This window comes from Corylus avellana, chromosome 5, assembly GCF_965113065.1.
Source record: "Corylus avellana chromosome 5, dhCorAvel1.hap1.2, whole genome shotgun sequence".
Classification (NCBI taxonomy): Eukaryota; Viridiplantae; Streptophyta; class Magnoliopsida; order Fagales; family Betulaceae; genus Corylus; species Corylus avellana.
The window spans coordinates 24017048-24154150 of NC_142494.1; the positions used below are offsets into that span (position 1 = coordinate 24017048).

A 137103-nucleotide genomic window follows, 5' to 3' on the forward strand; every position below is an offset into this window, starting at 1 on the left:
CGAGCCTAGGCTGCTCAAACTCGACTCGTCTTACTTATTCACGAGCTTGAGCCGAGCTCGAGCTCGTGTCGGGTTCAGAAAATTGTGTTTGACTCGACTCGCCAAGAAGACTTTCCTGTCCAAGACCGAGCTCAAGCTCGGTTCATAGGTAAGCCGAGCCCCTTATCGGGTACTCGACTCACCCGCCCGTTACAGATTGTAGAAAGAATGCTCTACACAAAAACCACCAAGAAAATCATAAAGCACAGAAATAAACAATACAAAAAGAAAAATCAATTTTTTTATGAATCTTTACCCACTGTCACTTCTCCTCTTTCTCTTTCTTTCACCGTGGGTGTGCAACAAAACCCACCAAAATAATTGTCAAAAACTCATACAAAACTCACCAAAAAAATCATCAAGCACATAAATAAACACTAAAAAAAAATAAATATTTTTTTTATGAATCCTTACCTAGTTCTCCTCTTTCTTTCACCATGGGTGTGCATGTGAGGAATGAGAAGAAGAGAGGGAGGGAAGGAGGGAAGGAGTGAGGCGCTGAGGCGTGTGAAGGGGAAGGAGGGGGAGATAAGGAAGAAAGAAAGAAAAAGAAAAGAAAGAGGGGACATAAAAGAGGAAAGAAATAGAAAAATATATAAGTGGGTGGCCTGGTGGGACGCGTGGGGAGGGAGGAGAAAGGGGGTAGACTTAGTAGTTGCATGAGTCTAGGGAGAAAGGGAGAAAAAAGAGGAAAATAAATAAAGAAAAAGGGGAGTGGGAGACAGCTTGAGTGGCTCTAGTTTCTAGATAAGGTTTTCCCCTTATTTTAAGTAAACGACATTAATACCCATAATGTTTTAAAATTACAATGCAATACAATAAAATGCAATTTGACCCCAATTTTACAGTAATTTGCATGCTTAAAAAAAAAAAGAAAAAAAAAGAAGTAATTAAATATAAATCTTGTTAAGAATACAAGTTATACTATAATCATATGATTTAATGATCAATTAATCGTGTGGTATAACATATATATTATAAACTTTATTAAGTATTTGAATTGTCAATGAATCATATGATTTTAAAAAAAATATAGAACTTCCATTGAATTATATAATTAAATATTGATCTTATACATTTATATTATTCAATATGCATATACGTATAATTATAATTTATAACATATATGGACTTATAAGTTTATAATATACATTGGAACTAAGTCTCTAGGTACTTAATTATTGTAATAGTATGAATTTATATATTTATGACTTATATCATATTATATATGTATAATTTGTTATTATATAATCATATGATTTATCATCAATTGATCATGTGATATAATCATATAAATTATAATGATAATATATTAATAGCTCAATTGTGGTTACAAGTAACACATTGTTTAATTCAATGTCAATTACTTACTTATCATACATTAAAATTGGAACTAAGTCTATAGTACTTAGTTGTTGTATTAGTATGGATTTGTATACTTATGACTTATGTCATATTATATGTGTATAGTTTGTTATTATATAATCATCAATTGATCATGTGATATAATCATATAAATTATAGTAATAATATATTAATACTTAAATTGTGATTTAATGATCAATTGATCATATTATAAGTATAAATGTTATTACTATTATTATTATTATTATTATTATTATTATTATATATATATATATATATATATATATATATATAAAAGGTGGTTAGCGGGCCGCCCGCCTTTTCACCCCTACATAAAAGGAACATAAATACTTTCGAAACACCAAAGAAATATTAGCATTGAACTTTATGTGATGATTGATTTGATTCCGTTAAGTGCTTAGTGGAAGATTTTGTTTTATTTTGTATTCATAAACCTTATGTAATGATTGATCATACGATTTATATTAATAATATCATCATTTTTTTTGTTTCTTAAGTTATCATTAACTTATCAACAATATCATCTCATGCTATCAATTCCAAATTTCCAACGACAATGTGAATACTTAATTTGTGACTATAAGAGTAATAGGACATTACATGCATTGTTAATTTGTTATTGTCAATTGTAAATTTTTAATGCTAATCATTTCATTTGGGATTATTCTAACCACATTGTCATTGTATATGATATGAATTATATGAATCGATATGATTATATTAATATATAATTTAAGTATCATGATTTTCATTTAATCATATGATTAATAATTCAAATTGTCTATTCAAGTTTCAACTATCATTAATTATTTGATCATTTAAGATACTTAGTGGTTAGGTCATTTGAAATATAACCATATGATGAACTTTTATCATTCAATTATATATTATATAGATACTTATAATCATAGATATAATTATATATTGTATACAAATTAATTATTGTTACTTAATAATTTTTTTGAGAAATACTTAATAATTAATATACATGGACTATTGTTAATTTGTTACTTAATAAATAATAAGTAATATACTATATAAGTCACTTCTATTATATATATATATATATATATATATATATATGAAACTACAAATATATATTAAAAAAAAAAAAACTAAACATAAAAAAAAAAAAAAGTGGGGGGAAGGGGCTGAAAGAGGAGGGCGTGTATTTATATTTTTTTATTATGAGTTACACATAATTTCATTGAATTTGACATAGCACACTAATAAAATTCGTCAAGTTTTCTTTTACAGAATTTGATAGCATGGACTAATTTGTTATTTTTGTATACAGTATGAAGCTCTCATAACATTTTAAACCCTTAAAAAAACTTATAATTACAAATCAGTAAAATCATATGGACTAATTTTGCATTTTTTTTTTTTTTTTCAATCAATGTGTTCCCTTTTTTGCTTGTGCGTCGACATGCTCCGGAATCAACTATAAATAAGCGCAGATAAGAGAAGGTAAATCTCACACATTCCACTTTATCTCCAATTATGAGGTTCTTCTTTGTACTATGCCTTCTTTTGGCTTCCATCATCTTTCTTCCTTCCCTGACGGAAGCTCGAGATTTATCTCAAACTGGTTAGACTATCAAATCCCCTTGGTTTTTATTTTTAATATCACAGATAACTGGTGCATGCATGTATATATATATATATATACTTTGTTTGACATATATTGTTATAAAATGAAGTCTATGATAACTGAATACCATATTTCTCCCTAATGCCCACAACAGAAGATGAAGCAAGTTTACCTTGTTGTGATACCTCTAATTGCCCGCATAGAAATCCTAGGTCAAGGCAGCCACTACCACCGCCACTGCCTTCTTGTACTAGGCCACCGCCACCGCCACCGTCACCGCCACCGCCTTCTTGTACTAGGCCACTATTCTTTCCATAATGAAGGTGTAAGTTGCTCTGAGAGGGTAATTAGTAGTATTAATAAAGTTGCTTACGTGAAGTGGCCGGAATTAATGGTGAAGAATAAGTACTTGGTTCTATGCCATAACCACACACACACGCCTTTGGGGAAATTAAGGATGGCTTCTGCTATTATATATGTTGTATGTGTTTTCCTTTCGTTGCTGTAAAACTTTCTACTTTGATGTCATATTTGCACAATAAAAGTGAGCTCACGAAAACTCATGAGTCGATCTATTTGCTTATGCATGTGATCGATGGCCTTCCACTAATTACTTTCTAGGATTAATTATCCGATCGGCGATCATACATGATATTGTTATGAGATCAGTAGAATTCTACAACAGAGAGACTACTATTTGCAAGCATGTATTTTTTTCTTAATCGATCGATTTCCATTTGGAATATCTGTAACTATGTAACGATGAGATGACGTTACTAGATCGATCAACTACCATGACCACGAAAATATAAAGGCCTATAAGACTTTATTGCTAGGGTTAACTAATTAGTGCAAGAAGAAGCTAGCTTATTCATTTTCCATTGTATTGCTAAACAAAAACAAAAACAAACGAAAAGCTCTATAAATTAACTTTCTGGATTATAGATGCAAGAATTCTGAATATTCTACTTTTTTCCGAGCTATGAATATTCTATTTTAATTGAGCGACAAAAAGTTCCATAATAGTGAAATATATATATATATAAGAAAGGACCATTTTCCAAGAGCAACTGAACATTGATGGTTGGATGATTAGCTATATAAATTAAAATAGGATTCGAGAAGTTCATTAATGGAGCAAAAAGAAAGAATATGTCCCACATTCCCACAATTTCATCGTTCATATTTTGTTTATACACAGGGTCGGAGCAGTAACATCTTACGGAGGAGGGAATGCATAAATGAGAAAATATTAAGATAGAGAATCAAAACATAAATGAAAACTATATTAAGATTGATGAAGATTAAATTAATATTTAAAATCAAATTAGTTTCAATTTAGTGTTAACAAAAATAAATAAACTGAAAGTAATTGTTTAATAATATAAATTTCAGCTCAAACACCTATCAAAATATAACTCAAACATTCTTTTAGATTGAACTTGTACTAAATTTTGGCACTTTCTCTTTTGATGTACAACATCAAAGAATTAGTCAAAAACTCATCCTTAAATTCAATTTTATTACAAAGCTTAGTTTTGATAATATTTATGGCTAAAATGCTCATTACTTCTTTTGGCTCTTTCTCCATACTGTATATAGTTATCAAATAACAATTAGAAACTATAGTAGTCTGCAATCACATAACTACAATTATTAAATAACAACCAATTAATTATAATTTTTTATAAACACATTTCATTACAGATAAATAATTCACAAAATTTACTATATAAACAGAAAAATAATACAAACAGAGCAATATCATTATAACATTATCAAATATCCAATACCCATAATCTCTACTACTTCCCTATATTCAATTATCTAGAGTTGTTTATTAATAATGAGAATTTTTTTGGGTATAAATGTTAGTTTATCATAGATAATTATAAGCCAAAAATTATAGTTATAGCATGAAATATTGGCTAGGGGCCCACGAACAAGCCAACTGATGCATGCATGCCTTATAGTTCTTATAGTTATAAGTAGACTATGGCTATAAGCCGTGAGTCTCTTGGGAATGCAGTCAATAAAAGCCGTGGTCCACTATAATGGGTTCACTGGGAGAAAAAGAGTCCCTAAATCCTTAGATGTAGACCAACATCAAAAGAAACCCAACAATTAAGATTAAAAAGAACAATGAAAATGAGATCTCCATACAAACAAAGAGTCTGAAGCCCAATAAAGTCATTGACGAGGAAGAAAAATGAAAAGCAGAATGCAAACTATTAAAGTCATTATTCTTCTGTACTTGATTCATGATTATTGCTTTCTATAATTTCCAATCCCACTTACACCCTTTCAAAACATCATCAATGGCGCATGCGATCCATCGCACAAACAATTAATGAATGACCAGTGAAAATGAAATCACTACAAGAGAAAATGATTCAACCCAAGCTTATGTACATATCATGCTACCAAAAATTTTTGGAGGGTGGCTGAAGCCCTCCACTTTCCATTATGCTTTTCGTTTTCCTGATCAGCTTGACTAACAGTTCTGTAATTTGGATTTTGCTAAAGTCATTAAAGAAGAAGAAAGGCAAATGCAATAAAGTAAAATGTAATTTGGATTTTTCTTTTTCTTGTACTAGAGCCCATTGCTCGAGCAAATAAGCCCTTTAGAATTTACAAGTTTCTTTCGCAATGATTCAAGAGGGGATAAGATTTTCAAATTTTTTGTTGTGAGAGTCAAATGACTAAGAAGTCCACTGAAGTGGTTTGAGTCTTTGACTGCTACTCTCGATCTCCATATCTGATAACACAATGAATTTCCTGACTCCTGATCAAGTCAAGCATGCTGCAACAAATTCAATAGAAAAGCAAGAAATAAAGGTAGTCTCGTGACCTTCACTTCATGAAATGTGATTTTTTAGCTGATTGGACTATTCCTTGAGAACCTAACATGCTTTCATGAAAATTACATAGATCAACGTTTGTGAACTATTTTAATAAAACAACCCTAAGATAATGAAAACTCACAAAGGAACTTGATGAAATTATGAAATAAATTTTATGCTTAAGGTACTAAAACAATGGATTTGAAGAGAAAATGAGAGAAAACGAAATTCTCTCGAGCACTGCATGTGAAGGCCTACAGCAATCTTAGGGAGCTAGGGTTTTTGTGTTCTCTTGAATTTTTGGTGGAAAGTGAGAGAACGGGGTACTTGAACTACGGCTATATATAGATCGAGGGGTTTAAATAAGCCATGGTTGTTCCTTTGTCTACAAGGATAATGACTTTAAAAAAATACCCCCGGACATGCGAACAAGGCTGTGTGGCTCTGAAAAAAAAAATTCCAGCTTTGTTTTAAAAATAAAAATATGCTAACAACATGCCAAAATAAAATAAAAATGCATAAACATGATTTTGATTAAAACCATATACGCGCTAACATGCTTAATAATGCAATAAATGTCACTGCCACTACAAAAAAAGAATTTTTTGCTGACATGTGTTTTTTGACATGTCAGGTGATCTGACACATCAGAAAATTGTCCTGACGTGGCATTTTTGACGTGTGTCAGGTGTTAAAATTTTGGGTGTCAGAAACGAAAAATTTCTGACGTGTCAGACGTAACATGTCAGAATTTCCTGACGTGTCAAAATTGGCACGTCGGAAAATTTCTTGACGTGTCAAAATTGACACGTCAGTAATTTAAATATTATTAAAAATAATAATTTTTCTTTTTTTATTTTTTTTCTGGATTTCTTTTTTTCAATTAAAAAAGTTATTAATTTAAATTATTTTTCAATTAAAATAATTTTTTTAAAAAATTAAATTAAATTTCACCGTTAATTTCTCCGGCTCTCCCTCTCCGGCCAACTCTCCCATTCTCCCTCTCCGGCCAGCTCTCCCTGATCTCTTCTTTTCTCCATTTTCTCACTCTTGATCTCTTCTTTTCTCCAATTTTGTTTTATCTCCAGCTCTCCCTCTTCTTTTCTCCATTAATTTTCAAAAATCCAAACTCAAAAAATCAACCTGAAAAATCAAAAACTCAAACGTCAAGCCCAACAAATCTTCAAAAATCCAAAAAATCCTCTTCTTCTTCTCTTCTTTTTTTTTTTTCTTCTGTTTCTCTTCTTCTTCTCTTCTCTTTTTTTTTTTTCTTTTTCTTCTTCTTCTCTTCTCCTTTCCTTTTTCTTCTTCTTCTTCTGCTGCTTAGTCTTTTTCTCTTCTCCCTTTCTTTTCCTTCTTCCCTCTAAAGAGAGTTGGCCAGCTGTGCAGAGATCAGAAGAGGGAGATTGAGAGAGGAGAGAGAGAGAGAGAGTGTGGGGAAATAAATTAAAGGAAAGGGAAAGAAAATGTTGAATAAAAGAATAAAGGGAATAAATAATAAAAAGAGAAAGAGAGGGAAAAAGTTGAATATCCTGTTCTCTTTTTTTTAGTAACGTGTCAACATTTAACACGTCAAAAATTTCTGACGTGTGTAAATAGCACGTCTATATATATATATATATATATATATATATATATATATATATAAGAGAATGTTTAGTAACTCAAAAACATGATCCAAATTACAAATGGCCGGAAAATATAAATGAAAAATAAATTATTGATACTTGTTGCCCAAGTTTTTTTTTTTTTGTCTAAGAAAGATTCTGACGTGCTGAAACAGCACGTTAGAAATCTCTTATATATATATATATATAAAAGAGATTCTTGACGTGCTAAAACTGTTTCAGCACGTCAAAAATTTTTGACGTGGTATTTTTGGCCACGTCAGGAAATATTTACTGACGTGACAAAAATGCCACGTTAGAAATTAGTGACATGGAAAAAAAAATTATATATTGTAGCCACGTTAGAAATTTATTGTTTTTGTAGTGTGCCCTCACTATCAAAATGCATACATCATTTTGATAATGTAAAATATGATGTAAATATCCCTCGGGGCATTATAATTATTATGTAATATAAGTGTAAAAACTATTTTTAGAAGTGTTTTTTGGTGAGGTCCTTATTGTGAAAATATCTTATGTATAGTACACGCGCTTATTATTTTGAGAAACCAAAATAGATGTAGATACAGAGCTACCTTAATCTCTCTCTCTCTCTCTCTCTCTCTCTCTCTATATATATATATATATATATATATATATATATATTAGGGAAAATTACACTTTATCCCTCCATAGGAAAAATTACACTTTACCTCTCCAAAGTTGACAGTGTTTTTCAATTCGATCACTAAAGTTTCAATTTTTGCAATTCACCCCCACAAAATTTCAATTTTTTTCAATTCAGTCATTTCGTCAGTCAAAGTCGTTTTGACTGACAGAACAGTGATCACATGCACGTGATCACTTTTGGTTTTTTTTTTCCAAAATGCCCCCATGCCTGTTGCAAATTAGGGTTTTTTTTTTTCTCAAGTCAAACCCTAATTTCAGGGAAAAGAATCATCTGATTCTTTTGAATCACATAAAATATTGGATAAATGGGTGGCTCATGTCGATTCACAACCCTTTCCTCAGTGGCACTTGTTGTCTGTGCTCGCATTGCAATCTTGTTGCATTTGGAAGACGACCCGACTGAATTCTGTAATCCGGCGTTGTGTAGTTGGGTGCCTGAGTTTACCAAAACAAAAAAGATAAGGAAAAATGAAAGTAAGCCATGGATCAATTGTTCTTCAATAGCTTAATGTAAGAGAAGAAACGAAAGAGATATATAAGAGCTCATCATCTAATTCTTTTTCCCTGAAATTAGGGTTTGACTTGAGAACAAAAAAAAAAAACCTAATTTGCAACAGGGATGGGGGCATTGTAGGAAAAACAAAAATCAAAAGTGGTCACGTGCGTCGCACATGATCATTGTTCCGTCAGTCAAAGCAGCTTTGACTGACGGAATGGCTGAATTGAAAAAAAAAAAAAAAAAAAAAAAAAAAAAAAAAAAAAAAATTGAAACTTTGTGGGGGTAGATTGCAAAAATTGAAACTTTGGGGGTCAAATTGAAAAACATTGCCAACTTTGGGAGGGTAAAGTGTAATTTTCCCTATATATTAAACAAGAAGTTAGCTCTTATCTTTGCAAAAATTAAGCACTGTTTTAAAAAGTATTGTGTGTTGAGAAGTGTTTTGTAGTTTTGAGTTATTTGTTAATGAATTTGTCTTAAGAATAGAAAACAAAAGCATTAATTATAAGCATGACCATAATTATCGGAATTGAAAATATTTTAAAATCTCATGGAAATCTAACTAAATTTGATTTTTTCCTAAAAAAAAAATTATAACTTCTAATCTTTTAGTTTGTTGAGAACATACTTTTAATTTCTTTAGTTAATGATCTCAGTTAGACTTGGGCATTCTAAATTTGAATACTAGAAAAAACAAGATTTCACAAATAGTGAATGAAATACAGTAGCGGAGCCAGCTATTTTATATTGGGGGTGCCGCTAAAATTTTTTTTTGCATCCTAAAAATTTTCTTTCACCCTAAAAATTTGGTAATTCACACAATATATGCATCACAAAAAATATCTATAAAAGTTTATAAATATGTATTGAAAAAAAAAAAAAAAAAAAAAGTGTCTAGAACTGCAGTTTACGGTTTCTAGCCATAATCACTCCAAGAAAAACAAGAGAAATTTGACCAACTACACATCATTGAGATATTACATCAAACATGTGATGTGTGTTAAGTTTGAGGGTACCATGGGTTTTAAAAAAAAAAAAAAAATTAAATCTTTGGAGGTGCCGTGAGGTACCACGTGGCTCCGCCACTGATGAAATAAATTTTATATATATATATATATATATATATATATATATTAATTAAAAAGAATTAATTAAAAAGAAGAAGAAGAGTTACATTAAAAATCAGACAGAAGACTTAAAAATTGACTTGGCGGCTGGGGGATCGAGGCTCTTGTCTTTTATTAGAACTTTCTCTTGTCAATTGTTCTCTTCGACGTCATGTTTAGAATATGGAAGGCCAATTTCATTTTCCTTAATTCGTAGAATCTGTTTTGTTTTTTAGGATACTATTATTGCTTGATTTCACACATTGGCTTGAATGAGTCAATATTGCTCAATGCCACTGACTTGGGAGTCAATGCTCAACGTCATATTTGATGTAACCTTGCTTTTGGCATTGACATGGCCCCCCAACTATATCATTAAGGAGAGGCTGAGAGCCAGCTAGCTCTTGGAAAATTCATAAAAACCGTGGCTTTCAATGAAATTTCCTCTGTATTTCAGCATCAAAGTGGAGTTTTAGCATGACAATTACCATATTGCGTTTCATGCAGAAGAATCAAACGCATTAAATTGTAGTAGCAGATAGTGTATATACGTACAACCCCACTTCTCTTTTGATTGTTTGAATTGGACCACTTCGATATTTTCTAGTACTAATTTATTTTCATGTGCCTCCATTTTTGTCTTCCTTTTCAATCATAAACGAGACTTTTCAAAGTGAAAATTCACCCAACTACAACATTTTGGCTTCTTGTGCTTTTGACTGGCTCTATCTTAATATGCTTATGTTTTTTTCAATGAGATATGTTAGGGGTATCAAAAATTTTATTCAGAGATAAATATCAAGATGATGTAGAGTTTATTCATCGGCAATTATCAAAACAATTAATAAGCTCTAAGTCATCTTGCTATCAATCACTTGGTAAAAGATTTGGTATCCATAGCATTTCTCTTTTTCAATTAACGTGTTCTAATAATTGAAATAAAATAGTCAAATCGGAATCTCTCTCTCGCACTCTCACATAAACAAGATGGCTTGTGTGTGGATACGCTAACTCCAAAATCAACTATAAATAATCATAGATAAGAGATGGAAAATTAAGCTCACACATTGATCTCCAATATGAGGGCCTTTGTAGTATGCCTTCTTTTGGCTTTCATGATCCTTCTTCCTTCCCCAACAAAAGCTCGAGAACTATCTCAGACTGGTTAGACTACCAAATCCCCTTGGTTTTTATTTTCCACGTCGCAAATATCATATATCATATATAAAAGTCGAATCACTCTTAGAAGTGTCTTAATATTGCGACATGTAGCATGAACCCTTTTTATTTTAATGTTAAACCGGTTTTTTAAGGCATAATTTGTAAATCGATTTTTTAAGAGTAAACCCGTTTTTAAAAACCGATTCATTAAATTAATGTAATTAATGACGTTTAATTATATTTGAAGAGTTTTCCATATATAAATTATTCAATAAATTAAGTATTATTAATGTCAAAATCAAATAAGGAAACAAATAATACAAATCAAATTATGTATTATTATGTTTAATCACTTTAATATGTATATAACATAATATTATATGTTATAGTTGAATTATTATTATTATTATTATCATTATTATTATAGTTGAATGAGATGAACTAAATGATAGGACGTAGAAACAAAATAGAAAAAAATTTCATTGCATTATTTTTGTTTTTTTAAATATATAATTGTATATTAATTATTAATTGTATAAATTGTTGGATTTTTACACAACATATGATTAGGTATTTATTTTTGACTTCATTAGCAAAAATAATCTTTACGAGCAATTATATATTCGATGTCCAAAGTACCAAAGTGTAAATCACAACGGTCATCTTGTAGCTTATTTTTGCTTAGTGTCCATTAGTTTATAAAATCGTTAATTGTTCGATATAACATGCTTCTTATTTGATATTAGTCCGAGACTTTTTCGCCTATGAGATTTTTTGTTTATTTGTATGATTTACCCGGATTTTCAAATATTTTTTTAAAGTACATTTTATGCTTCTTTTTTTTTTTTTTTTTTTTAATGCTTTTGAAAGCAATAGAAGGCAAAAATTTATTTGATTATTATACAAAAAATGAACTTCGAAACACTTAAAGAGATAATTAAGATTGAATATAATGTGTGATGATTATTTGATTGCAATGTTGACTGAGATATTTTTTATTATTTTGCTATGTACTTTTTTTAAGGCTCATAATTATATGGGTTTTATAATTAGTATGAAATATAATAAGTATAACACTAATAATATTAATGATTCTTACTAACTTTCTATTAATGCTTTGAGAATCATCACAATCCAAGTTTTCTTTTCGCTATTTTTCTTTCTTTATATTTTCATTTTAAACTATACATATGGGAATAAAGCTTTTAACATGTTTTAATTTATATGGATTAAACTAATTAAAGTTAAAGGCCTTATGATATATAGTAAAATTTTATGCGACTTATACATTTATACAATGTTCTGTGTATGATTGTGTGTCATTATAGTGAGTAATATATTGATGTATAACCTTCAGTATGTCTTTTTATTTAAAAGGGTGTGATAGTTCTTTTTTTCTTTTTTTCTTTTTTCTACAACCTATAATGAAAAGTTCGATAGAGATGTGTTTAAATTTTAAAATTAAACTATAATAAAAAATCTCACACATATTTTTTTCTACAACCAAAGTACTTTTTCGAATGTTCATAATTTTGAGTTTTATTTATATTGAAATCTAATAAGTATTAGACCAACAATATTAGAGATTCATTCTAATTTTATATTAATATTTTGATTAAGCAAAATTCAAGTTTTACTCTTGTAATTATGAAAAGCAAATTTCATAATACTTATGAAGTACGATTATAATATTTTTAAAATTTATAATTAAATTGTAATGAAGAATCCCGCGTATTACACATGTAAAGCAAATATATATAAATATAAATATTTATATATATATTTGCTTTACACGTGCCTTCATTTTTGTTGCAGGCGAGGTGACATTCACCAGTTTTATTACATATATAGTTATGAACTATGCTCCAATATTATTCTAGTTAATTAATTAAAAAAAAAAAAAAAACTATTGTTCATACATGCATACATGCATGTTTATTAGAATCAGAAGATCTAATATGTCCATTAGATGGATACTGAATATTTCGAAATACACAACATGGAGTACTGCACAATTAAGCTTGAATTTTGTTGATATTTAATTTTGATTAATATTAGAAATACATGAAATAAATTTAAACAGAAAAACTCTAACTTGTTCCATGCATATATATATATAAGGGCAACTTATTAATTGAAAGTTATTATATTTTATATTTTAAAACAAGCTAAGGCTTACCTTTAACCTATTTCTTCCACCAAAAGATTAACTAACAACTGTAGTGGCTTATTTGGAATATGTGATAATTAACGGAATTCCATATTTTTGCCTAATGCAACAGAAGATGCAAGAAACATTGTTCTATGTCCTCTTAACAGTCCTCCTTATTGCCGAAGGCCACTACCACTATGTAAACGTCACACTTGCCCGCCTAAGCGAAGGCCGCAGCCACCACCGCCGCCACTTACTTATAATAGGCCACCGTTGTTTCCGTAATGAAAGTCTAGATTGCTTTGAGAAGGTGGTACCTACGTAGTATTAATTAAGTTGCTTATGTACGTGAAGACACCTAAATTGTGAAGAATGAGTTGGTTCTATGTCATATATGTTAGTTCTTGTGTTGGCTTAATTAATTAAGTTCTAAAATGCAGAGGCTACTGTTTACGGGCTCAAACACTGATGTAGAATGCTCAGAATCCAATCTTCACCGTTCATAATGTAGATTCATGTGTCATGAATGTCCCTGCAAAATTTCAACTCAATCGGACCACAAATGCTCATCGATCAGATCTGTTGATCAAGGCTGGACAGTATTTTCAAAATGATGTTTACTCCCCACTGCAGGCCATGTCCGGACACCCCGTACCTATTATGCCCAAAAATGTGTTTTTAGTGGGTCCATGTCTAGGGTTTGATATACTAGTATATATACATCATTACAAAAGAGAGAGGTACGAATTTTCGCCCCCAGAAAGCTCATCGGAGGTTGTGCTAAAAGAAATCATAAGTGGCGAGCGTTAAATTGAATCTCTTATAGTTTTAATTTTTTCTTTAATAAATCTACGGTTGAGAAGTCTATCGAAAGGGTCCGGTGAAGGAGAATCACGTTAAAGAAGATTGTGAGAAAAGAGACGAACTGTAAGCTTGTCAATCTTACAAAGCCAAAGTCTTGCAAAAGGTTGTAAGTGTTCCTAGTATCTATAATCTATAGATAATCTTTTGATAGTGATTTATTGGGTTTGGCTGCCCTAGAGAAGTTTTACTTTTATATCGGTTTCTAAAAGGTTTCATCTTCATAACCAAAATATATGTGTCTGCCTCTTTATTGCTTTATATATATTGGGTGATTGAATTGTTTATTGCTTTATAGTATTAATTCCGCATAAATTATGATAAACAAGTTTTTTAGAGTCGGCGTAGCGTTTTTCAATATAGAACCACAAGACATGCCTTGGGGAATTAAGTGATGGCTTTTGCTGTTAATGTTGTATGTGTTTTTCCTATATATACTTGTTGTAAAACTATCTACTTTGATGTCATATTTGAACAATAAAAGTGAAGAGAAAGTTAATTGTTTGAGATTTGAACGTAGAAGGATGGTAACTAATCACGCAATCCTAATCCTTCAAAAGCTCTAATCATAATCTTAACAATTAATTGTTAATTGCCAATTTCATTTTCCTTCATAAAAACTGTTTTGAGAACCCTAAACACAATCAATTGCTTGATTTAATTTACACATTGGCTTGAATGATCGAGTCAATGCTCAATGTCATTGACTTGAAAGTCAATATACATGGACAAATATCATCATTCACTTGATATGGACCCCCAACTAACACAAGGAGAGCTCTAGGAATTTGCAATCCACCATAATGCAGGAAAACTCTAAAAAATAAAAAATAAATAAATAAAAAAGACTCAATTTTGTATAAAATGTTCCGTAAAATGTAAACTTATGAAAACTAAATAATATTGTATTCTAGAAAATTAGAGAAATTAAATGTAGAAGTCTTCCGATATATAACATCTATATATGGCGTCCTTTCATACTTGAAGACATATATGGAGTAGCTCAATCAGCTGGAGACCACACCTTATGAAACAGAGGTTATTAATTTGAATCCCTCTTTTCCCTCTTATGTGTCCATGTAAAAAAAAAAAAAAAAAAAATGACATACGATTGAGAAGATAATTATTCTTTGGTAGTGATTTTGCAAACACACATTGGTATTGTGTAATTACGAGGAAGGCCCATACATCATCGGTGCCTGCCTAGGCTGCCTTGCAATGAAATTTCCTATATATATTTCAACATCAAGGTGGGGTTTTAGCATTAAATTCCAGTAGCAGATACTTAGCTTCCAAACACATCACTTTGCTTTTCTTTGTCTTATCGAATTGGATATTTTTTCAATCAATAAGATTGCTTGTGCATGGACACGCTAGCCCCAGAATGGACTATAAATAATCATAGATAAGAGATGGAAAATTAAGCTCACACATTCTATTCTATCTCCAATTATGAGGGCCTCTTTTATAGTATGTCTTCTTTTGGCTTCCATGATCCTTCTTCTTCCTTCCTCGACAAAAGCTCGAGAACTATCTCAAACTGGTTAGACTACCAAATCTCCTTGGTTTTTTTATTTTGAATATATTGATTTGTTAATTTGGTTGATATTGTTACAAATGAATCGATAATGTGATAAGGGAATTAATAATACCATGCATAATATTTCTCCTTAATGCAACAGGAGAAACAAGTATTCATCACAAGAGTACTACTGCCGCGGATTTATCCCCTGCTTTTAACTGCGGCCCCGGAAAAAAAATATAAGGCATGCCTGCAGCCTAAAAACCCCACACCGCCTAAAGAGAAATGTGGTGCTTATAACCGTCGTGCGTGCCCGCCTACTAATTAAGCCACCGCCGTTTCAATAATGAAGATGTTCGTTGCTCTGTGATGGTACTACGACTCATAAAGTTGCTCATGTGAAGAGGCCAGAATTACTGGTAAAAAAATAACTTGGTTGAGTTGGTTCTATATATATATATATATATATATATATATATATGCCAGCATCACAAACGCCTTCAAAAAAGTCATGGCTTCTGCTGCATGGTATATAATAGATGATGTATGTTTTTCCTTTCCTTGCTGTAAAACTATATATCTACTTTGATGTCATATTTGCACTATAAAAGTGAGCTCACGAAAGCTCACGAGTTTATTTGCTTATGCATGTCATGTGATGGCCTTCCAGGCTTATATATATATATATATACTCATTGGATTGAGTTTTCCTTCAAACTGGGTTAGAGAAATTCTCCAACCTATTCTATAAAAATGACGTGTCTTCTACATGTGAGAAGCATATGCTTTTTTTTAATTGCAAGGACAAAGTTTGAAGAAATTTTATTTAAAAAGCATATACTTCTCACTTGTTATTTAAAAAATATGCGCTTCTCACATGAAAAGTGACACATGTCATTTTTATAGAATATATTAGAGGAATTTCCTCTTACCCAGTTTGAAGGAAAACTTTGTCCATAATCATTAATACAAATCAATTCCCTTCTTTTTCTAATTTGCACACAAGTTAATTATTGTGCACTTTAATATTGTTCATTACTTCTGGCTGTTATTCTTTGGTAGATCTAAATTAAACAGGAAGGCAAGTTTGTAGTGAAATATCCAGCCTTCTACTTGACTCATATCTTTCTCAAGATTTAATTCCAGCTTTTTGTTTTCTCCTGCACAAGCATAAACACTGACACGTGGAGATTCTCTCACATTCAAACGAGTTCCAATTTTGTTCAAACGAGATTTCATAGATTTGAAATTTTAAGGATTTAAAACTAAAAAATTTAACACTCTTTCGATCAAATGCCTACGAGTCTTACGTGCTCTATATATTACACATAATTTATTCTTCTTTCTTTTTTTCTTTTCTTTTCTTATTTTTTTAACTTTGTAAACTATTCATCGCCTAAAAAGTAAGACCGACTTCTTGGCTTTGTTTGGCAAGCATTTTCCTTTAAACGCTGTAATTGATGTAGATTGAAGTGAAATAAAAAAATAAAAAAATAAAATAAAATAAGAATGTTAAGTATAAAAAAAAATAAAAAAGTGGTATGGAAAAGTGAAAAAAGTATTGTTTTGTAGTGATTTTTTTATTTGAATAGTAATAAAAATTGAATGATGTGATATAAAAGTAAAAAAATAAATAAATAAATAAAATGTTTTGATGTTGATTTTTTTGAGAAATTGCGCATGAATAGTAATAAAGGAAAAGAAAGATTTTACCAAACAAAGCCTTGTCTCCGACCCGGGCACTGACCCCATGTAAATTCCAAGTAGATTTAGTCTCAAGACTCTTTCTTGGGACCAATCAGCTACCATTTAACAGACAACTTGTTAATCAATAATAATAACTTATTATCCCAAAATTCCTCCCATTAGACCCGTAACGCAACTACTTGGATGGGTCATTGCCCAACATGCATGCATAATTACATGACGGAAAATTCACAGAGAAAATATATATATATATATATATATATATATATATATATGCAGATAAGAAAGAAAATTTAACATGAGCAAATGGTATATACATAAGAAGTTTGGAAGTATATATATTTCATACGTGAACTTGGTACTGCAAGTTGAGGGGGAAAAAATAGAAAGAACGAACAACTGTACAGAATTCACAAGCAAGGTAGGAGGAAAGACATTAGAGTTAAAGAATCTTAGTTCTATTTTGTTCGTTTGTTGAAGGCCAATTTCAGACACCATTGACTTAGAAGGCGAATTTCATTTTCATTGGTGATGATTTCGCAATCGCATTGCTATTATATGTAATGGCTGGGCAATAATTACAAGGAAGGCCCATAGAGTCAAACGCATTACATATTCTAGTACAAGATAAGCTAGCTTCCAAATAAGCAAGGATTCCATTCATTTCATAATATAGATGGTATTTATTTTAAGTCGGAATTTAAAGTTTTAATATTTAAAAGTCGGCACTGTTTTTAAATAATTTAAATAATATAACATCATATGCACCGTTAAATAAGAATTGAACTATATTTAGACCATGAGGGGCAATGGCCCTCCGTGGTTTTCAAATTTTCTTTAAAAAAATTTTATTCAAGTTAAATATATATGTATTTTTAGACTTAAAAACTAAGGTTGGCCCTTATTAAAATTAGACTTGACCCTTCATTTACATTTTAGCCATTCCAAAAGAGAAATCTTAGTTTCGTCCCTATTGCTAAATGCACTACCTTTAAATCTTAATCATAAAATAGATAACAAATTGCAAATAGTGTATCACTCCACTTTGCTTTTGATTGTTTGAATTAGACCCCACTTGGATATTTTTTTTAGTTTACTAAATAAATTATTTTATTAGAGTAGAAAAAAAAAATTCATAGTTGTTTTAAATTAAACTTAATGACTTTCTAAATATATTTGCAGCATTTTCTTAGGAAAGCAGTCCCAATATTAATTTTAAAACGCATTAAATGATAAATGATAGCCGTCTTATAATGCATGTCTGAGTTGGACCACTTCTATTGACATTAAGCTTAGTGACTGTTTTAGAAGAAAAAAAAAAAGGCTTGTGACTTTCGTACGTACGTGGCGTCGTCTTTTTGGAAGCAATGCTAGCTAGAGAAAATGACCTCCATGCATGCGGCTCTATGTATTGATTAGACTAAATATCACAGGACAATTATGATAAGCTCATTGAATATTTAGTAATCTAATGATCATTCTAATTTCCTTGTGGAGTGTGGAAGAAAGGCATTAGAGCTATGCTATCCAAAATATTCTTCCAAAGTTCATATACTTATCTCTTATTTCATTCTTATATATACTATTAGATTGATGTGACCAGTTGTGTTTATTAATTTGGATTTTTTTTTTTTTTTAATTAAAGTTGATCAAATGATTAATAGATGCTAGCACATCAGTTGGATTATATGAAAGTGGGATAAAAAATGAGTACGCAGTGAAATAATTCCTGTGTTTTTTCAACCAATGTGTTGTAAAAATTGAAATAATAATTAAATTGGAATCTCCACGTAAACAAGAGTGCCAGTGCGTGAACATGCTCCAATCACATAAACAACAGTGCTTGTACGTGAACACACTCCAAAATCGACTATAAATAAGAGAAGGTAAATTAAAGCTCACACATTCTACTCTATCTCCAACATGAGGGCCTTTTTTGTAGTATGCATGATTTTGGCTTCCATTATCTTTCTTCCTTCCTCAATAAAAGCTGAAGAACTATCTCAAATCGGTTAGACTACCAAATCCTCTTGGTTTTTATTTTCAGCATCATTTATGTATATATAACTGTTGCATGCATATTTATATATATTTGCTTTACATTTGCGTGCATATATATATATACACATATGCACATTTGTTTGCTTGAAACTATTACGAAATGGAGTATCTGATAACGGAATACCATATTTGCCCCTAATGCAATAGAAGAAACAAGTATTCACAACAGAAAGGCTGTGGATTTGCCCCGTGTCCGCTGCCGATATCCATTTAGGCGTTGCCGCCCTACTCCGCCACGTTCACCGCCATTGTCACCACCACTGCCACTGCCACCACCCTTATTACGACCACCACCACCACTGCCCTCGTTGCCGCCGCCGCCGCAACCGCGACCACGACCGAGCCCACCACGATCACCGCCACCGTCACCACCACTGTTACCATCACCACCACCGCCACGGCGACCTCAATTGCCCCCTCCACCGCCATGTCGTCCTCGCAGGGGGCGTATTTGCTAGCTGCAGCCCTTTGGAAAAGAAATATATATCTAGTAAATTTCCATAATGAAGGTGCATGCATGTACGTTGCTCTCAAATATATGATACTAATAATTAAGTAAGCTGCTTATGTGAAGAGACCGAAATGAATAGTGAAGAATAAGTTGGTTCTATGCCAGAACCACACACGCATTCGGGAGATTAGCGATGGCTACTTCTGTTATATATGTTGTGTACGTGTGTTTTTCCTTTGCCTTTCTGTAAAACTATCTGCTTTGCTGTCATATTTGCACAATAAAAGTGATCATGAGCTCACGAAAACTCATCAGTCTATTTGCTTATGCATATGATGGCCTTCAACTAATTACTTTCCGGGATTAATTTTCCGGTCGGCATCATAATATCAACTGTCAACAAACTTTGCCATAGAATAGTTGGGACTTGGCAGGAGCCTTGGACAATATTAGTCATTAAAGTATCAACCAATACATGCAAATAAATTCTCTTTTTTTTTTTTTTCTTTTTTTTCTAACCACATAAATTCTGATCTAATATTGATTAAGTCATTCTTTCTATGTCAATTTCATTTTAATATTTTTCATTAACTTTCCTAAATCTTTTTTTCTTTTTTTCTTTTTCGATGAATGATTCTTTCATAAATCTTAAGAGGAAGGCATTTTTTTTTTTTTTTTTTTTATAGAAATATCCAAAGCCCGGTTGAGTGATCTTGTTATTTTTTTTATTAATCGATCAATTTCCTTTTGGAATATATCTGTGACTACGTAAAGTAACGGTGAGATGACGTTACTAATTATTAATCATTAGCTAATTAATTAACATGACCACTAAAATATAGAAGGCCTACGAGACTTTTTTGCTAGGGAACATGCTCTATACACTTTTCCTTATTTCCTTTCCTTTTTATTGCTCATAAAAAAAAATTAAAAATAAAATAAAATAAAAACCTTTATAACTTTCTGGATTATGGATGCAAGAATTCTAAATATTCTACCTAAGCGACAAAAAGTTCCATACTAGTGAAATAAGAGAGGACCATTTTTCAAAAGCAACGGAACATTGATGGTTATATATGCAGTGGCGGAGCTAGCCATTTTATATTGAGGGTGCCACTAAAATTTTGTTGGCGTATTAAAAATTATCTCTATCTTAAAAATTTGGTAATTCACACAATATATGCATCACAAAAAATATCTATAAAAGTTCATAAATATGTCCTCAAATTGCCCGAGGTTAAATGAGGGTGCGGGGAAAGGGTTGCTGTGTCTTGGGAAATGGGTAGGTAAAATTATAAATTTTTTTTTTTTTTTTGGAGGGTGCCTTGGGTTAAAAATTAAAATCCTTGGGGGTGCCGTGGCAGTACCCCCAAGGTGTAACGTGGCTCCGCCATTGTATATATGTATTAAGATAGCGATCGAGAAGTTCAATGGGGGCAAAAAGAAAGAATTGAAACAATTTCATCATTCCTGTTTTGATTATGAGCCAATATATGAATGAAAAATATATTAAAATTGAAGATTAAATTATTGTATAAAAATAAAATTAGTTTTGATTCAACTTTAACAAAAATAATAATAATGCACAGAAAAGACACAAAATAATTGTTTTATAATATATTTCAAATTTTAGCTCAAACACCAATCAAAATAAAACCCAACGCTCCTTTAATTAGATTTCAAAAATTATCTATGATTAAAACTGTGTACTAAATTTTGCATCAATTTCTTCCTGGATGTACAATTTAAACTAATAGAAAAAGGTAAATTTATTCATTTAATTAATATTTTAACACCCTTTTAATAAGTGATACTCAACACGTAAAATATTTTAATTAAATGAGGTCGAATCGCCGAATTGATAGAATCAAAATTTGAACACATGGTTTGTCATATTAGATTTTGGTGTGCTGTTGAGAGTCTTTTGTGATGTCCAACACATGAGCCCATACTTAGGCAATTTCCTAATTGTCTTTAATTGCTACAGAAGCATTATCTGCAACACATGTAGTCGCCCACGACCCCGCGTGAGACAGCATCACCATGAAGACCTATGCACTTTACCCATGGTTGCTTGCTACAAATTTCTAATCGGCATGATTGTGTTACCCTCTGTGCAGAAGGTGAGAAAAAGAAACGAAACTAGTTCCTACCAAGAAAAAAAAAAAAAAAAAAACCAAGCTAGGGAAAAAGAAAAAGAAAAAGAGGCCAAATTACCCATCTTTCGGTCCTCATTTAAGGTCTTTTATGGTCTTGTTATGACCTAAACCCATTTAAGGGCCATAATTGACTTCATCTATTGGCCATTTGTTGGCGTAATTATTTGGTCTATACTATTACGCTAATACAAAAATGGTTTACGGTTGAAGTACTGTAAATGTAATTTTAAGGACAATTCGCATTTAATGCATAAAACTTGTCAATTAGAAATTATATATTTAATTAATCATAACTTTTTCCATATGGTATATCATAAATTTTAAGCCATTTTCAGCTAAGTTTGCACTATCTCAAGAAACCTGTAAATTGTAATACAACACAATGCCCCGATGTTGTTGCATATCGTCCATCAAAAATAGTCGGACCATGTCTAACTCCGAGTGATCTACACCACTAATGACATCTATTTGTATTGACCACCAATCAAACATGGGTGTACCGATCACATTATAAACCATTGGTACCAACCGAACTAAACTGGACTAGGTGTATATATTCTACCAATACTCGCCGTTGGTACCAATGCGACTCCAAACTGAACTAGACTAAGTGTATATATCCTATCAATACTAATAATTTGTACATAACGATACACCGTATATTGTCCGATTATTCAAAATATAGTTATAATTATTTTGATGAAAAGTAAAGCTCATAACAACAATCATTTAAATAATCATCATGTAGAAAACACTAACACGTGGAGATTCCCTCTCATTCGAACAAGTTTCAATGTTGTTCAAACGAGATGGCACATATTTGAAATTTTAGAGATGGATTTAAAACCTAAAATTTTAACGTTCTATGCGAATATTGTAGTGCTCATCTTGAGCACCATGTTATATATATGTACACAACAACATTAAACAACACAGACACAGCCCACGTTGGCAAATGTGGGCAACCCATCTTCTTATCATGCTCTCCTGTACTCTGTTTATCAAGGTGGGGTTTTAGCATTGAAATTTCCTCTGTATATATTTCAGCATCAAGGTGGAGTTTTAGGATGAGAAGCTTAATTATTACGTTTCTGGCAGAAGAATCAAACGCATTAAATTCAGCTTCCAAACACATTGCTTTTGATTGTCTGAATTCGACCACTTATGATATTTTTGTACAACCCCCACATTGCCTTAAATTCTAGTACCAGATACTTTATGTGGGACTATTCAAAGTGCAACTCACCCAACTGAGGTTGTATAGGTCTTCACTTAATTTTGTGTTCCTTTTTCAATTATATCCTAATTTCCTTTTTTATTTTTTGGAAAATTCCCTTGTTTAAAGGTTCGGTTAAAGTTAATTAAAAGTTCAATTCAATTTTAAATATGCCACTTGTCGCGATTTTTTTGAATCATCATCAATCAAATGGTTTCATGAGTAAAATTTTCAAAATATCCATCCCCGCGAGGGCTATGGGAGAATTGTTAATGCTTGTGGAGAAAGCTTCGGGCAACCACCAGCTGATCATCCATCCACACTCCCCAAAAGCAATTAATTGTTACATCTTTGTACATAGCATCATTTTGGTCAAGCCCAGATATTTTTTCTGCCAAATCTTGTGGCTCCAATGACTGTTTGACAACTACAACAAATTTATTAATATACTTGTGTGAAGACATACGTACATTGAATGGTGATTGCACAGAGAAGATATACGTACGTACATTAGGTGGTTCATGGTTGAAAGATAATAAATGGTGGAATGTAGTTTTTTTCTGCAAGTAAGATACTGATCGGCAACAAAAGGAATAAATCCAAAATAAATACAGATTTGCAGCAGTAAAACACCTACCATTAATGTCTCTAAATGTTGGCCCTATAAATAAAACAGGATTGGTTATCTGACAAACAAATCTCAATCACAAAGAAGGCTGTTTCAATGATTAAAAAGATGATTACAAAGATCATGTTGTTTGTCATCTTCTCAGTGCTCTTCATGAGCTCAGACACTCGAATTTCAGCAGCATCCACGACGAGATCTTATATACGTTGACATTCACTAGCGAGAAATTGAGAATTAACCGTGCAGTACCAAATCGAGAGGTTTCTTAAAATTTAAATTTGATATTGAGAAATGTTTCTTTACATTCTAGTATATGCATGCATCCATCTCATCTCATGTATATTCTCACTGAGTTAGCATGCTTCATCCACCATTATTATTATTATTATTATTATTATTATTAATTAAAGGTGGATAGATCGATCATATCAACTCAGTGGGAATGAATGCAAGATGGACGCTAACTAAAAAAAAAAAAAAAAAAACACATTTCTCTTTGATATATGGGTTTCTCGAACTTGTCTAACCAGCAACCCCATGAATAATACTCGTTTATACAATTAGAAGAAGAAAAATCTCATTTATACTCAAATGCTTTAATTTGTTGGTGAAGGGTGGATTTATGATTTGTGCTTATATGCATATATGCTTCTTTTTGTGCTTATGTGTGGATATATAATTTGTAAACACCCGCACATGTCGCAGTTTATAGGCTAGTTATCTCTCACATTCCTCATCCTCAGCAATCATTAGGAAAAAAAAAATTATCAATAATGATAACTTATTATCTCAAAGTTATTTTAATCTTAAAATTCTTCCTATCAAAGTTAGAGGTCATGAGTTCAAACATTAACTCTGTCAATTCACTCCTCATTTAAATTAAATATTTCACGTGTTGACCATCACCTATATTAAAAGAGTTTGAGCCCATATGTGAGGTAAAATATTGAAATATTTATTAAATGATTAAATTTATCTATTCCTATAAATTTAAGCTTTTAAGATAAGTAATAATTTAACAACTTAAAAGTCGAGTCAATATTTGTGAACCCTAAAGAATACAAATCTTTCGGTTTAAAAGATTGATTCACTTGATGAATATTGTCGCACATGATCAACGTCAATGTCACCTAACCTTAAAGGCTTTTGGATATTGACATGGAGGAATGCTACTGTTTTTTTTTAGTATTCTCTTAATCCTACATGTATATTTAAAAAAAAAAAAAACCAAAACAAAACAAAACAAAATTTACCACACTGATCCCTCATACTTTTTTAGAAAAGACTATTCACATAGGATCAGAATAACACCAAAAGAATGATAACATTTCTCATTAAAATGGAATTTGGGAATTTGCAATCCCCACCACAATGTACTGCTATTAATATATAAGTATTCTTTGGTGGTGATTTCGCAAATGCTATTATTACAGTAATGGTACGAGGAAGACCCATAGAGCTGGTGCCTTGCAATGACATTTCAGCATCAAAGGTGGGGTTTTAGGATGATAATATATACCATATTATGTTAGCTTCCATGATCCTCTCCATTTTTTTTAAATTGATAGTATTCATTTCATAATTATGATTTAAAATTTGTATATAATGTCAATGTTGACACTCTTTTTTTAAAAAATTAAATAATATAACATCATATACACAGTTAGATGTACTACTTGGGATGATTGTTTAAATTAGACCACTTGAGATAGTTTTGTTAGTTCATTAAATAAATTGTTTTATTAGAGTATAGAAAAAAAATTTCATAGTTGTTATAAATTAAGCTTAGTGGCTTTCATAAATATATTTGCTGCATTATCTTTAGGGGGAGTTGAATCATCTCCATTTCATAGTCAGAATTTAAAGTCAGTACATTTGATGGTTTATATGAAATTAATGTTGGCACAATTTAAAAATAAATAAATCGTGTACATCATTATATATACTAATTTTAAATTCTGACTATGAAATGAATACTCATAATTTCCTTTGAGATAGAGAAGATTTTTGTTCATCTTAGGGAAACATGGACATAAATTTCCTTCAACCCACTATAATAAATGTCAAGTGTCTTCCAACATGTTTGGGTTTTTAAAAAACCAATATTTGGGTTCCTAATTTGGTAGAAGGGGATGTAATAACTCTTTAAAATGTTAAAGAAAACTTGTGCATCTCACATGTTGGAGGACACTTAGTATTTATTAAAGTGAGTTGTAGAAAATTTCCTCCAAATGGTTTGTAGGAAATTTATGTCTGGGAAACAATCACATTAATTTAAAAAATAAAAATAAAATAAAAAGAGCATTAAATGATAGCCGTCTTAATGCAGTATTTGGATCATCTCTAGTTCATTTAAACCAGAGAGGGGCCCATTCTTGTAAAGGGAAAAGAAAACTTGTCCAAAAAATATGAAAGGATAAATTTGCCCTTCCTTTTACAAGAACAGGTGGCTCCTCTCCAATTCATTTAAATTGGAGAGGATCCCGATTTCTTAATGCATGTATGAATTGGACCACTTCCATTGAAATTAAGGTTAGTGACTTTCGGAAGTGGCCTCCTTTTCTTGAAAACAATGCTAGAGACAATTACCTGTATGGCTCTATGTATTGATTAGACTGACGATTATGATAAGCTCATTGAATATTTAGTAATCTAATCATTCTAATTTCCTTGTGGAGAGTGGGGAAATGGCACTAGAGCTATACGATTCAAAATATTCTTCCAAAGACCATTAGCCTGACACATAATTTTCTTGAATTAATGGTATATATCTGGAGGGGTATTGTTTGGAAAATTCTGCCATCAGTGTTGATACTACAAAACTGGGTTAAACCAAACATTGCAAAATCAACTTGAATAACAATGATATAACACCTAGCAGAAAATAATTTAACAAATTAAGACTAACTTAATATAAATCATGCATGTTAAACTTAATGATCATGGAATTTCAAATTACAATCAACCCTCAAAAATATGATTGTTGGAAAAGCTAGAGTAACGAAATAATAGAAAAAGTGGGTAACTAAAATTAAAAAATAAATAAACAAACAAACCTTTTAACTAATTAGTTTTAGCTAAATGTTTGTTTAGCCTAATATGAATGCTAACAACATTTACTTGTTTCGGTCTTCACTTAATTTGTTATTGCTTTTCAATTATATCATAATTTCCTTCTCTCTTTTTTTTTTAATTTCTCGAATTTTACACACTCCTACATCATTTTGGCTTGGTCTAATTAACTCGACTCTATCTTTAGGCATGTATAGTGAAATAGAGTAATTCTAAATATTCATATTTTATTTCACTTTCATAGTACTAGGTAGGCTGATATGGCAGACAACCCTTAGATTTTTTTTTTATTTTTTAATGAAGTCAATCTAATAGCTAATGGATAGTGAAATAGTTCTTGTTTCTTTTCAATCAATGTGTTATAATAATTGAAATAATAGTCAAATTGGAATATCTATCTCCCTCTCCCTCTCACGCTCACATAAACAAGAGTGCTTGCGCGTGGACACAATCTAGTGTCGACTATAACTAAGCATAGATAAGAGAAAGTATATATAGCTCACAAATTTTCTCCAATTATGAGGAACTTTTTTGTAGTATGCCTTCTTTTGGCTTCCATGATGTTTCTTCCTTCCCTGACAAAAGCTCGAAAACTATTTCAAACTGGTTAGACTATCAAATCCCCTTGATTTTTATTTTCAACATCATATATATATATATATATATATATATATATATATATATATATATATATATAGTTGCTTGACATTGTTATACAAAATGAGTATATGATAACCGAATGCTATATTTCTCCCTAATGAAACAGGAGGAACAAGTATTCACAAGAGAGAGGCTGAGCATTTCCGCCGTGTTCCCGATTGTCGAAATCAATATTGGCCTTATTGCCGCCCCCCATGTATTCCACCACCTTCACGGCCACCACAGTCGCCCCTGTCACCGCCACCACCCCTGTCACTACCACCACCACCGCCCAAGTCACCGTCACCACCGCCGCCACGACAGAGACAGCCCCCACCACCACCACTCCCACTCCCACGACCACCACCGCCCGGGTCACCGTCACCACCGCCGCCTCGACAACGACGGCCCCCACCACCGTCATGTGATTATTGCGATTAATTAAGTTGCTTATGCGAAGAGGCCGGACTAATGGTGAAGAATAACTCGGTTCTCTGCGATCGAGAATCGGGAAATTAGTGAATGGCTTTTGCTGTTATGTTGTATTGTATGTGTTTTCTGTAAAGCTATCTACTTTGATGTCATATTTGCACTATAAAAGTAAGTAATCAAGCTCACAAAAACTCACTCTATTTACTTATGCATGTGATGGACTTCCAGTAATTACTTTCCGGGCATATTATTCAGTCTCATATATAACAACTGAATTTGGAAATTAAGCTTTGCAATAGAATATTTGCCAGGCTTGGACAATCATTAATCATTAATACAACTCAATTCCCTTCTCAAATGAATAATTCTCAAATATTTAGCTTTCCAAAAGAGCAAAAAATCTAGAAATCAATAATTTTAAAGTTTACTTTAAAAAAAAAAAAAAAATACAGCAAATACTCATATAATAGACATTGATGTTCGCATGCAAAACAAATAAATATTATGCTAAGATACGCAAAGAAAATGATTCAGAATTACATTTGGCCATGTTTGCTCAAGCGAACCAAATAACCTCACCAACATAAATCCTGAAAATAATAATTAGTAGAGAGGTATCTTCTAACATATATTATGCTCATTGATGTCTTATTGATGGAATACACAAGCTCTATATTTATAGGCTAGGTCAGAGACCCACTATTAGAATTTTACCTTATTTATTCATCCCATTAAAAAATAAAATAAAACAAGAATTAGAATAAAATCAATTCTAATTATTTGATTCCACGTATTAGTCCTTATTTGGAATAAATTACCAAACACCCGCAATTGTGTTTAATTTAAATCAAAATAAATACATGTGGCATACGTGCCATACTTCACTGGAAATTTCTTACACTCTCCCACTTGGCCCTTATGACACATCACTACAAAAATAATCCCATTTTGTGACTTCTCCAAAGTGACGTGCAGAAGCCAAAAAAATGTCACTATTAGGGTAGTGACATTCCAATTGTGATGTGCGGTGAAATGACTGCAATCTCGATTACTAGAAATTGGGCATGTCAATAGGGAGATGGTGGACAATGTACAAGGTGTATTAAGGGGACTTCAGAGATGGGAAATTGGGCATGTCAAGAGGGAGGCTAATCACGCAGTCCATGGTTTTGCAAAGTTCGCAGCTAAGGAGACCACAGACAAATTTTGGGTGGAAGAGACCCCAAGCAGTATTTATAACTTTGTAACCTTAGAGCAGTTTGCTCTCCTTGTTTAGAGCTCCCTATGCTCTAGATATTTTGTTTCATAATATTGAAATGAGATTATTACTCAAAAAAAAAAAAAAAAGCCTGTATAATAATTACTTTATGTCTATTAACCAATTAGAGAGAAATTAAATACAAAATGAATCAATATTGTATCATATCACTTCAGCCTTGGACTGAACCATGTTTAGTATATACACAGCGATTTTCAGGGCTTCACTTCATAATTATTTTAAGGGTTAAATACCTTATTCCCCATGTGGTTTAACAACTTTATTTTTTGTCTTATAGGGTTTAATGTTTATCACAAGATACATGTGGTTTACATAAAAATAGAGATGGTATCTCAAATTCCGTTCAAACTTTGACCGAACGCTACATCAGCATCAATAACAAATTGACACTTGTCCATATAATTAATTAAAAAATAATAATTTTCTTAAAATTAAAAAATTATATATATATATATTCATTCCCGCCACGTACTGAGCGGTTGAGAGCCGTTATTATTTCAAGAAGAGTAAAATGCAAACCGTGTAAACCTCTTTTCCCTCTTGGAAATTCTATATATATCTCTGCATTCTTTTGCAATGCTGATGATCCAACCATTTCTGTTCTTGTCCCTGCTTTTCCGATCGGCTTCCCCCACTTCTCAGCCAACGGAATTCCAGAAATTCCCTAGGAATCCTCGCTTTCTTTCAGCTTCCTCTCTCTCTCACAAGCCCACATACAAGAATTAGATACTTACACAATTTTCGATGGAATCCCATTTGATGTTATTGAAGAAGAATAATGGGTTTTAATTTTCTGCTCAAGTTTTTCAAGTTTTATGGGTGTACAAGACTTTGGTTGAAAATTTTGGTGGTTTTTTCCTCTTTCCCGTTTTGTTTCTTTTTCTTCTAATTTTCTAACTTGATTTCTATTTTTAGCAGAAGAGCGTTCGAGAATTGCTGGACTTAGGCTTTCGAAACCTCTAATTGGAGAAGATGGGAGAATTTGTTTGCATTTGAAAGTAACGGCACCATTGCTTACCATACCTTTAGGCTATTCATGCAATGCTGGCATGGCTCGGTGGTCAAGGAAAGGTACACTATTTACTTGATTGTTTTTTAATGTTTTAGTTACTGAATTTACTGTAGGTTTGTAGCTGTTTAGATTTGAAACACGAAATTTGCAAAGCATTTCCGGATATACTTGGTGGCAGAAAACAGAGTGGTGAAGATAACATTTTTAAATATTGGAACTTCGGAAGCTGCTGCAGAAGTTTTCTTCAGCCAAGTACCGGGTGAAGAATTTGAAATTATTGGGCTCACGGTAAGCATGCTGAGCTCATCTCTATTTATCAATGTTAAGAATCGAGGACTCTTTGCATACATGACCCGAGGGCAACTGCTCTGGAGTGCTGGACCTGTGCTTTACCGATTTGGTTACCGTCAAGGCTGCAGAAAAAATGTAACTGATTGTTTCTTCACTTCAGTCCCCATGGTTGATCAATGCGAAGCTAGTATATATATGTAAGCTCTGCTCATCCCTTCCCTTCATTCTTCTCTCACATGGGGCTCCATTTGAAGCTTAAACTTCTAGAATTATTAGTGATTTATCAGTTTGGGCCTGCTCATGCTTTCAAGAATCAACTCTCTTTTGTTATATACACGTTGAATCTTACGGACTTGTGTTGTCGATGTTATGCATTGGCAGCTTTCAAATACTTAAGGAGAATTATATTCTCTGTCGGTTCGAAGCCCTTACGTCAAATGGATCCAGGATTTCAGTTCACTCGACAAACATTTCACCATCACACCGGGAAACAACGGCCGTTTGTATATCACTGTACCGGTCAGGGCCCTGGTGCTGGCACTAGATGTTTCTTCGGGCACTGTTTTATGGCAGAGAAGTATTGGGCCATTGAGTGCAGCAGAATGTGCACCAGTTGTGGATTCTAATGTTAACTAAATATAACCAAAGCTTTGAGTCTCATTGCCTAGCTTCCATATCAATTTCTCATTTTGAGTACACAATATTTTACAGTATAAAGCATCTGGCTTTTCATGATTGTCCAGCTTTGGTTCTTCTCATTGTAGTTTTTAAGCTCTTCATTTCTTGTTGACTATTAATACAAGAAAATGTTGTTATATTTTTAGCCTTAGTTGCCCATTTATTCCCTCTTTTTTCTCCTACTTTTACTATGCTCCTAATTTTGATTGAAATTTCTGCAATTGATTTGGTTTTTTTCTGCAGAATTTGTGGCTTGTTTAAAATAAACATATTCAGTCTTCTGTTACTTTTTTTCTTTTCTTCTTCTTGGTGGTTGTAATTGCTAAGATCTTCTTTACCAGGTTGGATATCTATGGGTTCACTGGACGGATTCCTATACTCATTTTCACCAACTGGGATGCTTAAGAAATTTTCAAAAGCAGATACTCAGGATTCTGTTGTTCAAGTTGGTCCAGCGCTTGACTGCTCTGGCTATGCAGTTTATCTTTCTCAGACACAGATGGAGGGAAAGATTAGCCGCACAATTGGTGAATATACTTATGTCTCAGAAATGCGACCAAAAAATGTAATCTTCACTTTGTTGGTTCCAGCAACTGGGTCCATCTATTGGTCTGAGAGCTGCACTGGTAATTTTAGTTTTTGAGCCTTCATTGTTTGAACTCGTTTCCTTCTATTAAATTATGGGTTGTTCCAAAATTTAAGCCAATAGGAATGAGTAGTGGATTATTTAACTGAAACGGGATGAGAATTGTATAATCAAGTTCGAACAAATTAGTAATTTTTTACTCTAATACCATATTAAGTCACTAATTGTCTTAAACACGTAAACTTTTTAGATAAGTAGTGATTTGACACCTTCCACATATGATGTTTATAGATTGAGTGGAATTTATCAGGTCAGTTCCTATCCTTATTGTCCGAGAGTGATCTGCGACAATTTGTTCTAGATGAGGGGATCCTGCTAGCTTTCTTTGCTGCTTCAAGTGAGATTCTACCAATAAAGCATCTTTGATTATTGTAATTGAACTTTGAATTTTCTGAGTTTTAGTGTACTTGTACTCACATCATGTTTATTGTAATTGATGCAGAGATGGGCAACCCACTGCAATGCCGTGCCAAACGTAATCATTCGTATTACCCTCTTTCAGTTCATGATACTGTGCACTGCATCTAAATTTGTGTCCATTACCAGCTCAAAAGATTGCATCCAGCTGCTCCCAAGCAAGACCCAAGCATCTCACCATCTACACAGGTAAGTTGCAACCTTCTGCATATGTTGAAGAGAATCATGGAGTGCTGTTATGTGCTGCCTGTACTATTCTTTGTTTCAGGTAATGAAAGAGCTATAATGTTGTTCCTGCTATTTGAATCTGCTGCTTTGATCATACTGGCTGGGCTTGTACGATTTTGTTGTATATTTTGGAGAAAAAAGAAGCTTCAAGGTCAAGGCCTTGGAAGTTTCCTAGAAAAGAGGGTAAGCTTTGTATCCATATCTTTTGCTAAAAATAACAACAGACAGTGGGGTGAGGAAGATGCATATTGTTATCTTTGTGACTCATCCCTATCGGGTAAACTCCGGATACACAGTTGAGTGAAGGCTCAAAGTGTCAATCTCGTGGTATTAAACAAATGAACTTATCATTCGCGGGCACTTCTTTTAGATTGCCTTCAAGAGAAAGCTTAGAAATCCATGTTGCCTTCAATACCCTGACAATATTCGTAATGTTTTTGGCCATTTAGCGTTCTCTCCAGCTCAAAAAGAAAGCATTTGATAGGACAATTACGGAGCTTGAGAGGAGAGCAGCAGAGGAGGCAATGGCCAATGAAGTTCTTGAGAAGTTGGGCGATATGGTACGTGAAAGGGAAGGCATACAGAGAAAGCTCTCAACAACCTACAGTTTGGGCAGGGACAGGGCTGGCTCAAAGTCAAATCTCTGCTTCCAATATATGATGGTGGGAAAACAAGGAGCTACTATTTCCAAGGTGCAAAGAAAGAAAGTGGGACAATATTCCACACACTTAGTGATACGTCTTCTGCAGAAAGCAGCAGCGATCATGAAGAGGAGGAATCAGCTGCTAAGGCAAAAGTAAAGGCAAAGGCACCCATTGAAGCAGAGACTTCAAGCAAGTTTAGGAGGATATGCCAATTCCTTGTTTGGGAAGCAGAAGCCGAATGAAGTGAAATTACAGGATGAGGAGATGTCGAATTCGTGCAAACTGATAGCAGATTAAGGTTAACGAGAAGAAAGACGTTGTCTTTAACTAATTAGAAACTGGATTAGTGATTATATTTAACTAATTAAATTACAGCTCATTTAATTTAATGCATATTCACAAAGCATATGGCACAATCTTTACCTTCTTTTAAAGGGTTAGGTTTGAATTTTGTTTGAAACGTTTCACTTAAAACGGTACATGTGTCATTTGAATTAATTGCCATGTGTCGCAATGATTTGTCATCCTACTTAAAACAGAGGAATGATAGGGACCCAACTTTTTTGCCCAATAAAAGTCCAACTTTTGCCTTATTTATTTTTAAAAAATAAAATAAAATAAAAAATGGAAAAAATGTTTGAAGCAACCCTATCTATTTTTTGTCTTTCTTTCATTTGGTATTTTTTAAAAGGAAAATGTTAAAGGCACAACACTAACCCAACTTAGGACCAACTTCTCTCCTACGTGTCATTTAACAACAAAAGAAATTGAGAGAGAGGATTTTGGGATTCCGAAAATTTGGGAAAGAAGACAATTTGTTTGGTTTAAAATTCAAATTTTTGTACACATAGGAGAGAAGTTGGCCATGAGTTGGGTTTGTGTTGTGTCCGTATCAAACCTCTTTTTAAAAAATGAAAATTGGTATTTTTTTCATAATAATGTCATTTTTTTCAAGAAAATGTCATTATTATGAAGAAAAATACTATTTTTCATTTTTAAAAAAATATTAAATAAAAGAAAGGCAAAAAATAGATAGGGTTGCTTCAGACATTTTTTCCATTTTTCATTTTGTTTTTTTTAGAAAAAAAATAAAGGGTAAAAGTTGGACTTTTGTTGGGCAAAAAAGTTGGGCCTTTAGCATTTCTCCTTAAAACATCCCTATTATATATATGGAAAATGTTAAGGTCACAACACAAATCCAACTTATAACCAACTTCTCTCCTACGTGTCATTTTTAAAAAAAAAAAATTAATAAAGAGGATTTTGGGATTATGAAAATTTGGAAAAAAAAAAGAAAAAAGACAATTTATTTGGTTTAAAATTCAAATTTTTTTGTAAGATACAAGATGAGATAAGATATAAGATATAAGGATTGAGTTTTAAATGTAAGGTTTAAAATTCAAATTTTTTTTAAGATATAAGATGAGCTAAGATAAGAATCGATTATATAAAATAAAAATATTATCTTAAATTAAATCGGCCAGTCTATCTTCACTCACGCCAGTACCGAGGGGACGGGCACGCCAGCAAATTTTATTTTATTATTTTTTTTTTGCATTAAAATATTTTTTAAAAAAAAAATTTCCTGCACGGCCTGCTAAGCACGCCGTGTGCTCTGAATCACAACTCCCGAGGGGGACAGCCGTTATTATTTCAAGAAGAGAAAACAATGCAAAGCGTGTAAACTGCTTTTCCCCCTTATAAATTCTATATCTCTGCATTCTTTTGCAATGCGGATGATCCAACCATTTCTGCTCTTGTCCTTGTTTGTTCGATTTGCTTCCACCACTTTTGATGCAAGAGGAATTTTAGAAAATTGTTATTTTAATTATGCAGGTGTGTTTTAGTTTTTCTTTTTTAATAAGGATTGAGTTTTTCCTTTCATATTAGGATTTATTTTCTATTTCCTATTAGGATTTGTTTTCATTTTCCAATTAGGCTTGCTTTTCCTTTTTCTTGTTAATTTAGGAGGTGTCTAGCCTATATAAAGGAATCTAGCCATTAATGTTTTTCAATTCAGTTTATACTATTTAAGTCTTTTAGGATTATTTCTCAGTTTGCTATTTGGGGCACTTAGGAATTTTCTCTTCCCTATTTGTTATTTTATCTTTTCCTGAATTCCCTTTTCTATCTTCAAATCTTAGTTTCTACTGATTTTATATGCTGTCAGTGGCATGTGTGCTCTGATACCAACTGACAGACGTCGTATAAAAACAGCAGAAACTAAGATTTGAAGATAGAAAAGAGAATTCAGGACGAGAGAAAATCCCTAAGTGCCCTAAATAAGCAAACAGAAAAATAACTCTGAAAGACTTAAATTTAATTGATAGTATAAACTGAACTGAATTGAAAAAGAAAGGGAAAAACAAAGAAAATGAACAACAAACCCAATTAAAAAGGGAAAACAAATCCTAATCGGAAAGGAAAAACTCAATCTTTATTGAAAAAGGAAAACTAAAACATACATCCATAATTAAAATAATAATTTTCTAAAATTACTCCTGCATCAACTTCTCACCCACGGAATTCCAAATACTCCCTGCAAATCCTTGCTTACTTTTAGGTTTCTCTCTCACACGCCCACAGACAAGAATTTGATATTTACACAATTTTAGAAGGAACCCATTTTATCTGATGTTATGCATTGTAAAACTATGTAAATTAAATTTTGCATTGTAAAACTTCCTACATATCTATAAAACTACAGTATATTTGCAAAGAATTGAGTTGCAATCATTTTGTTGTGATCAATTAGATTATGTTTCTAAGTGAATGCATTAATTGTTTTTGTTAGATCATGTCATATACATTTTGGATGATTGAACTATACATAAACAAAACTTGTGAATTGTACATGGACAAAAAAAACCACCACACATTATATTCTTTGTTTTTATTTATATCTTTTTAACTAATTATGCATATCTTCGCAGTGTTTGACTTGAGCAAACATTCGGATTATGTAAGTGTGAACAAAATAATGTGTAGGGATGGAACACTGTTTATATTGTTTACCAAAAGATTTTAAAGACAAATAACTAACGTCGAAAAAATATATCTATTTTTGTAAGTATGTAGGAAATATATCATTAACAAATAAGGTTAAATATGGTTTGCACCAGAATTAAATAGTCACTTGAGTTTTCAAAAATGTCACCAATAATACCTATGATAAGCAAATAAACCTACTTAGTACCTCAGTCAACATTTTGTTAGTTTTTTTAATTGAGCACCACATCACCCTTACATATGTAATGGTACCTATGGTTTCAAGATACCACGTGGCGTGATACCCAGGCTTTTGGGTGCTCCCTAAACCCTTATATAGAACCACATAGATCAAATATTATTACTTATCAAAAAATAAAAAGAAATCAATTTTTGTTTGATGAATTATCATCACCACAACGGCATAAATTAAACAAATAGTACAATACAATTCTTACAACCAAATAGAACGAAAAATCAAACAAAACCCACCAAAACAATTGTGAAAAATCCATAAAGCACATAATTAACACTACCTAGACTAAACCCATCAGGGATTCTTATATAGAACCACATAAATCAAACGCTATTATTACTCATAAAAAAAAAATTATGAATCATCAACTGCAACCAGCTTTACATAAGTCCTTTTATGGGGTTACTTATTCGAACACGTAGGTGATCGTACGAGACCAATTCAAACAGGTGAGTCTCGCAAAAATAATGTTATTTTTTATATTTATTTATCATATTTATTTCACATCAGCTAAGGTGACGTGTTTTACAAATTGTTTTTTTTTTAAATAAAAAAAAAATTTAATATAAAAATGTTATTTAAAACATACCGTGTAAGTTGATATGAAATTTGTCTACAAAATGAATATAAAGAATAACATAAACGTTTTAAAAAAAAATTAACGATTATTTAAAACCATCGATCTTCTTCTTTTGTTTCTCTTGCTTCACTTCGATTCATAAACAAATACACAGAGACAGAGAAATAAAGGTATTGTGTCTTTTTTATCAAAGAAATCATTTTCTCCTCACAAGTGAGGACTCTAATCTAAATCCCAAGCCAAGTACTCTATATCTCCCTCTTTATCTCTGAGTGACCGAGTCCATTCAAGAAACACATGTACACCCAAACTAAATTACTATAATTTTTTAATTATTATCCATATGTTTTTTCTTCTACTTTGTCTCTTCCTTCTCTTTCTAACCGACGTTCTCTCTCCCTCCATTTATTCTTTCTTCTCTATTTTCCTTACGTTAATACTCTCTCTCTCTCCTTGCTAGGACCGGCAATTTTGACACAACCTGGGAACACAACACGAAAAAAAAAGTTATTGGGTTTGGACTTATCGGGTTCTGGTCGTAATCGGGTCGATCTGCCAGACACGGTTACTGTGCGGGTCTGTCGGGTTGACCCGCCAGACCTTTTTTTTTTTTCAAGGTAAGGCAGTCTGCCATATATACATGCCTCTATTCAGTAAACCTAAAGGAACCGTGCCTCTGCCGACTGCTAGTCTGCCATATATAATGAGAAAGACTTATTAAACATAATTCTAAATACAAGTTATGTTTTTTTTTTTTCTAAACAGTTTATAAAAAAAAAATTCACTTCCATTCAGCCGAGAACCAAGCCATAGTGGAAGTGGAGGTGAAAGTGAAATTGAAATTTTCCTATCAGTCTCTCTAATGGGTCTCTCTTTTCTTTTCTTTCTACTCCCTGAGTTTTTGAAGATATATATATATATATATTGGCTTTGACTTGAGTTCTCTGCTAAATGTTGTGGGAGCATATAAACCTTTAACTGTGTGAGTCACCAGCTTGCTCATCGTGGTGAAAGATTTCGCCATCATATATATATACCACCATTCTATATAATAGATATATATATATTATTTAAAAATTTATAGACTTTTAGTTACATATATTATTATTTTTTTCTTATCCTTTATTAAAGCCTTTAAATTAATATGTTGGAACTCAATTTTTTGCATTGCCTGTATTGATGTATTAGTATTATTATTACAATTTTGAATTTTTTTTTTTTAAAAAAAAAAATTTATAGTTTAGGGTAATCGGGTCGTGTTGGGTCATGTCTATCCGATTAGACCCGGTTATTTTAAACGGGTAAAACAGGTCGTGTCGAATTACCTGACTATTTTCGTGTCAAACCCGATTACCCGTTTAACTAAACGGGTCGTATCCGTGTATAGACTAATCGTGTAATGGGCACCCGCGGGTCGTAATCAGGTCGTGTCAGGTACCCATTTTGCCACCCCTACCCTCCTAAACTATCAAATGTTTAATTCTATAAGTTTTTGGTTCTATCTTGAATCAATATATATATGTTGGGGTTATCCCACATCGGTTGTGGAAGGGGCTGGTGGTCACTTTATAAGTGTGAGGGAAAACTTCACCTCTTGAACTAGCTTTTAGGGTTGAGATAGGCCCAAGACCACCCAACAATATATATCTGTTTTCTGTACATGGTGCTGATCTTTCATTTGCAATTCAGTAAGACTAATTATGATCATAATATAAAAGAAAGAGAGGGACTCGAAACCTTGGTGCTGATCTTTCATTTGCAATTCAGTAAGACTAATTATGATCATAATATAAAAGAAAGAGAGGGACTCGAAACCTTGTTGACAAAGACAACACATTGGACTGGGTCTTGCAGACAGATGTAGCAACCGCGTATACAAATATCTGTAGGAAATGTCAAAAAAATTGAATGTGAAACAAATATCTAAAATCCAAAACACTACAGAAGAAGAAGAAGCGTACCCGAGAGAGAGATTTGTGAGAAGAAAGAGAGAGGGAGAGAGAACGTCCATTAGAGTTAAGAGAGACATTCTATCAAACACCTCTGGAGCCTCATCCAAACAATAACAGAAAAGAATTACCACCAAAAACAAAACAAAAGAAATCTATAATACCAATTAGTGATATCATAATCTTATCATTCAACTAGTGCAGTTCTCTCATCTCTCATTTCTAAGACGCTTGTAAAATCTACTTCAACATGGAGAAAGAATGCACTCCATTTTATCCCTGCCAACATGTTACCAAATATATTTACATGATAAGAAAACATTAATTATATTTCACACACGATCTTGATTCCCAAGAAATTGAGCTTATAAACAGAAATTTATTCAAACCGGTTCATTCACAAAAATTCACTGATTCAGGACACATGTTGCAATTCTAAACACTCTTACTTAAACCGGTTCAGTTATCAAAATGTACATGTCTTTTGATTTTAAACACACAATTTAATATAAAATGACAATTAGCAACATTTTTAAACGCAAAAATTTATAAAGTTTAATCCTTATAAATACATCATTTTCTCAACTGTTTTTTAACCATTGAATCTTTACACATTCACTATACGAAGATGATTGAGAAAATGGTTTTTATCGTTTCTCTTAAATATTTGTTCCCATAGATGTATAAAATGAAAGGAACTATACATATTTTTTTGGCTAATATTAATCATTCAAATTAATATCAGTAATTATTAGTAATTAGTATAGACAGATATATGTGTGCAAGCGGAGCAATTATTAATTAATTGAATAACCAAAAATAATCGCAATTGGATAACCATCTAGATTGATTGTGGTTACCGGTTATAGGAATTTAGAAATCTTTTGGAAATAATTGAGTAAAAGCCGATAATTTGGGAATGTAACTAATGGAATTTTATCACTGAAGTTGATTTCAATCTATTGTGTGTTTGAACAAATTGGGTTGGCTTGTGATATTTTAATTGTAAATTTAGTTGGTTTTGGCAGTTTGTATGGAAGCCAAGCCATTTCATAGCATGCATCTCCATTGAACCTAATTAGGTTGAAAAAAATGATGAAATTATTTATGAAAACCAATTAATAATCAGTTTATAACCGGTTTGGTTGCGGTAATTTAAAATTGAATAACCGCCTAAACCGGTTGTTTATGCCCTTTACTCAAATCTATCTCATGCTCAAGTACAAATTCATGGATTTTGGCTTTTGTATATCAATTTTTGTCATTTGTTATTTGAGAAAAGTGAACTCTATGGCATATTCAGTAACATTCTTTGCTGAATATTTCTCATAAAAGGTTAAATATCATTGAAATCAACATAATTGTCATTGTCATTATTGAATATTTATTTATGTTCAATTGGTGTTTAGAAATTTTGTTTGTGTAGCGCCATTCAAGGAAAGGTGGAGAAGAAAATGTCAATCAGTATAGTGATCTTTAATTGTCGATAATTTCATTTATTGTTCTTTATTTTTTTGCAATTTAAATTGTTTCTACGCCCCTACAAAATGATACTTTGCATTGTGGTTCTCATTCTCTCTAAAAGGAATACTTAATTTTAGATTATTTGTTTAGATTTTAGGGATAAATGCATAATCGGTCCATGTGGTTGGCCAAAAGTACAAAACGCTCCATGTGGTATCAAAATGAACTCAAAGATCCTTGGGGTATGCCAAAAAAAATGATTTAGTCCCTGCAGTCAAATTCCATTAAAAAATTTGACAGATTCCGTTAGTTGCCACATCAGCACTAATGAAATTGTGACATATGTTGTTCTTAATAAAAAAAAAAAAATATATATATATATATATATATATATATATATATATATATATATATATATATAAAAGTTAAAAAAAAAAAAAAAAAAAAAAAAAAAAAAAAAAACTAAAACTAAAAAATAATTTTTGTTTTAAAAAAAAATCTGCACAATGTTCTCTCTTCCCCCATTTCATCGTTCTCTCCTCCCCTTTTCATATTTGTCTCTTCCCCCATTTCATCTCTCTTCCCTCTCCCCTCACTGACGGCCAGCAACAAAGACCACGACGCCGAGCACCGATGACGACGAGCTAGCCACATCTCAGACAACGAGCTACAACCACTAACGACTGAAGCTCATCAATTCTCATATATTGCCACGAACTAAACCCACTTTTTTTGGATGAATTAAACCCACTTCTTTTCTTCTTCAGCAAATGTGAGAGAATAAGAAGAGATAAGGAAATTGAACCAACTTTTTTTTTTCTTCAGCAAACCCACAATTAATTCAAATATTATAGGGAGCTTCCTTTCCACAAAGAAAATACCAACAACCCTTTTGAAACAGAGAATAACCCATGAAAAATTTGAGAACCTATGAAAAAATTGAGAACGAAAAAAATGTAATAGACAGGAAGACTGGGTCGATGAGAGTCTCCGGCGTGGTAGAACCGGTCATTGCACAGTGGGGAAGGCCAACAGTGGTGGTGGTTGTCGCACAGGGGGGAATTTTGGGGGGCGGGGAATATGTGTTTGGGAAGAAAATTGGGGGAAATGAGAAAATGGGTCTAGGTGAAAGGATTGACACAAGAATTTTATTTTATTTTTTAAGTCAGTTGAGGTCTTCGACGAACCCTGGGACTACCAGGTCTGCCGAATATCTCTACTCTTAGCAAGCATAGTTGTGGGGTCCCACATTGCCTAGGCATGAAAAATATGTGTTTATATAGAATTTACTCTCTCTAAATGGTATGAGGCCTTTTGGAGGTAAACCAATAATAAAATCATGAGGGCTTGGTCCAAAGCGGACAATATCATACCAATTTGAGAACCTATGAAAAAATTGAGAACAAAAAAAATGTAATAGACAAGAAGACTGGGTTGCTGAGAGTCTCTGGCGTGGTAGAACCGGTCATTGCATGATGGGGAAGGCCAACAGTGGTGGTGGTTGTCGCATAGGGGGAAATTTTGGGGGGCGGGGAATATGTGTTTGGGAAGAAAATTGGGGGAAATGAGAAAATGGGTCTAGGTGAAAGGATTGACACAAGAATTTTATTTTATTTTTTAAGTCAGTCGAGGTCTTCGACGGACCCTGGAACTACCAGGTCTGCCGAATATCTCTACTCTTAGCAAGCATAGTTGTGGGGTCCCACATTGGCTAGGCATGAAAAATATGTGTTTATATAGAATTTACTTTCTCTAAATGATATGAGGTCTTTCGGGGGTAAACCAATAATAAAACCATGCAGGCTTGGTCCAAAGCAGACAATATCATACCACTTGGAGCAAGGATGTTACTTATGGTATCAGAGCCATAACACAGGCTAAGATGGGGGGAGCGTGCATAAGCCCATGAGGCGTCCTACATTGCCTGAGCATGGAAAAGATGATGTGTTTATATAGAATATACCGGGCTTGGCCCAAAGCAGACAATATCATACCACTTAGAGCAAGTATATTACATATGGTATTAGAGCCATAGCTCAGCCTGAGATGGGGGGAGCGTGCACAAGCTCGTAAGGGTCGCCAACGAGGACGCTGGGTCCTAAGAAGGGGTGATTGTGACATTCCACAGGGCATGGAAAAGATGTTGTATTTATATAGAATTTACTCTCTCTAAATGGTATGAGACCTTTTGGAAGTAAACCCAATAATAAAGTCGTGCGGGCTTGGCCCAAAGTGGACAATATCATACTACTTGAAGCATTTTATTGGTGTTGACATAGCAACTAACGAAATCGGTTAAATTTTTTAATGAAATTTAACTATAGGAACTAAATCTTTTTTTTGGCATATTCCAAAGTCTCTGAATTCATTTTAATACCGTAAGCATTTTATAATTTAAGTGAACCTCGTGGACCAAGTATGCATTTATCTCTAAATTTTATACGTCACGTTAGAACGTGATTATGAAGATGCCACCATCTTTCTTTTTGGGAAAAAGAAAAACAAAAGGCATCCGTCTCATATGGGTTTAGTCAGATATGAATGATCAGTTTTCAATTTACGGACTGTGTAGTTTTTCACATGGGTTTAGACAGATACGAATGATCAGTTTTCAATTTACCGACTGTATTGTTTTTCATATTAAACGTCAGTTTTCTCTCCCTCCAATCAGATTTCTTACTGTGCTTCTCCCTCCTTTCTCTTTTTTCGATTTTTCTCTTTTGTGATTTTGTTGGATTCTTTCACATTCTTTAAGGTGCTTCTCTCTCATCGATTTTTCTCTTTAGGATTTTTTTTTTTTTTTTTTTTTTTTCCGGCCAATCTATCTTCACTCCCACTCTCCCGCCACGTAACGAGTGAGAGCAGTTATTATTTCAAGAAGAGAAAACAATGCAAACCGTCTCTGCATTCTTTTGCAATGCTGATGATACAACCATTTCTGCTCTTGTCCCTCCTTTTCGGATCTGCTTCCACCACTTCTCAGCCCACGGAATTCCAGAAATTCCCTGCGAATCCTCGCTTCCTTTCAGGTTTCTCTCTCACACGCCCACAGACAATAATTTGAACCCATTTGATGTTATTGAAGAAGAGTAATGGCTTTTAATTTTCTGCTCAAGTTTTTCAAGTTTTATGGGTGTACAAGACTTGGTTGAAAATTTTGGTGGTTTTTTATTCTTTCCCGTTTTGTTTCTCTTTCTGCTAATTTTCTAACGTGATGATTTCTATTTTTAGCCGAAGAGCCTTCGAGAATTGCTGGACTTAGGCTTTCGAAACCTCTAATTGGAGAAGATGGGAGAATTTATGCTTGTTCTGAGAAGAATTTGTTTGCATTTGAAAGTAACGGCACCATTGCTTGGACCATATCTTTAGGCTATGCATGCAATCCTCGTATGACTCCAGTTCATGGTGGTCAAGGAAAGGTACACTATTTACTTGTTTTTTCATGTTTTAGTTACTGAATTTATTCTAGTTTGTAGCCGTTTAGATTTGAAACATGAAATTTGTTAGGGACAAAATAATTTTAGGATTCCCAGCAGAAAAAAATATGCGATTCGGCTTCGTCGAGAGAAAACTATTCAAACCCGAAACCCAAAAGTGAATTAAATCAAACTTCTAGTGCCCAATAATGCATTGATTGTTGCAAAGCATTTCCAGATATATTTGGTGGCAGAAAACAGAGTGGTGAAGATCACATTTTTAAATATTGGAACTTCAGAAGCTGCTGCTGAAGTTTTCTTCAGCCAAGTACCGGGTGAAGAGTTTGAAATTATTGGGCTCTCAGTAAGCACGCTGAGCTCATCTGTATTTATCAATGTTAAGAATCGAGGACTCTTTGCATACATGACGCGTGGGCAATTGCTCTGGAGTGCTGGACCTGTGCTTTACCGATTTGGCTACCGTCAAGGCTGCAGAAAAAATGTAACAGATTGTTTCTTCACTTCAGTCCCCATGGTTGATCAATGCGAAGCTAGTATATATGTAAGCTCTGCCCATCCCTTCCCTTCATTCTTCTCTCACATGGGACTCCATTTGAAGCTTAAACTTCTAGAATTATTAGTGATTTATCAGTTTGGGCCTGCTCATGCTTTCAAGAATCAACTCTCTTTTGATATATACACGTTGAATCTTATGGACTTGTTTTGTCGATGTTATGCTTTGGCAGATTTCAAATACTGAAGGAGAATTATATTCTCTGTCGGTTCGAAGCCCTTACTTCAAATGGATCCAGGATTTCAGTTCACTCGACAAACATTTCACCATCACACCGGGAAACAACGGCCGTTTGTATATCACTGTACCGGTCAGGGCCCTAGTGCTGGCACTAGATGTTTCTTCGGGCACTGTTTTATGGCAGAGAAGTATTGGGCCATTGAGTGCAGCAGAATGTGCACCAGTTGTGGATTCTAATGGTAACTAAATATAACCAAAGCCTTGAGTCCCATTGCCTAGCTTCCATATCAATTTCTCATTTTGAGTACAAAATATTTTACAGTATAAAGCATCTGGCTTTTCATGATTGTCCAGCTTTGGTTCTTCTCATTGTAGTTTTTAAGCTCTTCATTTCTTGTTGACTATTAATACAAGAATATGTTATTGTTATATTTTTAGCCTTAGTTGCCCATTTATTCCCTCTTTTTTCTCCTACTTTTACTATGCTCCTAATTTTTATTACCCTAAAATTGGCAGTGAAATTTCTGCAATTGATTTGGTTTTTTCTGCAGAATTTGTGGTTTGTTTAAAATAAACATATTCAGTCTTCTGTTACTTTTTTTCTTTTCTTCTTCGTGGTGGTTGTAATTGCTAAGATCTTCTTTATCAGGTTGGATATCTATTGGTTCACTGGACGGATTCCTATACTCATTTTCACAAACTGGGATGCTTAAGAAATTTTCAAAAGCAGATACTCAGGATTCTGTTGTTCAAGTTGGTCCAGTGCTTGACTGCTCTGGCTATGCAGTTTATCTTTCTCAAACAGAGATGGAGGGAAAGATTAGCCGCACAATTGGTGAATATACTTATGTCTCAGCAATGCGACCAAAAAATGTAATCTTCACTTTGTTGGTTCCAGCAACTGGGTCCATCTATTGGTCTGAGAGCTGCACTGGTAATTTTAGTTTTTGAGCCTTCATTGTTTGAAATCGTTTCCTTCCTTTAAATTATGGGTTGTTCCAAAATTTAAGCCGATAGGAATGAGTACGTGGATTATTTAACTAAATGGGATGAGAATTGTAGAGTCAAATTCGAACAAATTAGTAATTTTTTATTCTGATACCATGTTAATTCACCAATTGTCTTAAATACGTAAGCTTTTGAGATAAGTAGTGATTTGACACCTTCCACGTACAATGTTTATAGATTGAGTGAAATTTATCAGGTCAGTTCTTATCCTTATTGTCCGAGAGTGATCTGCGACAATTTGTTCTAGACGAGGGGATCCTGCTAGCTTTCTTTGCTGCTTCAAGTGAGATTCTACCAATAAAGCATCTTTGATTATTGTAATTGAACTTTGAATTTTCTGAGTTTTAGTGTACTTGTACTCACATCATGTTTATTGTAATTGATGCAGAGATGGGCAACCCACTGCAATGCCGTGCCAAGCGTAATCATTCGTATTACCCTCTTTCAGTTCATGATACTGTGCACTGCATCTAAATTTGTGTTCATTACCAGATCAGAAGATTGCATCCAGCTGCTCCCAAGCAAGACCCAAGCATCTCACCATCTACACAGGTAAGTTGCAACCTTCTGCATATGTTGAAGAGAATCATGGAGTGCTGTTATGTGCTGCCTGTACTATTCTTTGTTTCAGGTAATGAAAGAGCTATAATGTTGTTCCTGCTATTTGAATCTGCTGCTTTGATCGTACTGGCTGGGCTTGTACGATTCTGTTGTATATTTTGGAGGAAAAAGAAGCTTCAAGGTCAAGGCCTTGGAAGTTTCCTAGAAAAGCGGGTAAGCTTTGGATCCTTAAAATTTTGCTAAAAATAACAACAGAGTGGGGTGAGGAAGATGCATATTGCTATCTTTGTGACTCATCCCTATCGGGTAAACCCCGGATACACAAATGAGTAAAGGCTCAAACAGTCGATCTCGTGGTATTAAACAAACGAACTTATCATTCGCCGGCACTTCTTTCAGATTGCCTTCAAGAGAAACTTAGAAATTCATTTTACCTGCAATACTCTGACAATATTCATTATGTTTTTGGCCATTCAGCGTTCTCTCCAGCTCAAAAAGAAAGCATTTGATAGGACAATTACGGAGCTTGAGGTGAAAGCAGCAGAGGAGGCAGTGGCCAATGAAGTTCTTGAGAAGTTGGGCGATATGGTACGAGAAAGGGAAGGCATAGAGAGAAAGCTCTCAACAACCTACAGTTTGGGCAGGGACATGGCTGGCTCAAAGTCAAAATCCCTGCTTCCAATATATGATGGTGGGAAAACAAGGAGCTACTCTTTCCAAGGTGCAAAGAAAGAAAGTGTGACAATATTCCACACGCTTAGTGATACGTCTTCTGCAGAAAGCAGCAGCGATCATGAAGAGGAGGAGGGATCAGCAGCTAAGGCAAAAGCAAAGGCAAAGGCACCCATTGAAGCAGAGACTTCAAGCAATGACGGGAAGGGAAGTCCATCAGAGACCACATCAAGTTCTGGAGGATATGCCAATCCCTTGTTTGGGAAGCAAGAAACGAAAGAAGTGAAATTACAGGATGAGGGGGATGTTGAATTCGTGCAAACTGATAGCAAATTAAGGTTAACGAGAAGAAAGACCTTGTCTTTAACTAATTAGAAACTGGATTAGTGATTATATTTAACTAATTAAATTACAGCATATTTAATTTAATGCATATTCACAAAGCAGATGGCACAATGTTTACGTTCTTAAAAGGAAGTGCCTTATATATCTGCTATGCCTGTACATGAAAGGCAGGACAGTTGGCTTTTCGGGAAAACTACCGTCTATGTGTGATTCTAAGCAATTAAACAATTAAACAAGCACCAAGAGCGCATAATACAAGAACATGCCAAATTTACATGGAAAATATAATCTCACCATAAACTATTGTAATATGTCAAAACACCACAGCAACCCCCACTCTAAATGCCACAACTCAACAAATTGTGGTTATCCTAACTGAGTGTAACCATAATAACATCTACATGTTAAGAGTTATACAAGAGGAGCTTAGATGGTGGGAACTGCATGCACTCTCTCAAGTCCAACTTGAGCCATAGCCTAATCCAGTCCCATTAGGGCATTAATGAGAATTCAAGGCAACTAATACGAATTAAGCTTATGTGGAGATTCAAACCCACACCCTAATACATGCCCTAACCGCTTGAAAATTTTCTTGGGCCATTGAATCACCTTGATGGTAAAACCTTTGTTCTACGTACCTGTGAAAAGTCACAACTAAAGACAACTATAAGAAAAATAAAGGGAAAAAATTATGTACCCTCTTTATAAAAAATAAAAATTAAATAAATTAATAATAAATACATTAAAAAAAAAAAAAAAGAGGGCCCATCCCTTTGATGAAATGGGGTAGGCGAAATACCTCTAGAAAACACTTGTTAGGCTTTGATAGGCCTTAACGTGGGAGGTCGTTAAGTTTTTGAACGGAACATGAATAGATGGACTAGTTGCATTTATAAAATATGCACATATATTATTTGTAATATTTTTAGGGTTAAATTCACAAAGGTCCTTTGAACTTTTGCGTGTTTTGAGAAGACCTTTAAAATTTAAAAACTCTCAATTTCATTATCTCGAACTTCTAATTTGATGCGATTTATCCCTCCGTTGGAGTTTGGTTATAGCTTGATTAAGTGTTGTTGAACCATAGCTTGATCAAGTCTCGTCAAGACATGAAGATACCACAATATAATTTATACTAATTAGACATAAAAATTTTCATTACGAGAGTCAAACTCGTGCCCTAATATTTAGCTAAGCATATGAAAATTACTTTGAGAAGTATGACTCACCCTTGATTGTAAAACTTTACCAAACAATTGAACGAATAAACATGTCACCCCAAGTTCAATGAATCTCTACCAAAAATGTAAAGAAAAAGGAGGAGACCCCGGCACACAACACAAACGCGACCCCACCAAGTTCAATGGATATCTACAAATAAAAAATGTAAAGAAAAAGGAAGAATGAGAGGGCATTTTGGTCATAGGACCCCGGCACACAACACAAACGCGACCCCACCAAGTGCCAATGATGATCAGTTGATCACTGCTAATTCTATTCCAAACACGCAAACCGTGGGACGCTCCGCCACAGATCTTCCCACACGAATCCGCTAATGCGTACGGCCTCGTGAAAGTCAAAGATTCCCTCTTCAAAGGTCATGAGTTGCGACGGCTAGAGAGAGAGAGACTACCCTGTTCCTTGATGCACCCAATCATCTCTCTTTCAGACGCTTAGACCTCCTTCAATTCTTTGCTTTAGTCAAATCTCTGAGGATAGATCCGATCCATTGCATACCATTGATTCTGCTTGTGGTGTACTCCAAGTTGAATACAGATTTACTCGCTCAAGGTAAACCCGCTCACTCAAAAACCCTATTTTTTTTCTTTCATTTGAACATTTTGTTTTTTTTTTCCGTTTGGTTGCTGAGAAACCCTGGGAAAAATTACAAGGAGGTCAATTCTGAGTTCTGTTCATCATGTTGTGTATGCTGTTTTGGGAATGAAGGGAGTACAGTTGAGGATTCTTATCCCAAGCAATAGCTTAGAGTTATCCGGTTCGTGTTTTCATTTATTTTCTTTTCCCTGCCTTTTCTCGGCAACCAAACGGAGGATTATTGGTTTATGTTGTTCTACGTTTATTCAATTAGTTCATTATTAATTGTCATTGATATAAAACAAAGATAAATGACATTTCCAAAAAAAAAAAAAAAACCTTGTTTTGGTAGGTTTTCGACTTTATTTTTGTGGCATTGGGACCTAGTTGTTAGTTCTGTTACTTATCAAATAAATAAATAAAACATTGTAGTTACGTTCTGTTATAGAAACAGACTTTAAATGATTGCACTCAAAATTTCGAGAAAGTTTGGACTACTATATGAGTTAGATGTGTTATGTGTGAATTTGATGAGAGGATGGGACATGGAAGAGGAGGAATGTGTAATGGTATGATCATATAATTGTGCTTCCTCATAGTACTTGTGTTATTAAATAATTGTTCTTGCAGGCATGCCTGTTTGTATTGAATCTGTTTCTCGTATCTCTATTTTGTGCACCACAAGTTACACCACTATATTTACTTAATGGCTTGTTGCTAGTAGGAAAATGGGGTATCACTTATGGCTACATGAAGTAGACATTTTTTTAATGTGATGGTGAACATTGATGTTCATTTGAATGGTTTTTTTTTTTTTTTGGGTGTTGTTAATAATCATAAAAATATGTAATATTGCATTAAAAGATGATGAGTCATCCAAGGTGTTTAGTAATTGCTAGGTCCATCATAGCTGCCCATGGTTAATGATATTATCATATTGTTATGGAAAATAAAGACATTTTTGCTACCAGGGCTAGAATTCTCTAATGTGTTGTATACTTTATTTACACCTTATATTAGTTTTAATTGTTTTATTGTGAATGTGAACTTGCAGCTCATGTTCGTACATAGTTCCATTGATTCTGATTAAACAAAAAAGAAAAAGAGCAATGATTTGTCTGATAAATACATGCATACATGTGTCTGTGACTTTTATTGATGATGTAATTTTTTTCATTAGCATTTCTTCTTCAAGGGTGATGTCATACTTGGTTTTGTGGTTCATTGATAATTATTCATCTTATGCAGAATACCTTCTTCAATTTGCTTACTGGACCCACAACAACAAAATTTTCTTCATTAAGTATGGAAACTGAGGATTTGAGTGGCCTACCCGCATCTGGTGATTATGCCCATGGAAGTGAGAGCAATAAACTTCATAATTCTAATGATGGGCCAATCGATCATCAACCTGTTCATTCTGAGCATAAAGAAGACAAATTATATAATGAGAATCTTTTGCATGAGAGTGATTCAGATATGGAAATTGAAGATTTCAGTAGCCTTCCTGCTTCTATTGTTTCTGGCGGTGGAATTGAGAACAATGGACTTTGTACTTCTAATTACGGGCCTAGCGAATCTAATTCTCAACCTAGTAACTCTGTGGAGAGAGAAATCAAGCATAACAGTGAGAACCTGGGTGACGATGATGGTAATGTTCGCCGTGGGAAACGCCGTTTCGTACAAGAAGGAAACCTTGACAACAATGTTGTTGACAAGCCATCTATCATGCAAGTGAGTGTTGAATTGACTGAAACTGTTACAATTGCTGAGAAGTTGAGTAGCCTTAACTCTAAAGTGCATGCTGAGAATGGTTGCCTTGCTGTTCAAGATGAAAGTCTCATTGGAAGCCACAAGATGGATAGGAATTGTATCCTTGTTTCACATTTGATCTGCTAAGTTTTTTTCTTCTTCTACATTCTTCGGTCCTGTATTGATTAAGCAATTTGAGAAGTAAAGCATCAAATTTTGAAGTGCAATAATTCTATTAAAAGAATAATACCACTCATATCTTTTATGTCCATGGGATTTGGTTTCTATCTCTAATTTGTGATGTCAACCTTGAATCTTTGTTCTCCATAATTCAAGATGCCAGCTATATCAGGTGTTAAGAGAGCCCGGATGACACTCGATGAACAGCAGCCCTCAGTGCATGTCATGTATAACTCCTTAACAAGGTTGGTTAGAAGTAATCATCTGCATAGAACAGAGTAAACAATTTTTTCCTTGCTATCAAGTATATACAAAACAACTAGACAAGAGCAAACCAAAAAGAAAAAGAAAAAAGGTCTTTGAGAACAACTAATATTGCAAAACATGTTTGAAGTATATTTCTAAGGAAATTGTGGTAAACTCTGATTTGTTTTTCCAGAGCTAGTAGACAGAAGCTTGAGGAACTATTAAAGCAGTGGTCACAGTGGCATGCTCAACATGGTTCTTCGTCCCAAGTAACGATCACTCTTCTCTAAAGGCTTCAAATTTTGGTTTCTGATTTATTTTGTCATCAATGTAGGATTCTCTTCTCCACTATTTGAAAATTGATGTCTTATCCCGAGTGGTGCATATCTTTACTCCTTTCAATCCCCAAATGAACTGGGAGGACCTTCGTTAGTTAATAATTTTTTTTTTTTTTTTGATAAGTACCTTCGTTAGTTAATAATGAATTGTCATTGTTTATTTATCTCGGACAACATAAAATATCTTTTCCTATGGAGTTTTATAATTGAATCATACAGAATATGTTGGCAGGCTTTTTTTTTTTTTTTTAAAGTCATTTGAACTGCATATTTTTTATCCTCAAAGTTTGAGAACAAGGTTTTATACATTATCATTATCTTAAACTACTTTAACTGGTAACTGAGGACACCTCTAGCATTGCTTGTTGAGCTGGAGATAATGAAGAGTACATCTTTTACTCAGCATGGAGGCTTGATTACCAGTTACCAAAAATTTCAGTGGCTCGTAGGTCAGCATTGATTTCTCAGTGTGTTACTTTTCATCTGATAAACGATTTTTGTCCCATTCCAATTATTGCAGAACTGGACAGCCTATGGAAGAATTACTTTTTAATGGATCATTTCTACTGCAATAATGGCTACATGCTTCTAGTGAAAAGAACTCTGTGTTTCTACTTGAACTTCTTGCCTTGGTTTTGGTGGGGGTGGACTATTACAGGATGAGAGAGCAAGGACTTGGAGTTTTGTTACTTCATTGAGATTAATATCACCTTAAGTGAGATGTGGGTTAGGTGAGAGGCTGGCTGTCAAGTCCTTGCTAAGGTCCACCATATTAGAAGCAGTGATGTCGGCAGGAAACCAAATAGGAGGTGTTGGACAAGTTTGCAAGAAGATGTTGAAAATAGGTTTGATGAGTTAGGGGTGGACCATGTCTTCTTATCATCTTTAGTTGCATTCAAAGTACATATGGATTAACATATATTCATGTGAATGAAGGATTTCTCTATAAATTGTTGATGAGCTTCACGGATGTGCATTGCATAAGGATGCCAATATTGAGTGCTTTAAGTTGTTCCTTGTCACTTTTCACGCACCATCTTAGGCTTGAGCACGATAAGAGTCAGTATGTCATTGGATTCCCCAAATATTTAGGGGAAGGAGCAAATTTAGGCTATAGGGTGAGCTTTTATAACACCCTGGTCCTACATAGGGAAGATGAGTTATAATGATCTAGGGAAAAACGTTAGCCACATCTGTGCGATCATGTCAAAAAGACTAGTCAATTTCGAGCTTCCCTAGTGTCACTTATGAAAGTTCAGTTTCACCTAGTAAGTAATGTGGGACTTGCCACCTATGAGTATCTCTTATTAACCACTCTCTATGTCATCTTCTCAATATAGGACTGAGGTGTTACAAGCTCCCCTCTTTAAACCCTTGATGTCCTCGTCAAAGCTACATCTTGCGGTGCTGACAGTACCACATGGCTTATTACTAGGTGGCTATGATACCATTTGTAATTACTTAGGAAAAAATGCTAGTCATATTTACGCTACCACTTTATAAAGATTAGTCAATTTGGAGCTTCCCTAGAATCACTTACACTCATGGGTGTAAGTCTCATATTGCTTACTTACTAGGTAAAACTAGGCTTTATAAGTGATTCTAAAAAAGCTCTAAAATTGACTAGTCCTTTTGGGATGATGACGCAAATGTGGCTAACGTTTTTCTAGGTCATTACAAATGGTATCAGAGCCACTTAATAACGCAATGTGGTATTGGAGTATTGCATGATGTGGTCATGATGATAGGGTTTTAAGGGGAGAAGATTGTAACACCCCAGTCTCACATTGGAAATATGAGTAACCTACATAGAGTGGGTAGTTTATAAAGACACTCATAGGTGCTAAGTCCCATATTGTTTACTTATTAGGTGAAACTGAGCTTTATAAGTGATTTTAGGAAAGCTTTAAGATTGACTAGTCATTTTGAGGTAGCAGATGTGGCTAGTGCTTTCCCTGGGTCTTTATAGCAGTAGCCGATTTAGGGGTTGTGGTATGAGTACCTTTGGAATCCCTCTCATCATTGGAATATATTTTGGAGTTTTAGATGAATATGGCCAATCTGGATCTAGCTAATGCATCTAAAGGCTGAAGTATCTGTGCTTAAATTAAAGTTTGATTGAGACAATATGTTAATTCCCCAAATACTGGAGGTTGGACTTGGTGGCTCTTATGAACGCAAGTTTCATACTCAAATGGCTTTATGAATTTTGGGAGGGAAATAAATTTGGATGTTGTGGCCAAAAATATTCATGTGTGCTACCGTGTTCTTAGTTTCTTTTTTCTTAGTGGGGTCCAATGGAAGCAGTGGCTTCAAAAGTATTAGAAAAGTTAATTTATGTGGTTAGCGTCACATTTGTGGTAGGGAATAACTGCTATATTTTCTTCTGGCCAGATTGTGTGAATCAACCTTTGCGTGCTCCTTTATATTCTTTGTTTGATGGTTAACCACTTGGCCTTTATGAAGTTTTCTTTTTTGATTGGATGGCTTGAGTACAATTCTATGCTTTTCAAGGTTTAGGTTTCGGACTTTTCCTCTGGAGTTGGGTCATTCTTTACTACTTAACTATTTGTTCATTGTGGTGAGGTGTGTTTGAGATCTTATCTATTAGCGGAATGCTCTTTCATTTATCTATTGTGGAAAACCCATTCAGATGCTTTGTATATATGCAATCAATGTGTTTCCTTCTTGCTCTTTCTTGTTGCTGTAACAAGTTTTATACTTTGATTAAAGCTAGCCTGAATTATGTATCTGTTCAGGATCCAAATGAAGTGTTAGAATCTGGTGAAGAAACATTCTTTCCTGCTCTGCATGTTGGCATGGAGAATAAATCTGCTGTGGTGAGCTTCCTGTTTATGTTTCTGATCTTGCTTAGACCCAGATTGTTTCAAAAATTTTCATTATACATTTTGTGCGAGTGAACGATTTGCTTTTGGAGGGCAGTGTTGAAGTTGGTTTTGGACCTGGGAGTGCTTATTTTCACTGATGTCAATGCCTATTTTGTTAATCTGTTCCTCATTATATAAACAATGACTTGACTAAAATGAACTTCCTTAGTTATTCATTTGTCATTTTTTGTAACAGTAATTTGTTTTCACAAGTTTGCTCCCTTCAAAGGAATACATGGCTTCATAGCGACTACATGAGATCTTTGTTAAAACAGATCATCGCATGAATTACTACCGTTGTCAGGAAATAAATTTCTTGGAAGATAATTTATCAACAAAATAATAATAATAAATTTCTTGGAAGATAATGCATGTCCCTTTGACTTATTATTTGCGAGCCAAAAGTATCTCAGAGTGCCTCCATGTAATGACAGGATGACCTTGCACATGTTTAATTGTGTTATCTGGGCCCTGAAGCCTAAAAGTATTTTCTGCCTCCATATAATTGTTGATTTCATACTATTTCTAGTTTCTGCAGCTCTGCTTAAATATGCTTCCTGCTTTTATCTTTGGGAGAGTTCAGGCCCATGACTAATGAGTAATTATATTATCTTATCCATCTCATCATATTGTTAAATGCTTCACCATTTATTAGAACTTCATGTCTTTCTTGGATAAATAGCTTCTTGGCTATTAGAATGCAAATCTTTGTTTAACTTGGTGGATCTGTGTTCCTTAACCATCCTCATGCTGTTGTGGTTGTATCACTATGGGGACATTTACTGTTTGCCTGATGCTCTTAATATTGTACTATTGTGGGGGAGATGTTCTGCTAGCTCGTATGTGCTTAAAGCATTTCTCCTAAGTCGCATGGTTGTCACAGCATCAGATCAAAGTGTTGTTAATGTAAATGATGTTTAACTTGCAGTCTTTCTGGATGGACAACCAAACAAGGAAGCAGCAGAACCAGGAGTTCAGTCCTTTAGATTGTAACTCTGTGCCTCTTTATGATCGTGGGTATGCATTAGGTTTGACTTCAGCTGAAGCTTCAAGTAATGTGGAGTAAGCCCTCTTTGCTTTTTGTATTATCTATAGACGAAACCTTACCTTGGTTTGACCTGCTTAGTTCAAGATAATTGGAATGTGAGGGTCTGTTGTGATTAGCTGAAAGCAAGCTTATTTGTTATATATTTTGAGGATGCCTGGAAGATTAGCATCAAGTTCAATGAGATTCATGGTCTACCAGGGATAAAGCATAGGTTGCAATAAATTTTATTTGGAGATGTCTGATGTTAAGAGTTACTGTCTGATGTGGCTATGCAATATCTACATCATCACATAAATTGCAAACTCTTTTACTTATTTTTGGTTAATATCAATAAGTTTGTGTTCCTAATCTATGTTATAGATTTAGGTTGTATTATTGCATGTTTCCTTATAATGGAGGCATTTCTGCATTCATATATAACATTTAGTTCATTTTCTACTATATATTGATGAGAGCCTTTTTCTTTTGGTTTGCACATTCAACTCCTTGATCTCTTTGGAATAATTCTTTTGAGGACGAGTAAATCTTTTATAAGTTTTAATAACGAATCATGGTCCTCTTGATAATGGTGCCTTGGCAAGAATAAATCAACCAGAAAGGAAGTAATAGTTTAAGTTATACTGGTCAAACAATCTTGGAATATATCCTATGTCAACGGATAACGCCTTTTGCTGCATCACAATTGCTGATCTAGATTGCATACAATGAATGTCACCCAGGTGAAAATTGCATTGATGGAATATTTGGCCTTTGTTTGTTAATGTGTTTTAGGGTGTGTTTTTGTTCTTGCTTTGAAAAAGTGTTCTGATATGAAATAAAGGTGACCTCGTAAAAAAATTTAAAAGTATTTTGTGTTTGGGTTGTTTGTTAATGTTTTTGTTTGGAGAAGAGAAAACAAAATTTTAACAAACTTAACCCTTTTGCCTGTTCTACTGGCAAAATTCCCATATATCTGGCATTGCTTTGGTCATGATAGTTATCCTACTTTATCTATTTTGTGATAAGTGGAACTGTGTGCGTTTTTCATGTTTTACAGATATATGATAGTTGTTTTGCTAGATTATCTTATGATTTTTTTCCTTTCTTTTGAAAATTGTAGAGGCTTGGGGATAATATATGATGCGAGTCGCTGTTTCAATTGTGGTTCTTATAATCACTCTCTGAAAGAATGTCCAAAGCCTCGTGACAATGTTGCCGTCAATAATGCTCGCAAACAGCAAAAGTCCAAACGCAATCAAAATGCCGGTTCACGCAATCCAACTCGATATTATCAGAATACTCCAGGTGGAAAGTATGATGGTTTGAGGCCGGGTGCTCTTGATGCTGAAACACAGAAGCTTTTAGGCCTTGGGGTATGTTTCTTGTGATGAAAGCCTATTTATTCTTTTTAGTGGTATTTTCATGTTGGACGGCCGCTTGGCTAGCTCCTATAGAGATTAGCTTTTCTGATTTTCTTTTTCATTTCTCTCCCTCTTAGGCGCTCTCTTTTTATACCGCCCGTGTAAATGGGTTGCGCCCCTCTGCGCCTTTGCTTTTTAATACATTTACTTATCAAAAAAAAAAATGTGGTATTTTCATGTTGGGATTAAGTATTACAAGCAAAATCACTGTCGAATTTGTTTTACTGAGTTCCTATTGGTTGGTTTGGTTACCAAGGAAGATGGTATGTATAAGGTACTTGCATTCTCATGTCCTGAAATAAGTAAAATAGACATGTGAAGCGAGCATCCAACTAGCTAGACCTAAGTTATTGGGACATAAGCTAACTTGAATCAAAGTTCACTTCCAAGAAAAATTTTACTTTGTTAATTTATTCTTTTTACTGACTTATCAAAAAAAAAAAATTTATTCTTTTTACTGAGGGTAGTCCCTACCCATGAACAGAGCTTTTGGTTCCAAAAATCCTAGTTTACTTCAATATCAGCATACCAGTGCATCATCGGTATGCTAGATTTAGCAGGTTTAAGTAATCGATGCAACTAATGAACTCTTGCATGGACTTGTATTGAACTTGGTCATCCAACCATATTTACTGTTACAACTACAATGCTCACAACTAATAAACAAAATTTGATTAGTACAAGAAATATCTTATATAGAGCTAGAAAAATGAAATAAAAAAAAATGCATAGTTTTTCGTGTTCCAATTATTTAATATTATAAATGACTCTTCTATCATCCTTACCACCCCCCACTACCTCTAAGCACAGAGTACATAAATCATATAATTATTCTTCTTACCTTCCATGTATAAATTTTTTTATAAGTCAACGAAATATTATTAAAAAGCGCAAAGGCGCAGCCCAAGTACAAGAAGATATACACCGAATTAAGAAGAGAAAACAGGTCGAGAACATCATGAAAACCAAGCAAATTTGGATAATCTAAAGCAGCTGCCAAAAGGAAAAGAGTTTTGAAGAAGAAAGACTTTAGCTCCACCAATGTCCTCTTGCTGTTTTCAAAACTTCTTTCATTTATTTTCCTCCAAAGACATCACAAAAGGCAAAACGGATTCATTTTCCATACTGTTGCACTCTGACAACTGCCACTCAACCCTCTTCAACAAGCAAAAATGTGTACTTCTCGTCTAGGCATAACCCAATCAACCTTCCATATATGAATGATGGACTTCAGTTTAGTGGAAGAAAACGGTACCCTAGAGAGTCGAAAGGTGAAATAGAAATTCACATACCCTAACCTAGGTGATAAGGCTTGAAGGCTTTCTTGCTGTCATTATATTTTTAAACAAGCTCTCTTAACATGGCCTGAATCCTTATTATGTTTTAAGAACATCATCTACTTGTGATGGACCTGAAACAGCTTTGTTTTGCACTTCCAGTCTCATTTATCTTCTATTAATTTTTGTTTCTGAAGACAGTGTCTGCTTCTTATTCCGTATGGAATATGCTTTTGGGCTTACATGCTCAAGTATACTCTTCGTGAATCTTGCAATATGGACCTAAGTCCGTTATCTCAGACCTATGTTTTTATGTACTATGCTATTACTTCTGCTTTTTAAGGTTGAAGTTGCTTAAAAATGTTTGCCATATGCTTGCTGCTTCTTCTATATTGTTCTTATAATGGAGATGTTGAAGTTGTCAACTATACTTGCTGGAGATAGTTTGTAAAGATGAAACTACAGAGGTTAATAGAGTTTGACATCTTTTTCTGGGATTTTAAAGTTTTTTTTTTTTCTTTTTACACAGGAGCTTGATCCACCCCCTTGGCTTAACAGAATGCGAGAAATTGGATACCCCCCTGGATATTTCGGTACTTGATTATATCTTGTGTACTTGTGGTATTGTCAGTTTTTACTTCAAGAGTTTCAAAGTTGCATCAATTAGATTCTGAAATTCCCATAATGCCAGGAAAGTAAAATCTGGTACTTTTTAAATTGAACTTGGGTTTCGTTTATCCCATAACACTTGGGATGTTCATTCTTGTCAATCACCTATCCCTTCGTTCTTGCTTCATTTACTTGATATGTTCAATCAGCCTAGCAGAAAAAGGAGGAATCAATGATTTACTATCATTGTAGGCCGAAGACTAGCTCAAACAAATGATTATTATTGCTGATCATTGCTGAGATTGTGATGCCTTTATTTTAAAAATTCACCTGGTGAATATTCCTCATCAGTGAGTATTTTAATCTGTGGTAGCATCCATAGGAGGCAATCTAATAATTTATTTGAGGAAATTCTAGGTCGTAATTATGTAGGATATGGGAGAGAATTCCTTCAGATTATTATCTCATGCCTCATGATGTTTGGGGGTTGTAACCATTTAACATGTTCTCGAATTTTGAACTCTAGGCTCATGACCCTAGTGTAATTTTTGTGGATTGTCATTCTTTTATGTTTTTTACTTGTGATTTGCACTTCTCGCTTTTTATTTTTCACTTTGCATCTTCATGTTCCCGCTCTCATAACATGTATCCTGGCATTTTTTAGATCAAGATGATGACAATCAGCCATCAGGGATTACAATATATGCCGATGGGGAAACTAAGGAAGAACAGGAGGATGGTGAAATTATTGAAACAGACTATCCCAAACCACGGAAGAAAATGACAGTTGGATTTCCTGGAGTAAATGCACCAATTCCAGAAAATGCGGATGAAAGACTTTGGGCAGCTGGGTCTTCAACTTCAGAACTTTCCAGAAACAGATCACATCCGAGATCAAACCATTATTCAGAACCTGTCAGCAGAGGGCATCATCGCGAGCGCAGGAGGTCCAGGGATTTCACAGATGATGGGCCTCCTGGCTGTGAACCAGGATTTAGCCCGTCCATCTCTAGTTACCCTCCTAGGTATGTTGCTTATGATTCTGGTTACGATTATCACAGTCCAGTAAGTAATATTGCGATGTCAAGAAGCCCTAGTTTTGGAAGTTCCCTGCCAGACAGAGGTAGAAGAAGCCCGTTGTTTGATGAAGGTCCTTTAAACCATGATTCTTTACCTAGGGATTATGGATCAAGCAGGTATGAACATTGGATTGATGAAAGCAGGAATGACTATAGCCGGGGCTTTTCATCTCATAGTGACAGGCATTACCATCGAAGTAGGTGGTGAATTGACACGATTGTGGAACTCGCGAACATGTTTTCTCCTGACTAGTATCAGGAACCCTTGTACAAAATTTAGATGGGTATTTGTTTAGATTGTTTTCTTACCATATGTAGTACATGACTCTCCAATTGTTATACATGCCCTGTTATTTTTATTTGACATAGGGTTTTTTTGATTGCTTTGCAAAATATATGAAAGGTAGGAACTCGTATAAGTTGGTTCCGACTCATATAAACTGCCCCCTCTGGTGGGGACTAATCAGGTCAATTTCACGTTCAAGATTAACATATTTTTGTCATGTATCTATCAGGTTTGCATTGATCCGATCTTTGGACCATTTTTGCAATGTGCAAAAAGATTCGCCACCATTTATTTGAACTCACTGGCGTGGCGATTGTAGAAAATACCATAACTGTGAATTATGTGACTGGTTTAAGTAAATGAAACAAAACATGTTTTAGAAGATTTTTTAATGAATAGAAAGTGTTCCTTAAAAAGGTGCTCGTATGGATTATTATGGCCAAGATGTGTGATCGACTTCCGCTTAATGGAGGATTCTAGCCTCTAGGGAGAGCGGAGATCACTGTTGTAATCATACCCCCAACATTTTCTGTTGCTTAAGAGGTAGTTCAATCGGTTGGGACCACACTTAATGAAGTGGAGGTCACTAGTTCGAATTTCCCTCTCCCCTTCTTGTACGGACATGTCCAAAAAAAAAAAAAAAACATTTTCTGTTGCTCCATTGATGAGATCCTTTGCTCTACCATCTACTTCAAGCTTATATCATCGGTGCTAACCAATTAAATACGGCCTCCACTTTGCCATATACAATCAGATTCTGGTGAGATGGAGATTGAGCCTTGCTTGTAAAGGCAAGGGTTCGATCATCCTTCTTAAAGCTATTCAAAGATGGAGATAGCCAATTTCCAAGACCCTGGCGGCGGTTCAATGATATAAGCATTTTCTGTAGTAGTAGCGTTTGTCATGCAATGCAAATATATGTAATCATGATTGTCACCTGAATCAAGCTTATTTTTCCAATATGTGAAGGTGATCATGTTACTACTTGGAAAATGATCAATTTGCTTGTCTCCTCTGATTTATATTTTGTCAATCAAAAAGAAAGAAAACAATTTACATGCATAACGATGATTTTGCTGCTGAAAACATTCAAAACATAATATTATGTAATTGCATAAGGTTTGGGATGTGTTGTATATGTAGTAATCGTAATTAGCTACCCAAAGACCATAACAAGCAAAGAGAGCGAGAGAATGAAACATTCAGATCACAGGATTCAAATAATCATTCCAGAGCAAAAAAGTCATTTGATACAAACAATTGGAAGAGTGTAAATTGAGAGTCGAGTGTTAAAAATATGCACTGGCTTACTACTACATCAAAATATCTAGGACTTTCATTAAAAAATAGAAACACCCCCCTCCCCCCAAAAGCCTAAATCCTAGAAAGAAAAATAAAGTGGGGAGAGAAAAACTCATTCCCCAACTGAATACTTCCGAGCTTCTAACTACATTTGAATTGTTGATACACACTACTACACATCAGGAAACTCCTAAAAGCATATCTAAAAAAGTACATGCAGTCAAGATCCACACAAAGCCACTGTATGGCACTGGATCCAGCATTTATTATGTTGTGAGGAAAGTCCAGAGCTTCTTTCCAATTGAGACTTCACCAGGATGTTCAGACTCTTCATCCTCATCGTCGTCCCCATCCAAGACATCAACCCCAACGGCATCGTCACCATGGGATTCACTTCTGTACTCATCTCCATCAACGTACTCCACTGCCCCTTCCGGTGTCCCATTCACCTCTTCACTCATGGCTGTGTTTATCTCAACTGCTTTTTTTGTTGGATCAACATCGCCAACCTTCGTGTCTGTAATCCTCTCACACTGTCACACAAGGCACAGATGTTGACTCAGAAAAATCAGTTCAGAAACTCTAAGAGCCCTCAGCAACTGCACAACCGCTCACATGGGCTCAAAGATGAAATACCAAAATGTCAGAAAGGAATGAAATTCTAAAAAGAAATTGATGGTCTTAAAAAATGGAGGGAAAAAAAAAAAAAAAAAAGACCACACATGTTCATGCAGATACATCATTCCAACAAATCTAATGAGATTTAGAGGAAAACCGAATTCTTTATAATACCCTCACCCGCACAAAGTGACTGCTTCCACCATTCTCACTAGCAGCTCCGATTGAAAGTGCAGGAGCAGCTTTGGAGTAAAGAATTTCCTCCTCTGTTACTCTAACACCATCAGTCTCTTCCTTATATTCTTTGCTAAGGCCAGATGTGGCTCTAGCAGCTCTGACAGTAACTCCACTGAAAACCATAATTGTAAAGACGAGAATTAGTTGCCTGACATGCTTGAGAAAAGTTAACAGACGCTGTAAAGCAATGAAAGTTGTGGCCTGCTCAGCTCAACCACAGATGAACAAGGCATCTTCTTTTTTTTTTTTTTTTCTTTTTTTTTTTGATATCGTAAGAGAACTTTACTCAGATTAATTGCACGTCGCAAACGTATACTGTACAACAATCCTCACCATTAATCAAACTCCTACAGGTAACTGACCCCACCCGCCAAAACCAGTTACCAGGTAATCCAGGAGCTTTCACTCCTGACGGGCTAAGCAATTTATCCTCATGCCCAGGAGGCCAAGGCATCTTCTTAAATCAATTAATTGGAGTGAGATTTTTTTTTCTCACTAGACTAGCAAACTTTAAATAAAAAAGCACCTCATCTAGATGGTCTACACCAAATGATATCAAATTACTTATAGTCACGGATAAAGAACTTACGTTTTGGGTCTCCGGAGATTATATCGATTTTCACCTGAAATTTGCACAGCTGGAGAAATTTTCTGTCGCCTTTTCCTGCGCTGGCCACCCACAACACTATCAGAACGCCCTTCACTATCATCGCCATCATGCTCATTCCCCATGATTTGAGATGTCTGAGCACGACTCCGCTTCCGTACATTTTTTGGTAGTCCCTCATCTGCAAGACTAGAATCACCACGACTTTCGGCATTATTATAAGAACCCTCAGCATTCCCATTCGGATAATCAATCTCATTTGCTTCTAAAGGTTCCCCAAGTATAGCCTTAGCATCATTGACAACTGCTTTCACAGAGCGTGTTCTATGAACCCTATGCCCTGGCCTCCCTCTTTTGCGAGGTTTGTGCTGACCACCATTCAAATCAGATGGCTGTGAATCTTCTGCAACTTCTTGCACCTTACTATTGATGTTGCTTTGATCATCAGCTGATGGATCTTGGCTGGCTTCTATCTCTCTGATGCTGTTGTCAGATTGGATCCTCTGGACATCAAAAGAACCAGCTGCAACACCAAGAGATAGCTCTGCATCATTTTCACTGCTAAATATCCTCTTGGATGGTTCTTCCATATCAACATTCTGGCAAAACAAAGGCGCCTCCTCCACCAAATTTTGAATAGCAGCAGACTCGATCTTTTTACTTGCCGAGAAAATAAAAATCTTGGAGGTGCATTTGCGTAGCCAAGATACAGTTCCACCAGAAACTGGAGATCTTGAGCTGACAACTGGAGATACTTCACTGTTTGGCCTTTCAGAAGCAGCCACATTTCCATGACCACCCTCCTTCAAATAAATATTAGCCAGTCTTGGCAGAGGAGGAACCTCTGCATTCTCAATTTCAGATAAAGATTCTAAGTCAGAGAGCACAAACTCAGAGATGATTTGACCACAGTTCTCACAACTCTTGAGTTTTTCAACAAATGAAATGAAGCGTTGTCTCTCCTTAATAAATTGTTCACGCTGGTCTTTCAACTTCCTGCTAAGGCCAGCAAGCTCATCAATGTCTTTTCGCATTTCCACTTGGTGCTTCTCAAGATGCTTTCTGTTTTCATCGGCTTCTTGTCTTTCTTTTTCTATTTTAACTCTCTCAAGTTTTATTCCTTCCATTTCTCTCCTAGCTACTTCTCTCAAGTAATTAATATTGTCTAATTCTCTCTCTCTTTCTTCTTGAAATAATTTCTCCCTCTCACGCAAGTCTCTTTCCTTGTCCTCCAGCTGATTCTGCATATCAGTCTCGAGTTGTCTTTTCCGCAGCTCAAGATCATGAAGCATTTGGCTTCTCTCACTTTCATCTTTTTCAGCAATTGCCAACTTCTCTTGCTCCATTTGAGCTGCAAAAGATTCTTTGGCCAATTTAAGGTCTTCCAGCTCCCTCTGTATATATTCCTGATTTGCCAACTTCTCATTCTTTAGTCTTTCTTCTTCAGAGTGTTTCATTTTTTCTACTTCTTCCTTCTGTTCAGTCACTTCTTTCAGCCCTTTCTTAATCTCAGTTCTTTTCTCATCCAGCTCGTCCCACTCTCTCTCAAAAGTCTCCTTTTGCAGCTTTAAATCTTCAGCTTCATTCAGAAGCAGTTCTTTCTGAAGCCTGTAATTGTCTATCTCCTGTTTTAATTCTGATTGCAAGCGAACATATTCTGACCTCTCTTCTTCACTTACTTTAAGCCGATCCTGCTCTTCACGTATCTTCAACAGCTCTTCATCATTGTCAGCCCTTGTCTTCTCAACTTCAGCCTTAAGACTAAGCAAATCCTCTTTATCAGCAAGAATTTGTTTCCTCTCACTCTCCAAATTCTTCTCTTCAGATCTGATGGACTTCTCCCTTTCCTTCAGGTCTTTCAATTTTGACTCATGGCCTTTCTCTTTTTCCCTAAGTTTCTCCCATTTCTTTTCTAATGCCTGCTCTCTTTTCGCAACTTTCTGCTCTATGTGATTAACTTCAGCTTCCCTCTTCTCCACTTCAACCACCTTGCTTTTTAACTCATCATCCAGGGATTCTCTCTTGTGATTGATTTCCAGCTCAAATTCACGCTTCTTTGCTTCCAGAATGGCATTGTGTTCATCAAGAAGCTTCTGAATCTCATCCTGTGGATGTTTCACAAAACATAAGAAAATCAGGAGCACCACTTGAAATGATAACTAATGATGTTACACTCTACCAATTGCCCGATGCTGCTTTTAAGTTTTTCCTTTGCAAGTGCAAAAACAGAAAGCAAAATCCAAGGAAAAGAAAAATGAGATCTCCACCAAATAGGAAAAAAATGAACAAAACATATAAATCCAGAAAAAAAAAAAAAAAAAAATTGAACCCTCCAGCCCCCCTAAAAAAACCAAAAAGATAATAAAAAGGGAAGAATATCTGTTGAAAAAATCTAGAATTGCAGCAGCAATTGCAGCAGCCTCCTAGACAGAAAAATCTAGAGCTGCTGGACCAGTTTCACTCTGAAATGCTGATTATAAAAGTGCCAAAACACACTAGACGGAGTAATACACATACTAACAAGATGACTGATGCGGGGGTTAGCATTGACTTCGATTGGTCAGATGACCAACATAATACACAATCACTAAACTTGAGATATGTTTCACAAAGAATCTTCCAATCAAAAGAACAAGGTGCAACAACTTACTCTTTCTCTAGCATTGAGCTTTTCTTCCAATGCAAGCAGCTCCTGCTCTTTAATCTCCAAGTTTTTTCTCATAGCATCAAATTCCTGCATCCAGAGTAAAGTGAGATATTTTTTTTGATAAGTAAGAGTAAAGTGAGATATTAAAACATAATCAATTAAACATTTAGCAACCGCTCAGCATGGAGAAATACTTGCCTTCTCTTTTAAAGTTAAATTTGAAAGCCTGCTGCTTATATCATCTTCCATCCTTTTCAAACTAATGTTAGTTGCATCAATCTTCTTCTGTGCCTCTTCATGTTCCTTTTCTTTCTGCTTGAAAACCCTATCATTCTCATTTGCCCTCTCCTCTCTTTGGTTAAGAATTCTTTGACCCTTGGCTAGTCTTTCTTCTCCCTCTTGCAATTTTCTTTCCCATTCCCGCAAGTCCTCTCTTTGCTTAGACAAAGTAGAGTCATTAGCATCTCGCCTGCAAGAAATGGAAACAATTAATTTAAATGAGAAACAAAATTTGAACTATGTCATCTTTCTCCGAGTAATTTACTGCAAAAACATCAGGAGCAGATATATCATGTGTATGGATAGAGCAAAGGTCAAAAGTATTAAGCATACTCAGAAATAAAGGATAAGCGGTCCCTTCGAAGTGCAGCTTCTCGAGCCTCTAAGTCCTGTGATTTTCTCTCAATTTCTGAACTCTTTCTGCTCATCTCAGCAAGCTTGGCATCAGCAGCTCGCAATTTTGCCTCTACCTCCAAAGATTTCTCTTCAATGCTAGTGACTAAAGCATTTGCTTCAGCCAGCTTAGAATCAGCGGTAAACTTGATTTTTGCATTTTCTGAACGCATTTCACGCAAAGCTTTCTCAAGCTGCAAAACCAACATTCTCCAAACATTAGCAAATATCATCTGTATTTTGCTTTTTAAACAATAAAGTTTGTTAACATCACGACCAATAGCCGACATGTGTAAAACTTAGAATTCCCCTAAAAAGCGTAGGGTTCATGACAAAATCATATCATTTCAAAAAAAATATATCATATTCGGATGACCAGAGGACCATCTTTAGCATAAAACTTGCTGCTAAGAGATTATCTCAATAAATGAAAAATAAGTTATTCATGTTTCTACACATAAACCATGACGCAAAACCAAACAGATATCGCTTACTATTCAAAAAAAATTTGAGAAATAAATTTTTTTTTCTTTTAAAAGAGGGGCGTTTATGGGTGGTAATCTTAACTAAAAATTGGACCCACATTATATGCCATCCCCTAAAATATGAGAAGTGCTACACTTATCAAAAAAAATTTCAAAAATTGATTCCAAAATTACATGTCATCATAAATGAGATCTATTATTTTGGAAAATGTGTCACCATCTCAGGGGATGGTGACATATCATTTGGGAACCAGCTTTTGGGAAAAAAAAATTGGGAAGTGTAGCTTTTCTCCTTAAATATATGTACTTCTTTTAGTTAGTTAGTGATGACAGGTGCAATAGGTGATGTAGTATGGATATAGCAAGAAACAGGAACATACATCAAGTACACACTCCTTCTCAACACCCAGGGCCTTTCTCAAACTCTCCTCTCGCTTCTCAACTTCAGATATTGCAACGGAATGAGCAGTTTGTTCTTGTTTAAGGGCATCTTTTGCTTCTGCTAATGCCTGTGTAAGTTCTTCATACTTCGAAGTCCACTCCTTTTTCTCAATCAAAAGAAGTCCCATATTGTACTGGTAGTCAAAAAGCTGGCAAAACATCAAAAATCAGATAAGTACAACACCTTACATATATTATAATAAATGAAGAGTGGAAGCAATATAAGTATCAGATTACAAGATAAAACAATGAAAAAATAACAGTAAATGACTTAAAAATCAGAACCTAATTGAATATTGACACACATAAATATACCACCAAAAATTATACCACCAAAAATATGAGCATAAAGATCAAATCCAAAATGGGTGCTTAGGAGAGGAAAAAAAAGGTAAATCTAGAAGAGTGCCTAGGAAAGAACAAAGAACAAAGATAGACCAAAAAGGCAAAGAGCTGGCTAAATGCTGCCCATAAGCTGAGAAATGGATAACAGGTAGGGGGAAGGGTATTTGATCATGTACATGAATTGCTGAAAACTCGAGTAGGCTTTATCCCAATTAAATTAGTGTTGGCTCTAGGATTCTCATAAACCAATTGGTATCGACCACAAGTTTTCAAAAAAAACTGTTGATGTAGTAAATATATTTGAGATTGTACCTTAAAACGTCAATGCTTTAAATGAGAGCAAGAGGAAGAGGAGGCGTCAGAAAAAGGGGCAACAATTGGAAAAAATCTCGTTTGGTTCAAAACATCTCTTGACCGCCTAGTACCTAGGTACATTAATCAGGCATTTGTGCATCCAGTTAAATAAAATCCATCAATCTTTATATGAAAAGTATCCTGGTAGTAGTTCAAAGGATAGATACAGAAGGTCTTTTTTATTTTTTTGATAAGATAATGCAATTACTAAGAAGCACAACCCAAGCACATGAGAAGTATACAAGAGTAACACCTAGCTAGCAAAAGAAAAAAGATAAAGAAAAACATGAAAGCTAGAAATATTTAACCCAAGCACAAGGGAGGATCTCTCTTATTTGACCACATAAAAAACCCTCCTACAAGAGGAATATCCATGAGCCCCTGCTCAAAATGAACTCTGAGAATTCCAACATAGTTGGACTAAAGCAGGCATCACCCAATCTCTCACTAGAATTTACCAAAGGCATACTTGGGTCCGCCCTACGACAATCATTGAAATCCCCCAAATGCACCAAGGCAGGTTCCACCAGTTAATCAAACCAGCCAATTCATCCGATAACCACCAGTTGATGTAGGCAGCAAGAAACCTCTTTTATTTTAATTTAGTTTTTATTTCATACTAGGGGTCGAGCGTACTTTAGTAATTTTATATTTTTGGATACAGGTTCTACAATAGGACTAGTTATTATGATTTGGGATTTTATTTGTAAGTTCCATCAACTATTTAGTTTGGACCTATTAGTCAAAGGCCATTAGGTTCAAGCCATATTAGGGTTAGGCTTAATTTTCTGAAAAAACTAATGAACACTTTCAATGCAATACAGAACAAGCTTTAATAGAATTTCTGTTTGCAGCAATACTCTTGAAGTTTGTGGGATGTAATCCTTTTCTAAGGTGGATACCAAGGAAACCCTAGGTATAATGCTTAGGAAAACAAAGTTTGATGCCCAAGTTATCTTTTCTTCTTCTCCTCTTTATGATAACTGTATTTTTTTATTTTAAAAAAATCAACCTTATTCCACAATTTGTTTCCAACTTTCCTTGAATACTAATTCTCAGCTTCAATGCTTTCCTTTTGGCACAGTGCAGCATTTACCAATTCCCAATCATCTCAGAGGCAACAACATTGATGAATGCAACAACATCAAAAACTACAGTAACCTTATATAAGCCCAAATCTTCTGTTGCCCAGATTTTAAACAGAATATTTTTTGTTAAAAAGACATATAGAAGCTGTGATGATAGAATGTTTAAGACCCATGATACACAAAATGAAGACAATGAATACACAGAAAAAATACAGTTAAGCGGTAACATGATATTACCTAAACATGTACGACCAAGGACATGCTTATTGTAAAAAACCATACATATTGCTTAAACAGAAGTTTCAAGGAAAGACATAACTCTTATCACACAACTTTTCTTTGGCTTTCATCCACCAAAAAAATGCAATTCTTCTGTTCACTCCTAATAGCATGTTCCACCAAAATTAACCATGTAAAGGCAAAGAGCAAAACCCATTTCCTACTTTTTCCAGTCTCTCTTAACAGTCACAGCTACCATCCCCCCCCCCCCCCCCCCTTCAAAAATATATATATATATATATATATATATATATATATTAGGCTTCTAATTTCAATTCCATCTTCTAGGTACATCCTCTTTTGAAATAAGACGAACAGAGAAAAACAAAAGAACAAGAAATTTTGGGCCGCCATAACGCCCTCATATTAAAGTGCAACGTTTCTTGAATTGCCCGATCTACATTGCAAACAACTACCACACCAATAAAGCATTGTCACACTGCTAAGAACAGTATACCAACATTCCAACCACATAAAGAAGTTTCTCTTTTTTACCCAAATTACCAACCAACTCTAACTCCCAGTTAAAAAGAGTCCAAGAAAACTCGTGAAAAGTGCAAAAAAAAAAAAAAAAAGGCGAATTCAAACGCTTTTTCTTATCCCAACTGAGCGAAAGTCGACAGCCACAAAAACCCATAAAAATAGCATAACAAAAACACTGAAAGCAACACCACCAAGTAACCCAAATAGCAAAACAATCTAACACACCCAATACCCACAAAAATTCAAGCATTATACACCAAATATAACCCGCAAACCTCGTTTTCAAGCCTCGAAAAATTCTCGGCCAGTGATTCCGTGTCCCCGCCCGCCTCCACCGAGACATTTGTCCCACCATTTTCCACTACCAAACCCGAATTCGGCGTCACGACTACGCTCTTTCCCTTCCCGTCGGCGCCGGAGTCCGAGTTCGGACCCGACCCGACTCCGACCTTCTGGGCCCCGCTTCTGGGCGTGAGCGACCAGCCGGACCACACCTTCTTCTGCGGCGTCGCGAACATCACGAAACTTTCCACAACTGCCCCTCAGCAAAGCCTGGAATTACAGATCGCCAATTCAACTTCATAAGCACACCGAAACCCCACCGGAATCAGTCCCCTAGCGTCTCCGAAAGGAAACACTAGCTTCTTCAAAATCCCTATTTTTTCCAAGTCTTCAATACGACGTCGCTCGGAAATGAACTCTTCCCTCCTCTGTGACTGACTGACTCTCTCTCTCTTTCAACTTCGAGTAATTTATCTATACGCTGTTCCTACCAGCAGGGTACCCTAGTGGCGGACGTGAACGGAGTTCCCAAATTCCGGCGAATAGGAGATTTGAAATCCGATAACGTCTCCAAACGAAACCACTTTTTTCTCTCTCTCTCTCTCTCTTTTCTGAGAACCACTTTTCTGTGAGTGTGCCAGACTCTCTATGCTCTGCGCGGATCCCTCACGTTCTTTCTTTATTTTATTTATGGGCCCCGACAGTAATTTCATTTTCTCAATTACGTAATCACCCTTCGGTTTCGCATACTATTCATGCTTTTGACTAGGGTATTCCTGGGATTTCGATGCGATGGCTTTTTTATTCAGAACGTGGGTGATTCGTATACGCTCCCAGGGATGACGAAACGGCCCGCGGTTGGTAAAGCCGGTTTGGTGCAGGGAGCGGGTAAATTGGGGGAACGAGGAGGGGTGGTTTGGTAATTAAGTCAAGTATTTTTGTTCCGGGGAATAAACCGGTATGGAAATGCCACGGTGTCTAAGAGCTGTTAACTTGGGAAGTAGGGGATTGGGGACCTGTGGTGTTGAAGATAAGCATCTTTTGTCCACACGTGGCTTCTCCGCCATCATTATGGACTCATCTGTCTTTGTAAGAAAGTAAGAGCCTTTAGGCAAGTTGGCAAGGAAAATTCTTTAACAAAAAGGGTTAAGGATAACATTAACGGATGGTTTATGTGGGACACGTTGTTCTTACAAAAAAAACAGTGAAAGAATGTTGCTTAGGATAGTTCAGTTCAGTTGATTGGGATCATGTTTCATGAAGCGGAAATCACTAGTTTGAATCTTATAAATTAATGTGATATTTATCGTTTAAATAGTTAAATTTACTTTATTATATTTTGGTCTATCTCAAATATTTTTGATGTACTTTTGGGTGAATGATTAAGAAGATGAACGTTGGGGTAGAGCAAGCCATGAAATAAAGAATAAATGGCACAGAATCACACGAGTATGCCAATCTTTCTTTTTCTCTGAGGAAAAAAGGGATCAATGAGGGTCTTTTCCTCATGATTCTTATAGAGGAAATTCAACAAACAAACAAAAAATGTGGAAATGCTTTTGTAACAAAGAAGATAAGAGATTCGTTTGGCAATATAATGTGTCCGGAAATTAGCTCTCCTAAAAACCCTAGTAACCCATCACGACTTCACAAGAAAAAAGAAGAAAGATTATAAATAATGTTATGAACAATTAGCATGTCAATACAGAAATTATATAATTATTGAATGTCACTCAATCATTTTATTGAAAGTGCATTATGAAGTTAAGTTATTTTCGTGTTTTGATCATCATTGATGACTGTGTTCTTCATTAATTTAACAGTGTTCTTTGTATCTTTCTTTTTTTTTTTTTTTATGAGGTTCTTTGTATCTTTAAGAGTATCATTGATGGTTTATCATAAAAGGTCATTTTATTTGTTCTTATATTTTATTTCACCAAAAGGTTGAGCTTATGTTGCAGCCCTGGCGGGCAGCCATGATTTCCACCAAACTCTTTACTTAAGAAGTAAGTTTCCTTAAAAAGAATAACGTCAAAGGCTCCTTTTGTTAAGGAATAAAAGTCCTTAATTAACTACTTTTAAGTATTTAGAAATGCAAAGTGCAAAGAAAGAGTGTTCTGTCTAAAATTCTTCTCCCTCCTTTCATTTAAACAACACTAAGAAAAACTTCAAGTAGAGGGAAGATCTAGATCTAAATCTTCTCTCCTCCTCTTTTCATGGTAACAGTGCTCGGCATCTTTTCTGTAAGCTCCACCGGTCTCCGTTTCTCGCAGGTTGCTTTAGATCTAGATCCAAATCTAGTCTCTTCAACCTTAGATATGATTGTTTTCTTCAGCCAAGGCGTGTCTTCCGAAATGGATGTCTACGATGTCGTGCTTCTGCACTGCTGCTTATGGGGGTTTTTGTTTTTGTTTTTTATTATTGTTGTTGTTTGTTTGTTGTTGTTGTTATTGTTGTTTTTATTTTATGGTCCTAGCTGTTGGGCTGAGGACTTGAATAATGCTTCTAACTTTCGGGTCAAGAGGGGAATGGTTTGGGTGTGAATTTTTTGCTCATACCTGGGAAATGGCTTCCTGTGCTCTCGAAAGGAGTCTGCGTTAGTAGATCTATTCTATAATCTGAAGATCGGGCTGGGATAGTGGATATTTGCCATCATAAATTGATTCTTCATTGTAAGATCTGTTATATTTTCGATTTTTTTACGTATAATCTTTTAGCTTCGGCTATAATCTTGCAAAACTGTATGTTGTGTGATTATAAGAGCTTTTATGCTCTTGACCACTATTAATGAAATTAGATTGATTTTCTCTTAAAAAAGAAAAATAATAAAGTCCTTAATTAACAGCAATTTTTTTTTTTTTTTTGAATAATTGACGATAAAAATAATTAATTATCTCCTAGGTTCATACTGTAACTTCCTTTAAATTGTTTTGTTTTTAAGAGGGGAAAATAAATTTATATGTTAAAGGCAAAAGTGAGAATAATTTATTTTTAAATAAATTTATATTCTAATGTATGTAAGAACTATTATATTATTATATTAACATTAAACATAGACTTTTCATAAAAGAAACAAGTAATGTAAAAATGTTAAATGGGTCAGTGAATAAGTTGGCAAATAATTGGTCAGTCATTAGATATTGTTTAATCAAATTGATGACCACATGCCAATAATAGTCAACAAGACGAGCATCTCACATACAAAAGATACACAACTAATGAATTGACATGCATTCTCCCCTTTGTCATGTTTTCTATAGACTATAGTAGTGTGGCTGGATTAAGATTCCTTATAATTGAAAAAAAAAAGAAAAAAAAAAGAAAAAAAAAAAAAGGCTATTTTTTGGCCCAAGTATGTGAGAAAGAGTTCCCTTGCCTGATTAGGAAAATCCTGATCGACAAGATTGTAATGGATAAGAACAATTATATAATTTTCTTTTTAATAAAAAAAAAAAAAAAACATGTTCTGGCCATATTAAACTGAGCATAATAAGGCCCGTGGACATTAGACCGATCAAGGGTTGAAAACTCAAGTTTAAAGCTTAACACATTTTGTAGAACCAAAAAACCTCGTTCGAACGGAAGGGATGCCATGTGCTAGTTGAAAGCACGCACAGAAAAATGAATGGCCAAAAATCGAATCTCGTATGATAGCGCTTGAATGATGCAAAGTGTCGTTCGTTCGAACGGAACATCTTCACATGTCAACAGTTGTGCAAGTTAGTGAGATGTAGCGCAATTCGGCATGTGTCACTCAAACATAAGTATATTTCGTTTGAACTCAATTATGTAGTGTCAAAAAAGTTGTCTATTTAGATGCTGAAAATGAAAGTGGAAACCATATTTCCTCCATTTCGCTCGTCCAAGAGAGAAAGAGAAAGAAAGCTAAGATAAAAACCCTAATCATCATGGTTTAGTTTTGACATTCTAAGCTTGTGATTTACTAAATACATTAGATTGAATATTGTGTGAAATTTTGTTGTTGATCTTAGTTGTGTTGTAAAGTTTTGGTGATTGGAGATGCAAGAAAGAGTGGTGTGATGGTGTTGTAGAGGTGATTTGTTGAAGTTTTGATTTTGATGAAGATTGAGAGGTTTTGGGGCATTGTATGTAGGGTTTTCGGAAAGTTTGATAATATTTTATTTGTGACATATTTGGGTTGTGGTGATGATTTTAATGAAGTAAGAGTATGGTTTCGAGGCTTTGGAGTAGGTTTACCATAAAGAATGTTTGGAATTGGGCATTTTCATTCGAAGTTTTGTTCATACTAGGTAGTAGCAAAGAATTTTGTTTGAACCTTGTTCAATTAACCTAGTTCTAGTGAGCCTTGTTTGCAACTGCAATTGGAATACAAACTACTAAAATATTTAAAGTTATCCGTTATGATAGTCACATAGCCACCCTTCATTTGTTATACCAAGGCTTTTGAATAGATGGTAGGTGGCCATGTGGTCACCATGGAGGTGGTCGCACAACCATCGCCATCTATTATACTAAAAGGGTGACTATGTCAATGACCATCACTAAAATGAATTAGAATCTTCTTCATTTAATTTGAACTAAAGAAAATCAATTAGTTATAGTAGAAGAGTATTTTTGTTTATTCAAAAAGTGAAAAAATAAAAATATTCTTCTACTATAATGGATATTATCCGGTTCAAATGAAATGAAAATGATCTTGTTCTCACTAAAATAATGCGTTTTGAGGTATAAATGCAATTGAAGTGATAGTTTAAGGAGAAAGTATTATTTATCCTTTAATACTTTTTTTCTTTTTCTTTTTTCGTTCTTAAAATTGACAAAGACCTAATTTAAATATTAGAATACCAATAAAACCTAAAGCCTACCAAATCATGGGTCTATATTTGACAGGGCCAAATTATGGGCGAAAATGAGCCTAGTGAAAGCACCAAGCACCAAACAACATAGTTAATGATGATTGAAAAAATAAATCAGCTTTTCAAACAGCCAAATATAAATACATGCACCAGCAGTGCAGATTTGTGACTAGGGAAGTTTCCTGAGTGATTTGGCTGTTTGCTTACCTTGGGATTGAAATTATCTTCCAACAAAATATCAAATCAAAGCCATTGATCTAAGTAAAGACAATTGCACATAAAAACAAAAACTGCAAATATAAACAAAAGTTGAGATTGATGGCACATCCATTTAGTCAAAAAAATAACTTGCAGCCTCAAGCTTTATGGCATTTTTGAAATTGCGTTAAACGAGTTAAAAAAATATTTTTAGTACTTAAAAAGTTGCACCAAACAAAAGTTGGCATGGTAAAAAATTTTAATTTTAATTTTTTTAACTTTTTTACTCTAAAAATGACTAAAATGCATTTTTATCGAAAACTTAAAAATGAAACGTTTGCCAAAAATCATTTTTTTACTTAAAAGATCAATTTATTAAGCGCAATCCTTAGTAGGCTCTTAATAACTATTGATTCAAGCAATAAACATTTTAGAGAAGATTATTTGAATTCATCCCAATTTTACTGGATTGTTGTGACAACGTTCATCAATCTTTAAATTAATTATTGTAAAAAAGTAAAAATTAAATTAAAAGACAAACAAATATTACTCATCCTCACGTGTGAGTGACTTGATATTCATGTTAAATCATCACTTGTCATAAAAGTCCAAGCTACTAACAATGTCAGTTTAATTATTTAATTAATACTTTAATAATATTGGTACGTTCAAAAATTAGATTTAATACATCATATTCCCTTATTATTATTTTTAGATATTTATTTAACAAAAATTCGTCTACAAGTAAAAAGCACGGTATTAAAAAGGCAACAAAACTGCAAGCAAGATAATTGGAATGGTATACAATTTTTTTTTTTAAAAAAAATGGTATACTATGGAGAGTGTTTTCGTTTAAACTGGGTTGAAAAAATTTCTTCCAATTTCGTCTATAAAGATGACACGTATTATTTGAACATGTGAGATACACATATTTTTATCAGTAACGACAAAGTTAAAATAAATAATATTAAAAACTCATATACATCTCATATGTTATTAAAAAAATAGATATCTATCATTTTTATAGACCGAATCGAAAAAGTTTATCCAATCCCGTTTAAAAAAAAATTCTGACTATATACTATTAAGGCGAATAGAATGATGATGATGTGATGTTGACATTTTGATGGAAATATGATCGTTGAAATAAATAAAGGGCAAAGTAAGAATAAAAAATATATTTAAATATAATATAGATAAATTTATAGAATATGATGTGAAATGTTTTTAGAAAGTGACAAATTAACTAAAAAATAACTGTTTCTTAACATAATTTTAGTTTTTTTTTTTTTAAAAAAAAACTACTTCTGCCATTTTAAAAGAAGAAAAAGAAAAAGGAAAACTGAAAAAGAACCAAAAACGCTCAGTTTTGGCCAGTGGCACTCATGAAGTAGGGCTTTGTAAGAGATTCTTTGCTCGCTTTCCCCACTCTGTGTCTGCTTTCTTCTACTCGAGAAGAAGAAACCGAAACCTTAAAGCCATGGCAGCAGCAGAAGCTCCCAGATCTTCTGGGTCTGCTGATTCGTATCTCGGCTGCTTGATCAGCTTGACTTCCAAGTCCGAAATTCGCTATGAAGGCGTTCTCTTTGACATCAATACCGAGGAGTCCAGCATCGGCTTGAGCAATGGTATATGAAAAATGCATTTTTACGTTTATATGCATGGAAGTATAAATTAGGGGGGTTTGCTTTCTGGGTCTCTGCTATTTTTGGGTTCTGAGGTTGGGGGTTTTGTTAATTTATAACGGGTTTTTGTTGCTTTGTTACTGAGTGACAGATTGAAGCTGTTTTATGCTTGCTTTGGAAGTTCAGGACGCTTAGTATTTTTCTCCGTGTATAATAATGCATGGTTATGTATGTATATGTGTTTATGATCATGTCTAACAACTCCTATGTTTGTCAAGAAATATAGTTTCGTTAATGGTTCATGTTAAATAACCGCTTATCCCAAAAACTTAAGCTTACCGGAGTAAATTTAATCTCTTAATCATTACTTTAATATTTATCCTCATCTGTAAGCTCAAACTCATTTTTAATATGTGAGGTCTAACACATGAAATATTTTTTAATTTAAATGAGAGTAAATTGACGGAGTCAAGGTTTGAACTCAGGACTCCTGACTTTGATATCATGTTAAATTACCACTTATCTCAAAAGCTTAAGTTGATAGGAAACGATAAATTTAATCACTTAATCATTACTTTAACCTTTCTTAGTAAATGGTTAATTGAAAATGAAGATGAAAGGGTCTGATTCGTCTAAGTATTGTATGCAAGTGATGGAATATATTGGAAAATAGGGTGAGATATGCTTAAGTTGACTTATAAAATGTTTGATTGTATTGCTTTGTTAGTAAAAAGAGGAGGTATGCATTATGGATTTGAACTTTGAGATGCTCCTTTTTTTTTATCTTTTTTTTTTTCACTGATAATTTTATGTGCATTAATAATGTTCCCATCACAGCAATGGTAGTAAAAATCCTTCTTTTTAGACTGCGGGATCTTTGAGGGACGATTATCTATCATTTCAACTTTGAACAAAATAAACACAAAGAATTATATGAGATAATAATTCACAATCGTGGTTATGATTACAAAAGTCACGCAGTGATGTTTTGGGCTCGGACTATAATGACAGCTTATTTCACACCATTGCAGAATGAGTTCTTGTATGTTCATGAAAAGTTCTGTAGAATTGTTTTGGTTCAAAGTAACCCAAAACAGTGTATTGTATTAACATTTATATGCCCTGTAAATTTGAGTTTGTTGAAGATAAATCTACACTACTGAAATTCAAATATAATCCTGTCATTAGACTCTACGTAACTGAAGCCATGTTTGTTATCCTCCCATCTGCACTATCCACGTGATCTGCAGAATTTGTTGATTCACGATTTTCTACTGCACGACTTTCAGGACTCTTAGTTGCTGTTGTATGAGGCAACACATGTTGGTTAACAGTTTACACCATAGTTTCATATTTCATTTGCATGGCAATGCTACTTGGATGAGTGAGGGAATACTGTTTATATATCAAAGCTAGAAAACTGCTGTTAAGAAGTAAATGAACAAAACTGTTGCAATTGGGAAAGGCATCTCTCTCTCTCTTTGGGACTCTTATTCTTTTAGGGTCATTAAGATTCTGATCAGTATCTTAAAATCTGGGGCTCTTAATTTTATAAAAATTAGTTCTTGTAAAACTCTCAGTAATAATGGGATTTTTTATTTCTTATTGGATGTTGGTCCAATCACAAAATGCCCAGAGAAGTAAGCATTTTACTTATGGAATCTATGCCAAACATGATTTTCTTCTTCTTCTTTTTTGCTAAAATATTCTGTTCTTTCCTGTAATAAATAGAATGGTCAATAATGAGAACCAAGACAAAAGCAAAAATAAATAAATTATTTAGTTAGTAAAAATAAAATAAATCAAGTACTACAGGGAAGAGGAAGAAAAATAAACTAGGTACACTTGTCTTAAGTTATTCCATGTTTCTTTTTCATTGACATTATAGAGATGCAAATTGAGTTTTGGCTCTAATTTATACTTGTTGACATTGCAGTGAGATCATTTGGAACGGAAGGGCGAAAAAAGGATGGTCCACAACTTCTTCCAAGTGATAAAATTTATGAGTACATCCTCTTCCGAGGAAGTGACATCAAGGTATGGCAAATATTGATTTTATGAAATTTATTCTCAAATCAGAATGGTGGTAAAAGACAATAGGTGTCAACTAGAATTGTAGGATTGGCTTGGGTTATGCCTAGTCGAGTAGTAGATCGTTTTGCATGTTGGAAAGGGCAATTTGGTAGGCTTCGTAATACTGCAATGTAGAAGATGGCTCCACCTTGCCTCAAGTGGTGTCTTTAGAGGGAAATAAATGATCGGAGTTTTGAAGACCGTGAATAGATGGTCGAGGAATTAAATAATTTTTTCTTCAAGATTCTTTATCATTGGACATCTACCCTTGACTAAAATATTTCTAGCTTTCATGTTGTTATTGATCTTTTTCCTCTTCTAGCTAGATGTTTTTCTTGTTATTTCTTGTGTACTTGGGTTGTGCCTTTTAATAAATTGCAATTACTTTTATAAAAATAGGGTTAACTACATTTACATTTCTCTAACTACCATAATTTTTTGCAAAGTCCCCTTTAATGTTTCAATTTTTGCAATGTCCCCACAATCTGCATTGGGGTTGCAATGTCCCCCTTCCGCGACCAAAAGTACCCTCCATAAGATAAAAAATGACTTACCTTTTTTTTCTGATTTTTTTTTTTTTTTTTTTTTTAATCTTATGGAGGGTATTTTTGTTATTTTGGGTTGTGGAAGGGAGACATTGCAAAAATTGAAAACATTGAGGAGGACATTGCAAAAAGGATGGTAGTTAGTTTCCAAAAATAAAAAAAAATTACCATCATCGAATCTCCCTTGCCCCTCCCCCTTGGGGCTAATTACCTTGCCCCTCCTCCTTGGGGCTAATTACATACTAAAAAAGAAGAAGAAGAATTACCATCATTCTTATATTGAACAAAAATGGGTGGGGATGCCCCTAGCATAATCAGAAAGATTACTTTGTGAGCCTATTGCCAAAGTATTATCAAAAGCTTTTAGCTGTGGTGAAAGTTTGTTTTTGAAAAGATTGAATGCAGACTGCAGGTTAGTGCAGTTTATTTGTGATTAATTCTGCTTTTGATTATTGTTTAGTGAAGTTTGCATTTCAAGATATTGGACTTCAAGCTTGTAATCATGTAGTTTATTTCTGGCTTGAATTGCAATAACATAATCTAGAAACATCTGCAAATTGGGCGTTATAGATTGAAGATTTATGTGCTACATTGCAAACTGGTCTCATTTTCCTTTTTCAAGTGAAAGTTTTGTATGCTACAGCATAATTATATCTGCCTATTTTTATTGTTGAATTGCCTCAGAATGTAGTCTTTTGTGCATCTGGTTGCAGGATTTGCAGGTCAAATCTTCCCCACCGGTTCAGACAACGCCTATGCACTATGATCCTGCAATTATACAGGTAAAAGCAAATAAAATAGACTGCATTTAAAATGTCACCAGATTGGCAGAGCTTCTATGACTATAACTTGGGTCTTATCTCAGGCCTGAGTACAATGTATGATGAGGTAGTCAACTTAACTGACCTTTATCTTATTCCTCATGCAGTCTCATTATCCTCAAGCAGCAACTGCATCTACAAATGCACGTCCTTCTGGTACTGGTTCTATTCCAGATCTTGGTGCCCATACTTCGCAAATGGGCCTACCCGGGCCAACACTTCAAGCAAGTCTTCCCTTATATCAGCCTAGCGGAAGTTTAGGGTCATGGGGTTCATCACTTCCTCCTCCAACCACAAATGTCAATGGGCTTGCTATGCCAATGTATTGGCAAGGATATTATGGGGCGCCTGGGTTCCCAGCCCAACAGCAATCTTTGCTTCGACCCCCACCTGGCTTGTCAATGCCACCTTCCATGCAGCAGACTCTGCAATATCCCGCTACAAGTGGATCTTTACCTTCCGGATCCTCTCATTTGCCAGCTTCACCTTTGTTAGATTCAGCATCTACTTTGTTGCCACCCTTTACCCTTGGCACCCTGAATCCACAATCTTCTTTACTTCCTGCCCAGTCTTCTGCAATTGTTCCAGACTCATTAACAACTTTGATTACGAGCAAGGCTCCTGCACAATCTCTTTCTACTACAACTTTGAGCACCAGCTTGCCATTTGTATCTCCATTGACTAGTGGTTTGGATAAAGCTGCCATTTCATCATCAATCTCTGACAAGCCTAAAGTCCCTAGTCCCGTGATGCCATTTACAAGTATGTCTGAATCTGTAACCCCTGTTGCTGGGACACCAAGTTCAATACTGAATGAGGGAGCAACACCATCTTTGGTAACCCCAGGCCAGCTTTTGCAGCCTGGACCAGTATCTTCCTCCCAGCCTCCACAAACGGCTCAGAGAGACGTTCAGGTGGTGCAAGTTTCTTCATCAGAATTGTCACCATCAATAGCAGCAACAGAAGCACGAGAACCTATATTGCCTCTGCCTTCACCATCTGACCATAAGGTATTTGTTTCACAATTCATGGTGGAAATTTTCCATCATTGCTTTCACAATTCACGGTGGAAATCTTCCATCATTGCTTTAATTAAGGAACTTTGATACCTATCCCATGACTCATAACATTTTTACGACATACCTTTTGCCCTGGTAAGTTCTTAAAATTTTTTTTTCTTGGGGCTGGGGGTTCTTCAAGAGAAAGAAACTTTATTGTTCAAGAGAGAATTCACAATGACATTGCATAGCAAAACAATCCCCCAAAAACAACGAAAGCCATGAGATGCAGCCCGAGAAGAACACCCCAAAACAGAAGTAAACAGCCCGTGAGATGTTAACCTATTTTACATTGAGCAAAAACTGCATTAATATTGGCCTCATGTCACTATTGGCCTGGACTATTTAAAGATAGGGCCCCTAGAAAGCAGACCATGTTTTGGGCAAGATTCAATAGGTTTCTTCTTTACCTGCTTGCTGCAAGACAGTATGACATGCATCATTGCATATTACATGTATTCAATGTGAGCATCATGTCAACCCATTTTATAATTCGTACAAAAGACCAAGCTCCTGCTGTTAATAGCAGCTTGGATAGATTTCTTTCCTGCCCACACACTTTAGTTTATTGTCCCTAGCTATGCTTCCCAGTCATGCGCATTTACTTCAAATTTTTCCAAGCTCTGTAACTATAGAGAATAATATTAGAGGAGGATAAAAATGTTTAGACTGGGAGGAGAGAGAATTTACGTGGAAATTGATACTGGGATTCATTCCTGCATTTTGGTTGCACACCTTTGACTTGAAGATTAATGCCTGGCTCGAAAAATGACATGCATTTTAACATGTGCTTTTTTGTTGTCACTTTCCCCCCTTCCCTTCTAGCTATATGGAGCTCCTACACATTATCATAGTAATAGAGGAGGACATGAAAGAGGAAGAGGAAATGGGGTATGTGCTACTTTTTTCATCAATTCTCACTTCTCAGACTTTCTTTTATGTTGTATACTGTAGTCATCTTAATCTGAACCTTAAAGAAGCTGATTCTGTGTTCCATGGACCATAATGAAGAGTAAGCCAAGTGGAACTTTTTTGAAATGTGTGTTGCCAAAACATGTGGATGCTTCAAATTTCTCTCTGAATTTTGTTCCTGTTGTTATCATCTTTAAATACGAGGTCTCAACACTGTCTAGTTGTAATATCTTAACCATCAGATTTGGTATCAAAGGTATTAATTTGTTCAGTGTCTTGTGAATCTATGGGAGACATTTAATTATACCCTTATATTGTGACTAAGTTTGCACCTTGCCAGTTTCACTGGGTTGCTATTTTTGTTTTTGGTTGTCTTGTATTGTTTGCTAATTAATGAATCAACCCACATGCACACACATAGATGAAAGGTCTGGAATAATTAGTAATTTATGTTTGTTGAGGAATCATGAAAAATCATAAAAAGATACTTTTCTACGTCTACTGACTTTAAATTTTCAAGCTTGTTGAATCATTGGGTTCAGTATCCTTTTTTCTATTCTCTGTTTGTTTTGGGTTTATTTTTTATTTGCTAAATAGTAAGAGTTGAACAAAACCCCTCCCTATGCAATTGATGCTTACAGTGAACATGGTTTTATTGTTGACATCACCAATGTTGAGATGAAATGAGATAATGTTCCTCTTAAAATCTTGATGCAACTATATATAAAGTTGTGTACTGTTTTACTTATCAAAAAAAAAAAAATCTTGATGCAACTATCTCTGCAGAAGTACCAAGGGACATAAAATGATTCAGTTTAAGTTCTGTTACAAAATGATGTTAGACTCCATTAAGATAGAACAAATTACTGTGGTCTCCTTAAATTGTCCTGTATTTTGTTATGTGTCACGTCATTAAACGTGAAGCTCTGTGGTGAAGAAAGAGACCTGCATCCCATGAACGATCCCATCTCCCTGCCTGATGTGGCTATAAATCTATAACACCACCTCAAAACATTAACTGAGAAAAGTTGGTGTTACATGTGCCCTTTGTCATGCGTTCTTCCTGTTTAAGAAGTGGTAATTTTGCTGACAATACATTTTTAAGTAGGCCTGTAAAAAAAAGGAGAAATTAAAAGTAAAAATAAAAGGCATACATTTCTTGTTGATTCAAGTTTCATCTGAATTTATTCACTCAAGAATACATGTAATTTTATGCACAAGAATCTTTTGTGAATTGATGCTTGGGAACATATTTTTACTCTTTGTTTTACCATTTTTTCAACCCATTTAAACTGAAAAAGGTTGGTCTTACATGGTTTCCTGTATCATCCATTGTTTCTGTTTTAGTAAGAAGCAGGCGCCTGGCTTAAAATTTTCAGTCACTCATCCAGTCAGACAAAAAGTTAAATGAATAAAAAGACCAAAATTTAGTGTGGGATTAAATTTCATACACTTCGTTGCAAAAAAGAAAAGAGAAAAAGTGAATTGTGAACGAATTTTTGAATTTTTTTGTGATGCTCAAAAACACATGTAAATCTTGATTTTTACAGTCACTGATTTCTAACGTGTGAAGCTTAAGTAATTATACATCATATGACCAGTTTTCAGATGAATCAAGAATAATTTTCTGGCTCAACTGGTAATGTTTAACTGAACTAAGTTGCCAATGAGCTCTTATAAGATCATGGGGTGAAGTGTAAGATCATGTGGATTCATGACCCATTAGATGCTCGTGTAACTTACCGTTCAAAGAAAATTATTTAAATGAACTAAATTGGGTTTTCCAATATCATATGTGTTTTAGTTCAGAAGTTTCAGAAAAACTAAAACTTATTTTAACATATTTATCTAACTTCTAGTCATAATGATGGTTCAATCTATGTATCTATGTGGATATGAATATATGTTAATTGACAGAACTTTGAACTGTGTCATGGTTTTGTCATATGGATTGTTACTTTCTTAGACAGATGGCGCACACAAGCTTGACCCCTCTTTGCCTCTGTAGGACTTCACACTTTTTACCTTAGGCCACTACACGTTTGGCCTGGATTTTTTTTTTTGGTCCCACAAATATTACAAGTTGGTGATTTTGTATTATTTTTCATTAGTTGAAAAAATTTGGTCTTGCAGATTGCACGCCCAGTGACCAGATTCACAGAGGAGTTTGATTTTATAGCAATGAATGAGAAATTCAACAAGGATGAAGTTTGGGGTGATCTTGGTAAAAGTAATAGAACTCAAGAAGATGAAGATAATTCCCAAGCTGAAGTTGATGGTGGAGTATCAAACGATGAGACCAAGGTAATATGATCCAATTAGTCCCACTCTCAAAAAATTAGAAAGTCAAGTTTTTAACGATTGGATCTTGTTTAATATTGGCTTTCTTGTTCTTCAGCCTGTTTATGTTAAGGATGACTTTTTCGATTCCCTGTCTTGTGATGCTCTCGACCGTGAGTCACGTAATGGGAGGACCAAGTTTTCTGATCAATTGAGAAAAGATTCCGAGGTATTTTACTTTGTTCTTTTTTCCCACGTGACAGGATTTTTTGAGATAGAAGAAATTAATTCCATGTTATCTGTGAATGTTCTCATTTTCAGTTTATTGTTTTCTGAATTATTCAAGTGCTGAATTTGTTTCCAACGTGCATTGCTATTGCAATGCCTGTCGGTTCTCTTTGTTAGCATCCAGGGTGCAGTATTATTTTTACTAAATTTCCTTTGATGATGATGATCATGCAGACATTTGGCTATTTGCCAAGGCCCTGGGGCGGTCGTGGAGGTCGTGGACCTTATCGAGGTGGCCGATCACGTGGTGGTTATTATGGAAGGGGCTATGGCTATGGCTATGGCTATGTTGGGAGGGGTCGTGGACATAGCTATCAAAGCCGTCCCGCCTGGTAAGCACCGGCGTTTCAGTGGATCATCTAGGTCTAACCTAAAGCCAAATTAGAGTGCACATCAGCCAGAGACACCTAAGAAAGGGATATGTGTGTACTATTTGTGCTGCTTACATCCTTGAGATAGTGCTCAAAATAAGTAGACCCTGAGACAAAGAAGGGATTTGTATTGCAATGTGAGCTAAGCATATTCATGACTTATGCAAAATCAATGGGAGTTGTTAAGGCATTTATGCCTTTTATTGCTTCTTCTAGCCCTTGTAAGTTGTTGCTTGGGAAAGAATATTACAGGTCCCAGCAGCTATTGGCCTATTATTCAAGCAATGGATGTGGTCAAAATTGAACTGCTTATTTAAAAAAGGATATCACATGAAATTTTCAAACTAAACAAAAATCTAGTACTTCTTGATGTTATTTCCATATGGTTGTTTTTACACCATTCATCTCTTTGGTGATAAGAGGTTAAATATAAAACTAAGCAGGGCTTCGACAAAAAATATTTTCAGTCGAAAATAATTTTTGACAAAATTATTGACTTCTCAGTTTTTGGTTGTCATTTTCCGCTACTAGATTTGCACTAAAAATGTTCCCTTTAAAAAATGGGAATAGAAATTTCCTTCAAACCAGTTTAGAGAAAATATTCTTTAATTCATTTAAAATATTGTCAAAGTGTCTATAAACATTTAAAAAACATATTAAATTTAGTCTAAGTAAGTAAACTGCTATTAATAATGTTAAGAATTTAATGTGTATTTTAAATATTTATAGACATTTGACATTATTTTTAAGAGTGCCCCTACTATGCGGTCCGTCTGTAAACTCTACCTTTTGCAGCATCCAATAGTTGATTGACACCTCACCTTATTGCACAACTACACAATACAACTGAAACACCTATTCAATTCCTCTTCTCTTTAGTAAATCGAACCCATCAAAAAAACAATCAAAAATACTCTTCCTCTTCTCCCTGAAACACCATCTCTTTCACCAAGAAGGCTCTCCCTCTCTGAACGTCTCTCCCTCTCTGCAGCTTTCGTTCATGGGTTTCGAATTTGCGGCGCACACGAATGGGTTTCGTCGATTTTTCTATGTACAGAATGGGTTGCGGCGCACACGAATGGTTCTCGCCAGACCTATGGCGCCGTGGGTTTGGCGAACGCCCAGCAGCGTTCTGGGTCTGCGAACGCCGTGGGTCTAGCAGCTTAAGAAATTTTCTTTGTTGATTTTGTTGGGTCTCTCTTGATTTGGAGTTTGGGTTTTGTTTTTTCTGGTTTGGCTGATTGGGGTTGTGTTTTTTCTGTTTTTTTCTGGTCTGGCTGAACGCCCAGCAGACCCACGCCGGGATGCTGGCCGGCGCCGATGTCTGGTTGTGGGTTTGCTGGCGCCCGGGCAGGTGGATCGAGACCAAGCGTGCGCACCTGAAATTTTTGAGACCAAGCGGGGACCAAGGAGAAGCTGAGCTTCAAAGGGACTGTCATATGTATTAGCCATTTTTCTGAGTTGATTTGAGTTGTAGCCATATGTATTAGCCATTGTGAATTTTGTTAAGAAAGGTTTTGTGCAGATGAGTCGAATTGTTTGAAGGAATGACTGAGTATTGATTCGGTTGAGTATTGATTCGATCACCAAAGACAATGGCCTATGCTAATGGAGTGGGAGGCCATACCAAAGACAATGGCCAATGCTAATGGCCAATCCAAGCAGTACAGAAACAATAGAAAACAGCAAAGCCTTATAATTTAACTAAGCCAAACAGATTAAAATGGTGCACATTTGATGGAATTCAAGTCAAACTCACAATATCACTCCAAACTCAAAATATCACTCCAGACTCACCATATTCAAGCCAAATTATACTCCAAACTCACAATATCACTCCAGACTCACCATATCAAGCCAATCTGTTTCTATCTATTTCTAGCATGCATAGCCAAACTCCAAAATCAAATACAACTAGAGAAAATCAAAGCAACTTGAGGGCGCTCCATAGGCGTTGATCCTATCTACAGCAATATCAACCGTAGACGATGAAGAACCCATTTTTCTCTATAAGCCAACACAGGGAGATTTAGAAGATGGAAAGCTTCTTGATTTTTTTTTTTTCTCAAAAAATGAGTCACGAAACCTTGTTTTTTCTCAGAAGGGTCACTGTCGTTTCCACGAAAAAACCAAAATTTTCAAAAACGGTTGGCCAGCGATGGTTTGCGAAAAATCCTGTGCTTTCTTCAATGCTTGTGTTTTTGGTTATGACAAAAGAAATCAAAGGAAGTTTGATTTCTTTCTGGTTTTCCAGAAGGTGAAATGGAGAGAGAGAAAGAAAGATGAACCAATTGGGTGCTGAGGATGAACCATAGGTGAAGATGAACCAGAGAAAGAAAGAAAGAAGGAGAGGGCATGTGATAAAAAAATGGGTTTTTTTTTGGCCTTTGGATTTAAAATCCAGTGCTTTTGTTCCTATTTGATTCTGTGTTCCTAGCTGACGTGTACACATGCTATTGGATGCTGCAAAACATCAGTTTTGCAGCCCGACCGCATAGGAGGTTTATCCTATTTTTAATGGGTTGGAAGATATTTCTTCAAAACCGGTTTATTAGAAATTTGTGTCCAATATTAAGATTTAAATTAGTCCTTGATTGATTATTAGTGTTTAATTTGTTGATAATTGGGCAACCAATAGAAAGTCCGAGACATCCCTTCCAAATGGGTCTGACCCGTATAGCGTGCTGACATGTTAGTCTTGAAGCTTGAAACTTCTGATTCTCCCTCACTCCAAAGTTTCTTCTCCTCCGATCTGAAGAAAAGTACACAAAAACCCTAATACACACGTTAATTGCCTTTCTAATAGCTTGGAATCCAATCATCGCGATCTCACGCTCGTTTGATCTACAAGGTTAGAGAAATGGCGGTTCCTGTGGTGCGGTTCCCGATCATCCTCATAATAAGAGTGTTGGGCGTGATGGTCGCCGCTCTGGTGCTGACCTGGAACCTCCATTACAGAGGAGGCTTGGCTCTTGTCTCCGACAACAAAGATCTCATCTTCAACGTACTCTCTCGCTCATTTTCAGATTTCTCTTAGTTGATAGCTTTTTGTGGTTAAGAAGATTAGATTGGTGAATCTATTGTTGGGATGTGACTTTGTAGGTCCATCCTGTTCTGATGGTGATCGGGCTACTTCTATTAAATGGAGAAGGTAAATATTAATTTTATTTTTGATGAATTAAGTTTTTACTGAACTTTTGAGAGATGGGTAGAGACCTGTGGTTAATTTTTGGTCTCCTTTAGTTCTTTTTGCTAAGTAATTGAGTAGAAGAAGAGTAATAATGGATGAAACCCGTTAAGCGTAAGCTCAAGTCTTGCCCTGAAAGAGTACTCTGTCTTGTAGTGCCAATTACATAATAGCAATTCATCATATTGCAGTAAAAATGTATGAGTTTGCTTCATCTCTCTCTATAGAGAGACTGAAATTGAAATGTAATTCTTTTATGCAAGACATGGATTTAGAGAATTTCATTCTTCTCCTATTCTGAAAGGCATGACATAAAACTGAAATTCATGACCTTATATATCTCATAAGTTCATAACACATAACTATCTTTGTGGGTAAAACTTTATCTAGTTGTAGGCATGCGATATCTGAAAATGTTTCTTGAACAGGAGGGTATTGTTGGATGCTGTATTATGGTCATTATGATTTTGGTGCCAATTTGCTTGATGTTGTTGATGTGTGCGTGTAATCTGATGAGATGGTAGAGTTGTGGTAAGCAAGCCTGTTTCTTTTGATGTGGCCACTGGAAATGACAAAGGGAGGCTGCTTGCTACAATTTAAAGCATTAGGTTCCAAATTATGATTCACATGCTTTCCCACATGATGATTTTTGAGCTGATAAGAATTTGTTATATTAAATGATTGTTTGTGTTTGAATGTCTAGATTTATCTCATTTTTTCCGAAAGCTTAGAGGGCAGCTTGTAATTCTTCCTCCATCTTGTGCTTTGGTTAGAATTTCCTCATATTTTATATTTTTCTGTTAAACCGCTAGATATGTTTTATTTAGAGCCTGTTTGAAATTGCGTTTGAGAAAAGAACTTTTAAGTCAAAAAGAGCTTTTGGGCAAAAGCTTCGTTTTTAAACTTTTGCTGAAAGCACGTTTTGGCTATTTTTAGGCTGTTTGGACTTAAAAGCGCTTTAATTTTTTTACCAAACGAGTACTTTTTCTTCAAACAGATTTTTTGAGTATTAAAAGCATTTTTAGGCCGCTCAAACGCAATCCCAAACACGGCTTTAGTCACATCTTGCTAGCAGACCCTAGAGAAGTGTTGAAGTGGTAATTAACTAGAATTTGTTATTGCTCAAATGTAGACATCATCAGATCTGAGAAATCATGAACAATATACATTATCTAATGTAGACCTTTTTCTGTAATGCTGGTTTTTTAAGAGTTCGTTTGTTTTTTTATTTTGGTATGGGTTTGTGCAGCCATGCTTGCATACAAGACAATTTCAGGAACGAAAAACTCCAGAAAATTAGTTCATCTCACATTACAATTCCTTGCTTTCTGTTTAAGCGTTATTGGTGTGTGGGCTGCTATAAAGTTTCACAACGATAAGGGGATTGACAATTTTTACAGCCTGCATTCATGGTTGGGTCTAGCCTGCCTTCTCCTCTTTTGCATTCAGGTATTTTTTTCATGATTCTGACCTCTTTTTCATTACTAGTATATTATTTTTCTTGTGAACTTGGTTCCTGCAATCACAATACTCTAATTTCTTTCAAACATTTGTTTTGGTTAGTGGGCTGCTGGATTTGCAACCTATTGGTATCCAGGTGGCTCAAGAAATAGCAGAGCAACCCTGCTACCGTGGCATGTGTTCTTTGGGGTTTATATATATGCTCTTGCCATTGCTACAGCTACTACTGGTATTTTAGAAAAGGCCACATTTCTTCAAACCAACAATGTAATATCACGCTATTCCACGGAGGCTTTGCTGGTCAACTCTTTGGGTATTTTGATCGTTGTCCTGGGTGGCTTCGTTACTCTTGCAACTGTTACTCCTGCCAATGGCATAGTTGATGCCCACAAAGGACCAACAGAATAGGCACGATTTGTATATTGTTATGATTCACAGGTGACCGAGAGTTGTACTTTTATTCCATATTTAATTACAGGGTAAGTTCTTGTCACCAAATGGATGTTTTGATCAAGATTTTAACAAAATATCATTTATGTTCTATTTGTTCCACCCAAGTTTTTACAAAAGGCAATTACTTTAGTGTTGGTCTCGTCAAAAGAGGTTCTGGGGAGAGGAAACTTGGAATACGGTTATAAACTTCGAGCATTTTTGCATAAAACAAAATGGTTGTTGACGTCGAAGCAACAGCTCAACGGGCTGCCAAATTGGCTTTTGGTATACCTTTAAATCACAGGAGCAGTCTTGAAGCAACCCCCTCTCTTGTCTCGTTGGTGTTTTGCAAATTCATTTTTCTTTCGGAAGAAAATCAAAATATAAAATAGGGTAAAGTTCACTTAATTCCCTCAAACTATCACCCCAATGATAATTTATCTCCAAACTATCAATTGCGATAACTCACCTCCCAAATTATCAAAATAATGACAATGTATCCTCAATTGTTAAAAAATGACGAAATTACCCTTATTAAAATAAAAATAAAAATACGAAAATTTAATTTTTTTTTTCAAATTTTAAGGGTATTTTTGTCTTATTGAAAATTTTATAGGGATAATTTCGTCATTTTGCTAGCAATAGGGGTACATTATCATTGTTTTAGTAGTTTGGGGGGTAAATTGTCGTAATTGATAGTTTGGAGGGTAGATTGTCATTGTAGTGGTAGTTTGAGGGGTTTAAGTAGACTTTACCCTATAAAATAATTATGAATCCAAACCTATTAAATAATTATGAATCCAAACTATGGCATGTCTAGGGTTCAAAAGTTTCTTCACAAGGGCCTGGACCTTCAAGTTAAGAAAAACTCTTCTTACATAATAATCTTCAAGCCACAGTTGATTGGGTTTGATGCTAACCTAATGATAGATATCCGAGAACAGCTGTTCCTAAAGAGCCTCGGCTCTCCCTCTATGGCTCTCTCCCTCCTTGTGAGTGTCTTTCCTTTTTCCTTGTCTTCCCAAGCTCACCACCGATCGGGGAGGTCCTCCCCACCTCCTCCCCTTTCCTTCATTTCTTTTTTCTCCTTTTTTTATCTGAAACTTGGATGTTAGATCTACCACGCCCTGCTCCTCCAGCGTGAAACACCCTCCCTCCTCAAATACTATTCACATTTTTTTTAAAAAAAAATGAACATCAAAACATTCTCACTTTTTATTTCACATAATTCACTTTGTACTATTATTCAAATAAAAAAATCATTACAAAACAAAATATTTTCACTTTTCTATACCAATCATTACTCTCATTCTTTTTTCACCAAAAAATGAATGGTGTTCGGCTTTGGAAGTGTTTACTAAACAATGCCCTTATTTTGTCTTTGGAGAACCCTATGTCTAGTTGTAATTCTTGTTTTGATGTCCATCAAGCTCTCTGTATCAAGTGCTGCTCTTACTAGACACCGTGGTATAGCTTTGACCCAACATTCTTAGGTGCTTGTTCTCTCGCTGTAAAGTGTTTTTTTCGCTACTACAAGGGTGGTAGTTTAATGGCCTCAAGAAAATTTTAATGAGGTTGGGCATGCAATAGGGCCTGAGTTCGACTCTTGTAATAGGAATCTCTTAGCCTATTAGCGTTAACCACCTTGAGTCCTATTGATGCCCTGGTGGGGCGGGTGTTAAGCTATAGCTCGGTCAATCTTGAGGGAGAGCCTGCAATTCCTGCCATCTAGGCCCCTCCTGAGAGGCGTCCCGCGAGTTGGTGTTACTATGGTCACGCTTAAGTAGAATAGGTATAATTAGCCTCTCCCTCCAACCTTTTTTATTTAGAGAAAAAAAAAAAATCGCTTGCCGCAGTTGTTATGTAGGTAGTTCCGTTTATAAAACATTGCCTCTACAACCACCACTCTTGGCAGCCCAGTTCTTATGGGCAGGTTTATTTATTTAACCTGTTCTCAATAGTTTTAGATTTTATTGCATTGATTTTTGATTGTTTTGAGACTCTGGTTTGAGTTGCCCACCCTTTATTTTTATTTCTTATGTTGAAATCCCCCTTTTCCCCCTCCCTGAATTTGAATAAAAGAAAAAACTTACGATAGATATCCAATAAAAGCAATTCAATTTAAAGCACGTGAGAACATCTAGCAACAAAATTGTTGTCTGCATTCTGCATTCCACAGCAGGAAAATAATAATTGTTACAACAAGCAGAGAGCACAACACCAAATCTGCTCGGAGAGGCATAGGAAACGCACTCTTCACTGAGTCGGGTGAAATCCGGTCAAAAAGATAAGAGCCCAAATTTGATGGGGCGTACAACATTGTTCCCAAAAGAAGAAAAAAGAGAGAAGAAACCAACTTATTGGCCACTCAGCAAACAAAATTTTGGAGAAGCTATCCAAGCCACCTATATCCATATGTGTTCTCTCCGATATTCTCGCACAATGACCGGCACACTGGTCGGCGGGACCTGACAGAGGCACAATCATTAGATATATATATATATACATATTAAAAAACAAACATATAAGACACAACTAGTGAGGTTAATAAACAAAGGGCATGTCTTTTGAACATGCAGCACCCTCTATCCCACACGATCCAGCTGTAAGGTTACAGGCCTAGCCAAGTATTTCAAAAGTTGAAATTTAATTGAAATGTATAAACCTAAGACCATAAAGAATGTGAAATAATTCTCCATTTTCTTCCTCAACAATTCAGCAAGTTAGCTTTGAGATAATAAAATGACTTACCATGCCATAATCTGTGATAATCAGTGAAACATAATCTGAAGGCGTTGCATCATAACTGCCAATAACAATCCAGAATAGGAACTTCGTCAGTTCGGGAGATGCGACATTTGCAGTGTCTATCACCTAAATCATCAATACTTACATCAGATTCAGAAGTTGCAGATTCTCACTATTAGTGCAACCATCCAAATAGTTAATGTCCCCTCTACCAGGAACTTTTGAAATGGCATCTGGATTGCCTGCAAGAGATGAAACAGATAATTGATCCATAAAAACTATAAATTATAGGAGGCAATTTCAATATCTATACTTTAGACACACATACCAAGTTCATTCGAGCATATTGAATCAAGCTGTACCCTTTCATGAAACTTATATGCCTCGCAGCACACTAGGACAGGTACACGAAATTCGTGAGCAACCATTGCAACACATGCTGTCCCAACTCTTGAGTAAACCGTTCCATTAGACAATACTGACGAAGCACCCAGAAATATTCTACTAACTTCATGCATGATGTAAGAAATGGCAGTTATATGAATGTACGTACAGCTAAGGCCCTTTCCCACCAACCTACGAAGTAAAAGTTGCCCCTCAAGCTTTGGGCGAGAGTCCACTACCACAACTCGGAACTGTTTGCCAAGCTCATGGGCATGTAATAGAATCATTTCAACTGCAGTAGATGCCCCATATGTAAGAAGAACATCACCATCCCTAATTTTTGTAACAGCATGGTCGACTATCACTTTGTCAGCAAGTACGATTTTCTCATTTATGAAATTATAAATGTCCGACTGAAGAGATGCTTTTGCTTCTGATTCAGACAGAGTCAAAGGTAACTTAGCAATATGACTCTTTAGAAACCTAATTGCATTACCCATGCTGATTGAAAGAGGCCTGCACTCAATAAGAAATGAAACATAACTACTTAATTTTGCAGTCAAGTCTCTACTAAGAGTTTTTTCAGGTGGTGTTGAGTGGTCTTTGATAGCTTCTTGAAATGCCTCAAGCATTGCAATACAACGAGCATTGCCACCAGATATATCTCCTGATAAATACTGTAATCCAACCTGGCAATGACCATTAAAAAAAAACTAAAAATTAAACAGAAGCACAGTAATCTCTTCTACAGAAAATATCATTGTTGAATGGCATGGCGGAAGAGATACAGTAGCCAGTATCAACTATTTAGTTGAGTTGACATGGATTTGCAAAATAAATAGATAAATAAATCATCTATGTGTATTTACGTTTGACTTCTAAGAATACAACTCAATCAAAGATGCACATATGATACCTTGTATATAGCAGGATGTACGGGATCAAGTTGGAAAAACTTTGTCTCGAGATCAGGAAGCTGAGTTCCATGTTCATATTGAGGCAAATGCCTAAACAATTCAACTCGGTTCCTAGCTTCAGTTTGTTTTACCACTGCACGCCTTTTTGCCTTTTCCACTCGGCTCTTATCATCATATTGCATGCGTGGATGAGGAACATCTTTCTTCCTATCTTTTTCTGGTGGGCGGTCACCTCCCTTCTTCTCAGAAGCTGAAACTGTAGCACTGTCATTCTTTTGTGAAGGAGCCTTTGTGGCTTTAGCTGGTTTTACATTTGCAGACATCGCTGCCTCAGAAGTAGAAGGTAGTTTACTTCCTTCAGCTGAAACATTGTAATTGAGAAGCATGCATAAGAATAGAATCAGTACAGTGCAGCACTTAAGAATATAGAAAACTATCTTCCAGAAGACAATACCAATAACCAGAACTAAAACAATCACAAATTCTTCTTTTAGGCATGCTAATTGACAAAATAAAAGAACAGGACAAAGAAAGGCAGGTGTGGGAAACTTCTAGAACAAACAAGAGGATGAAATTAAATGCACATTCGCTCAAATAGTTTCTAGCATGACAATCAACTTACAATTAACAAAAGAACAAAAGATACATATGCACCTTTTGCAGCAGCTTTTGCAGCTCGTTGAGCCTCTTGCAGGGCACGCCTTTCAGCTTTTGAAGTTTTCTCCTTCAGTGACTTTGAACTTGCAGGTCGATCATTTTCCACTTCAAATGATCCTCCTACCTTTTCTACAATTGTTTCTGGGTTATAAAATGCATCAATAGTCAATAACATAGCAATGTAACTCAGACTCTCTCTTTCTCTCTCTCCACACACAAACACACTCTTATATACAGCCATATGACCTTCAAGAGCAAGAATCATAAATTATAGACAGTTACTTTTCTTTCATATGATAGAGGAACCATCTCTGGCCATTGATATCAAAGTCTTACTAGAATTCAATTATAACTGCTTTCAGCTCAACTCAAAAAATCGTTATCCCAGGTTCTAACTTGCAAAAAGTCCACCCACTTCTCACTCTAGTAAATTTGACACTTTGAAAAGGGAGAGTTGAACAAATAATGCAAGTAACCCCATAAAGCATACACTACCAATTTCTACTGTATGAGATGAAGTCTTCATTATTAGAAGTTTCTGTTAGGTTTTCAGAAAAGGAATAGAGTTATATCACAGATTTTCATTTTCCATTGCTTTCATTTGCAATTTCACATACCAACAACTTGTGAAATTATAAGGTAAACAAATAGTACGTTAAAAATTCATCGCCATGGCACTCACTATTTACATGTTGCCTAGGTCATGCCTAGGGAGGCCAAAATATAATTACACAAGGTGTCCCTCCTAATTATCGAACATCTCTTCCCCCCCATCTCATAAGTTGCTAGAACAAAGTTACTGTATGCTCCTAGCTTCTAAACTGGGCACATAGGAAACATACATATAACAATTGAATACCTCCCCGGTAGGCATACATGCAGCGTGATAGTGGAGGCAGGAAAAGTACACGACTAATTCTAACTACACCTTGAACCCACAAGGTTTGGGATCTAGATCACAAAATGAGAGAGAACTTGAATAATACTGAATGCTTATTCATAACTGACAGCTGAACAAGTTTGAAACATCACATATTTATACGGTTTAGAAACTCTATGGTAAGAGCCTAATCATTGATCCAAAAGTTCTAGAACTGTTGGATACATTTGGTTAAACCCTTACCTCGTAACATTCCACCACGCTTCCAAATCCAATATTCACGGCAGCCAAGTCTATTGCCAGTGACCCGATGTTAGCACTTTCTTGTTTGAAAACGGTGTCTCCCTCGATACTAATTATTAAGGGACTAACCATTGATCCAAAAGCTCTAGGACTGTTGGATACTGATTTGGTTAAGCCCTTAACCCCTAGGATTGTAACACTCTAATCCTTCTAAAGACTTGAAAAGCAAATTAAATAGGTCTCCTCCAACTAACAAAGATATTCTAGTGAGGACAACCAAAAAGGACTGAACTGAAAATAGAAGACACGATATCTGACTAGAGTACGATTTGTGCAAAAACAAAGGGATTTTAGGCTGAAAACGGGGCAGACGAGTTCTCAATTCAGAAGTTGTAGTAGTTGTCGAGACGCTCATCTTAATAGGCTGTGGGTCCTGTTAAGTCCTCCCAGATCAAATGTTATGCCTGTCGGAAGTTTCACCCTAAAAGTAAGTTTTGTAAGGGACTAATCCTTGCCGCTCTCGCTTTCAGTTCCAGAAAAGTCCATAGAAACTGGCATCATTGCCACTATCCAATATCCAAATGAAACTTCCTGAGCATTTCCTTTTCAACAAAGAATAATAAAATGTGTAATATTAGAGAAACCACATCAAAGAAAAAGCTTCCACTAACGCATCGCAGCTCAACATTCGTCAACTAATATGGGTGTATGTCCATATATATATGTATGTATATTAACACTATAAGCCATCATAAACTTCAGCAATTGGACAAGGTGGGTGAACCAAATGTATTCGAAAAAAAATAAGAAAAATGCCAGAAAGTTCCATTTTTAACAAAAAAAGAAAAAGAAAAAAGAAAAATTTATCTTTTTTATAAACAATGTTCGATCTCAATGCAATTACCAGAAAGACCAGGAGGCATCGTCTTCATCACCGAAACCGTCGTAAACCGGCTGGCGGGCACGCTACTCGTCTTCACGGCCGTCAGATCAAACCCTCCTCCGGGAAACGACGACGCACCTGTGGCCACTTTTACCGAATTTCCCCTGGGGTCGTCGGGGAACTCGACCACCCTGCCAGCGTAGGAGGACGGTGCCGTCGGGGATGAGGAGGGGAAGAACTCAGAGGGGTTGTGGATGCAACCGGCGGAGGTGAGGGAATCCCGGCGGAGAGGGGAGGGCGGAACCGGACGGGAAGAGGAGAGGAGGACGGTGTCGGCGGAGGAGTGACGTGGCGGAGGGATCATGACCGGAGAGAGGGAGTTGCCGGAGGGGGGGAGGTCAGAGATCGGCGGGGAGGACGCGGAGGAGGAGGTGATCGGGTCGGGCGGGCCAGAGAGTGACCGGTCCGGTGGGGCCCCGGGGGTGAAAAACCCGACCTTGCGGACCTTGGGGTCGATTACTGTGCGCGCGGCTCGGCGGGTGTCCATTGGAGCATGGAAAGGTTGGGCGTTTGGCTGGCAGGAAAATGTTGAGGAAGATTTTCTCGGAAATGGAAACGTTTTGGGGGGTTTATCGGAAAAGTAGGGGTTTTGGATTGATGGGAGATCGTTTTATGGAAGTGGAGAGTAGAGTGAGTGAGAGAGAGAGAGAGAGAGAGAACAGAGCTGAACAGCCAAAATAATTAAAATTACATTAAAAAAAGAGGAGAAATATTTTATCCCTATTTTATTTGTTCCTTCTTGTTCTTTTTCAACCTCTTTTTCTCCGCACCTATCGTTAGTTAGTTCATCATGTGGTAAATATTCTTGATTTTTGATTTTTCACTCGGTCCATATATCCATTTTTATATTTGGGTTAAGGAAATATATAAATTTATTAAGCAATATTTCAATTTTCCCAAAATGTTTCCAGAATAATATGTATTTTTCCACTTGTGGATGGATTTTGAACATCTTTGGTGTGTTAAAGTATCAATTGAGAAGTATAATATATATAGTTTAATCTATCTAACAAGAAAACAGTTGCACTTGGTGAAGTTTAACACTCTAATAATACCCTTATGATATACAATGTAATGCTGTTTGTTGAATTATTAAAATGATAAATTTGTACATTCAAGTATTTCAACTTTGTGGAAGAAATAGACATTTCAAAGCATTTTTTCAAATATTTTAATTACACAACAGAAAATTGCAATGCTGCTAATTAGAGCAAAAGTCAGTATTACTATTATGAAACTACATAATAGTAAACTCATGTTCAAGTTGCACCAATATTTAAAAAGTTAAAACACCCTACATAATAAGTTTAAAATGAATGCGATAGATGATGGACTGTCATTATTCTTTAATAAAAAAAATAATACTAAATATTACACTCATATGTGAAAGTGTTTAATAATATCTTATTCAAGAGTTAATAAATCTTGTCATATCAGTCCAGTAAGATAAGAGTGTAATATATAACATTACTATTCGTCGGGAGAAGGTGAATATAGACTTTTTTTTTTTTTTTTTTTTTTTTTTTTTTTTTTTTTTTTTTATTCAAATAGAGAAAATGTTACAAAGGAAACTATCGTTCTTTGACTGGATCATAAAACCATCAATATATCATAATTATTTCACATGGTCCCAACCAAATTTTAAATGGAGAATGTCCCCCGTTTGGGTGGAACTGAAAAGAACAGGATGGGAGTTCCATTCCCTCTTAAATGGCCATCCAAATCAAGGAACAAGGCACCCATCATTTTCATTCCTTTCCTTTTCCCCCCCGGCTAAGCCCTCTCTTCTGATTAGGAGAGAAAGATATGTAGGCTAGGATCCATCTAACACGTCCATTAAAGAAAAAGAACAGCGCCAAAGTCTAAAAAGGCACTCATAATGTCAATTTGATTAAAGCAACTGGCAAAAGATCACATAATCTTAAATGGTAGGATATGTTCGGATTCTTATAAGAAACATATGATATCCGTAATGCACGAGAAAAGTCCATGAATAACCACCACAGCAAGTGCTGATTGATTGATTCCTTTTGTCCCAAAAGTTAAATGCTTCTTTCATATGAAACTTGGGCAGATTGGTCCCTTGGAAACACCAAGACGAACTTCCATCCCATGATGCATATCCAGAGGTCGGAATGTCTCTGAGTCACGAGGGTCTGCAGGCAGTGCCAAAAACAAATTTTCAAAAACCAGAGCATGCCAGACACTATCATATTTGTTCATTTGCCAACATGGCTCCAAAATTCATCTATTACTAATTGCCAAGACTCGAGTGAAATGAGAAAAAAGTACTTTTTATTTTTTGTTAAGCAAATCAACTTTTATTCACAGCAAAAGAGGAGGTTCTTCTCCATCTTCTTGAACAACAAAAACCTCATAAATATCTGAGATGGGAAACATGCCCTAATGGAGAATAAAATATGTAACATTTTCATACTCGTGCAGAATTGGGTAAATCCATTAAGACACTAGGTGATTTCACTCCCTAAAACAAACAGTTCCAAGTTCCACAGAAGCATGTAAGCACACAAATACTCCTCAAAGTCAAATAACATAAACCATAAATAAAAAATATACTGCTCCTCAAAATGCAAAAATTTGGAAACTTGAATTTGGCTCAGCACACACTTGAATTTAGCTTTGCCAGGAAATACCATAAGTTGTGAATCAAAGCAGAAAAGTCTCCTCGATTTCTTAGGTTATCATAGAACCATTAAGCAAAAGTCAAAAGAACCAATCTCACTCCCTCATATTCCTATTTAGCCAAGAAGTTAGAAGTAAAATTGCAAGAAAAATACTGAATCGCAGAAACATTACTAAACATGATGTGATTAAAAATCAAATGTGGGGAAAATGCGTATAGAAATCTCTTAAACCTTAAGAGGGGTGTTAGACGTTTTAGCAAACTTCAAGTACTGAGAGGGTACAGATAAATATAAAAACTTAATTAAATCAAAATATGAGAATCATAGAGGATTTTGATCAGCTATTTTGGTTTGCAATAGAATAGAAACTGTTAGAATTCACAATATTCACCTACTTGGTTTATGAACAGTAATCACTTACCATTCAGATAATCCTCAAAACCAAAGTCGTCCAAGGTTCCTGTAAGAGCCTCCAAACCCAGCATTGAAGATTGAATTGCCCCTGGAGGCCTCTGAAATCTGCAATTATTAAAAATAAAAAAATCACAAAAGGAACAAAGTATACACCTTCAACATATGAAAATCCAAGAAAAAATGTATAGTCATCCATATTATAAATGTCTACATTTTAAAGGGCACACAAATTGACATGCAGTAACACAACCAAAGAGAAAAAAAGGCAGAAATATGTTGAGTCTGAAACAAAACTCGCAGCACATACAAAGATAAATAATGACAAGCATTCACTATGCCTTTAGGCCTTCAGTCTGGTGGTAAAGGTTCAGTACGTCTTAGGTTCACTATATCTGCATGACAATGCTTATACGACTCTGTTGTCACAGTGATATAATCAGCAGCATGCATTAAATATCTGGTCATGAACTAACATAACAATTATATGGCTACATGATGTAAATTCATTGCAACATTCAATCACTTATTTATTTGTTTTTCTTTTGGCTATCCTGTAGTATGATTTTAATAAAATACAAGAATGTAAACTTACAAAGCAACATCCTGATTGTACACAAGTACCCAAAAGGGAAACCAAGTAGGATTGAATTCTGGACACACAGGTGCACATAATCTAATGCTGAGATTCTTGATTACCTCATCTCTTGAACATAAACAACAGAGAATCCAAAAATTCACAAAATTGTATAAAGGAAGCAACACAATACGTGCTATGAGTCATTTGCATGGAGACATCGATAGGAACCTCGCATTTGTGCGTGGAAAACTCTTTTCTCTTTAAAGAGAAATGAAATGTGACCTTGATATGAATCGATATCCAGGTTCGGGTGGTTTTACAGCCTTTTCCAAGTTTTCTGTCTGATAGAAAAGGTTACATGCAAAATGCTATTTTTCTTCCTCTTATTTATGATAGAGTGTAAATATTGGGCAAATCCATGTATTCAGACCATTCTTTTACAACCAGCAGAAAGGATTTCTAAACAAAGTCCTACTGGTTACTTCTTTACTGAGCTACCCGCCTAAAATATGGTCCAATTTTTCCCTTTCAGATATAACAAATTAAAATTTCACATTATTTACCTAAATGGCGCAGAGCAGAACTGGATCAGTAAACTGATAACAGACAACCCAAATTCCACTAACCAAATAACTTTTAGTAAATAGAGCTACTGCAAACATTACATACACATTAGATACAACTTCCCAACTCAATCTGTTAGTTGAATTTCTTTTCAAATAGAGGAACCTTAAAGAAGTTTCAATACTAGGTCAGTTCTTAACTTTATCTTGTGTTATAGCAAAACCTTTTGTTGCTTCCTTCATTATTAAATTTTTGCTTCTTAAAAAGCCAATCTAGCTCTAACTATCAAAGGAAATTAAAACTCTGTTTTGAGTCTTTATACATATCATATGCATCATCTCTCCTTCCAAGAATACAAGCAAAAAAGCACCCCCTCCACCAATACACAATGCCTACCAGCAAAATATATATATATATATACCGGATTCGCACCTATTATTCCTCAATTTTCCATGTTTTAGTGCTGACAAATTTAGTGTCAAACATATTTTGATTTAAGTTTTAGGTCCAGGGTTAAGCCAATGTACAAGTTTATCGAAGATATAAGAATTCAAGTTTGTGAATACAATCCAACATAGACCTAGTTATAAAAGAAGGTGATCCATATAAAAGGTCAGGTTTTTGAGCCACTGCGGTAGCCGGTAGGAGGTAAATGTGTTTTTTACACGGGGTTACAAGATTGGGCCTTCAGAGTTATAAAGGTTTTGTAAGTAAAATAGTTTGTAACATAAGTCTTCTATAGTGAATGTTAGGCCTAGGTATCGGTCAAAACGGTCCGGTTTTAGCTCTTATCGGTTATTAACCGATACCGGACCAATAAGAATTTTAACCGAAATTATCAGTCAAAACGGTACACGGTTAAACGGTTCGGTTAAACCAGTTAAACTGCTTTATATTGATTTATTTTGTTGGGCCAAAAATGAGTTTTTTTGACTTTTGAGAGCCCAAATACTTTTTGTTAGGCTAAAATAACTTATTAAAAATGAGTTGTTTTTGGGCCAAAATACTTTTGTTGGGACCCAAATATTTGTTTTTTGGGCTAAAAATTGAAGTTTTTTTATATTGATCCACCACAACTTTTTTTTATATTATAAAATACATTTTTCCATAGCAAATGGACTAATTAACATAATGAATGCTAATTAGACTAACAAAACTAATTAATGAAAAATGCTTTCACCAAAGGCAAAGAAATCTCATCCAATGCCATCACTAAAAAAAAAATCAAACCTACCCAAATCCAAATTAAGATAAGGTTACATAGGTATATATATAATCCCAAAACTACGTCGTTTTGGCATCCCTACTTAACGGTTTATATCGGTTAAACGGTTAACCGATATGAAATTTTTAACCAGACCACACCGGACGGATAAGCATACCGGTATAAAAAATTTAACCGATAAGGATATCAATATATCGGTTACGGTTAACATCGGTTCGGTCGAAACCGGTACACAGCCGGTAATCGGTAACCAGTTAATCTGTCCACTCCTAGTGAATGTCTTTGGGGTTGGCTGGCCTTGGTTTTACTTATGAAGAGTCCTTTGAAATGTTTCCACTTCATTACCAAAATCTTTATGTTGATTGTTTTATTGCTTTCTTGGATTTTGATTGAATTAATAATTAGACTGGTAATATTGAGTGTTTCACAACTTAGGGTCTAAATCTAAATTTTCAACATGTCTCCATACCTTACATCCAATACATATAGCACTAATCCACATCACCAATACCATTAAATAGCCATATACTCCCACATATGGTCTGGCTTCATGTGTCAAAGAGCCTTCCTTAAAGTATCACTTCGTTTTGTCTACAACCGCTTAATTCTGTAGATTGCAAATTTTCTTTTACTTATCAAAAGGAAAAAAAATCTATAGATTGCAAATTTCCAGTCAGGGATCCCAGCCCAAGAAATCATCACCATTTAACAGTGCTAAGATGAAGGAAGGCGTTTAAATGTGCTGATTCAAGTTTTGAACTCAAACCTAAAAACCGAGTAGGCTCATACAAGCTTAGAAATTACAATCACCTAAGTACATTACCACCATATGCAAGCTCTTTAACACTATCTGAAATTCGGTGAAAACCAAGAAACCACCCATTGATACAGAGGGCAAAAAAGCACTTACCGAGAAAGAATTTGCTTCTCAAGATCCCTCTTCAGCGGAAACGCACTTCCGTACGTGTTTGTCAAGACCTTCCTCTTCATCTCCTCCTGTGTCCTGCTTGCCTACAAATGCACCAAAAATACAACAAAAACAAAAATAAACTTACAAAACGAAAATTTCATTCAAGCGAGCAACGCAGACGATAGAACCCTCTCTTTCAACAACAAAAAGAAGAAAATTATTTTCCCTCGCAACAAACGTAACCCTACTTACTTCAGAGGTCCTAAATAGAAAGAAAACCTGAGTTTAACGACCTTGCAAATATTTCCACTTTCTCCTAAGTTTTCGCGGGTACCAAACAGAAGATAAAGAAAAAAAAAATAGAAGAACTGAGAAAATAGGGAGCAAGGAGGAGAGAGGGTGAATGAATACAGATTGGTAAGCGGATTCGAGAGGATGAGATCCGACGATATCGCTCTTGACGCCATGGAGTCCAAATCGGAGCGCGTCGTTCTGGATCCCTCCGATTTCGTGTGCTATGGTCTTCGGTGCTTCCATTTTGTTTATCGCTCTGATCTTCTTCTTCTTCTTCTCCTCTTCTTGTGTGAGTGATTTTGCAAAAACTTTGTGGGCAAGCAATCGAGACAAGTAAATATCGCAAACGGTAGCGTTTGGTTTGTGGAGTGTTAATGATATAGGTTAAGAGACTTGAGCGATAAGTCAAGGTGGGCTGTTCCATGGGCTGGGCTAATCGTTCAACTAAGGAAAATACTCTAAACCTTCTTATGTTGAAGAGATGGATTATTGGGCTCAAACCCTAGTTATTATTTTCGATAAAGCAAAGGAAATTAGAAATTTACCATTTAAAAAATTAATGATAACAGATAGTAGAAGGATGTTTGCTAAGTTCCAATTAATTTCCCTACCATATGAATTTAAGTTATTGGCTGATGACATAGAACACCTACATCTGCTAGATGACAGCTAAAGCTTTATTTATTCACCTTCTCTAGATGAAGAAGAATATTCAAATTTAATCAATGCTATGGATGATTCAAGAACATACAGAAGCTTGGTGGACCCTTGTAAAAAAACAAATCCATCAACAGTCGAAAAGAATCTGCCAACTCACACTCGGTCGTCAAAAAGAAAAAATAAGTTTTTGACAGCTAGCAACAATGATAAAAGATAAGTTCCATTTTGAGCAATTGGTTGTTTATGTAACTCATCTCTTCTCTGATATAAAGGGCTAGGAAAATAAGGTGTTTTCTTCTTTATGAGAAAAAAGCTATGTTTAATTTTATGAGAAGAATTGGAAAAAATTGAGATGTCCAAACGAGTCTTCTCGAAAGAGTCGTGGTAGGAGTGGTGTTCGGTTAATATCTAAATGATATGTCCAAAACCGAGATCAAGTGAGAAAATCAAAGCTAGCAAGTTCGAGACATTCACTTGGAAGGTCGGTTGAAACTCATCCGACCGAGATTGCCATCGTCTATTTTAATTAAGTATTGTTGTAGGGTTACAATTGTGCTTTCTATATAAACCTAATAACGATGAATTTGGCCGCAATTTATGTCTGTTTTCTCTCCGATTTAATTATGAAATGCTCAAAAGGTTGAGTTTTCTCTTAATCTTACCTCAATTATTTGATTTAATTCATGTTTTGAGGAAGAATTCTGAAATTGTTTGTCGGTGGGTTTCTGCGACTCATTACACATGTTGCATCAGCTTTATTTAAATTTTATTTATTTATTTATTGTTTTCTCTGAGAATGGTCGTGCAATTAATTTAATATTTCGTTCTTATTTGCAGTCACTGTCCTTCGATTGGGACATCTCACATTGTCCTACTCATCTCTAAGCTACGAAATCGTGCTTCGATCTGCAATCAATCTTCCATGCCTTTGAATGTTTTAAAACACAATAAAATATCCACATAGATATTCATATCATCATAGAGAATCATAATCGATATTCCTAAACAAAGCATTTGTAAAATCAATATACAATTTCGCTATGGAATCTTTAGTCAATAAAACATCTATATTCATCAAAGGATTTTTGCATTTGCGTTATACCTCAAAAGGACTTGTCAGTATTACAATTTGAGCTCATTAGTGTCATTAATATTGTTCAATCTCATTTATTAAGGAACCAATATGGAACGAAACATCCATATAACATATTCACAATTCACACACCAACATGGGACATTACTTTTCTAAGTGTCACAAAATCTCCTCACTCAAATCTCTGACATCCTCATCAAGCTTCAAATTCATCCCTAGAGTCATAACGCCACATGGTATTATTGGATTAACTATGATACCATTTGACCTAGGAAAGTTTTAACAACATTTATGCCATAGCACCTCAAAAAGGAGTAGTCAATGTTATAATTGAAACTCTTTAGAGTCACTTATATTTAACCTATTTCCGAGACTTGACAACTATGTTACACATTCACAATCCATTCACCTAGCATGAAACTTAATTTTTTGGAGTGTCACAATCTTTTTCGCTTAAATTCCTAACATCTTTATAAGGGTCCATATCATACTGTTAGTGCCTCAATACTATGGTGTTGCTAGGTTAACTCTATAACTTGGAGAAAGACTAGCTACATTTGCTCCATATCTCAAAATGACTAATCAATGTCATAGTTGGAGCTTTCTATATATAGTTACGTAAATAGTTCAGTCTCACGTAATAATTAAGGAATTAATGCGAGACTTAAAATATAATAGAATAAGATTCTCTTAATTTCAAGTGAAATGGATATGATCAATTTCATGGTCATAATTTTATTTTGTTGCGTTGCATATCTACCGATATACATGATATAACATAATGAATATGTTGTTATTTTATTTAAAAAATTTAAATAACATAGTATAATGCATACTGGTAGATGCAACAATATAAAATCATGACTATAAATTGTACAATTCGCTCCTCCAATGTGAAATTGAACTCTTTGAGATGTTACATTGCATACCATTGAAAAATAAAACCATAAAACATACATATATACCCAACCCAAGTGCAAATTTTTTTTCTAAAATTAAATAATATTATTTGAAAAATGGCATTTGGATGTTTTATAAAAATCCATATTAAAAACAAAGAATTATCACCATGTTGCTCGATTGATTTGCTAGCCAAAGCGAGACCTCTGCCCCAAAAAGCTAAAAGCGCCAAGAATAGACAAAAAGCCACCAGAAGAGAACAAATCGGCTACCCTACAGACTACAGTACTGGACAGCCGTCGAAAGACGAGACCCATTGAGATGGACCACACTATCAATCTGTCAAAACCCAAGAGACCACCAACGAACACGATCTGCACCCACAATAAACACCCAATAGGACCCCCTCCCGACTGCCGAGCAGACACCAACTCATCCACATATTGGCCTTATTAGAAAAAACTGTGTGATATATATACATAATACTATATTATATACACGTACAGTTAAATATACCTTTAACAAGGCCAAAGGCTGCAGCAGTCCACAATCCTTGAGAAATCAATGGATCAGAAGTGATAATGCATGGTACAGATATAGGAACATGTAATTTATAAAGGAATATCTCCGTGCAGGTTGAGATGGGACATGGCGTGAACGTACGATATTCATTAACCGATGATTGTATATTGTAATGAGAGAACAGTATAGTTGTGTTGAGTCTACCTTGAGAAACAAAGGAAAAAACAAAAAAAGAAAAAAAAGGAAAGAAACCACTTATGTCGGTCAAAGACAGGATATTTAATCAAGAAGATTTTGGTATTAGATTTCCCGGACGGTGGAGGAATTTTAAACTAGATACACTGAATCAAGGAAATCTGAGTTCATTATTGATATGCTGCAAAGAGCACTAGTGTTAGTGTACGTACGCTGCTGCCACCTTACTCTCCAGAAAAAACTCTCTCTCTCTCTCACGCTACTCCGATGCAGGATGCTGACACCAAAAGGTAACAGTCCACTCTATAAATTAGGAAACATAAAGGAAATGAAAGGGAATAGTAGAATGTATACCACTCCATGAAATCATAGCAAAGAAATGATCAAAAGCTCATCGGGTTCCGTCGCTATCACCATCATTGTATCACAGGGAGCTCCACAAAAACTTTACTGTGCTACGCTCTTGCTGCATGTTCAAGAAGATCTTTCAAGTAACTGCTACTTCTCCCTCTCTCTCTTTCTCTCTCTTTCTCTCTCTGTGTGTGCATGTCTTCAGGGAGGGTCAACTTCAGTTCCATGATTTTCAGTTTCACATAAAAGTCTCATCACTGTTTCAGGCTACTGTTTTTTCTTGTGTTGGTCAGTGCTGTGACTATTCCGATTTGTCTAAATTAATGGTAAAGTTACTTAACGATGTCGTTTTTGAGCAATGCTGCATTCATGGCTTTTCTAGTAGTGCCGTTTCGACCCCTTTTCCTTAATTTTGGTTCTTAATTGGGTGGAGAAGAGAAGTGAAATCTGTGAGGAATATCTTTTTCTATTTTCTGGTGAAACATAATGGCAATAGATGCCATATTATGAAACTTTCTTCCCCCTCTTTCTTTTGCTTTGCAAAATCATTTTGTATTGGAATCAACTGAAAAATAAAGGCTGAGTAATAATTAGCTCTAAAGACAATATGCAGCAAAGGCTAGCATCTCGATGGTCTCGTATACATTCTGAAACTTAAAAGAAGAGAGAACAAAAAGTTGTAAGGAGCAGTACACTGCATTGATTATCATTAGAGGTACAAAAAAAAAAGATTTTTGTTTTCGAAAAGTTGAACGGTCACAAGCATTATCTCCGGGATATTAGCTAGACCCGTTCAAGACAAACACTAGCTAGTAGCCTAGTACACACTTTTAATGCTCCTGCTGATCTGGGATCTTGTCTTTCATCCAAAATTATTTGTTCTTATATATTTGTAGACTGATCCCTAGTTTCATTTTAGGAATGTGTCTATATATATATATGTTTGACTTTCTTTGGGTATAAGATAAAGGTTTTCGTATGCATGTTGATACATATATGCATGGTAATAAAGATTTTTGAGATGGATGATGGAGAACAAGAGATTGGTTGAACTAATATATCTATAGTTTCTTTCTTTCATTCATATTCCTAAGTAATTTACTGCTGCCCCTATAAGAACGAGAAGAATCTGCTTATTCTTCATGTTCTCATCTGGCCGATTCGATCTGAAGATCTAAATAACATTTTTTGATATGTGGATTTCGAGGAGGGATTTGGAATTTAGTACCTTCTTTAAATTGTTCGCATGCAGCTTTTTGTCACATGTGAAACTTTAGCAAATTCTGAATCGAGAGAACCTGCAAAGAAAAATGAAGGTTAAGCATAAAGTGGCCCACCTAGATCTAGCCGTGGATATCACTCAGATTGTTAAATCAGTATTGGTTGGAGAATGTAATCATGAGCTTATAGAATTTATATATAGAAGAAAAAATGTTTGACTAGAATAATGCATACCTCGTGAGTGAGTCCTTTCCATACCTTTTATGGAGTGTTTTCCCATTCTTGGTTGGTTAGAAAGGAAAGACGCCGGTGATTCTGTAACTCTCACTCCGTTATACAAACGTTTTTTGCCCTTGAGAATAAAAGGGCATTAGGAGTCCAAGTGGCAGAAGTATATGGATAAGTTGTTTTGGGTGAGTTGTTGGGGCTGGTTGTGATTGACATATTTGTGGCTGGGATTATTGTGCTTAGTTCATTAGATGATGGAGGTGTTTAAATGATGGAAAAATGTGAATGCATTTTTAAGGGTTAGAGGTACTGAGGAGTGTTAGGTCTTGATAGGGCCTAAGTTCTAATATAGTAGTGGGTTATGATTTGGAAAATTTTAAACCTTCTTGACGGTTTGTACACCCTATGGCAATTGCACTTCATGAGATGTTGTGTGGTGGAATACTATTTATTCCCAACTCTAAATTACAACAATGAAGTTGTAATTGGGATGCTTTAAGTTGAATCTTTGTTTTGGTAAATTTCATGAGTAGTCATCCATGACAAAGTGGGGAATCAAATGATATTTGGGGGCTGTTGGAAGTTGATTGATACAAGGAAAGCTGGTTTGGTGGTATCAAGATTTTTGTGATAAATCTATAGGAAATTTATTCAAAGGGTTACAAACTCGTATTTCATGAAGAAATTTCAATTCTTAAGAAATTTCAATTCTAACGCTTACTAGGTCAAAACAGGCCATCAAGAGATATTCAAAAAGTTGTTTCAAGAAGCTCGATAGATCCCTCATTAGATGCTCAACCAACCGAGGATGATACATTAGGTCTCCATACTAAAACCTGAGACACTAGGTGGATGACTTAGTACTAAAGATGGCTCGTTCAGGATTTTTAGGGGTTTTTTTTATAAAAAATTTTAAAATTAGGTTTTTTCGAAGTAAAAAGTGTCTTGATCGACCGAGATTGTAGCTCAATCGACTGCGTTGCGACATAGTATTTTTGTCTCTTGTTTATAAGGACTATGACCCTAGTTTCTATATAAGTCTAATAATAAGAATGACTTGGCTGCAAAACTATGTTGTTTATCTCAGTTTTTCAATAAGAAACTCACCAAGGGTGGTTGTTCTTCTATCCTCCCTCAAAACCATAATTTTTATTGATCTTGTGGATGAATTCTGACTTGGGTGTGTTTTTTAATCTACGAAGCACTACACCACACTACATAATTAGTTGGTATTAGAGCCAAGGTTTCTTTCCTATCATGGCACGAGGAGGAGGAAACAGACATGCAAGCTTTAGTGAAGTATATGAGTACATGGAGATAACACATGATGAGAAGCTAACTACATGTTTGCAATGATTGGAGGTGCATGTTAATCGGTTTGGTGATCAGTTTGAGCAGTTTGAAAATCAAATTGGTAGACAAACTGGTGCATTAACCAAGCAATTTGCTACCATGGGTGGTGCGAATGGGTGTCACTGTCAACTAAATCTTTGTCTTGTGGAGGAGGATGACAAGTTTAGCATTGAGGAGACGCAATTTTAATTAATGGAGGGATGTAAGGCTTGATGCGCTGCGCACCTTGACTATTGTTAGCAAGCCTTAAACCCATATACTAAATCCATCTCATGTGGAGGAGGTAGATGAATTTGTCGAAGAAGAATTTCCAACATGAAGAGAGGAAGTTAAAGACCCTTTTCAATGTTTCGTGGATTGTAATTTTTCAACAATGTAGGATAGTGATGCCAATGATGAAGATCTTATGGTGGTAAGTCTTTGTCATATGATCAAGAAGTTTACCAAAATTGGGATACACATCATGTGTTTGATGAAAGTACAAAGAATGAAGTATCTCAACTGAGTTATGAGGAGATTAATTGTTGATTTTCCTAGGGTTGACAGTTTTCTATCAAGTTTTCATGATCAAAATTTTGGTATTGATTTAGTTATGTTGGTGGAAATTTTGAATTTAAGTGGGCAAGAATTAATTGATCCTTTTAAAGATATTTTTATAAAGATTTTGAGAAGATAAATAAAGGATGTGTGGAAATTGAATTATTTCAAGCTGGTGTGAAGGGTTTCATAATTATCTTATGATTGGTTGCAAGTTATTTTTCTTCTGGTTTGTTTTGCTATTGATCGAGGATGTGATAGAAGGGATTGGTTGGAAAATTCGAATTTGAGGATGAATTCTATCCTACAGGGAGGATGATGTATGTCAGTTTACGAGCAAACCTGCAGTCTTACTAAATTGGCTATATATTGAGATTCCAACATTGGGTGAAGACAATCTTGGTGAGGTTGGAAGCTTATTCGAAGGGCCACAAAGTCTTATCTCATGAAGGTTTTTCAATTCCAAAGTTTACTAGGTAAAAATAGTTGTCAAGAGAAATACAAAAGGCTATTTCAGGAAGTTTGGTTGATCCCTCGATAGATGCTCAATTGACCAAGGATGTTGCATCAAGTCTCCATACAAAAAAACCCAAGACACTTGGTGAATGGCTTGGTCGATCCAAGATAGGTCATTAGGGTCATTGTTTTTGCTTTAAAAATTAGTTTTTTTTTTTTTTTTTTTTTTTTTAAAGTAAATTAATAAAAAACAGCTCGATTGATCAATATTCTAGCTCGGTCGATAAAGTTGCAACATGGTAATTTTACCTCTTTTTTTTTTTTTTTGTTTCTTCAGGACTGCTACCCTAGTTTCTAAATAAGTCTAATAAGGATGGCTTAATTAACTATCCGTTTTTGTTGCTTATCTTAGTTTTTCTATAAGAAGCTCACCAAGAATGATTTTTCTTCTATTTTCCCTTAAAATTTTAAATTTTCTTGGCCTTGTGGAAGAGTTGTGATTTGGGTGTTTGTTTAATTGACAAATCACTACACTGCGCTACACCAAGAAGTGAGAGAGCTCCAATTGTAATGTTGACTAACCCTTTAAAAATGATATGCAAATGTAATTAGAGTTTTTCTTGATGGACCCCAACGGACTCTTTTAGTCCTTGGGCTCGTGTTCCTTTACTCAGCCCTCTCACCCGTCCGCTTGTTTTCCTCTGATTTAACAGGTGCAGTGGCAGTGAGACCAGCAGTACTCAATGCCAACATGGTATTTAGATGACATCTAAGGCAACTCTTCAAAATAAAAGCTACACTTTGCTGATTTGTGATAGATTTCAGGTAGTACTACTCTAGCTTTTTCTCTAAGGCATGAAACTGTGTGTGTGTGTATGTATATATATATCACTGACGAAAACATAGTAGCAAATAGAGTACACCTCACAGACATAGGCACGCTAAAACATTTTATGATGCATGTGCTCCATATATACAAAGTCATTAGACATAAAATTTGCAGAAATCATGAAAGAATTTGCAAAAATATGGACACGTACAGTTCTTTCTAGTGCAAAAGTATAGGAAAATGTAGTTATTTGTTCATGTGTAATCTTGTTCATCCGTGGGAGAAGAAGAAGAGTGAATTAAAGACATGGTTCCAAAAATATGATGGAGAAACATCATTTGCATAGAACGTTTGATATATTTAAGCCAAGAGATAGATCAGCATTATAATTCTTCTTAATGCAACATTAATCACTACTAATTGAATCATATAATATTTTTTCTTAGTGCTACTTAATTGGTTGCTTGGATTAACCTGCAACACTTGGACAAATAATTAACAAAGTTGCAAAGAACAGCAGAAAACTCTCGTAAAGCTTAATTGTTTGGCAAATAGCATTTTGAGTATATAAAATGGATAAACATTGAATATAGCATTTTGGTGTTAGACATTAGCTAGTGAAACAGAAATTAATAGTGGAATTATATATGATAGTCTCGAATTTCCATATAAAATTAACAGGTGAGCATCTATATATAAAAGAAACATGCATGTCTACGCCTTCATATATATATATATATATATAGTCTCAAATTTCCATTAACCTTGATAATTTTTCTAGTTTATTTTATCAGCCAAAGTGTATTATTGATATATACAGTCCTGACCAGACACAGTACTGCTTTTTACAGGCTAATATTCATAATAAGATGAACAAAACATATGCAGGATCCGCAGGTAATTCCTAATATATAGATGCATGAAAGGCTTGCATTTAGTGATAGTCATGTTTATAGGTGATGGGAAGTAGTTCTTAAGGTTTGGCATAAACAAGATTTTCGTTGAGCGCAAAGTGAGGTTTTTCAACACTGAAGGATCGATGCCACATTCATCAGCATTGGTGGTAAGAATCTTATCAAGTTAATTAGCTCTTCTTGTTTTTTTTTCTCTCTTTTTTTGGGTGTTTAGTCCTGTTTGCCATACATGGAAGGCTATGTCTGTTAATCTATGTGGTTTGGTTGATTGGACAAAATAATAAATGTCTGTTTGTAGCTTCTTATAAATTCTCGTATTGCCTTTAACCCGCATCCTTTGCATTAAAGATCCATATAACTTCAAAAAAAAAAGAAAACACATTTCGTATATATCAAGCAACCTATCCAGGAGATAAAGTTCATAGATTGCTTACAATTACCAGTAAGCAGAAAGCTTATTGCTCGCCATCAGGGATGGAGGTAGAGATTACTATGGGTAGGTGCCAATAAGCGAAAAATATTTTACCTTGCTTTTATTTTTCTTGTGAATTCGGGGGCATGGCCCATATTGGCTCACATTTATCCGTCCTGCTCGTTATTGCTTTCACTCTTTCAGGGCATTCAATATAGTAACACATTTTTTTTCTTTCTTTTTTTGCCTTTTCTGTGTGTATGGATAAATATAAAATTTTGGTATACATTGGTAGAATAAAACACCTATTTCTAGATCATAGATAGAAATCATCAGTAATCGATGATCTAGAAGAGCTTTGAACTTTTTGCTTTGGTACTAAGAAACTTTAAAGTAATTCTCTTAATTGAAGGTCGCAAAGATACTTTCTGATAACGATGAATCATTCAAACTTAGAAGCAAATTTTTGAAGCATTTAAGTTGAGTATAATACATACATACATGCGCAAATATATATGATACATAGATGCATGCAAAATTTCCTCAAGAAACCCTAATATATGTGACTGAATTCCATAGCCTAGGACAGCAAAGAATATAAAACATCCATATATATGCTTGGTTTAACAAATCAAAAGATGATCAGAAATAACGATCATGTCTTCGATATGCTCAAGTTAACGCAAGGTTTAAACAAAAACCTCAAGATATTGAAACCAGCAATTATAATGTATCATAAAAGATGGAAAGTTTATTAAAAAAAAAATGCAGAGCAGTGAAAGACCAATAACAATTGTTCTATTGATCATATTAACTTTTTTGATGAATGAATTTCTATTAACAACAAACAAAGATAACAACATACACTCCAGCAGAAAATCTGCTGGAACCCCAGATGCCAATAAAGCATATCTTGTAACAAACAACACCAAAGTCCCCAAATCCATAGAGATACCAAATCTCAACCTCTGCTGAAACCAAACACTCTTCAGCAACTATACAATGCAGCAGTATACAAACAAAACGATTACTCTATACAAGCACTAGCAGAAATACAATGCAACAGCACCTTCCAATATAGAATATGATGCGGAATACCCTAGCACTTGTTACAAACAGCTACATTCTCTTCATTTTTCTTTGAATTTCCCCTTCCTCATAATTCTGCATCTAATTAGCTTCCCAAACAATCTTCTGTAGCACCATTTCCTCTAATTAATTTCCATGTTTAATATCATTTATCAGGCTCCAAATGTTGTAAACGGCTGCCCCAAGCCAACTTACGTGCTGCAACTCTTAAACTCTTACCCCTCCATCCCTCATTCCTTTACTTATATATAATTTCCTTCCAATCAGTAGGAATATCAGTCAATAGACATTTCTGCATCACTTCCTTCCATATCCGTTTGCTAAAGCCACGATCAAAGACTATATATATATATATATATATATGTGTGTGTGTGTGTGTGTGTGTGTTAAATTATCACTTGTCCCAAAAGCTTAAACTCATAAGAAGAGGTAAATTTAATCACTTAATTATTACTTTAACACTCTCCCTCGTGTGTGGGCTCAAACTCCATTTTTAATAGGTGAGGCCAAACACGTGGAATATTTAATTTAAAATGGGGTGAATTGACGGAGTCAAAGATTTCGATCCCACAACCTTTGGCTCTAATATCGTATGAAATCACCAATTATCCAAAAAGCTTAAACTTATAGGAAGAGATAAATTTAATCACTTAATCATTACTTCAACAATATAATCCCAACATTCAATGATATGTCTACAAAACAAACACTCTACTTCCCCTTTATAACCCCATTTCAACATTCAAAACAAGACAATTTCTGACTGCTAGCCATGCATAAAAAGAAAGCATTCTTTAATTGGGATAGCATAGCAAAACCAAACCAGCTTTCACCATTCAGACCTTGGGTGCTTCTCTTGGATACTTGTATAATTACTGGACTTGGAAACCACCCATATAGGTTTATCAGTAATCACTAGCACCTATCTTTACCATTAATGGCAGCTTAATTTGCTTCTTGACCAAATAGACTCAGACAAACCCAAATGTGCTAATTAATTAGTTATAACATCGATTGCTTTTGTTATGATGAAGTGGAAGCAATAGAAAAAAGACAAGGAAGAAAGAATTAAACTCTTTTTTTTATTAAAACACTTCAATAACAAGCTAATCGCCATCAGGTTCCACAGCACATTTGAAATGCATGGCTTTCTATTTAATTGGCTTGCGTTCAATGACTGAAATTTTTTAAACCTCCCTGTTTGTCTCTCATTTGAACTATGCTTCTAACATCAATTCGAACAATGTATTCTGTTTGACTTGTGTTTGAATGCTGTTCAAACGCTCTTCTAGCCGAATGATGTCTTGGACTTCCATTGAAGTATTGAACAATGCATTTTGTTTGACTTGTGTTTTAATTTTATGTTCTCACAAGTGTTGGAGTTTCACATGTGATGGAATCCAACATCAAGTAATTAATAAAACCATGACATTTGGGTTAAGATTAATATCAAGGCCTCATTTGGAGACTCCTATATATAGATAGAGTTAATTTTAATCTTCTTAATTACCCATGATATATAGAACATAACTAATTAAGAGTATTTATGATGGTTGGCTTTTGGTGGATATATGGCAATTGGTAAATTATTAAGAGCTTGTTAAGGGCTTTCGCTTGTGGGGAAGTATGGTTGTTACTTATGGTAGAGCTAGGTTCACATGTGAAGGGAAGGCTTAGAATTTCATCATGTCGAGTAATGACACTAATTAAAGTGATATTTCTATAACAATATTTTCCCTAGACCCATGATCAACATTAGCTTTTTTGAGTCAAACTGATGTTCTATCATGTTGATAGTAATATTCATTTGAGTTTTGTGGATCGTTACTTTGCTATTGAATCAATCTTACTAATTACACACTAGTAAAGGGATTACCTTTAGATCTAGTCCATATTTAACAAGTAAAATATTGGACATGATCAATAGATATTTCTCGTAGCAATTTGGAAGTACTTTATCAACATGGTTGAGAAAAAAAATGGAGATTATGTCATGGAAATGATTATGGAATGAAATCTTCATTTGTTTGTTTACTTGATCAATTTAATGATTTGGTGCTTTTGAATGCCTCAAATCGATGCTTTTGACATGCTATTTGCTCATCATCTTATTGACTAATTGATCAGATAAACAAAATAGAAAAAAAGAGATAATAGCTACGCATCTTCATTAATTAGGATTCCAATGCTGAAGTGATTAATCAAAGATAAGTTAATATCCATAAGCATTCCTAGGGTATACACCCATTTTCTTATATATATATTTATATAGCATGAAGAAACAAGTACAGCTTACATAGCTAATGCGTAGAGCTAGCCTGGAGACCATTTAGTTCAAACGTTGATTGATGCACCCTTCTAATGGTTTCTGGCAGATTTGAAGTACTTCTGCAAATTAAGAAATAAATAAATTGATTATATTATATGTGTTCATGGTATTGAGAAAAGAGTTACAATAAGAACAAGAGTTTAGAGTTCCGAGATATCAAAATACAAGAGTTATAAATAATAAATTAAAGTTATTGTTCTTAATATAAAAATAGAAAAAAACTTGTAACATTAACATTATACACAAATAAAAATATCAAAGAAAAATGTAGTCATGTACAGGTTTTGATGTGTGGTCGTAGGTCCTTGTCATATCTCTTCTTTAAATTATAAGTTATAATACATAGAACTAATTTTCTGTTACTGAATATAATAATAATATATAATACCTCTAGAAAGATTATTCATGTTGGGCCGGGATGGTACAACAGCTCGAGCGTGCAATGGTGCTAGCAATGTCCCAACTTAGAGGAAAATTGGGAAAGTAGTAATTGCTGTTCTGATGAGTGTGATCAGATGGCTTCAACTTCCTTCTGATCACAATAGATTCCTCAAAAACGTTTGCCCTTGGGCCTTGATCATCATCATCCGCCACCACCTTGGAGGATCTTTCACAAACTTCAAGCTGCTGCTGCTGATCATCATCATCACCATCATCACCACTTGGTTGCGAACATTTTTTGGACTCGGCCGCGGCCGGCCTACTGGTGCGCCTTTTTTCTCTTGCCCTTTCCCTTGCTCTTGCTCTAGCCTTTGTCCTCGATTCTTTGGCAAGATCAGTAGCTTCATGATTCTGCATTTTCATCGTCGTCTTCTTGATCTCTTTGGGAGCACTCACAAATGAATTGCTCTTTGAAATCACCTCACCCTCAGAATGATTGGATGACAAGCTACTAAAACCCTGCTGCTTCATTTGAGCAACTTCTTCGATCTCTTTTCTAGACTTCGTGAGCAGCCAGTCCAAGGTTGTGCTGGCTTTGTCGAACCCTAGCAAGTCCTGGAGATCAAAGAACTTGCGGGCGATGTCAATGGAAAGCCTCACCCTTCTGTCCCTCAACCCCTGGGAAGTGTAAATCTTGCTGTGCCTATCTTTCTTCACTGCTGCAGGCATCTTCGCAAGTGGGTCTCCGTTGTTTTGCCTAGTGATTACATTTTTTTCAGGAAATATTGGAGCATTGATATTGGGTAAAAATGGTGGGTCGTAGTACTGAAGGAAAATGTTTTCAGCTTCAGCTGGGTCGTTGTCAGCAAAAGCAGGAGGAGAAAAAGGGTGGTAAGAGGACGAAGGAATGTGTGGAGAAGGATTGAGAATATTGGTGAAGGAGAACATTTGTGAGTTGGATAAAAACCCTAGCTTTTCTTTTGCAATGAAAAATACTCCAAGGTGCCTTCCCCTTTATATCTTTTTTTCTCCTGCAAGTAGCGGCTAAAAGGTGGCTTATAAATAGGGAAGAGACAGTATAATTAATAGAATTTTTGGGGCAGGTGGGATAATCACATATTGGTAAATAAATAAATAAAATTAATAGTTTTATAGCTTTTCAACCCATTAATTTTCAGAGAGAAACTAGCTAGGGCTAGCTAGGGGATGGGTTTTCCAGGCCTTTGAAGAGAAGCCTCGGATAACAACAATGGAGCTAAAATTACCATTTAGCTTCATGTGGTGCTATATATACATGTAGAAAAATTTGCAGCAGTCTCCACGTGCTTTTGTCCACTACCAACTAAACCGAAAAGACAATTTAGTCTTTTTTAAATAAATAAAAACTTTCTTCTAAATTTTTTTGTCTATGATTCTCTCGACAGCCTCTTTGACAAAGAGTATGAGCTTCTGTTTTTTTTTTTTAATGTCTTCAATGAGTTAGCCGAAATTACTCCAATTTTTTACCTTCTAAATTTACTGTTTTCACTCATCACTGCATCTCCTTAATTCGAGCAATATTGTCATAATTTTGATTGATGTAATATAAAGTAAAAATTAATTAGTAAAAAAAATACGCTTTAATCCATAGAATTATCACTTATTTTTACTTATACTTCTGTTTTAAAAAGTGAAATTAAAACTTTTTATATTATTACAACGTGTTAAATTTGACAATTTTATATTGTTTTTCAAAGTTATTAAAAAATTAACAATTTAAAAAAGAAAAGAAAAAAAAGACTGCTTAAAGTTGAAGATATAATTACAAATAGTAAAATGTATTTTACCCAAATAAGTAAAAGTTGTTTGCAAAACGGTAGCAGCTGCCAAAGAAATAGGTATCTGGAAAATATTTCAGTAAATGCTTTTTGACTAGTAGCCCATGTCTTTTCAACTGTAATAAGTCCTTTATCACCAACACCGATGACGTGACTCTTCTTTCTCGTCAATGACTCGGTCAATAGCAATTCGTATAGTAGATAGAATTTACATTAAACTTAAGTACTAAACAACGTCAAGGATAAGTTTACATAAGAAATACGTATTGAAAATAAACAAATTTTTCCTTATTAGTTCCCCATATCTATAATTTAAAAATATAAAGGAAAAACATTCCTTATTGTTGTAAGCATATTTAAGGAATGATGATATTTTCTTAAAAGCATTATGTTAATACAGTTTTTCTTATGCCAAATACTGATAATGAAACGGTAAGCAATGCAATTTTTTTTTTTTTTTTTGACATGTCCACATAAGAGAAGGGGGAAGGAGAATTTGAACTAGTGACCTCTACTTCATAAGATATGGTATACAGCCGATTGAGCTACCCATTGAGAACGCAATGCAACCTTTTAAAGGTGTCTGTATGTAGACGATAACTATGATATTTAAGACGATGAGTATTTGAGAGATGTGGGCATTGTAAATTGCTTAGAATCAGTGTCTTTTCAATTAAGGCCAAACGTCTCTTTTACCTAGTCCTTCTCGCACTTTAAGTTAGTTCCACATGGGCCTTAATTTGAGTGTCGTATGCCCTCTAAATCTTAAGTGTAGTTCGCATCGTCATTGATTTCTGTGTAACGCATTAAATGTTGTAGGAGCTTCCCCTTCTGTTCAAGTAAGATGAAGGGTCTATTTGAGTTTACGGTTTTAAAGTGCAATTTAACAATTTTAAAATGTGCGGTTTGAAAACATGATTTTTAAAAACCCAATTAAGCGTTTGACGAAATTATAGTTTGACTTTTAAAACTGCAATTTAACGTTTGAAATTGTGCATTTTCAAAAAAGTACTTCTTTACGTGCAATTTAAAAACACAGATTTTCTACATTTTTCAAATCTCAATTTTTTTAAACGTAATTCTAAATAATCCTTTTTTTTTTCGACTTACTTTAAAATCCTTTTTTTTTTTTTTTCTTTTTCTATAAAAATCACAATGCAAACACACCCCAAAACGGGGTTGATGGACTAATCTCAAGCCTTTGCATGCAGGCTGTACAGGCTTGTCGTCCCACTTCCCAACATATTCTTCTATTTTAGATTCAATTTATCATTAGTATGAACTGATCAGGAGCAGCTAACCTCCCATTTGAATAGTTCATGTTTCCTCCCATCTTTACTTAGATTTGTGACACATCATCCATTATAGATCTATGGTAGAGATACAACTTTCTTTCAACGACTTTAGTTAATGCCCTTTAACATCATAAAAAGGAAAAGAAGAACTCTGGTTCTAAAGAGATATGAAGGAAAAGAAGAAACATCATCCATTGGAATTCTCAGTTGAGATTGCAAGATTCTCAGCTATACTGGCTACTCTAGCCTGTACTCGAGAGACCCACAATTTTGTCCCTTCGTTGAGGCATGCTGCAGAGTTCATAGTACTTTTGATCACAGCAGAGTAAAACTATTTACCTTTCTCTGTACTGTATGCCATAGGTCAGTACGTTGGAGCTTGGGGAAGAGGACCCATTTGAGGTCCAAACGAGGGAATGCCGTTAATGTCCATGTTACTATTTTGAACAGAGGTTTGAGAAATATTTTGAGAAAAAAAAAAAAAAATCAAATCTTAGGTGGATTTAATCAATTTATAATTAAACCCACTTCCACCAATTCCATCAAACACATGATCTCTACCAAATTAATCAAACAACCATCTCAATCAGTCCCATCTTTGACCCAACCAAAAATCTTATCACCTTAAACACCACCACAAAAACCCAATCACAAAGACAACCACATAATATATAGCTATATGGGTCATTTTGCTCTTACCACATATGCTTCAAAATGAAAATTTTGTTACGGTAAAAGTTCATTGTAGCACATTGAACTATTTTTTTAAGCTTCTCGTTTTCTCCTCCTGGGTCCATCGACCTTGCAATCAAGAACCTCACGAGTCTTGGATCGCCATGCCCTTGCAAAAAACCACGAGTAAAGATTGGTTTACCTATGTGGAAGACCCGAGCTTCTCAATTAATTATCAAAGTATTGATTAAAAGATTAAATTTACTTCTTCCTATCAGCTTAAGCTTTTGAGACAAATGATTTAACATGGTATCAAAGCCAAAAATTATAAATTCGAAATCTTGTCTTCGTCATTTTCTTATTTCAATTAAATATTTTACATGAATTTATCTATTTCTATCCGATAATATTAATATCCACTGGATGTGCAATTTCTTGTTTTTCTTCACGTGGAGAAAAGAATAGGAGAACATGATTGTACTTGTTAAAGATGCTCCAGCTAGTAGCTACTAATAGTGGAGAAAACAAGAGGCTCCCAATGAAGGGAACCGCACCCTTTTAACTCTTCAATCATTTGGCACAAAAAAAGAGAAAGAATAGACAAAATTAACATACCTACATTTCAGTCCTTAAATAGTTTCAAAACCCCTTAGTTTTCCAACATTATCTACCATTATTTAATTAACTATATAAAAGTCTCATATTACCCATTAATACACATGAAAACAAGATTTTATTAAAACATAAAACTAGTGTAATTAGTACAATGTCGAGTTATTTCGTGCATTTTAGACAAAGTAAGTGGTAAAAGAATGAAAGAAGCTGCTATATATATATATATATATATATATATATATATATATATATATAGTTTGAGAACACTAAAAAGATAATCAAGAAGTAGATGTAAATAATTAACTTAATCAAATTAGTGTATTTTCTTTTCTTTTTTTTTAAAAAAAAAAATTGTAAAATTACTTCAAGTAATTTGACATTGTGATAAATGATCAATTCCTCGGGTTTCAAAATGAATTATAAATAAGTTATTGTGCCAAATTAATTATGTCGGGTTGGAATATTTGAAATGGCGAGTTTCAGCACCAATAGAGAATCGAAACGTGTGAAGATAACCAAGACAAAGCAGATGAGGCAGACAATAATTCACACGTATGAGACATGTGATTCACGTCCTTATTTGGTTGGCGATTGGGGAAAGAATTCCCTACCAGGAAATTCTCCTTTGAAAACGTATGGTTTTACCTTATACTTAGATGTGACTTGTACTTTATGTGTTAAAGTGCGTACAGGAGCTAGGAATCCTTATAAGACCACCTCTCATTTTCTTTCTCTTTTTCTTCCCACATGTGGCTATCACTCTCCCCATTATATTATGTTGAGCTGGTAGGACATAGTGCTCCATTGGATGGCTAAGTCCTTTCTGAGCTTGACTGCTGGCGACATTAATGTACGTTTACAGTTGCTTTCTCTATGGAATTTGGAGGGAGACAAGTGCTCGTCTTTTCCAAACCAGAACAATTGGAACTAATGATAATGTTTGTTATGTAGCCTAAGGTGTTTGGTTTTTTTCTCTGTAGTGTTTTGGCTTAGCTTTGTAGCCCTTGGTTGTTTCTTTAAACTCACCATTAAACTCAAGGTTTCCAATTATTTAATTTGAAAGACTAGCTAGGATGTAAGATATTTTGTATTGTAAGGAGTTGTTTGATCCCATTGAGTTGAAAGGTGTCAAATCAATTACTAAATCCAACAATGAATGAAAGAAATTGAATAGGAAAGCTGTTGAATATATCAGGCAATGAGTTGATCTAAGTGTCTTTCATCATGTAGCCAAAGAAGTTGTTGCTTACAGTTTTTGGCAGAAGTTAGAGAGTCTTTATGAACGAAAGACTGCTATGAACGAAAGACTGCTCAAAACATAGTATTTGTGATAAGAAGGCTTGTGAATTTGAAGTACAAAGATGGACATAGTGTTACAGAGCATCTGAATAATTTTCGGGGATTGTTAAATGAGCTGTCTACCATGAAACTTGCGCTATATGATAAGTTGCAAGCATGACTTGTATTGAGTTCTTTGCCAGACAGCTAAAATACCTTGGTGGTGTCACTCAGTAATTCAGCTCCTAATAGTGTAATAACCATAGGTATGGTAAAAGACAATATATTCAATGAAGAGACAAGAAGAAAAGAACTTTATTTATTCTCATTCAGAGGCACTTGTTACAGAAAGTGGGGGAGAAGTAAAAGCAAAAAATCTCGCAGTTATGACAATAGTGACAAGTCAAGAGGAAAAGCTAAGTCAAAAATAGACAAAATGTTTTTACTATGGCAAGCCTCGGCATATAAAAAGAGAGTGCAAAAAGTTTAATAGAGAACTTTTAACGACATCTACACTATTACACCAAAATGATTAATCAATTTGGAGTTTTCCTAAAATTCATTATAAAACACAGTTTTACCTAGTAATTAGGCAATATGAGACTTAGTACTCATAACTATCTTTATAAACCATCGACTCTATGTGGACTACTCTTCATCTTCCCAATATGGGGCCGAGGTGTTACAAACTCCCACTCTTAAATTTCTTACGTCCTCGCTAGAGTCACGTCATGTAGTACTTCAGTACCACATGGCTTTGCATTACTAGGTGGCTTTGATACCATTTCTAATGACCCAGAAACTAGTCACATCTGCACTATTATCCCAAAAAAACCAGTCAATTTTGAAGCTTCTCTAGAATTTATTATAAAGCTCAGTTTCACCTAGTAACTAGGTAATGTGAGACTTAACACTTATAACTATTTCTATAAACTACATACTCTATGTAGATTACTTTTTATCTCCCTAATATAGGATCGGGGTGTTATAAAACTGTTGAAAGAAAAAGGAAAAGAACATCAAGAAAAAAAGACATTGTAGCAATTACATTTGATGGTGAGGTGGAATTTGTTTGTGATGAAGCTTATGCTAATTTTGCATGTCATGAATCTACGTGGTAATTGATACACAAGCTTCTTTTCATATTACTCCACATAGAGATTTCTTCTCTTCCTACACCAGTGACCGTTTTGGTTGGGTCAAGATGGGAAATGAAGCAAAATGAAAATTGTGGGCATGAGAGATATAAAACTAGAAACTAGCATTAGGCGCAAATTGCTTCTTAAGGATTTCAGATATGTTCTTGAAATACGCTTCAACCTAGTTTCTATTGGGAGACTTGATGATGAAGGTCACTACAATTACCTTGGAGGTGGACAATGGAAACTTAGCAATGGTTCTCTTATTTTAGCCAAGGGGAAGAAGATTAACACTCTCTACAAGACAAATGCAAGACTAGTCAATGGAGATGTGAATGTTGTTGAGAGTGAAATCTCGACTAAGCTATAGCACAAGAGGTTAGTTATATGAATGAGAAGGGACTTTAGGTTTTTGCCAAGAAACAGCTTCTACCTTATAGTAACGGTACGCTACTAATGCCTTATACTTACCGTCTTGTTGGAAAACAAAGAAGAGTTTCATTTTAAAAATCATCTCCATAAAAATTAATTAAAAAAAAGAAAAAAAAAAAAAAGAGGAAGCTAATATTCTTTCTTAGTTCACACTGATATTTGCACTATGAATAATAAAACTCTAGGCAATGAACTTTATTATGTGACTTTTATTGATAATCACTCTAGAAAAAGTGCGGGTTTTTGCTTTGAAAACTAAAAGTCAAGTATTAAATGTACTCAAAGTCTTTCATATGAAGGTTGAAAGATAAACTAGAAGGTAGCTAAAATGTGTCTAAGCAGATAATGGTGGTGAATACAGAAGCCCATTTGAAAAGTATTGCAAAAGCTATGGCATTAGACTTGATCAAATTGTGGCTAAGACTCAGTAGCATAACGGTGTAGTAGAGAGAATGAACATAACCATCTGTGAAAGAATAAGATGTATGCTCTCTCATCAAAATTGCTTAAACCTTTTAAGGGTGAGGCAATGAAGACAGCCATTTGACTTAATAAATATTTCTCCATTAGTTTCTTTGGATTGTGACATTCCTCAAAGGGTTTGGATAGGAAAATATGTTTTTTTTTAGCACTTACAGAATGTTTCGTTGCATGGCATTTTTCTATATTCTTAGAGATGAGAGGTCAAAGCTTAATAGCAAAGTCAAGCGATGTATCTTCATGGGTTATGGGCATGAAGAGTTTGGTTACATATTGTAGGATCCAAAGGAAAATCATTCGGAGTAGAGATGTTGTCTTCTTTGAAGATCAAACCATGAAGACTTGGATCAGAAAAAGACTGAGTCTCTTGAAGAATATCGTGTTGATTTGGGTGTAGTTGTTCCTCCTTGTGTGATGTATGATGAACCGACAAGAAGAATAGGTTGATACAGTTGGTGGAAACGGTGAGCCTGCAACTAATAATGTGGGGCCAGAAGAATACCTAGAGCAAGCTTTTTCAAAACCATCTGCTAAGATTTAGGTGAAGAGACTTACCAAAGAGCACCAGCCTTCCAAAAGGTATTTAGTTAATGAATTTGTGTTACTTTCTGATGGGGGAGAGCCATAAATTTTTCAAAAAGTTATGCCTAAAGACCAGAAAAATCAGTGGCTATAAGCCATGCAAGACGTGATAAAATCATTGCTTGAGAATCACACATATGATTTGAGGGAACTGCCTAAGGGGAAGAGTGCACTCAAGAATAATTGGGTGTTTGGATGAAAGATTGAACCAAAACATATCACAACCAAGGTATAAGGCGCAACTATTGTAAAAGGGTTTGGTCAAAGAAATGTATTGATTTTGAAAAAAAAAATTCACTCGTACTAAAGATGTCTTCTATCAGAGTTATTTTGGGTTTAGCTACCAAAATGAATATGGAGATCGAACAGCTTAATGTGAAGATTGCTTTCCTCCATGGTGACTTAGAGGATGAAATATATATGGAACAACCATAGGAGTTCACACCTAAAGGCAAGGAATATTTAGTGTGTCGGTTGAAAAATAGCTTGTACGGACTCAAGCAGCTGGCATCGAGACAGTGATATAAGAAATTTGATTCCTTTATGGTTAAGCACATGTACGACAGAACTACATCAGATCACTGCGTATTTGTGAAGAATTACTCTAATGGAGAATTTATTATTCTCCTGCTATAAGTTGACGACATGTTAATTGTTGGTCGTGACACTAGTAAAATTGACAATCTAAAGAGAGATTTGAGTAAGTCTTTTGCTATAAAGGACTTGGGATCAGCAAAGCAGATTCTTGGTATAAAGATCTTTCGTGATAGGAAGAAAATAAAATTATGGCAATCACAAGAGAGCTATATTGAGAAGGTATTGAACACATTCAACATGAGTAAGGCAAAACCAGTGAACACATTCAACTTGCAAGTCATTTGAAGTTGAGTTCGTTGGTAGCTTAATGTATGTCATGGTGTGTACGAGGCCTGATATCACTCATATTGTTGGAATTGTGAGGCAGTTCCTATCTAATCCTGGGAAAAAACATTGGGTAGCTGTGAAATGGATTCTCAAGTATCTTAGAGGTACTTCGAGAGTATGTTTGTGCTTTGGCAGTGGTAAGCATGTGCTTGATGGGTTTACAAATGCAGATATGGCCGGGGATATTGATTCTAAAAAGTCTACTTCAGGGTACTTGATTACTTATTCAGGGAGAGTAGATGCCAATAATGTCTTGCTTTGTTTACAACAGAGGCATAGTACATTGCCATCACAGAAGCAACCAAAGAATTGTTATGGATGAAAAAATTCTTACAAGAATTGGGTCTACATCAAGAGAGATATGTGTTTTATTGCGGCAGTCAAAATGCTATCCATCTTAGTAAAAATTAAACTTTTCATTCAAGATCGAAATATATTGATGTTAAGTATCTATTATTGGATTTGTGATGTACTGGATAAAAAGCTGTTACAAATTGAGAAAATCTATGCTTATGAGAATAGGTCAGATATGATGACAAAATCGTTGTCTATGCAAAAGCTTAAAACTTGTAGAAGCGCGGAGGGCTTGGTAGAGCCCTCCACATAGTCGGGAGGGGAAAATTTGTTGGGTAGTCCCTCTTATGTCGTAGGGACAACATGGGCTACAAAACAAGCCCTTTGTTTTGTAGTATAAAATAACACACAATACGTGTGTTTAAAAAAAAAAAAAAAAGAGAGAGAAATGAGAGAATCAGCACGTAGGGAGGGAGAGAGAGAGAGAGAGAGAAAAAAAAAAAAAAAGAAAAAAAAAAAAGGTTTTTTCCTAACCACTTCCATAAAAAATTGGAGGATTGTTTGTGAACCAATCTTGATGAATTTTAGTATGTTATTCATGACGATGATAGCTACGTATTGACTAGTTTCGATCGTTAGATTTCCTATCCAGTTGTTTGATTGCTTATACTCACTTGGTGAGATATTTCTTTGTTCTCATTGAAATCCAAGCATGCTTATATTCTTGATGTGTTGGTAGCCTCTACATATTTTTCTAGATAAAACATTGTAAACTCATTAGCATTGATAATAGAAGATTTAACTGGACTAATTAAGTCCCATGGTTTTTCACATAAAATTAATCATAGTGTCTTGCTTGTGGGTAGGTTGATTATTTTTACTGCATTATGGGTGAGTTTATTTTTTGTGTTAATGTGACTATTTAATTTGTAGAAAGAATAGTAAATTAATTCTGATGTGTGTTTGAAATTGATGTTCACCCAGACAATTTATGTGGTCAACAGGAGAAATCATGATCACCTCTCCTTTTCTTTCTCTTTTTCTCCCCACATGTGGCTATCACAATATTCATTATTAGCACTCCATTGGATGGTTAAGTCCTTTATGAGCTTGACTGCTAGCTACTTTAATGTACGTTTACAGTTGCTATCTCTATGGAATTTGGCGGGAGACAAGTGCTCGTCTTTTCCAAACCAGAACAATTATTAATAATGTTTGTTATGAAGTTATTTTCTGTGCCAGTATTAGGATCAATTCCCTGCGAAATATTTCCTCCTCTCAAGAAAATTTTCTCCTGTTTCAATACTTGGACGAGGGGTCATGTTTGTCTGATAATTATGTCATTTTGAGCATGTAGCCTAAGGTGTTTTGGTTTAATTTCTCTGTAGTGTTTTGGATTAATTAGCTTTGTAGCCCTTGGTTGTTGTTTTTTTTTTTTTTTTTCTATGCAAAAAGGCAGGTGGGGACTCTTTACTTCGGTATAATTATGGTAGCACATGCCCGTTGGAAACCACAAAGAAAGGGTCGTGAGCTTGGCCTCGCTTTTCGTATGTTTTCTATACTTGGGGTATGCCACAATATACTTGTATTTTCTTGTGCTTAATTTAATTCTTTCTTAATTACCTTGAAAAAAACATTTGCCTCCTTAACCCCCCTCCAAACCTGTTATTACTAGCCCTAGTAAGTACTAAAGAAAGAACACAACCAAGAAGGTAGCTACTCAGCTACGGGACAACCTAGCTCTAGGCCAACAAACACACAGAAAAAAACTTCCGAACATATATAACAGCAGTACTGGAAAGAGAAATCAACGCAAAAGTTAAGACACGACATCAAGGTCGACACTACCAAGCACACCAACAGCCTAGCCATTATGCAAAATAATATCAGAGGGGAACTTGGAAATTACGCACCAACCATCACACGGGACTGAGGAAACCCAGTAAGAGAAATGATCAACTCAAGTTTGCCATGCAGCATAATGCCCATGAACACACTAATAGCACCAGCGTTCTTTCTCCTAGAATTCTTTTCCCTCCACATAAAGTATATATATATATATATATATATATATATATATATATATATATATATATATTATACCTGCAGCAAACATGGGCTTTGACTGTAAGGTCATGGAGAGACATGGTCTTAAAATTGGTAGCGACATCATGAAACATGGCCTTCTAGTAGGAATAGGCACAAGGCAAATTAAGGAATGCCAATAACTACTAGAAAACTGGAAAGAAATGGATTAGCAGATCACCAATAGAGCCCAATCTATCCATTTAGTATATATTCAGTCTACCTCCACCAGCCAACCACAAAATTATTTCTTGCACAGTTGCACTATGATGTGTTGTAGACGTTATATATATATTTAGAAAAAAGACTTTTGTTACTTTTTTGTCCCTAAAAAATTGACGGGACTTTTAAAATTACTATTAGAATTGATAAGAAAATCGATAGAGTGGTGATCCACTGCAAGCCTATTCAAGTTAGGTTGGTGAAATATGGAAGAATAATCTTCAGTAATTAAGATAAGGGATCATAATATATATTCATAGAATAAGCAACAAAAAAAACTACGTTATAATTAGGTATACCACAAGGAGGCATACCACAAGGAATTATAAATTTATTTTGATTTATTTGTTATAATTAGGTCAAACCATATAAATTATAAAGGAATTTAACAATTTTCCTTATTTATTTTAATTCTCTTTCTCTATGCCTTTCACACTCGTGCATATATATGTTTCTGCAATTACTGCTTACAGTACATGCATGAAGATTGATCTTTTTGTGTAAGACTTTTTTTTTTTTTCCTTTGAGCTTCTCATGTGAGACTCCGTTTGAAATATCATGACCAGGGAAATATTAAACTCTGACAAGATTAATACAATCTAGAAAGTGATTGCTTTACATTTAAATTCACAAGTATATATATATATATATATTTCATGTTGCAAAGATTGCTCCAAAAATGCATATTTCTTATATATGAATGCATTGATATCTTAATTTCCAAAACTTCATCTTCCATTTGAAAGAAATAGATCAACCCCGACTGCATTTTGCTTTCTTTGCATTATCAATTGCTATTCTCATTTCTTTGATTTCATGTTCTCTACATAGAATATATATATATAAAAAAATTCTTTGATGGAAAGACAAATCTAAATAATAAACAAAAGTAATAAATCCAATATTAGCGATGTTAGGTGTGGTGGTACTGTCAACCACTGGTTTCAGCATGTCAATTTTCTAAAGTTGCATTAATTACTAGCTAGCTAGGCGTTATCTGAAAGTGTCTTCCATTTAGAACCACATACATAGTGAGATAGAATCCACTTCCAACTTCCAATGTCATGCCAATAAAGAGTAAAGTATTTTTTTTTTTAAAAAAAAAAAAAATTAGGAGCAAAAGAATACAGTAAATTAATATGGAAGTGGTCGGTTAATTTAGAGGATGAAATGGAAGTAATAATCAATAAGCATATGGATAAGGAGATAATCTTCAATATTTTCACTCCTTAATGAAGAAAATAGAATATATCTCCCCAGTGTAGAAAATTTGGAGATCATATGTAAAACAAAGATGGAAAATTTTCAGCTTGTGATACCTTCAATATTGATACTTAAAATGCCCCATTTGGGTCATATCGCTCATTAAACCAGAAAATGGTTCCATAACTAAAATGAATATCAGAATATGTATGGGAATTATTATGTTATACTAACTTTATAAGAGCTACCTCAAAAAAAATGGGAATCCAATCATATTTCTACAAACACAATGAGTACTCATGATTCACCCTTCTCTTCTTTTTTTTTTCGAATATAATGATTCACCCTGCTCACCCTACAAATCAAATTCTTTAAACAATATTTCAAAGGCATCTACCTCAATACAAACCCTAATAACCAAACCTTAACCTCAATGCCTCATGACCTACCCACATGGCTAAATCCTGCACTACTTATAACTAATTAGGCCAAAGAGGAAGTTTCCGAAGCTCCTCTTTGAAAAAAGAAAAAAGAGAAGAAAAAAATAGGGGGTGGGGGGGCATGTTCTCTCACTTAAGTGCTGCAATTTCCAGAGCAAGAGCACTTACAAAGGCCACATGAGAAGGTGGCATAAGTGTTCCCAACACTAACAGCCAACAAGTCGGTGTCCATATATATATATATATATGATTAAGAATTGTCTCCAATCCAAAGAAAACAAATATTTGTACTTGTGGAATTAATGATGCAGTCAAAATTAATCAAATTTTTGGGCATCTACAGTGTGGGCTCTCTCCCAATTAGGTACTCAAGGCTTTAGAAATCGAATTGTGGCTAGAGCTAGAAGTTGGGCCTGAAAAGTATTATCTTATATATATATTGCAACTTGAGAATTCTCTTCTTTTTGCCAACCCCTAAAGAAATCATTAAGCAAATAGAGCAAGTTCTAAGAGCCTTTCTCAATTTAGAAAGCTTAAGCTAAAGAATAAAATTTAATAAGTTAATTTTTATTTTTTGGTATGGGCTCAAACACAAGGTTAATTCAAACTCAGGAGTCAGGACCTCTATTATAATAGCATAATATATTATAATAAAAATGAATAAATTTAATCATTTAATTTATATTTTAATATATTAGACATATATGGTTTAAATTATTAAACTTGAGAAGCCTACCCGTGAGAAATTCCAAATAATTGGGGGGGGGGGGGGGGGGGGGGGGGGAATAAAGTGTACGTTGTCGGGGGAGCTCTATCTCTCTACTCATTAGATGCACCATGCCATTTCTCAGTCTTCCAAGTACTTGCTTTGGGATATGGATAACAAAATTATTCACCAATTGTTCTTCTTGTGTTGTTTCTCTAATAGAATTTGCCATCCCCTTTGTAAACCAAGTGCAATCTCCGATCCCATGTGGGGGAAGAAATTCATTTTTGAAAAGAAATTATTTTTGGAAATTATTTTAGATTTGTTTGCACCTCAAGCCAATGAGTACTAATGATATAAGGAGCACTAAAGTACTCTTAGAGTTATCACAAATGTGATGTGACATTTAAAATTACCAATAGATTAAAATTCAATAATAATTATCTGAAATTAAATGGTAATTTTAAATGTCATCACATTTGATATGACTCTAGGAAGACTCTAATTCTCCTTATATCATTACTCCAAGCGATAAACTAATTCCGAACCTGGGTCCAATCCAATGGATAAATAGAAGCTAGCTTCAAGGGAGATTATCTTGTGTATGGTATTTGGTGTAAGAAAAATTGTAGGATCATTCATGGTAACACTAGAGATGTTGCCAATGTGCTCTCTAACATCCTCTTCTAGATTAGATTAAATATTTTAAATTCTTTACTCACTGTCCAATCTTTCCCTTTCTAAGATTGGTTGGGTCGTGAGATTATGATAAGAATATAATAAGATCATCATGTAGTTTTGTGATTGTTGGTTTCCTGATCAGGATGGTTATGACAAGAATATAATATAAATATATTTTGCTAAACAAAAAAACTTCACAAGAGAACACATTTGAATGATTAATTAGAGCACCAGATTCTAAGAGCTTATTTTTTTATTTTAATTAAATGATTAAATTCTTAAAATAATGGGTGATTTAATAAAATATCAAAGGAAAAGATTTCCCCTGTCCATTACATACACCTAAACCTTTCAAGATGTACCCAACTCCATGATTTGGGACCTCACCAACACTTCATTGCACACCTTCCATGCTTAAAGTGGGATAGCTTTCTCGGATTCTTTTCTTCATATTATAGCATTATCTTTTCCTTAATTTATCTCTTTGGCTTCTTATTATTTTCTGGAAATTTCAAGATGGTGGGGTTTTTTCAAGTCGGCATATATAAATAGAAGAGAAGGGAAGATAGATAAATGTGCATGGTCGTCGTCGAGGGCAGGTGAGAGACAAAGAGTCCGACAGATGTGATGGTGAGTGGGTGAGTCAGGACTCAGGAGTGGGGCCTTTAAGATTAGAAAGTGCACGTGGGCATGATAAAGCTGCCATTTTGACTAATCAAACGATGTGGGGTCTCTTTACCATGACGTGCCATGCTGTGATTGGGCAAAACAGAATTTTAGATTAGGGGGTGCTTAAGTTGTGTGCCTCCGCCCCTTTAAGTACTCTCTGTGGGACCAAAGCAAACTGTAGGGGTCACTGTTGGTTTCTGACCGATCGCTGAGAACCACACACGCGTTGCACGTGCAAAAGGAGTTTGGTACCAGTCTTCGAAGCTCAACATGTATGCCAAAAAATAATCATGCTCTCTTCACTCTTCATCATATAGTAGAAAGAAAAAAAAAATAGGAATAGTTGATAAGAGTTTGAAAACTTAAGTTTATAGTAATAGATAAATATAATCATTTAATTATTATTTTAATATTATATTTTATATATATATATATGTCTAATTACCTGGTTATTAACATGGATAAAAAAAAAAAAAAAAATGACGTAAATACAATTTAGAGTGATATTGTTTGTCATCCTTTTCACCTTGATTTCCTCTTGGATGTTGAGATGTTGTTTACATCCTTTGAGAACTCTGTTTTTAATATACCCCCGCAAACTTAACGATAGATCTCAGGCGTTTAGGTTTAAAAATATAGTTGAAACAAGTGGGTTGATTAGAAGATGATTGCTTGGGAGTAGTCGAACTTCAAGTGATATAGATGTAATCCTATTTCGAACAAATTAAATTACAATTGATTTATGTGTTTAGTGTGGGCATGAAATACTGGATTTTGCTTTTAGTTACACTTTTTTTTTTTTTTTTTTTTGGGTCAAACGGCTTAGAAAAGAGGAAAATGTTTTAGAAGAATTATTTGAAAATATATATATATATATATATATATATATATATATATATATATAGAGAGAGAGAGAGAGAGAGAGAGAGAGAGAGAGACTTCTATAAGGAGATGGTGTAAATTCATCCCTTTGTGCCCACCACTCATCAAGTGACACCTTAGCATTTTAGAATAAACTTAAATTTAAAGAGAAAAACACTATCACATCAAATTACTTTTTCAACCATAAATATATATGGTTGAAAAAGTAACTTAGGAAAACATTCTTAATAAAATTGTTTTCATTGACCGAAGAAGAAAGACTAAGACAAAGAAACTTTTTAGCTACTGACCCCGTCGAGGATCCTTACGGCCAATAAAATGTCACGATTTATGTAATTGTTAACTATATTTGCGACATAATTAAAAATAATTAGCTAAATTAACAATTGTGATTGGTCACAATTTATAAAAATCTTTAAAATCATTTCTAAAGCCAAATTTTAAGTAGTATAAGACTAATGTGGGACTTGCGCGCCGTAGAGTCAACCAGAACACGTCATACTAGGCGGACGCTGGTGCTACACCGCAGAGAAGAACTCATAGTATCCATACAAATGATACAATACTTTCCCAAGTCAACATCTACCTGTGAAAAATTTATAAAATCTCCTAAAGCAAACTTGAAAACGTTTTCAAATTCATGTCAAACGTTTTCAATCATGCCAAATAGTCCTCCCAGGCAATCTACCTTTGATCAACTTGCATGAGATAAGTTTAAGGGAAAATTTCACAACACTATACATGCACTTTTACTCATTTTAAAAGTATCATTTAAAGTTCAAAACTCTCAATTAAGAGTATCAAAATTTTCAATTATTTTAGTTACCCCATTATGTTAAAATTTTTCGTTAAATTTTATCAAAAATCTCAAAATACCATTTTTTCTAATATTTTTGCAAAATCTTTGCAATTTTTTTTAATTTATTTTTAAAAATATATATAATGGGTATTTTGGGCATTTTAACTAAAATTGACAGAAAATCTTAACAGATGAGAGTAATTGAAAGAAATTGAAAATTTGATACCATTAGTTGAGAGTTTTTAAACTTTGAAGGGTAGTGTCAAAACGAGTGTAAGTTCAAGAGGTTTTTTAAAATTTTCCCTCATTTTTATTTTTCAGTACTACTTTTATGGAATTGATAATAAAATTAAGGAAAAAAATGCAAAATTGATCTATGTGGTTGGCCTAAAATACAAATTACTCCCAGCGGTATGAAAAATAATTTATAGTCCATATAGTTGGCCTAAATTACAAATCTCTCTATGTGGTATAAAAAATAATTTGTAAATCCTTAGGGTAGGCCAAAATAACAATTTATTTTCTAAAATCAATTTTCATTAAGTAACTTAACAAAATTTGTTACTTTGCCATGTCATACCCAATTAAAAACACGACACATGTTATTATTAATTTTTTACTTTAAAAAACGACGAATAGGATTTTTCACATCATTTTAAGACGCCAGCTAAGATTATTAGTCCTCACTCCACATCATACTGCTACAGTAAAATAACTTAATCTCCTCAGCTGCTTCACATAATTTGACTGTCAAATTCTCGCAAAATGCTCCCAAATTGTGGCAAGGAAAATGAAAATGAGGGAGAGTTACACGGGAAGTAAAATTTTGGGAATAAAATAGGTTAATTTGCCGTAACAGTATGACTTGGAGTGAGGGTTGAAGTGTAATCTTAGCTGGTGTCCTAAAATGATATAGAAAATCCTAGTTATCATTTTTTTTTTTTTTTCAAGTTAGAAATTCATAATAACATGTGTCATGTTTTTGTTGGGTAAGAAGTGATAATAAAGTAATGAATTTTATTAAGTTACTTAGCGAAAATTGATTTCAGGTAGTAAACTGTTATTTTGGCCTATGTACCCTAAGGACTATGGGTGTCAAAAATTACCAGAAAACTGAAACCGGAACCGAAAAACCGGGAAACCGGTTCCGGTTCTGGTTTGGAAAAAAAAAAAAAAACCGGGTACCCCGGTTCCGGTACCTGGCTATTACCAGGTTACCGAGAACTGGGGTTCCTCTTTTATATATATATATTAAAAAAGTTTAGGAACTATTTATATATTTATATTTATGAACTATTTTTATTGTAAGGGGTATTTCTTTTGGTTGGTAGATTATTTAAATACTTGTTTTATTTATTTATTTATTTATTTTGGGTTTTGAATTGTTGTAGTAAGGAGATATTTCTTGTGCATATTGGTTTGTTTAAATACTTGTTTTTATTGTTTTAATGTCTTCTTTATGGCATATAGGCAAAAACATTGAAATAATTCAAAATAATTATGGCATATACTTTGTTTAATTTAAAAACATTAAAATAATTTGTTTTCTTTACTTGTTTTTATGGCTTATTCCTAATTTTAAATAATTTTTACGGCATTTTAAAAGATTGAATTTTTATTTCTAAGACCTTTATAGGCAAAAACATTGATTTTTTTTAGGATTTTTGGGCTTTTTTAGGTTTTTTCTTTTTAAAATTATTTGGAATAATCACAAAAAAGTGCAGTTAATTTGAACAAAAAAGCTAATAGATTTTTAAAAAAACATAGGTCAACTGTATGCGAAAAAAATTGGCTTATTTTAGGCCCAATACCTAAAATAAGCCAAAACAAAAAAAACAAAAAAAAAAATTTCTTTAAAAACCGGTTACCGAACCGGGTACAAACTAGAACTGGCCGGTAACCGGGACCCCGATTAACCAAGACCCGGTCCCGGTTTCGGTTGCCAAAAACCAAGAACTGGGGTACCCCAGTTTTGGCCAAAAATCGGGAAACCGAACTGAGTTAACACCCCTATTAAGGAATAATTTGTAATTTATGCCAATAACATGGACCCATCCATAAAATTAAAATGAAAAAAAAAAAAAAAAAAAAAAAAAAAAAACCTTGGTTCTTAAGAAAAAATAAAACTTTTAGCCTCTGGTTTCCACCGGTTTCCATCAGTTTAAAAATCACATCCTCCGTTAATATTTCCATCCAAGTTGGAATGAAATTTCTATCACGTCAGTCAATCTCAAAATAACCCCGGCCGCTACCACGTTATAAAGCGAACACATCATATCACATGCAATTCCCAACCTCCACCTCCACCCAACGACGGAGACGGTGCTTGTAATTAAATTTGTTAAAAATAAATGTTTTTCTTTCCTTTAAAATTCTCAAGATACCCCTCATTTTTTATTTAAAAAAAAAAAAATTACAAAGATGTTACAAAAATAGTGCAAATATTTTTTTTTTATATTACAAAAAAAAAAAGGAAAACTTCACTTATCTCCTAAATTGTCACACATTTTGCAATATCTCTCATAAAGTTCAAAACCTCTTTGTTTAATGTATCAAATTTTTTTTTTTTTTTTTTTAATGTCCCTCATCTATTAGGATTTTTTTGTTAAATTCCAACAAAATTTTCAAAATACCTCCATTTAAAAAAAAAAAAAAATTTAAATTTAGACCAACGCCTTAATCTCTGCAATTTTTTTCTTTGTTTTTTTTTTTTCTAATACAAATAGGGGTATTTTGAAAAAAGTTAATGGAGCGATGAGATTGTAAACAATTAAAAGATTAATACACTCAATTAAAAGAAATTGAATTTTAAGGGGGGTGACATTGCAAAAATGTTAGCAATTCAGGAGAGTTAAGTGAAGTTTCCTAAAAAATAAATACACGTACGTATGAATCTTTACAATTTTTTATTTTATTTTTTTTAATAAAAAACATGGGTCTTTTGAAAATTTTGATAAAATTTAACGAAAAATTCTAACAGAATAATATAATTAAAAGAAATTAAAAGTTCAACGCTCTTACTCAATCGAGAGTTTTTGAACTTAATGAACTACTTTCAAAACGGGTGTAAATTCAAAAATAATTTTGTAAAATTTCTCCAAAATTGAACTACAAGTATTATTTTTCTTGGAGAAGACTGAGAAAATAGATAATTTCA

At 34.6% G+C, this 137103-nt stretch overlaps 8 protein-coding genes, 1 long non-coding RNA gene and 1 pseudogene across 12 annotated transcripts; 6 read left to right on the plus strand and 4 right to left on the minus strand.

Moving 5' to 3' along the window:
* Positions 1–29680: 29680 nt before the first annotated feature.
* LOC148585951 (protein GAMETE EXPRESSED 3-like) lies at positions 29681–33262 on the plus strand (annotated as a pseudogene).
* Positions 33263–43174: 9912 nt separating this feature from the next.
* LOC132183227 (protein GAMETE EXPRESSED 3-like) lies at positions 43175–47043 on the plus strand. 2 transcript variants are annotated; one of them, XM_059596628.2, is made up of 10 exons: positions 43175–43286; positions 43489–43676; positions 43912–44235; positions 44420–44666; positions 45077–45361; positions 45632–45718; positions 45824–45856; positions 45928–45987; positions 46067–46209; positions 46474–47043. In XM_059596628.2, the coding sequence occupies exons 1-10, from the start codon at positions 43175–43177 to the stop codon at positions 47041–47043; spliced, it is 2049 nt and encodes a 682-aa protein (XP_059452611.2). The 2 variants fall into 2 exon arrangements, with proteins under 2 accessions (XP_059452611.2, XP_088373136.1); XM_088517010.1 differs by lacking the exon at positions 43175–43286 and having other exon boundaries at positions 43647–43676; positions 44420–44672.
* A 1538-nt stretch (positions 47044–48581) lies between these two features.
* On the plus strand, positions 48582–60011 carry LOC132180972 (uncharacterized). Of its 2 annotated transcripts, none has more exons than XM_059593990.2 (9): positions 48582–48804; positions 50077–50698; positions 50924–51005; positions 51200–51275; positions 54104–54184; positions 55161–55294; positions 56380–56632; positions 58487–58550; positions 59231–60011. In XM_059593990.2, the coding sequence occupies exons 2-9, from the start codon at positions 50134–50136 to the stop codon at positions 59851–59853; spliced, it is 1878 nt and encodes a 625-aa protein (XP_059449973.1). In that variant the 5' UTR covers positions 48582–48804; positions 50077–50133; the 3' UTR covers positions 59854–60011. The 2 variants fall into 2 exon arrangements, with proteins under 2 accessions (XP_059449973.1, XP_059449974.1); XM_059593991.2 differs by lacking the exon at positions 48582–48804 and adding an exon at positions 48877–49009.
* Positions 60012–61138: 1127 nt separating this feature from the next.
* Positions 61139–70414, minus strand: LOC132180489 (nuclear matrix constituent protein 1). Its single transcript, XM_059593333.2, has 8 exons — positions 69765–70414; positions 66880–67089; positions 65955–66208; positions 65541–65811; positions 65346–65429; positions 62678–64800; positions 62032–62200; positions 61139–61766 (listed from the first exon to the last, which is right to left on the minus strand). Exons 1-8 carry the CDS (start codon positions 70005–70007, stop codon positions 61500–61502), a joined length of 3621 nt encoding a protein of 1206 aa, XP_059449316.2. The 5' UTR covers positions 70008–70414; the 3' UTR covers positions 61139–61499.
* A 5778-nt stretch (positions 70415–76192) lies between these two features.
* On the plus strand, positions 76193–84990 carry LOC132180846 (protein decapping 5). Its single transcript, XM_059593822.2, has 8 exons — positions 76193–76435; positions 78369–78469; positions 79764–79832; positions 79979–80881; positions 81755–81820; positions 83975–84145; positions 84240–84350; positions 84584–84990. Exons 1-8 carry the CDS (start codon positions 76288–76290, stop codon positions 84743–84745), a joined length of 1731 nt encoding a protein of 576 aa, XP_059449805.2. The 5' UTR covers positions 76193–76287; the 3' UTR covers positions 84746–84990.
* A 2459-nt stretch (positions 84991–87449) lies between these two features.
* Positions 87450–89978, plus strand: CYB-1 (cytochrome B561-1). The gene is made up of 4 exons (XM_059594474.2): positions 87450–87784; positions 87883–87931; positions 89217–89416; positions 89531–89978. The coding sequence occupies exons 1-4, from the start codon at positions 87641–87643 to the stop codon at positions 89834–89836; spliced, it is 699 nt and encodes a 232-aa protein (XP_059450457.1). The 5' UTR covers positions 87450–87640; the 3' UTR covers positions 89837–89978.
* Positions 89979–91957: 1979 nt separating this feature from the next.
* On the minus strand, positions 91958–97296 carry LOC132180447 (NagB/RpiA/CoA transferase-like superfamily protein). The gene is made up of 7 exons (XM_059593274.2): positions 96594–97296; positions 94564–94707; positions 93909–94270; positions 92937–93681; positions 92754–92850; positions 92612–92666; positions 91958–92328 (listed from the first exon to the last, which is right to left on the minus strand). Exons 1-7 carry the CDS (start codon positions 97117–97119, stop codon positions 92266–92268), a joined length of 1992 nt encoding a protein of 663 aa, XP_059449257.2. The 5' UTR covers positions 97120–97296; the 3' UTR covers positions 91958–92265.
* A 1197-nt stretch (positions 97297–98493) lies between these two features.
* On the minus strand, positions 98494–103618 carry LOC132180449 (cyclin-B1-2). The gene is made up of 4 exons (XM_059593275.2): positions 103379–103618; positions 102968–103068; positions 99699–99796; positions 98494–98788 (listed from the first exon to the last, which is right to left on the minus strand). The coding sequence occupies exons 1-4, from the start codon at positions 103502–103504 to the stop codon at positions 98688–98690; spliced, it is 426 nt and encodes a 141-aa protein (XP_059449258.1). The 5' UTR covers positions 103505–103618; the 3' UTR covers positions 98494–98687.
* Positions 103619–106693: 3075 nt separating this feature from the next.
* On the plus strand, positions 106694–112805 carry LOC132183194 (uncharacterized). The gene is made up of 3 exons (XR_009440373.2): positions 106694–107122; positions 111491–111602; positions 112458–112805. It is a non-coding gene; the product is annotated as an uncharacterized LOC132183194 (long non-coding RNA).
* Positions 112806–116158: 3353 nt separating this feature from the next.
* On the minus strand, positions 116159–117981 carry LOC132183193 (transcription factor DICHOTOMA). Of its 2 annotated transcripts, XM_088517037.1 has the most exons (3): positions 116766–117741; positions 116573–116589; positions 116159–116409 (listed from the first exon to the last, which is right to left on the minus strand). In XM_088517037.1, the coding sequence occupies exons 1-3, from the start codon at positions 117677–117679 to the stop codon at positions 116351–116353; spliced, it is 990 nt and encodes a 329-aa protein (XP_088373163.1). In that variant the 5' UTR covers positions 117680–117741; the 3' UTR covers positions 116159–116350. The 2 variants fall into 2 exon arrangements, with proteins under 2 accessions (XP_088373163.1, XP_059452579.2); XM_059596596.2 differs by lacking the exon at positions 116573–116589 and having other exon boundaries at positions 116739–117981.
* Positions 117982–137103: the final 19122 nt, after the last annotated feature.

Excerpts from the sequence above, each read along its gene's own strand:
- LOC132183227 (XM_059596628.2), top strand. The coding sequence starts at position 43,175 with ATGCTGATGATACAACCATTTCTGCTCTTGTCCCTCCTTTTCGGATCT. Across the intron at positions 44,236-44,419 it reads AATGCGAAGCTAGTATATAT|ATTTCAAATACTGAAGGAGA; the intron begins GTAAGCTCTGCC and ends ATGCTTTGGCAG. Across the intron at positions 46,210-46,473 it reads GAAGTTTCCTAGAAAAGCGG|CGTTCTCTCCAGCTCAAAAA; the intron begins GTAAGCTTTGGA and ends TTGGCCATTCAG.
- LOC132180972 (XM_059593990.2), top strand. The coding sequence starts at position 50,134 with ATGGAAACTGAGGATTTGAGTGGCCTACCCGCATCTGGTGATTATGCC. Across the intron at positions 55,295-56,379 it reads GAAGCTTCAAGTAATGTGGA|AGGCTTGGGGATAATATATG; the intron begins GTAAGCCCTCTT and ends TGAAAATTGTAG. Across the intron at positions 58,551-59,230 it reads ATACCCCCCTGGATATTTCG|ATCAAGATGATGACAATCAG; the intron begins GTACTTGATTAT and ends GGCATTTTTTAG.
- LOC132180489 (XM_059593333.2), bottom strand. The coding sequence starts at position 70,007 with ATGTTCGCGACGCCGCAGAAGAAGGTGTGGTCCGGCTGGTCGCTCACG. Across the intron at positions 64,801-65,345 it reads AGCTCAATGCTAGAGAAAGA|GATGAGATTCAGAAGCTTCT; the intron begins GTAAGTTGTTGC and ends AAACATCCACAG. Across the intron at positions 62,201-62,677 it reads AATCTCCGGAGACCCAAAAC|TGGAGTTACTGTCAGAGCTG; the intron begins GTAAGTTCTTTA and ends TATGGTTTTCAG.
- LOC132180846 (XM_059593822.2), top strand. The coding sequence starts at position 76,288 with ATGGCAGCAGCAGAAGCTCCCAGATCTTCTGGGTCTGCTGATTCGTAT. Across the intron at positions 78,470-79,763 it reads TCCGAGGAAGTGACATCAAG|GATTTGCAGGTCAAATCTTC; the intron begins GTATGGCAAATA and ends ATCTGGTTGCAG. Across the intron at positions 84,351-84,583 it reads AATTGAGAAAAGATTCCGAG|ACATTTGGCTATTTGCCAAG; the intron begins GTATTTTACTTT and ends ATGATCATGCAG.
- CYB-1 (XM_059594474.2), top strand. The coding sequence starts at position 87,641 with ATGGCGGTTCCTGTGGTGCGGTTCCCGATCATCCTCATAATAAGAGTG. Across the intron at positions 87,785-87,882 it reads ACAAAGATCTCATCTTCAAC|GTCCATCCTGTTCTGATGGT; the intron begins GTACTCTCTCGC and ends GTGACTTTGTAG. Across the intron at positions 87,932-89,216 it reads ACTTCTATTAAATGGAGAAG|CCATGCTTGCATACAAGACA; the intron begins GTAAATATTAAT and ends GGGTTTGTGCAG.
- LOC132180447 (XM_059593274.2), bottom strand. The coding sequence starts at position 97,119 with ATGGACACCCGCCGAGCCGCGCGCACAGTAATCGACCCCAAGGTCCGC. Across the intron at positions 92,851-92,936 it reads AATATGCTCGAATGAACTTG|GCAATCCAGATGCCATTTCA; the intron begins GTATGTGTGTCT and ends CATCTCTTGCAG. Across the intron at positions 92,329-92,611 it reads TTATCACAGATTATGGCATG|GTCCCGCCGACCAGTGTGCC; the intron begins GTAAGTCATTTT and ends TGCCTCTGTCAG.
- LOC132180449 (XM_059593275.2), bottom strand. The coding sequence starts at position 103,504 with ATGGAAGCACCGAAGACCATAGCACACGAAATCGGAGGGATCCAGAAC. Across the intron at positions 99,797-102,967 it reads GAGAAGCAAATTCTTTCTCG|ATTTCAGAGGCCTCCAGGGG; the intron begins GTAAGTGCTTTT and ends TAATAATTGCAG. Across the intron at positions 98,789-99,698 it reads TTTTGAGGATTATCTGAATG|ACCCTCGTGACTCAGAGACA; the intron begins GTAAGTGATTAC and ends CACTGCCTGCAG.
- LOC132183193 (XM_088517037.1), bottom strand. The coding sequence starts at position 117,679 with ATGTTCTCCTTCACCAATATTCTCAATCCTTCTCCACACATTCCTTCG.